Below are 111,496 nucleotides of genomic sequence, written 5' to 3' on the forward strand. Positions count from 1 at the left end.
GGTACATCTGGTTTTGGTGACACTGCATCTTAAAGTAGGTCACACATATTCACCATTAACTAGTTGCTCATTAGCAGCATATTGGCTCTTTATTAGTCCCTGATAAAGCACTTATTAATGCCTTATTGTGAAGGAATAAGGACATATTGATACTTATACTTATTTATTTATTTGAATTTATTTTGTTTTTATCATAGCCCTATATTCTTTTTACTATATTTCATATAGATTTGTAATTACATTTGACTGTTGTTCTCATTATTCTAATGTCATTTTATATTTTATAAACTTTGCAATATTTCATTTTATTTCTATCGTTATTTTTATTGCTTTTTAAAAAATGTTTTATTATTGTAACTATTCATTGTATTGCAAGTGGTGAGCATTAGTCTCTAAACCTGTTTTTATACCATGTTTTTTTTTTTCAATTACTTGTAGAGCACTTAGAATTGCATTTTGATTAGTTTGAAAGGTGATATATAAATAAAGTTTGATTGATTGATTGATTATTTTTAACTACCAGGTCATTAACAAAGACTTTTTCCTAAATAACCATTCAAACATGCAGAAATGTTCACATTTCAGACATAGGATATGGACTTTGGACCCAAACAGTGGAGGATCTTAAAGACTTTTTTCAGGGTGGCTAAGCTGTTTGTAGGTGTCTGTATACATCTGTAAGTATGACGAGATTTAAGTCTGGGCATATATGAATTTATCTTTTGTGAATGTGTCATATTATTGTTGCACTTTCCTGACCAACCTTTAAAAATATAATGTTTTGTTTTATTTGATTCATTGGTATTGATGACTGTAAGTCTACATACATATACGCACACAGAAAATATATCAGACCATAAATAAAGGCACAGAAACAGTTACATAAAACACATGTGATGTCATTCTGACCAACATATCTAACCATTCTTTTCTGTTTCTGCAAACTGAAGCAGTAAAGTACGAACACAATATGTAACTTTACACAACTCAGTTGGTAACATTTCCCATCAGCGGTTTGGATTTGTCCAAAATAAACCACAATCATGTAGTCTAATCACAGATCTTATTATCTCGCTATGCAGGAAATAACACGTCAGACAAATTCCACCCTGGCTAAAACATACAGAGACACTCATGCGCACGTGCACACACACACACACACGCTCACAGTCTTTTTGCCCTACTTGGCTGCATGCTGAGTAGATTTCTATTCAAATCAATCTGGCCAGCCAGCGCAAGAGAGAGGAAGCAGTAGAAAAGGGCCTGTAACCTTGGAAAGGAGACAGACTTTTCCTGTCTTTGTTCCAAATTGTCTATCATCAGCCTTCTGTTTGCATCACGTGAATTCACAATCAGAGTTTCAGACAGTGTGAAAAAAACTAGAGAGTATCAAGCTGCATGCAGGGAGGAAAAAGAAGCGTTTTGTTACATCCTGTGTCAAAAAACATTGCGGGTTGAGTTTTTTTCAGAAACCACTGGTGTATTTGTGAAACATGTCCCTGGTGTTTATCCAGTTTCCAAGCTACTGAAGTCTAGAATAAACTGTAAACAAAAAAAAATGGCACTGAAACAAAAATCAAACCAATTTTAGTCAAGAGTGTTCCCTCTAGACTACAACAACTCACTCTGCCAGAGAGTGAGAGACAGTCAGTCAGTCAGTCAGTCATAAAGGGGAACAAACCCTCCTCTGTTGACCGAGACAGAAAGGCCATCCAACATCATACCCCCAGCCTGGTGTTGCCCAGATATTCTGTGTGAGGGCGGCTGTCCGAGACTCAGCTCTTGGCTGTGCGGAGATGATGATGACAGAGATGGCCGAGGGGCTCTGGTCACTGATCACAGAACAGTGGTTCCTTCTATGTGGCTTCTTCAATCAGCGCTGCTACAAAGATCATGCAGAGCTGCGCTGTTCGCTGTGTCAGCACACACAAAAAATCATCTTTGTAATGTAGAATAGAATAAAATAGAACACAGTGGGGGAATAATCTCCATCAGCTGTGAGATCAGTGTCTGAAATGTTTCTGTTATGGTCGCCTACAAACTGAAAAGGATGGTGGCTGATACATGAGGTAAAAACAGTGCTGCCACAGGAGCTGTTTATCAAATTAGCAACCTCATCCAAACTGTTGTTCCACATGCAACTCTCTTTTCAAAATTGTTGTCATTGTCATATAATTTCTGCCACTAGGGGTCTCTCAATCAAAAGAGTAGTGTGGGATCAGTGGCAGACGTCTAAGGGCATTTTGTCATGTTTATTCTACCATAGGGGCATCCAGGAGGGCACTTCTGCAGCCTTTTGTCGAACATGGGGGCACCAGGGGTGTCCACAAGTGCTTAGGATTATGGGAGATGTTGTCTAAACTGTCAAACAACCACCAGTGCAGATGAAAATCTATCTAAATGACTCAAACTGAATGTAGTAATGTTTTATTCAGGTTACGTTTAGTCACGACTTCCTGGTTTCTCTGGGTTTTAACATTGTTGGAAAACCTCCTTTTTACATTTTTATGCAGAAATGTTACTTTCTTTTTATGTGTCGCTAAGAAGTTTTAGATATTATTGTGTAAATAATTCACAATTCAATCTTCAACAAGACGGGCTAAGGATCTTCATCTTCCATCTTCATCACCGCCTTCTTGTATAAAATATCCCATGTTCAGTTTTCTATCAAATTTTGTGGACTCACCTTGCATCATGAAAATGTGCATTTAATGGATTCTTCTGTGTCGTTGTCCAGGTACTAAAAGATACTTAGAAATGCCCTGCTGTCAAAGTAAAAAAGAAGAAAAGACCACTCAGCTGTTCATACTGTAAATACTATACCTGCTTCTCTGAATTTATTTGTAGTTCTACACTTATGTTATATGTAAAACATTTTAAAACTAATATCCAAAATGAATTGGGTATCTTGTATCTGCCATTACAGGTTTCTACAACATCCTGACACATACTTTTTATAATTTCCTCATGTGTTATGTATCTGTGTGTGTGAAACAAACAAACTGATAGGTAGAGTGATACATAGACTCACAGTTTTCATTCGATATGTAGGAATTCAGGACTGTACACCACAATTACTAGCTTTGAAATAGCTAGAAAAACTCCTCACACAATTATTTCCCAGTGTATGCAATGCAATGTTCACCAAATGTTTTTGGCTATCATCATCATCATCATGGTTATTGAGGTTAACGTCTGAGAAAATCAAACTTAAGGCATTCACACGCCTACATTCACTTTAACAGTGTGAAGATTTTATTGATAGTCTCCTGGAAGGTTTATATCTCGGCCAGAATCTTTTTTAAATGTAAAAAGTCTGTTTTTAGCAGCTCACTTCTGCACTGACTGATATTGATGTTCCATCTTACTTGCATTTATTTGACACACACAGATTTGTGATGTCGTTTCGTGTCTTCTTTGTTCTCTTTTGTATGCATTTATATGTTGTTTTTACTCTGTGCTGTTAATCGCTGTGCTGTTTCGCTGCTCTGGCCTGCCAAGGAACTACAGATGCAAATAAGCTTGAAGCTGAGCTGAAATAATTTATCACGGTGACAAAAGGATCGGCCATGTCTGTCGAATCCATATAATAATTGGTGTCAATAAAAAACAGTGAATCACTAAGCTAGATGCTTTAGTCCAACGTATTTTTGCATACCCTGTCTTATAGTACACAGGCCTATTTCCATAAATTATCCTCTGCCGTACAGACCTATATTGACTTGAGTTTTCTTGGCGTGAGTTCCCTTGTGTGTTGAGTCATCCTGATTACAAATCTGCTTACCCTTGGAGATTTTAATCTGTGTAGGTTTCAGGTTGCAGTTTAAGTGTTTAAGTGTTGCGTGCTGTTTTTCGGTCTTATGAGAAGACAGTTAAAGTAGAAACACTGACGCTTTAAACATTAAAACAGGGAAAATAAAAGCACATTACAGACATTGCCGGTTGTATTCAAAGCATTTTGTGTTGTCGAGGGCCACAGTGCAGCTTTTATCAGTAGTTTGTGACCAACAGCTACACCTCTCTCAAGACTGGCTAATTAATAACTCGGGTGTAAATCACCCTCTGTAATCCTGTGTAATACAGCTGTCACCAGCTATACGTCATTACTGTTGTATCCCACCAGGTGGCACTCAACACCACAGCTTCCAGGTGGAGGTGAGCAAAAACTGAAAGTCACACCTTTATGAGTCAACCTGCCATTTATGCTAATAGACAAAAGGACTGTATGAAAAAAGGAGGGGGGACTGGGGCCTTATTAAAATTAGCAGCCAACACACGTGTGTGTGTCAGTTTATTTTTAGGGATGAAAAACTGTTTTCACACAGTTCCCACAGCTGAGTCGATACAACTCATATTTTCCGAAACAGAGCTCCTTTAAAGGAGAAACCACAGAATTCATTCCTCCTTTGTTTATTCATCTAATTTCATGGCAGCTGCGCCTTGCTTTAAAGCCAGGTCAGAAACAACACAAGTGCATTGTTTCATAATTACAAACTTTCTTTAAACAGGACAGGTCATGGGTGAAGCAGGTGGCTAAATGGTCACACAGCCCTGGCCTTGATTCTCTCTCTGCTCGTTTCAAAAATACCACTTCGACTCAGGGCCCTGCAGAGTCACACATGTCAGGCATTTGCATGGGAGAAATTGGACTTAAATGGGTAACACATGACTCATTCTGTCTCAGCCCCGACAGCTGCAACAGGCCAAGCTGTTATTGGACAAATATGATTCGCCTCAGAACAGAGTAAGTCTTCAAAGCTTTTCCAATGTGGAATCTTTGACGTAAGCCGAAAAATAAAGAGATATTGAAGGGGATTTAGTGTGAAACCTATTGAGTTACATTCAAACCATATCATGAGTATTCATTTTCCCTTCACTCGCTGGATTTCTTCTGACCCTAACCTGACAACTGTTATGAATTCTGCATTAGTAATCAAAACAAAAGACTATTATGCAGTGCAGTGTTGGCCCAGGGTTGCTACTTGGCTCATATTCCCTGTACAGTAAACAGCCCACAGATGTTTTACATTGATATTAAGAACCTTAATTTGTCCTGTGCAGAAAAAGGCCACGCATAGCGTGGGGATTAAGTTCTCAGCCATGTATCACACACAGCACAGACAGCAATCTCATTTAGCTTGAGTGAAGTTTACAGTGAGTGGGTTTTGCATAGGTCATTAGTTGTCTCAAAATACCCCCCTGTCACCATAGCAACTTCAAGTGACTGCTAAATTGCCTTATAAAATGTGATAAATTATTAATGTGGAGAGGGTTTTTTTCTTTTAATATGTGTGCTCAGGCTCTGAGCTCTGAACAAAACACTGTATTTCCTTCCCTTGCTCTCCTGCAGTTGTCAGTCATATTTCAAAACTAACCCATTGTCTCGTTCTTGAATGGGTCCTGATTTGCAGATATATCACAGGGATTACACAGATTAGAGCAGTATTACCCACATGACAAATGAAGCCGTGATACAAATGGAATACCTTGTGACAAATCTTGAAAACTGCCAGTATAAAATAGCTGCATTGTAATTGCCAATACACATGGTTATTTGACATATACATAATGCAGTACTCTCAGCCCAGACGGGAGGGTGACACGCACCAGTGAATAATCTGATCATAGATGTCTGCTGACATTTATGCCTATTTCTAACAATTCAGTGTTTGACAGAAAAGGCAGATGCATTACACAGATGGTAAACGCTGAGGTCAATGTCCTCAGCGACTTCATAGTCAATGATGGTTTGACCACTGGGTGTAATAACCTGACTGATGTTTAAAAGGAGGCCGAGCAAATCATAAAATGCTGAGATCGAGTTCAGTATTAATGTATTCCTCAGATGTGGAGGTGACACTGTGACCTCTTTGCTTCGAAAATACATTTTTTTTTTAGGGATTCAGCGGTGTTCGCCTCTCTCCCCGCTGCTCTGAAAACATCCATAACTCACAGGCAGCTGTAACTCAATCTAACAAAATGCCTTTTCAATCACTCTCATCTTTTATAGTTATACCCATCAGACATTTACATAAATACATTATTCATGGTTCTAATCCCGGTTTCAGATGGGGAGATATAAAATGCGACTGTGTGTGTGTGTGTGCGTGCGTGTGTGTGCGCTCTGTGTGGGAGTGTGTGTCCTGATGTGTATGCAGATGGCAGGGGAATGAAGCAGCCTATTTTGTTTGTGGTTTGCACATTTCTGATTCAGCTCAGCACTCTCCATCAATGAGGCAAATTTACATTTGCTGCGGCAGTAATAACCTAAAACCCATAGTGATGTTAACACTTGTATACACTCGAATTCACGTTGCCCTGCCGCATGATTACATTTGTGTGGCGCTTAATAAAATGACTCACTTGACATTATCAAACAATTCAGCTGTAATAGTCGCCCATGAATGTGAAATTGTGTTTTGCAGGCAATTAGTTCATTGTCATGGCACTCATTCACACTGGGCCGACCAATGTTTGCCTTCTGAATTACTATTCCTACCACACATAAATAAATGGTATTAGGTATGATCAATGGCCGCAGCCTTGAATGGATTCAATAATTGGTTTTGTGGGGAAATGAGGGACCTCAATGTCGAATATTGTAATTGAAAAGATGGATTGCAGAAAATCATAAATTATGCATAAAACATGATGTGGTGTGGTAGCTCAGATAAATAAGTGTGATATTAGATAAGAACAAAAACAGAGAAAAAAAGAGGCTGTGAACACTAATAATCCACACAGTTCACTGCATGCGGTAACTCCTTTGATGTTCTGAAGATATCACTGCATCACAGATATTTATGAGCTAAGTCAGTTAATATTCTGCCTACAATACACCAGCTAACACCTGCTAATATACACAGAAATCATCTCAAATAGCCTCCAGATGAGCATATCCATCTGATTAAAAGTGATCCTTCTCAATAAACTAATTGGATTTCTCGTGCATGTGCTTGTCCAACGTAGGTGGACTCGCATGTGATCGAACGGAGAGAAATGTAACACCCCCTTATAATGAGTCTAAGAGGCTAAAATTAGCCCAGCAACATCACTAAGATCTCCTGTTACCTTTCCTAAAGTCATGCTGCAGACGGGAGCCATTGTCGTGTGATTACAGCAGCACAAAGACGCAGGTGTAAAGTTACTATTGAAACGTGTTCCTGTGGACAAATTTACTTGATGGATTTTTAATGTCCCAGGGCTTTCCATTGATGATAGATGGATATCCACTGGGTAATGCAATTGTGCATGCGGAATGAGTAGGAGATAGACTGCGCTGGCCTAATTTCTCAGAAGCCTTCTTGCTTTAGTTATCTGAAGATTCTCATAATGCCTGGCAGTGCGATTAGAAATGTGGATCCAGATATCACATAGAGAGCTTTTACTGTAAGTGAAAGTGGTGCTTGATCGTATATCCTGTTATTGCCCAATGCTGATGAATAAGAGTATTTTCCCTTTAAGGCTACTTCCTGCACCTTAGAAGATGACTAATTTAGTAAAAGAGACAGCCTCAGGTGTTTTTTTTTTATCCTCTAGTGATCTTCTCCTCTTTGGTTGGGCATCTTTTGAGCTGTGATCTTGTTGAAAGACAGTGGTGGAAAGTAGCTAAGTCAATTTACTCAAGTACTATACTTAAGTACAACTTTAAGGTACTAGTATGTTATTTGAGTATTCCCATTTTCTGCTACTTCAATACTTCCTCTCCACACTGCATTTTGGAGGAAATATTGTACTTACTCCACTACATTTATTTGATAACTTTAGTTACTAGTTACTTTGCAGACTGCATGCTGCATCAGAGCCAAAGCAACGCATTTTTAAACAAATTCATTTTATCAGTAATCAGATGATAACACTGATAACAATAATCATAAAAATGCTGAATATTGGATCCAATAATCAGCCTGGAAGATAATCAGTCTTGCTATAGTACACAGTATACATATATACATACATACACACATGTAAATTTACTTTTAACAGCACTAATTCTTAGATACTTGTACTTGAGCATTTCCTTTTTCTTCTGCCTCTACTCCACTGCATTTACAAGTCAAATGTTGACTCATTTGCTTTGTAAATTTTTGTACATACAAAAAAAGATCATGTTTACAGTATTGATATTGAAAACATCTGAGTAGTTCTCACAACAGTGTAGAAACATTTGTTTTCCTTAAGTCAGCTTGATTGAGACATCTTGCCACTTGGTTGAAGTATGTGACACACACATATTCCCAGACTGAATGAACAACAGGATGTGGGCTAAATGAATAACCCACAAACAGTGAAATGCTTTGTAATCTTTTAAAAAAACCAATAAGTAGCCTACAAATGTCCACTAATGGGACAAATCTGTTACCACAGCAAAGTTTTGCTGATGCTAAACATATAAAAACTTGATTAATCCTACATTATTTCGTTGCATTTTTAAGATGTATTGAATGGAGTAATAATTGGATAATCAGAGTCTGGTGATAACTATTAAACCTACAATAACTGATTCTTTGAGGTCTTAAATCAACTGAGAAGTAGGGTAATTTTTGTATAGACTTCTATACAATCTGGAACACAGCCTCCAAGACCGACGGAGGTCAGTTTGACAACAATTTATTTTAAGGCTGTTGGTGAGTTTTATGTAGTTTATGTAGAGTTTAAATGAAGTGTGTTTTATTATGATTGAAGGAGGCAATAAAGCTAGTCTTAGTTCACTAGGCTAAAAGACAGAAACTTGAATTTGGAGGGTATATTATTCTGTTTAGTAAGGAATTTCTTTATATTTTCTGAGTCTATTTTATGGATTATGCTAGCTGAAACTGCAGGGGCTATCAGACTGTTGCCTCTTGCCGATACAAGGCAGGACAGGATGGGCTGAGGCTAGCTGGTTAGCATGCTAACTTCAGTAGATATCTCCCCAACGCAGTACATAGCTTCTTTGAAATTACCTCAAAAACTGCTGCTTCAACACACTCTGATAATGTTAGTTAATTTTTTTAAATTCTGGCCACATCTTACAAAACGCTCCTTTTAACAATAAAATAATAATAGATAATGTCCCCAATAATGTGGTTGGTAGGTAACTGTGAAATTGTTAATATTATTTTTAAGCCATTCAAACAAAAATTCATATTCATCATTAACACATGTCAACGTACGCTTAGAGTTATGTAGGAATATGCTATTTTAATGAGTGCTGTATTTGCTGTGGTTGTAACTGTAACTCCAGCTCTCCATGTTGAGGTGACTTTCCAAACACATCTGTGGCTCCCTGCTGCGGCTGCCTCATTATGTGGAATGTGGAACACCTGTGCTGAGAAAAAAGAAAGCTTTTCTACCGCTTTATCCACCGCTTTGTACGTTTCCGCTATTGGCAACAAATAAGCACTACCTGAAACTAGACAACCCTGCCTTTTTAGTGCCTTCGGAGTATATTTACCAAACTTCTTTGCTCACTAACGCAGTACACATTAGTGGAACAGTTTTGTGTCGGTGTTTTGAAAATGAAACAAAAGATGTTTGTATAGTGAGTGATCTTATTTCACTCAGCAAAATGTCTCAGTACGTTGGCAGTGATTGCGAAAGCGGAAAAAAAAACTGCTTGAGAATGTAAACTAAGTCTAAAATGAAAGCAAGAATCACAACCCACATGTGAGGCTGGACTTAAAGGGGGTTACTTTTAGATTTACCAAAGGGGATTTTAGCTCAGCTTGGATACTGTGTAATACATGTAATGCTCAACAGTGTGCCTGAAGTCATTGTTCTACTGTGTTGAACAATATAGCTTCAGTATAGGGTGAGGTGATATGGCCTTAAGGAAAGAACATTGGGATACTTTTTGGATATATCAGGACACACGATACATATGTTTATATTATTGAAAATATTAAAACAATAAGATATTTGATAAATAATCAGCAGTGATGATATAATGAATAAGTGGATAAAGGCAAGTAAAGTAAAGCTGCATGATAAGTTCAGAAAGTTACGTCATCTTTTTGAAGTGCAGCCCTTTAAGGGGAATTCCAGTATTTTCAAACCTGGGCCCTATGTTTACCTGCGTCTTGCTTTTTGTGTCAATGATTCATACTCACTCAACATTTTGAAATCGGTCCAGTAGATATAACAGAATATAAGCCATTGAGGACCCTTTTTTGTTAATAATAAGACCCTTAGATGTGTATCTGAGTTTTGTGTTTGTTTGTTTTTTTGGGGGATAGGTTGTGCTGTTCATGTTTAATTGAAAACTTAAAAATAAATAAATATTTTAAAAGAAAATAATGATAAGACCCTTTTTGTAAGTCTTGTTCAAGGAGAGGTCTCATTATTTACAAAAAGGTCTCGCTCTGTAGGAACTGTTTCTGTAATGTTGTCAGACACTTAACAACAAGAATAACAAGCTTTATTTAAGTCAATGTGACTTTGACGGCCTAAGTTGCCCCAAAGGATCCATCGCGGCTGCCAGCTGAGTTGATCTTACCAACTGTTTCCTAAACTTTTGGTGAGTATGAATCGTTTACATGCCAAAAAATGTTCACAGGGCCCAGGTTTAAAAATACTGGAGTTCCCTACTAGGAAAAGACACCACTTATACCAGATAACAACATCGTAAAACACAATAAATAGGCCTAGTATTTATAGATATCTCCAGCCCAACTCCAGTATATTTCTCAAGCTACTTATTTTTGCCATTAGACTAATGTAGGAGATGTTTGCTTCCCTAATTCTTTTCATTCGTTCATTCTTGTCATGTGCCAAGTTCACTCAGGAGGTTAAACCATGTAAATATATCTAATTGATTTCCTTTACTGAATCTTATCTGCTCACAAAGGCGTATTGAGAAAAAGAGAAGCAGATGAGATTGTAAATTCAGACTTTTATACTCAACATGTGTATTCTGCAGCGTTTGCACAATACCTCCCTCTGTCTTCCAACACATACTTCTAATTTATTTTTCAATAAACATTTCTCAACATGAGGCTCCGTTCACACCAATTCACATCAATATCTGCACCACAATGTTGCAGTCGCTGCTGGGCTCTGTGGCTGTTGACAAGCAAACACTTGCAATTGCCAGATAAGAGCTCGAGTGGTGCCATTGATTAACCAGGGACTTCATTATAGTGGCTGCCATTAACAATGCAACCCCATTGATTCAGCCCACTGAAATGACTGGGAGAGAAATCAGGGAAAGATAACACTAAGAGCCGTGGTTTATATTAGATTCACTGCAGGATCCCAACTGCTGCAGCCGCATGTAAGACAATGAGCCTTTGTGTAATCCACCTTTCTTACTCCGAACCGATGCACTAAACTGGTACTTAAAACATCTGAGTGTCAGGGAACATTGCCTCAGCTATTTTAGTATTAATACATGATGTTCTGCAGCAGTGGAGGGAAGGCACCATTCAGAGGACTGATATTATGATCTTGTTCCCAGATGTTCTCAATGATATCACATTATATAGGTCTGTTGAAGCCCATTGATGTAATAGGTGGAAGTAATTATCTATGAGCCTTCATGCTACTGATTCTTGTGCCAGACAGCCATTCATAACAGCAGCAGAACCCAAATAAGAAAACATGTCCGCTTGGTGGACAGCAAAACACTTTACTAGATGTGAATCAATGCGCCTGTATGCCCTGTCAGGGAGGAAAAAAAGCGCATTGCGTAATACTGTACTTGAAATAGCTGGTGTCAGAAGTAGGCCCATGTCGCTGTTGCATGCTCTGTGATCTGAGTGGTGGATAAATGCAGGGCAAAGGGTGGATGGCAGTGGAGAAACAGCACAGCCCTGTGGACAGAGCGGGTACCTCCCAGTGCATGAATAAATCCAGACAGCCGATAAAATACAGCTGACACATTCAGCAGCGGAGACTGAAAGGACAATGAGTCCACAGATGTAAATAGAAAGCGCCAAGTTTGTTTAACTTCGCATAAATATCATGGCTGGGATTAATAATTCACATTTTAATATTGGATTCATAATGCCGTTGTAATTCCTCGGTGTTTATGGTGATAAATATTCATTAAAATAATTATATAAGAGGCTTTGATCGTGCAAATGTGTTAACCCGTGTCAAATACATCCCGCTGTCTTCACAAGGTCAGCGCCGCGTTTTAACATGATTTATGTCCGGATAATGGACCGCCTCGTGAATTCTGTCTCGTGACGCCCCGCTTTTTTTTTCTAACTCGGCCAATTTTTTTTTTTTTTTTTGTCTTTTCATCGCTCGCCTCAAAATATATAAAGGCCATTATTTTCGGCATAAAAGCCGAGCCGCGCGCCTGAGCCATGACGCGGAGCAAGTTCCGCTCAAAGCGCAACCGGCACCTCACGGGTCCCACATTGCCTTTTGAGGAATCATTTGATAGCCCTATTAACTTTCATGTAACATTGTTTCTTGAAGGCATCCACAGCAAGCGCCTCAGTGTCATTACTGTGAGAAATGTGCTTTCATACTGAACGTCTTTTGCAGAAGTCCTGGAAGAAACACAGCCTCGGAAAAACACACAATCGCAGCATATTCGCATTAATTACGCTTTTAGGCGCTGGGAATTTTGCGTAAACCTCATTTTCTGTTTCACACACAACAAAAACTCACCGATGGTTAAAAAATGTTGATGTTTTTATAGTTATGTGTTAATATTGTGTCTAAACACGTGGTTACGCCCAATACGAACCCGGCAAAAAATCACAAACGCAGAAATAATCCACTAAATACACACGCAGACTTGCACGACATTTCTCGCTGTGTATTCACGACAAAACATATTTTTCCCACGCTCCTGTGTAGACGAATACACGATGTTTTAAACTCCACGGAGATATGTCCCTTGCAGGACCTTCGGCAATCCATTCAAGCCAGCAAGTTTGGAGAGCGTGTTGAGTTTAATCAATTCATAACGTCGAGATGGAGCCGAACTCACTGAAGGTAACGTTTGTTATCAACCGTCGATTTATTTTATTTTCGCATTGCGCTAATCGCCACCTGCTGTAAACTGTACTCACGTGCCTCGTCCACCAAACTTTGTCACATTGCATTTAGTGTGACCACATCTGTGTCATATGTTGAACATCTAAAAATAGTTACATGATACTAATTGTGTGGAGAAAAACTGAGAGATCCGAATGTGATGGCTGCCAACCGTGCGTAATTACGCATGGATGTTTGAAATGTTTGTGTCCACTTAGCGACGATTTGTTTACCAAAATGACTTGATGTAAAGCCATTCATTAATTTCCCCATTTGTGTTTTTCCTCTACAGTGGGTGGGCTCGTCTTGCGGCTTACATGGACCATATATATTCTATAAAGCCTTTAAATTTCACCGGGACGGCAAACCGAGGATTCTGTCTCTCGGAGACTTTTTCTTCGTCAGATGTAAACCGGAGGATCCTATTTGCATAGCGGAGCTTCAGCTGCTCTGGGAAGAAAGAACAAGCAAGCAACTTTTATCAAGCTCCAAACTTTATTTTCTACCCGAGGATACTCCCCAGGGACGGACAGTCACCCACGGAGAGGTAGGAATATTAATCGCCTGGTGAATGAGCACAAATGACTGTGTGTTTCTTCCTGTTTTGTTGGCGAGCATTTTTTTTTTCTATTAAACAGCATCTTTTACTGCGTAAAGAGTTGGCAGTGGATGTGTTTTCTCCGCTGGGAGGCATTCATAAACGCATGTATTGATGCTGACATTGATGTATCCGAGCGGTAAAAAAGGGATTGACCTACAGCTGTATTTGTTCTCTAGTTTTACTTGAGCCTATTTGCCTATTGTGGTTGTCAACTGCTGAATGTGCACTTGTCCAGCTGCGCTTAATAAGGCTGCCGCTGCGCTCTATGGGGTTAATTGTCTTATAAAGGGGAAAATCCGCAAGAATCCTGCGCCGAGGCTCTGTCATTTCATTTCTCGGTAAAGCGTGTCAAATACTGACATACGGGCGGAAATTGCGAAACGGTAATGAATGCATGGGGTCAACTGGCTCAGATCAGTCGCTACGATAGTTATTAGATATTTTGTAACGCCGCCTGATGTTGAAAGAGGCAGAGCGAGTCATAAAGCGTGGCAGAGCAGAGCCAGCGCCGACACGTTTTAACTACTCTCCAAGCTTTGCATAATTTTTCCATGTGGACATTTCCATCCTCAACAGTGTGATGTTGTCAGCTCACATTTGAGGCAGCGCTTAAAAAAAAAAAACACACGCCTCTGTGCTACATTACGCCGTTGTTGGCACAGAAAAAGCAATAGTTATGATTGACTGTGGCCATATGTGGCGCTTGTGATCCGGTTACATCGCTTGCACTGAATGGCATTACTCAGATATTGAGTTTTTTTTTGTTGTTGCTGTAAAACAAATGATGTGTTGTTTGCTCTCTCATCTGCCTCATCCAGCGACAGCAGCACTTTAATTACTACTCTGTGCTTTTGATCACTTGCGGCTGGATGGAAATGATTCTCTGCTGCTGCTGTTATATTGTTTATAAGGAAGGACAAAGCCGTGTTTGTACTCGACTCTTCCGCTGATGGTTTACTTACATTCTTTCCTCTTGAGTAATAGAGTGGCTATCACATTTCCCTTTCATGAGAAAGGTGGCTATTTATGGGCCGCCGCTTAGACAAGCTATCATCTTTGTGGCAGAATTCTTGTGTGAACGGGTATCATCTCCTGAAGCCCTCTCGCTTTAGCCTTTAACACGCTGCAATTATTTAGTAATTACTTTGAGTGCATGCATCGTCGATTCTGAGGCCACACTTGCGCAACAACACACCAGCTCCGCCCCTTTCCCAAAGACTTATTTGCATTGCAAAGTGCTTACATTCCAGTCCTCTGGGTATATCTGGAAAACATTACATTAAATAACAGAAGGCCTGCACTAACAAAGCAAATTTGAGACATAAAGTGAAGCGCAGAAGGGTTTGTGTTGTGTGTCTGTTAAGTGAATTCTTTAAAGCGTCTCCTGCATGAATTATGCAGCAGGTTGCATCATAGCAGGAGAGACAGATTGCTTTGAAGTTACAGTCTGATTACAGAATAAACCAGACTAAGAAATAATGTAATTTGAGGATGATTCTGTGTGTCTAAGTGCAACGTAGGTGCCTGCAGGCTGACCTCAATTAAAGGGCTTGTCAAAGCTCCCGCTCTCAGCAAATCGGACTACTTACTGTATATTACACAGTGGGAATTGCCCTGACAACTTCAAGTCAGTTTATGACCTTCACTGAGCCCATTCAGATTCTCGCTGACTTTGCCCCATAACACTAATCTGCGCTGCATGAGTCAGCTAGGAGCGCTTACAGATGCAGCGCATAATCCAAAAAACAAACAGGAAGGGTAAACCAGCCTCGCAAAAAAAAAAAAAAATAAACAAATTTAAAAAAGCTGCGATATTAAAAGTATTTAAAGTCACTGGCTGTTAACTTCTGCTTCTGAGTGATGCATGTGTGAAAAGATAATTTGTTTCTGAAATGTAAACATTAGCAAAGAGTTCATTTTTAGCTGCGTGGGGAAGTGGAGTTTATAAACTTCACATTAGTCATTTCTTTTCAGGACTCTGGTCGCATATAAACACAGATTAATGGCTGTGGAGTTCCACTGAAGTACAGATCTGTAATAGACTGGCTGAAAATCTGGAGTTCAAATAAGCCCAGTGACTCATGCAGATATGAAGCTGATAACATACAGCTCTCAGGAAGTGTGCTGTTTTCACAGGGTTTTAGTGCCAAATGAGCAGAGGCACCAATCGAGAGGTAAAGCCACAACGCTGACATTGAGGCTTGTGACATTTATTCTTAGATCATGTTAGATCTCCTCCTTGAATATTTTCACACAACACAAACCAGACACAGTGTTTGACACTTGACATGTAAACATTCAGAGCCGCGTCGCTCCCATTCCCTCTGACATCACACCTCATATCTTTGCAGATAGCTATTATCTTAAGCCTGAAGCCAATATCCTCCAAATACCAAAAGGCAAGACATCAGAACAGCTGTATATTGAACTCACTCACTGGAATTGGATTACTGATTCACTCGTGTTCTCAGCTATGATGTAATTTCCTGGTTATTTCTCAGGTATTTGTTTGTTCTCAGCCTCTCCCGCGCTGTGTTTCGCTGTGTTTTGCTGTGCTGTGCAGTGACAAGAGGAACCAACCCATGACCTACTGTGCTTGTTTTTCTTCTGTCACAGGGTTGGAGGTCAATTCCTTTTAAACGCAGCCAGCTTTAAATCCAGTCAGCTTTGGCTGGAAATAGAGAGAATGATTCACTGGAGGAAGCCTACCTCTCGGCGCCCCGTGTTTGCTTAATAGTTGATGAACAGGTCCAGAGAAAATTTATTAATCTATTTATACTGGGTTAATTATTAAGTCCATATGTGGAGGAAGCTCTGTTTTTCATTGTATCTCCGCCTGACAAGCAGTGTTTACCCCCACCAGTTGAGCTCTGCTTGCTCTTTAAACAGGCTTTGTGTCGAGTTGCTCACCCATTATGACAAACCCTCTATTGGGGCCTCTGCTCTATTTGTCTGCCTGCAAACTGCCACCGACTAAACAGTCACATGTGTTTTTTAAAACTCATTGAGTGACACATTATTTCTTCTCACTCCAAAATGGCCAGGCTCGCCGGCTGTAATACTTTCTGTGTTTTTGGACTCTCCTCCCTTCAGGAGAGAGCGAGAGCTATTGGACAGCGTGTGTAGATAACAGCTCACCCCACACACAACAGCCACTTATTGTATACTCCGCTTCAGGCGCTTAATTGCTTACGCTTATCTTATACTATATATCCCACTTTAGTGCGAATACAGCAAAGCGTTCTTAATGGGAATTCACGACCGCGGAGAATATTTCTGGATCATGTTATATTAATGTGCTATTATCATCACCTCTGATTTCATCTGACCTCTCTTCTCCTCTATTCTGTCCCTCTAGCTGACAAGGCTTTGGCACACACATACACACACACACACACACACACACTGACAAGCTGGGGACTGCAGCAGTAGGCCAGTATTGATTGCTGTGGAAAACACTTTGGCATGCATCCAGAGCCATTTCTTCAGTACATGGCAGTAGTCCATGCATGTGTTTCAGTGCTTGGAAAGCCAGCTTGTAGGGAAATTAGATTGTATTCATTTGCTGCTTCTTTGATTTTTCCTAAGGGAAAAACCCTGAATGGGTAATTCAGGCATCTGGGATGCTAGTTGAATTAAGTGTAAGTGGCTTAGATATGCGACCAGCATTTTGATGGATAAGGTCGTTCTGCTGAATGACTCCAGTGTAAATGTGATATGGCAGATTTTTACAGTGATCTTTTTAAAGCGTCCATACGGCAGCCTTGTCTTGGCCAGTCTGTGCATTATACCAAATCTCCCCATTCACACAACAATGGCAGGAATTTAGAGGTGGAGGGGAGGAGTGTGGAGAGGGGGGGGGGCTTTTAGTGTGCGTGTGAGGCGTGCGCGCATGTGTGCCTCCTCCTGCCGCAGAACAAGTCATTAACTCTGAACACTGCCCTCCAGTGAATTCCTCACCATTGCTGAAATAGCATGTAAATTATTACCAGCTTTTTAGGATAGTGTAATTTAAAACCTTTAAAATGGAATACCCTGGACTTCAAAGGCTATAAAAACAAACCCCGCTAACATTTCCCATTGGTTTTAGCTGTTGTCATTCTGGCGCTTCACAATCTTCTGATTCTTCTCATCAAACCGTTCTGAGTCTAAGTAATGATATGTTGCAGCAGCGAGCCGGTTTGTCAACACACAAGAGCCTGTTTGGTGCTCTTTAGCTCAGTTTTTTCCACTTTGTCATTGACTAACCACTTGAACAGGCAAACATTTGCCTTGATGCATGACTCCAGTGCCCCCAGCTACAGTGGATCGTTATTATAACCTTTGAGGAGAATGCAGCCACAGATGAGAAGCTCTTGCTTAATACTCCAGCCAATATTTTTCATTCTTAACTGCGGTTTCTTAGATGGAGCATGTGGAGTCATCACGCATTTAGTCTTTCTTTTTTCTTTTTTTGTCTCTGTGTGCATTTGCCAAAATACAAGAGTACAAAGATTCAGTGATCCGAGGGAGCTGACGCAGCTTTTTTGTGGTGTCACCTTACATGATGGATGCCTCACCCACTTTCAGAGGAGCTTTGAAATCTCCTGTTATCTCCCTATTTTTCTCTGTCATCATAACAGCGAAAGAATGCAAAGTTCATATATCACGGCGGCTCATGTTAGAGCAATCTCTTAATGGAATCAGTGAATAAAAGATGAGTTCAGCGCCCCACGGATATTACAGCAACTTTTATGCATATGAATAAACTGCATGCATTAAGTGGCAGAACATTATGTACAATAACTCTCACCTTTGAATGTTGTACCTTGAACTCTTTCTAGTCTTGAGGCACTCTCAAAAAACATACTCTAATTCAATTGTCCCTGGCTTACTCCCCAGAGCTCCTTTTTAATTCCCAGATAAGTTTGTTTTGGGACACTGAAGCCAAGGTCAGTCATGGGGAGGGGAGACAGATAATGAACTCATATTGTGTTTCATTCCCCTCGTTCTCTCTCTCTCCGTCTTCCTCTCTTCCTTCTCCTGCTCTCTCTGCCTCTCTGTCTCCTCATTGTCCATGTCACCATGTCCATTACTCAATTACTAATCTCCTTTGGCCTCAGGAATTCCAGTGCTGACCTCTCTGAGGCAGCAGGCTGAAACCTTCCCAGCATGACAGGAGCACTGTGTGTGTGTGTGTGTGTGAGTGTGTGTCTACCCACAGTATAGAAAGACACCCACCCACTGGGAGAGAGCACCCCTTGACTCCAAAGCTGAAAGTCCTGTCCGAGCGATGAGACGCTCCGCCGCAGAACGCTGACAGTCAGGAATGTCTCCCTCACTGTTTGCGCACAGTGGCGTGGATTTTCTCGCAGGGAATTGTTCACAGCGATATGGAATATTTCAGGGTGCATTGTTTCTAATTGGATCACCGAATATAGAATTGGGAATGTCCCTTATGTGCTGTTTTGCCACCAGTACACCGCCGCATCCATATAAATTGAATGATATGGATTTTAGCGAGTTTAATTTCAATGAGATTGCCGGAGTCATGGGTTGCTGGAAGAGAGTTATCTACAGTTTCACAGCAGAAGTCTGCTTTTTTTCCACTGTCAGTCCATTATGTGCAGTCATAGCAATAAATTCACTCAGTTAATGTTTTTGGAGATATTGTGCTGCTGCAGTAATAACATGAATTATTGATAGAAGAGCGAAGACAGAATGTAACATTCAGCTGTTAATGTGTTACCTTGCATTTTAACTCAATCATAAAACGAGCTGTTAGAAAGTGTGTGCGTTTGTTGACGTGCATGAGGCACAATTATAGTAGCACATTAAGACATTTAGTGCAGGACTCGCAGTGTATAAACGCTCTTAATGCATCTGTGTAGGAAGTGTCAGTGAAATGACACCCGGCTGTTTGGTATGTTGCTGATGTGGAGTGTCACCTCTTGGCTGTGGGCTCACAGTCTTCTGACCTATATTATCAAGTGGCCTGCTGGCTGTGTCTGCCGCTTTGCTGAACTATCAGCTGCCTAACTCGAAATGACAGGACAGTGTGGACGGGCGGCATTTACAGAAGAGCAACTTTCTAAAGCTCATCTTTTGACACGAAAAAATCAAAGTAGTGAGTAGAAGGACCCCTGCGATGCCGATGAATGCCGCTGCAATGATTCATCTTGGCGGAGGGCTGAAAGAATTAGTCGATTAATTGATGTGATGGATAACGAAACGGTAACGATTTTAGCCATAGATGAATAGTTTAGAGCTGCTGGTTGTTGATTAATTTGTGGATTGATCCATTAGTTTGTTGGTCAACAAAATGCCAGAAAATGGCAAAAAAATCAATCAATGTTTCCAAAGCCAAAGATGATGTCCTCAGATGTCTTGTTTTGTCCACAACCTGAAGATATTCAGGCTCATAGAGGAGTAAAGAAACGAGGAAACATTCATAAGAACTTAAAACCAGAGAATTTGGACTTTTCATCCTCAAATATTTCTCAAATCGATTATCAAAATAATTGGTGATTAATGTATTTAGAACTAATCGATTAGTCGATAAATTGTTGCAGCTCTAGAATAGTTTGATCGTTAGACTCGATCTCTTTGGGTTCATTTTTCACGATTTCCTGACAGATCAACAGATTATACGATAATGAAAACAATCCTTAGTTACAGCCTTGTTTTTTTCTTTATCTCATTAAATTCCTCTGGTTTTTTTTCCATAGTGACCAGACTCATGCAAGGCTGTTGTTGTGATCATTTCTCAATAACGGTCTGGGTTGACTGATTCTCAGAAACACTGTCATAGAAACGCACATTTCCTAATTCTACAGTATTTAAAATTTCTCAATCTAATATCACATCTTACGCAAAACCACAGGCCTGTATTCAGCTTCCTGACTGTACGAGCTGTCTCACACAGCAGCCCACAGACTTCAGCTGGTTTACCGTTGGCTTGTAAAGTAAAAAAGAAAAGAAGAACGAGTGGATGTAGCCTGCTTTGGCTCCGTTCATAGACTGATTATATTCTGGACTGTGCTGACAGCTGCTGAATTGCTCTCACCTGTTGTGTTTTGCTCTCAGGCCGAACAAGTCCCCAAACAGGATCTGTTGACACTCACACAAGGCACCATGTCATTCAGCTGATTGATATAGAGGGGAACGGCTGTGTGTTTTTAAGGTTTGCTGTTGCTGTGCGTATGCTCTGGTGTGCTATTGGATTACTTGAAGTATTGCTGTTTGACTCACACATCAGCGGCAGAGCATTCAGAGCATTATTTCTGTTTCGAATGGACTCAAACTGAAATGTTTCATGGTTTTTGTTTCTCTATGTGCTGTCAGTAGATCGCATCAAAGTACAGTAGCTAATTCTGTAGAGATACACTACAATGTGGTTTTTGGCTGCAGGCTTAATGCTATTTTCTGTTGCTCTATATTATTCAAATGGCCTGCTTTTCTGAAGGCAGAAACAGCAGTCAGTTTTTCATTGCATGGAAAGCCGGTTACAACCACCCGCCACCACTTGACAGCTGAAGACAGCTCATTATAAGAAGACCGAAAACCCATGTTTGATGTTTCTACTTAGTGAGGGAGGCACAGCTATATCAAGCTATCCCTCGCAGGCTTTTCCTTTATAAGGAAATACTGTCTCCAACTGGTTGGGATTTGATATGCCTGTAGTTGCAGATGATGTGAGAACTGAATATGGGTAATTGTATAGACAGAGCACTCAGAGAGAATCTGAAACGCTGAAAAAGTCCTCTGTTCATGTGTTTGTTTTTAGAATAAGAGGAACACTAATGAAATAATGCATTAAAACACGGGAAATGCATCTTGCAAAACTTGACATCGTAAGCTTCACAAAGGAAGGATTTACTGGGTCCGGATTTTATTAGATCGTATAGGTGTAGATTTTATTGCGTCCACCCTCTCCACATTCATACATGCAGCGCATAAACATGTCAACGTAGAGTAAATAAATGTGATTTTAATGCTAGTGCTATGCAGGCTCTTTGAGGACAAATACAGTCAGAAAGATGCCGGGCAAATAGGAGATTTAATAGAGATAACCAAGGTAAACATCAACATCTGAGACCTGCTCGGAGTGTCTGCGTTTCTGCCTGTGCACATCTGTCCTCCAGATTTCTCCCGTTTCTATAATAGCCATCTTACAGCACTCCACTCCACTCGGTAACAAACACTTCAGCCATTAGCCCTTCAAATGGAAACACATTTAAGCATCTCTGCTTCCTTCCCTCTCCGCCAGACTTGTAGTTCTTCAAGTATGAGAGTTATTAAAAGGGCTTGAATCAACCTCAGGATTTTTTTTTATGAAAAGGAAGCACATACCAGAGAGAGAGCAAATCTTATTAAGTAAGCCAATAGTATGTAGACAAAACCAGTGTGCCTCAACGTCAGTCATACACATTGCTGCTATAGATTTACATTCATGGTTTCCTGACAGCGTCACATTAGTGTTATTGTGTGTCATGTAGCTCGCCGCTTTCTCCTACTATTCATTACACCCTCACTGTAACAAATTTCTAAAACTCCTCTGTACTTTGAAGGTGTAATAATCATGTCCACCGAGTGTGACTAGTGATTTAAAAGCATAAAATCTCGACATTCATGGTGGATATCAGGAAGCAGACTTCCTAAGCGCTAATCAAAAAAAGTCCCAAACATCCACGTCCTCTTTGACATTGATTTAACTGCTGGCATAAATTCAATTCAGCAATCATCCGCATCATCCATATTCATGCTGCTGTAATTTACTTACATTAATGTGCATCCACAGCCGTAATGCTACTTGACACACATACCAATTTAGTTGATAAACAAGGACGTTCTGTTGTTTGTCCTGTTTCCTCTTCCAGCTCTGATTCTGATCTTTGTCCTTTTTACGTAACCTTTGACCTTTGAGTTATGATCGCCTTTTACTGCCATACATAAGTTACCAGTGGTGGAATGTGAAGTGAATTTTCTTTAAAGTAATATAGTCAGGTGCAAATTTTAAGTACTTGAACTCTGCTTGAGTATTTCCATTTAAAGCAAGTTTATGCTTTTAATCGGCTGCATTTCAGAGCAAAATAATGTACTTTTGACTCCATTTAGGTCTATTTGGCAGTTATATTTACTGGTTACTTTGCTTATCAAGGTTCAGCATAAAAAAACATAATACACATGCATTTTGCGAATGATACTTCATTACTCTTACTCTAGTGACATTTTGAATTCAGGACTTTAAAGGTCATATTGGTAATTTTTATGTAGACAAATAAGAATAAAAGAGAATAAAATCTCTTCCTTAAAACATTGTTATGATTGAGAATTCATCATTTTACAGTGTTTTTTGGGTCCAAAATTATTGTTTTTGTTTATTCCTGTGTAAGAATTCTGAGTTCTACAGAAAGCGCCCGGCATAATGTACTGCCACAATGTTAGCTAGCTAGTTAGTGACATTATCGTTAGAAACGTTAGGTAGTGTAAGAAACGGGCAACAGCTTGAGGTGGTAGATGATTCGAACGACAGCTGTGTTTGTTATGACTGCAATGGAAGGGGGAGATTGAGTGTGATATTTAGACTATAGTATTTGTACTTTAGGAAGCACATAAATATAAAATGTTTTTTTAAAGTTTGAGACTTTAAAAGAGAACTATATTTGTAAAGAAAATAACTTATGGACACCCAAGCAAAGGGATGATTAATGGAACAGTTGTGAAGAGGAACTTAAAATGCATTGCACACTTTGTAAATGTAAAAGATGAATGAAAGAACAAATATGAAAATGTATGCTCAGCATGAGTTGGCATAAGTATATTTGTTTGTTTGTTGTGCAATTTCTTAACAGAGCAAAACAGTTTTAAAATGTCACTTTCAATCATGCGCGTCTGCACACGTGCTGTTTTAAAGATGTTTGTCTGCTCAACAGAATTGTTTCAAACAGAGCCATGAAACTGTGGCACAAGTAAACTATCCATGACCTCAGCTCAGCTGCATTTATATAACTCATGTGCTTCTGATTGTAATTGCGATTTTGCCCTGCTTCCCTTCCAGCATGAGGTAATTGCAGTGTCTGAGAAGGTGATTGTGCGACTAGACGACCTGGTGAAGTGGACTGTACCAGACTTCTCAGGATGGGCCCACTGTCTGAAGGCCGAGCCTCTCAAGCAGTCCGTGCTCCGGGAGCTGGGGACCAACGGGAGGCGGGAGGCCCTCCACCGCTATCGAGAGAGCACCCTGACCAGCGGACTCAACTTCAAGGATGTCCAGAGGGAGAGAGCGCAGCTAGGTGAGCGCCCCATAGAAACCTCAATTTCTTTTAGTCTTTTTTTTAGGCTGCTTTCAAAGTGTTTCTTCATCTCAAAAGGTTACTGCTGTGTTTCCAATTTCTATGCGGCTGCTGAGTTGAATGTTTATGTATTTGTGTCCTGTCTCAGCCATAAATCAGCTTATGTTTATTGTCCTTTGGTTGGTTTAACAAGTGTTGTCTTGACTGGAGTAATTCATCAGTACGTAGTTGGAATTCCTCCCGATATAATGAGCTGAGAATCACACTAATAGAGGCAGGCTAGAGGTAATGGCAGAGTGTTTGCCAACGCATTATGATCCCACAGCAGAACAGCTCTGTTTTCCGAGTGTGACAACAACAACAAAGGCAGCACCGCAAAAAATATCACATAATTCAGCTGGTAACGTCTTTAAATAATTGAGTCACATCAAACTGCAGTCCACAGCACCTCTGACACCGTCTTATCCCTCAGTTCAGATCATAATTGCCGCCGTGTCTCAGGAGCTTTAAGGATCATTGCTGCGTGAGTCTGAATGGCTGTCGGGCGTATTCATCATGTACATGGTGCCATTAAGTGTCAGTGATTGTTTGATTCTTGCACCGGGCTCACTACAGCATTACCCATGAATCAGAACCAACATAAAGCTGCATGTCTCCACGGATGACTCATCTGATGCAAATAGGAAACTGGCATTTGAGCCTAATAATCAGCAAGAACATAATGTTCCCTTTGAAGCCGTTTCCCACTTATTTGCCTCTCGCTCACATGGCTGTGATGTAATGCCTAATGCTGATTGTAATGGTATAATGTAGCTTAGCAAACTAAAAATACCAACACAATTACAGTACGTCTTCTCGGTTTATAAGTATGTATCCTGGTGATTTAAGCCAGAATTTATTATCCTTCATTAATTCCTTTTTAATAATCATTTCATGCCTTAAGCCTATGTGGAAGTGAAACTGCTACCGGCTTAAAAACATGAGCCATTTTTCTGTAGAAAATAGTGGTTTATTGATGACTGTTGTGCTCGAGATCTTCCAGGAATGCTGTAATGCCCTTGATTACTCGACTTTGCTTGAATCTTATACAGAGAAAGGACAAGAGGATCAATAATGGATGCTTTGTTGTTATTCCAGTAATCAATATAGTTTGATCACGCCTGTGGGTGTGTGTGCGTGTATGTGTGATTGCCTGCTCTCATAATCAGATGTGTCAGCCCGCTTCTTGAATGATATTATGCACCATATCATGGCTTTGTGTAAATGTGCTGTATCGTCCAGATTTTATAGATTGAACCAGTGTAATAACCTGACGATGACGCTATTGTTACTGAGGGGTTGTGTGTGTGTGTATGTGTGTGTGTGAGTGTGTGTGTGTGAGTGTGTGTGTGTGTGTGTTGCTAATGAGCAGCGCTGCCGTTAATGACTCCATCAGGCTGTTTCTAAATGCACTTGTCACTCCGATGGGACACTCCGCCAGAGAATCTGCCCACTCAGCAGAACGGGCTCAGACTCTGGCAGGGCACCAGAGACGCACACACACACACTTTGACACACGCACACACATACTGTAGAAGAACACATGCACACATGCTACACGCCGACAATCAGTGGTGTGCACTCACTTATCCATTTGTTTGTTTGTTCACTGCGTCTTTGGCGTGTGTCAGTTGTTGACAGTCTTAACAATATGAGAGGGGCAGAGAGTTTTGGAGAGAGCGAGAGAGAGAGAGTGAGAGATCACTTATTCATCAAGGCAAATGCATGTTACTCTGAGCAAGGGTTTGCATAGAAATATGAAATATGCCACTGCAATGCTGCTCACTACCGGAATGAAATATTCATGCCACAGCAGCAGCAGATCAGATATAAAAGTATCCTTAAAGCTCCTGCAGCTGAATGTCTGTAATTCTGTGTAATATGTTGGCTCATTGACTAAACTGACTTTTATGATATAGCTACACTTTTTTTCCTTTTTTCTTTTTGATTGTATTTATAAACAGCCTGAGGTGGCTGCTCGCTGTATTACTTGAATGATGCATTTGCTGATTGTTATTCTCAGGCTGATCTGTAACTATGTCAGAGGAATTGGATTGTTCCCCCATAACAGGATACTGCAGCAATACCACAAGCTGCACAGAAAACCATTGTGAGCTAAAGAGCAATAAAGTGTGCCATTGTTATCGAGGGAAACTGTTCTTTTTTTTTTTTTCCTTTTTTTTTTTCCAAGTGCGTATCCTAACTTTTCCTGGCACGCTGCCACAGTGAATTAAGTACACTGTTATGGATTTGTGTCTCACAGGCAGCATACGAAAAATACTACAAAGAGAAATGTGTCTCAAATAGCAGAATGCAGCAATTGTTTTGTTCTTGATCTAGATTACATGGAACGTCATGGCTCTGTTCTGTCCTCAGAAATGCATAAAGAGTGAAACCAAAGATGCCCGCGCAAAGTAATTAATTAGCGAAACAAGTGACCTTTGCCGCTGTCCTGCAGCATCGACAGCTGTGACTCTCTAAAACCTGTGAGGCAGAGAGATGATTGGTATCATAATTCAAACTCTGGCTTTAGCCAGGCTTTGAAACAGTGCAATGCTTTTACAGGGCAGCTGACCTGGCAGTAGAGGAGCCTCGAGAATGATGCAACTTTCTGAGCTATCAAACTACAAGGACAGATGATTTAATTTGTATGGCTGTGGAAACAAGTAGGATCAGTCTGTTCTTGCCCTGAGTCAGACGCAAAGATTGTTACCAGTCTCACCACGTCTGTAAAGTAAATATGATGCTGCTGCAAAAATAGCAAAGTACAATGCACCCTCTTGTAGAAATATGTTATTACTGTCCTCTTGGATTGAAATATTACATTTTGGAAAATGTAGTTCAATTAAATTATTTTTTATGATAGGTTTTATGTCATCAAATGTTCTTTCTGTAAATTGCGCCACAATAAGACTCATTCTTGGGAAAAGAAATAAACAGGAAAGGAAAGAAAAACTAGTTTTTGATATTTTGTCAAGAGCTGAATGAGGATGGATGATGGACAAGCTTAGCTTAGCATGAAGACTGGAAACAGGAAAACAGCTACCTTTGTCCAACCATAACAAAATCTGACTCCCACGAAATCAGAGAATCACTAATTACCATGTGACAATCCTGTTTTTTGTGAAGTCCACAGTGCCCAGCTAGCTGTTTCCCCCTGTTTCCAGTCTTTGTACTAACTGACAGCTGACGGTACAAACATGATAGATGACCCGTTCATTTCTTTTCCAAGGATCAGTCTTTTTGTAGCCCACATAGCACTCAGAACATTTAATTGATAGAAGAAATACCAAATAAAAATAATCACATTTAATGGTAGTCAGATTTTATTACTATTGGACAAACCGTTGGTCTTCATGCTCAGCTAAGCTAACCGGTGGCTAGGGTACAAACATGATGCTATCATGCTTGACAAAATGGCAAAATTGTGAGATTTTCCCTTTCCTGTTTATTCCTTTTTCCAAAAAAAAGTCTTTTTGTGGCCCACATAACCCAAAAAACGTTTGATTATATAAAACATACCGTTTAAGTAATAATTTAGTGGAATTACAGCTTCACAATAGCCAAGATGACAGTAATAACATTTCTAGGAGTGCACACACTGTTCTTTTCAGTCCTTACGTAATCTGTAATGTAATTCACTTAATCAGGTAACGCAAACTGTCCACTCAGTTTATCTGTTATCTTCGTATTGAAGGGAGCATTAGAGCTTCTTTTTACAGTTCAATCCACGAGGGATAGCTTGCCAGGGAAGTTTACATTCTGCCCCTCTATCTGTCCCCAGAGGACTGGCCTGATTCCTTTTTTTTTTTTCTCATTGCTGCCTGCCGAAATTGGTTTCTGGTTGTATACTAGGAGGCTGAGCGTTGTCGAGCTGTATCTGCTGATACAGTTTGTTGGCTGGTGCCGGGTGAAACAGAGCTGTAGACGGAAAATAATAAAAAATGTTTAAAAAAGAAACAAGAAGAAAAACACAAGGATAGCTCTTGCTAACAAAATAGCTCACTAGGTTTACTCTCGTGTCTTTCTTTAGTTTGAGCCTCCAGTGTGGAAGCCAGTGAGCAGATTCTCAGTTGAGATGTTGTGGAGGATTATACAAGGTCATAGCCTGCGACTCCTGCAATTCAGAGAACAAAGAATATACAGTAGATAGTGTTCCTGACTCCCAGGGGAGGAAGTATTCAGATCCTTTACTTCAGGAAAAGTGCTAATACCACTGTAAAACTACTCTGCTACAAGTAAAAGTCCTGCATTGAAAAGGCATGTCAGTATAAGAAGGGAAACATGCTTAAGTATGACAATTTAAAGTTTTCAGTGCAGGAAAATGTATCCTATTTCGTCAGACTATTATATTCTATATCATTAGATTAACAGTCATACATTAAAGTAAAAGTATCATTTTACTGTTATAGCTGGTTGCCCTTAGCTGTAGTATCATCTGTAGCTCTGGTTCATCCTCCGCGGGTCAGGGCTCTCGGAAAATATGAAATGAAACCATAAAACTACAAAAATAATATTGACGGGTTTATTGTTATCTCTAGCGAATATTTATGTGAGATATGAGATGCTTCCTGTAGTGGTGCATATTGAATTCTTTGACCCAACACATTTCTGTCTGGAGTGTATAATGCATTAAAGCATTTTCGTGGAATATTCAGTTAGGTATGTTAATGATATTCAGTTATTATTATTCAAGGAGAGACATGCTCGTCATGCGTCCCTTCGCTGTATGAAAAGCTGCAGATGGTTCGCTGTGATTGATGTTTTTCATCCAATATCTCCATCAACGTCCAGAGTTAAAATTGCCTTGATAGATTTGAATCAAAATGCACTTTGTTGTGAGTTGTACTGTTTGTATAAAAAGAATGACATCATTGATTTTCCAATAACTCATAATAGCTGACCTTCATTACTGTGCATGCTGTAGATTTTAAATTAAGTACATTACATTCATTTGGCAGGCGCTTTCGTCCGGAGCAGCTTAGCTTTATTTCCATAAACATGCATTAGGAGCAGTTTGGAGTGCAGCGTCTTACTCAAGGACGCTTGAATGTGTGGACAGGTGGAGCCACAGATCAGACCCCCAACTCCACAATAAATGGTTGACCTTCTCTACCAACTGAGCTGTAAAATTGATTTAAAATGTTTTTATTTGAGCAACTTAAAACTGACCTTGGTAACTCTTTATATTAAGGTCTTATAAAAATTGTTTGTAAAAAAAGGCTGTTGGAAGTCCTAAGAAGATGCTTAATGATATAAATAAGACTGTTAGTGGTAATAATAACATATCAGACATATTTATTGTTAAATTATAAGCAATCATAAGCAGTAATAAGAAACTTAACAGTTATACACAGTATATAGGCACAATATGTAAGGATTCATCCTCAAAACAAATAGGCGGGAGCATATCTCCAGAGTAACCGCTAACTGCTGCTAACTGTAGCTGCCGTTAGCTGGTTAGCACGCTAGTTTAAGAAGATATCTGCAATAAAAAACATAAACATCATAATGTCAAAACTGTTATTTCTTCACATTCTGTTGATAATTTTAGTATTTTTTTTATTGTTTTCAACTAAAAATCTTACATAATGCACCTTTACAACGTGAATAAAAGCCCTATGAACATGAGTTTAACTAACCAACCTTAAAATGAATACATACTTCACTATGCATTTTTTATCAGTTGACTATGCACTTATTAAAAGTTAATAATGCTTTTTGCAGCTCCTGGAGCTAAAGCAAGAACAATGCCTTGTTAGTTTGACTATAAAGCGTTACCGTGACCTTTTTTTCTTAACTATATTTAATTAAAAATTAATGGGTCATCTGGATTAGGGACACACTAATACATCACTCTCTGTGATCAGAGCTCAAGCCGACATTGATTGAGCTGAAGGTACAATAGGACGGCGAGGCACAGAGCAATATCGCAGGCATTTCAGGATTCTTTGCAGCCTCGCCCGCTCGGAGCTAGAACCACTGTATTTCCCTCTGATGCAACATCTGATCTGTATGCCAAGCTTGGCACATATACCCGAGTTGATATCCCGACAATATTTCAGTCGGAACATTTCAATTTGATGTAGAGGGTAGATTCTGTCCCCTCTCAGAGACTGTTCATAGCGTCTGTGAATGTTTATGCGGGTAGGAACCGGTGATAAGGAAACAGACAGATGCTGTCTTCTCATGGTTGATTTGTCTTGGTGACAATACAGAACAATATTTGGGACTTTGACTCACTATCACACATGAAAATGTTTTATGTTTCGACTGCGACGTGGGAAGGAGTGAGCGGTTTCCTGGAAAAGATAAAGAGAGCGTGTCGCGGTGTTACAAGAGTAATGGCATGTTGTGACTCTGACAGAGAAAGAATGCCTCTGTAAGGCACACCACACTGTACTCCTCCATTCAGAATATGTGGCAGATTGTACCGTTTGCACTTGTTTGCTTTCCGCCCCCAAACATATTTGCTTCCCCTTCTGCTTTTTTCCGCAGAACTAATTCTACAAACTGTCCAAAATCCCTTTTGAAGTAATTTAATGGAGTGTTTGTATTGATTATGTGCCTCTCTCCCCCCCCCCACCCTCCCTTCTTTCTCCCCTTCTCTAGTATGTTTCTCTTTTTTTTCCTGTTTGGTGGTGTTGTGCAGGGGGGGGGGGGTGGCTGGGTTTATGGCAGTATCTTCTTCATTATGCTCAGACCTGTAGGAGAGAGAATCACAAGCTGTTTTTCCTCACTGATGTGCTCATATCATTAATTCACTTCTGACTGGCCGGAAGCCAAAGAATTCTAAATCTGTAAGCAGTAAATTGTGTGCCGGGGTGGAAAAATCTATTAGATGTTTGAGCATGCCTCGAATTTGAATGGGGGAGAGAGAGAGAAAGACACACTGTGAGAGAAAGAAGAGGGAGAGAGAGAGAGAGAGAGAGAGAGAGAGAGACCACCCAACACCCGAGCCATATCCTGTTATGACTCGCACCGTAATCAAATTCAGCTTCTTTGGATAGCTATATTCATTAATAATTTGTGTTATTTTATTTCTGGAATGTCACATAATGTGTTTTCCGACTCGAGCGAGGGAGGGGGCTGAAGGCTGGTGGATGGTTAAACAATGAGAATGGCCTCAGAGGAAATGAAGTGCTTGAACAGTTGTGTCTCTCTTCTCTCCATTAGTCAGGTCTGGAACAACAGAGATGCCTATTGATGTGACCTCTGCCAGACATCTCGAATACTCAGAAAGAGAGTGAGGTTCTCTCTGAGGCAAATTTCCTGAAAGATTATTAAGTGATTATTATTTCATGATTTTGTTATGAAACGGTTTAAAATAACATGGATCAGGAGGTTTTTGTCTGAGATTGTGTGTCGATTGAGGAACATTTGCTTTCCTTTCTTAAACAAATTGCCTGCCAGTTCCAGTTACACTCTGACTCATGCTTAAGTGTTACCCAACCAGCAGCCTTTATGGAGAGATTTCTATATCCGTCTTTGTCAAAACGATGCTCATTTCAAGCATTACAGCAGCATTAATATTTCAGCGCAGAACTGCCTTTTGTACAAGTCTCTCTGATATGCTTATTTCTCCCTGACAGATTCACATTCTGCCTTCAGACAGATAGATATGGATGATTGTGTGCTGCTCAGTAGGCATTCAAGACATCACAGATTGTACAATTAATAACTCTGCATATTTTATGAGCATGACAGTCCATCTGTTTTATGAATGCATGTAAAACTGTCCTCTTCTGGAAGCCCTGTTGTTCCTATCAAAAGGAGCTTAAAGTTCAAATCAACGTTAAAGGTTAGCTCCACCAATTTTACACATCAGAGTATGTTTACAGGTCTTTGGGGAGTACTACAACTCATGTGAAAAACTGAGTATAAATCCTTTTTAAATTGCATTGTGAGTGATGTAGGCACCAGGTTTTGAAAAGCAGTCCAACTGGTCTAGCATTGCACTCCTATAGGGCTTTTCCATACATATGTGCAGGCTCGGCTCGGCTCGGAAATGAAAGCTTTTTATTATGAATCGGCAAAATCAGCAAATATTAGGTTTTCACAGGTAGTATCTTAACACGACTTCTGAAACGGTTAAATACGGCAGATATCTGACAGTACGAACAGGGAAACGGCAGAGAAACTGCAACGCTTTGGCCCCACTCCGAAGACGATCCATCCCTGGCGTGGTTCAGTTTAACTCTGCGCTGCAAATGTGGTAATAGAAATGCAAAGTGGTGTAGCTCAGTTTGACACATCGCAGCCAAACTGCGAGTGTAAAAGGGGCACTTTAATGGATGGACAATTTAAAAACAAATTATTAATTCTTTTGCCTTTTCAAAACATGGTGCCTACATTACCCACAATGCAACTTATCTACTGAGTGACACCACTGGTGTTAAATTTTCAGATTAAATGCAGCTTCCTGTGTGAACTTTTTTACATCGACTTTATCTATTTAGTTTTAGAGTTACTGAAAACAAAAAACAAACAATGTGAAAGGAATGTGGTGGAATGTGCAGATTTGGGGTACATGCAAAACACGAGTTTGCCAATTATGATGCATTTTATATATATTTATTATATTAAAATTATAATAATAATGAGTGAATTAGTCAACATTAGCTCCACTTCAACCATCTAAACGGTAAAAAGCCACTTATGCTTTAGTGATAATAATCTCATAATATTAGAGTGTACTCATAGGAACAATTTTAATGCATTATGAGTACTGAGGAGGCCACTAAGTACTTATAATTGTGATACATCAACACTTAATGCACACTTTTACTTAAGTGACACTTTGAAGATCCAGTTCCGTCTGTAAGAACTTGAATCATGGCTCACTTTTTTCACGCTCTGTGGTTACACGTTTTAACAAGACTGAACTGTGCACGTTGATGATAATAACTTGAAACCTGCAGCTTGTGATCGTGAGTGAACAAATGATCCCCCACATTAAATACCCATTTAATTCTACCTTAGCATTACAGTGTTGGAAAAACACTTTGAGTCAGACCTGCGCCAAGGTAAAAATAGATCTCGCCGCTGATTGCAGATCAACATTCTCAACATCCACTTAATATCTGTCATAATCTGTAAGGCAGAACTGATGCAAGAGGGTCACACAGTCAGGCTTCAGGCTATATATATATATATATATATATATATATATGTGAGTACTGCAGTGCACGGTGTGGAAGATAGACTCAGCCTTGAAGGAATAACATAGTGTTCATTTTGCAGCACAGAGGTAATGCATTTCACCAGCATTGAAAGGTAATTGCAATGAGGGATTTGATAGATTCCAGACCTTTGGTGTGTGTGTGTGTGTGTGTGTGTGTGTGTGTGTGTGTGTGTGTGTGTGTGTGTGTGTGTGTGTGTGTGTGTGTGTGTGTGCACGCATGCAACATGCTCGCACATACTTGCTTGGATACATAACTGTTCTTAATGCTTTTATTAAGCCAAAGAAACACAAATGACGTAATTTGTATTTGTAAAACATGTCGGTGCAGATGGTGTAATATATTTTGGTTTCTTTGATATATTGACTGCCAGAGGAGTTGGAAGGAGCGCCTTGGCTGCAAACAATAGATCATTGATGCCTCTCTGTCCTCTTTCTCAACCTGTCAGTCCATTTCCTTGTTATGTACTGGCCTGAGGAGCACTTGGCAAAATGAGAGGCATTCAGCCAGTCTTGTTTTTTTCCCCCTGATTTTCCCCTCAGCCATAATTCAAGGAAAAGCTGTTGTTTCATCCGACGTGTCAGAGGATAATATCTAAAGTTAACACTAGCCGAGTCACAGAATGAATATGTGCCAGTGTAGTAAGTGCAACTTAAATTTATTGAATGTGAGAACAGCTGAGCAGATGGAGGACTCCACAGATAAAGATAGATATGTAGTAAAACAACCTAATGTTTTTATTTTGACCATATCGCCCAGCCCTGGTTGCCTGTCATTACTGTGACTTCTTAGACGCAACAGAAGCCAAATAATTTCTACAACCCTCGTTCCAAAGAGTACTTTTACACAATATGAACTGATTTTTGATTAATAATATATCAGTAATGTGGATATAATGACTAATAAGTGGGTAACTCAAGTATTGGAACAAGTAGAACAGTCTGGTAAGTTCAGAAAATAACATCTTTTTACAGTAATGCAGCCTTTAAAACCAGGAAAAGACAACACTTAGTTTATATCATGATATACCCATATCCAAAATCTAAGACTATATACGTATAGTCTCATGTCATGATAATGAGATATATCATATATATTGCCCAGCCCTATGAAAGGGTCATTCTCGAAAGGCTCAGTTGTTCACAAGCAAAGCTGGTAATAAAACTGTTTTCTGTTTGTTCAGTGCATTTGCAAATGAATGCATTCTGTTTTTATTTATTTTAAACGGCGTCCCAACATTTTTGGAATCAGGGTCACAGGATTCGTGTCTCTTCTCACTGTGTCATTAAAATACATAACAGTCTGTGGATCGGTTTAACATAATAAACAAAAATATGTCCCTCTGTCATTTTCAAATCATATTGGATTAGTTTCATTGTGAGTGGTGGTAATAAAAAAAAAAACGACCAGAGAGAAATGAAAAGCATTTTTTGGCATGAGCGACCGGCCGCCATAAACTTGTTATCGGAGCAAGTAGATATTCTCTCCATTGAAGTTCTTATCTTTCCCGTGCAATGTGAGACAAGCAGCTACAGACACTGTATGTGCTGCATTACACTGATTACAGCTCTGTTGGTGAAGCGGAGGTTTGCCACATCACAGGCTGTGTTTTAATCTGGAATGAATGAGTTTGAAGCCGAATTTGTAGCAGTAGTTTTATCAGAAATTACCTGCTTGTTTAGCCAAGATTCTGTGTGTGTCGCATGAATAACACAACAGGGAAAACAGGACCGAGCTGGGGGAACTTCAAACGGAGATCATTAGAGCTTGTGGAGAGAAAACAATTGTTAGTGGTTGTTGTTGTCTTTTTTTGTGGCGCTTTTAGAATGTGTAATCACAGCTAATTGCACAACAAAATATGCAAGAGAAAATCCTACAGTTTGCATTTTCCGGGATTTGCTTTTGTGTCTTCAATACGCTTGATACCAGTGACGGCACATAAACAAGAAATCTGAACAGATGGCACTGGTTTTTAATGACATATTGCTATCTGTAAAGTCTCCCTCTAAGCCACGGACTAAAACGTCTCCCCTCGGGTAGCGCACCGCTCTAGTTGTTATCATCCGCCGCTAATGTCACTCTTTTCTTTGCCACATTGTCAAGTCCTCCAGCTAAATAAATGCAATGTAAATTGAGTATTGTGCTGGATGTAATTATTGAAAAGGGTTCCAGTTGGCTTAACTCAACGGGCTGTTTATTTAAAGCCTTCCTCCTCCGTGCAGATCTGATGATAGAGAGAGAGAGAGGTACAGGGAGAAAGAGAGGTTCTTATATAATGACAGGAATTCACAATAGAGCCATGTTGAATGACAACAACCCCCCCCCAACATCTCCAACAAATACCCCCCCCCCCCCCTTTTCTTTTCTCCTTCTCATTACACTTTTACCATTGGGAAACATGCCTGTCCCAAATAGCCTCTAGTATTATTCTTTTCCCCCTCCTGCTCTTTTTTTTTTTTTTGCTTCATTCTTGTACTGAAAACATATTAAATCATGTTTCCTTTTACACAGTATATACGCCCAGAGAAATAAGTCTGAGTTGATAATGAGGGCCCTTCTTTGAGGAAATACACACGGCAACTTTGATCTAGAATGGCATGTAATTCCTTGCCTGACCCAATTCCCAATCTCCTGATAAGATGTTTTTTTCCCCTCTCCCTCCTTTGCTCTAACCTTCCCGCAGAACTCACTCAAACGGGAACTTGCTGTCCCATTAAAGATACATTTAAATCCAAACATGTCATCCATTTCATCCTGCAAGAGGAGGATATGTGAAGTTAGAAATGCTGAAGCTCTCTATGTATCCCTGTCGCTCTCCGCCGGTGACAACCTCTGAGATCTCTGATCACAGCTGCTCAATTGAGTTTGTGTCGGACAGAGCGGCGTGACAAATGAGAGTGGCCGTCATAGCAGATAGAGTATCATCACCTGGGTGTAAAAGCTTTTAGGCTCGTATGAGGAGAGGCAAAGAGACATGGAGAGGGGTTTCACTTGTTTGTGTAGTCAAAAGGCAGCTGTATTTCTGCAACCGAAGATAGTTGATTAAATTTTCTCCCTGTGGTATTTGCACATTTCGGGTTCTCGCCGAGCAGCTTGTTTTTTACTCTAAGAATTGACTGCGCCATAAGTGGATTGACCCCCAAAACCCAGCAGTAGTCTTTCATTAGTCAGGATGCAGCCGGGGACCAGACTGAGAACAGTGTTTAGGGCCAATCCATCATGACACAAAAGGGGATCAACATGGCACAAACTTGTCTTCCCCGTCTTAAGCGACAACGCGGCCTCTGACCTCGTTGTAATCACACTTTCAGTGTTCCTTCCTCGGGACTCTGATCATTCTGAGGGGCCACAAAGCGACGTATGATTTCAAAAAGGGGGCCCTTTGGAGCTGTCTGATAGCTCATTTGTTATGAGGCCCCCGTTGTTTTTTGATAGTCAAAAGAACCAATTTGGGTTTTTGACGAGGAGCCCCTCTGAATAATTCCTTCATGTATTACAGGACCTATTAAATGCAAACTTTTCAATCTGGCAATCAATAAGGCAGGCAGCTTTCCCTGGCCCCGTGCCAGACACATTAGGGCTGCGAGCGATGGTTGCTAGGGAGCTGAGCCTGCTCAGGGGAAAGAATGTTTAATGTAATAGAATCACATAAATCAACTGGAGGAAAGTGCTTGTGTTGTTTCTTCTCTTCTTTTCTCTTCTCCTCTCGCTCTCTGTTTAACTGAAAACATTTAATATGGGTGTGTGTTTTTGAAAATGTGGTGCAGCCATTTCTGTCAACCGCAAGAACATCTGGGATGGAATTAAGTCGAGGGAAGTTGAATTTTCTCTGTGTTTATGCGCCCGTGTGTACACTTCTTATGAGTGTTACGACCTGTGTGCGTGTGTGTTTTTGTATGCGTAGCTGAGTGTCCTCAATCCTTGCGCACTCTTGAATAAATTGAGGTGAAAATTATATAAATGTTTCTTCTTTTTTCCCCCCCTCTTTGTCACAGGCCACTGCCCCACCCTGCTGAAATGAATGAGGCACTTTAGTGCTTTACTATAATTAAGAACAGGAGCCAGCATGCATGGCGGGATCTCTTTCTCTCTGTTTCTATGTATTACTCTCTCGGTGTGTTACTCGCCCTCTGTACAGTTTCAATAGAACATTTCCTCTGGGTGTTAGTGGCCTTTTGTGGGAATATGATTATCTTAGAAGAATTAGCGCACAGACATGGCCTGCGAGTGTGAAAGCAGAAATCTCTTAAAGTCACACTCCGCCTATTGTATCTGATCTCAGAATATATTTTTGATATCAGATACGGCAGATGTGATCAGATGGAATTCACGATGGCTACAATTGATTTACCTCCATAGAAACCTGGCAGAGCTTAAACCATTTCTCCACTTTCCATTTTTACACACAGTGGTGCTTCAAATAGTCACATTTCTTTTACCAAAATACAGATGGATATACTGCTGCTGCCCCGTTCTTTGGGCACACCTGCCTCCGGCTTGTTTGTCGGTCAGAAATTCTGCTGTAGTTGACCCGCTCCTGGGCTTGTCACTTACTTCCTGAATAAACAGAACACCAGATTCAAGGCAGCCGTGCTTAACAGTGTGTTAAAATGTAAATTTGTTATCACAAGTGTAAGTGTTTGACACTGAGTTTAAAACAGGACAGCAAGGAAGCAGATTATGCTGCTGATACATTTCTACAGACACTTGATACCACCCTGAGAACAACTGGTGGTTGATTTGCAATCCGAAGATATGTGAAATAGGCAAACTTGTTTATTTTTCTGTATTGTTAAACATGGCGGTCTGACCTATTTGACGTTTCTGCTGCACTTATTTTATGTGCTGTGTTGCTCTGCTTATGATAAACAACGTCTCACTGCCGGTCTGACTAACTACTAGATTTGGGTAAACTCAAGCTGTCATTTTTTTTCTTTCTGTGGCCCCAACAGGACAATAAGGTCTCCAAAATAACATTAGTGACAGTGTCGGTGTTGGATGAATTCAATTGTATGTAAGCTACAGTACGTGACGCAGGTGTTTTCTAACTGGGAGTTATTATAAATGAGCTCCGTGGTTGGTTTTATTGTAACAATCCTGAGTTCTTATTGCTACAAACTAATGTCCTTTTAAATTATTGATTCAAGCTAATTGAAATGTGAAGGTTTTAAACTGTTTGGCTCTATTTATTGATCTTTTTGGCAGCCTAGTTGCAGCTGCACAATCTATAAACACAACTCTTACGTATTAACACTTTATGAAGTAATGCATTCCTTCCTTTGGATTCACAATTGTAATACGCACTCCTCTTCCAGCTCTGTTTTGGTTCTCCACCAAATTCAGAGAGAAGATATCTGTCATTTAGCTGCTAAAAGCCCCACTGTGTTCACCAGCTTTTTTGCTAACTGTGTCCGTCTGCTGTCTGGTGCTGAGCAAATAGTGTATGGTGAGTTTCTTAGAGCTTTCTTTGTTGAAAACAACTTATTGCTCTTGGTTAAAAAGACGCCAGTGACAGCCCTGGAAGTGAAACAAAACAGTGAAATGAAAACAATAAGCTGAAAGATACTGAAACCTTCCACAGAGCCGATGGGAATTTGAACATTTATAATAACTAACAAGTAAAGACCAGTAAAGGGGGAAAACGCCTCTTAATTAGATAGCACTTTATTGATAATATCATTTTATTTATGTGTGTATATATATATATATATATATATATATATATATATATATATATATATATATATAATTAGGTAAAGTATCTCTTTTAAAGGACTGAACATGTGTTGTGTACATCTTGTGTCTGTTTGTGTGTGAGAGCACAGATTGCAACTGATATGATGAGCAGGGGAAAGGCGAGTCAGTGTCTGTGACTGATGTTATGTTGATGACGGACGGCCACTGAGTCATTTGCAAACACAGTATGTTATTCAACGACGATCCATTAAATAAAAGAGAAATATTATTCCAATTCTGTTCCCTTTGAACAAAATAATCTGAGTGTTAGTGACACACTGGGCGATTGCTTTGCTTTGTTTTACTCCAGCACAGTGATTTATTGATGCTGCATCCCCCTGAGTAATTAATGTGATATTGTTTACAGTACTGACTAGCTTGTAATTAGCAAAATGTTCTAGCACATTTTGTTTTATCCACGGTAGTGTAGTCATTCACAGATTGGACAAGCGATGAGTCATGCAAGTGAATTTATTCCATCTATTCCATTGTTTTATGTAATTCTCTCTTCGTGGCAAACGCAAGGTTGTTGCAAGTGAAAATGTGACGCCTTCGTCTCCCCCCCAACCGCATCATTTCCATTTGGTGTCATTGACAGATGCTGTTCCCTCTTTATTTGGTCAGGTTTCAATAACATGAAACCAATAGCCAGATCGGGCGCCTGCTGCTGCTTATATGGCCCCCTCTCAGTGTCATGTCCCCTCATTGAGAAGTGAGAGAGAGAAGGCGGATGAATCAGAGATGTGTTATATATTATGAGAAGAGGCTAAATGGAAACAGGGCAACCTCAAAGATCAATACCGAGCAGAGAGTAGAGAGCCTGCAGGATGGAGTGAGAATACCAAGCTTCTCCTCTCTCCTTGTCTCTCTCTTCTCCCAGTATTACTTCCTGCTCATTTTTTTTAAAGCTTTTAGACATATTATGGTGTTAAAAAGCAAAGGAATACATCAAATATGAAAGTGACATTATTGGCCCTGGGTTACACGCCTAACCGTTTCTCGCCAAGCCCACAAAAGCAGCAGGGGGATCCAGTAAATTCCTTGGCCGAGCAGATAATGTGGAAATGTTGACAACAGCAAATTTGAGCCGAGTGAGTGATTTAAGGACTACAGCGGGTGACAGAGAGCATGAGAGTAATGGTTTTCAGCTTTTTCCTGCTCGCACTGTGACAAGAGAAATGAGCGCACTTGCCTGAGAGATCTTGTCAGAGCCTGTGGGCAGTTGTTGAATATTTTTAAGCTTGGTTGAATGTAAATGACACAGTTTACATGAGTCACATTTGGGTTTTAATTAACCGCCGCAGATCTGCTTTTAACTGTCAGCAACCCTCATATTACGACTAGTTTTATCCCCAACTTCCAAAGCAGCTACAGAAATTCTCCCAATAAAAAGCAGATCTCAGAGATGCAGCAGTAGATCACCCTTTTTTTATTTTTTCTGGTTTGAAAATTCAATGATATCAGCGATGTTTCATCTAACATCGCAATAGCTATTCATCCAGCGGAGCAGCTGCTTCAACCACAGCTAATGAGTTTCATGTTGTATGCGGCATTCTGAGAGTTTGATTAAGACGAGTAATTTATTGGGCTTGTTGTGGGAGAGAAGCAGAAATTTTTCCTTTTAATGTAATTATACAAAATATTCTTTAATTCTTTCTGGTATAATGCGATGTCAGAGCTTGTTCCCATCATATTTATTTCTCTCATATACAGTCTGGATGCATTACACCACATTTTCTCTTCGCTTGTGAAGAGAGGAAAGCGTTTTTCCTCAAAGGAGGAGCTGGCTCACTGAAATATTTCCCACACAAATATCAAAACCATCCTGTGTCGTTAAATATGATTTATTCATATTTACTGAACAAAATATTGTGCACATATTACAGCATGTTGCTTTTACTGTGCTGGAGCAGAGTGAGATCTGTATTTTAATGTGCAGTGTCTCATGACAGCTAATGTAGCTAATGACTTTACCAGTCCGCTGTGGGCTGCAGTCGTGTCGCTTACATGTAGTGTGATACATCGGTGCAATATTTGGACCACATAATTACTGTTACATATTTTAGCACATTAGATATGAATCCCATGTATGCAACACCACAGATATTTTGGTAAAGCTCCTTCTCCAACATGTTTATCTTCTCAGGTGGTTTCATTCAGGACTGTGACTGAACGATCATTTTTCTTGTCCTGAATTGTTCTGACTGATTTATCTGATTTGAAATACGATGATGTGTTCAAGGGGAAACACAGAGGGTCCAAGATGTCCAAGAAAGAATGATCAGCTGTTAAAAGCATCACACTCAGGAGTAATTTTGAGAGGGAGACGGACAGGAAGCAGACCCAGATGTTGCAAAACAGATGATATAAATTTCATCATGTTTTGCATTAAAAAATTGCTGTTTGGCAGGCGATTCACAAATTTCCTTGTTTCCTTCAACATCAAAGAAGGAATTTCACTCATTCCCTGTGATGGATTAGCGAATGTATTATTAGAAACTTTTAAGTCTCTCAAGTTGATTTTTTTTGTACTCTTGTGAATGGAGAACAATGGCTGTCTGGAGGCCAGGAAATCAGTACAATCAAATCTAGCGGTAACAAGGAAATACTGCAGCTCAGAACAAGAAGCCATTGACATTTTTTATTTCAACATCTTCAAGTCAATAAGTATAAAAACACAAGCTCTGCACTCCTTTTGTTCACTGTTAGCGCTTTGCTCCCGGTCTCTGCTTGTACAGTTTTTGATTAGAAGAGGTGCTGGAAGAATAGTGTCGCTGAGTGACACATGTTTGCAAGCTTTTGTCTTCAGAAAATCAACAGATATAGCTTTCTTTGAGTCCCTTTCATATGTTTGGCATCTGTGTCATCCCTTGGGTCATGATTCATAACAAAGCACGATCCTACAAAGCCACACCGCTAACATACTGTATTGATTTACCGTGTTTCTCTAATGCCACCTTCAGTCAAAACAATATCTGAAATACTGTTGTGTGTCTGTGAGTAAAGAAAGAAAGAGTTCCTGTACAAAGCTTCTTTGAAACTGATGCAATTTATAAGGTTTTCCAGGCCACAGATGAGTTTAGCAGATTGTCCATTTTATATAATTGTCTTCCTGACATCAGGGGGTGGATGACTCAAAACTTAGTAGAAAGTTGAAACATTTTAATCATTGGTCCCTACCTCAGTGCACAAGCAGTTCAATAGTTTCGAGACTCTCGCTGTACTCGTGTGTGTGAAAATGTAAAAATTTGATTCCTGTTTGCATTTCACTTTGCATATTACAAAACTGGCTCAGTCGCGCTTCTTGAATCTTGGGGATGTTAGTAAGATCAACTCAATCCCGTCATCTCAAGACAGTGAAACTCATCCATGCCTTTGTCACATCCTGGTTACATTATTGTAATGTACTTTTTACTTGAGTAAATCAGTCATCCTTCAAGTGTCTGCAGTTTGTACAATCTTCTGCCGCCAGACGATGTACAGCATGCTAATATCACTCCTTCTTTTGCTCCTTTCAACTTTCCACCAGGACTTTTTAGAATTGCTTTCAAAATGTCTTTACGTGGCAGGGCTCCAGTCTACAGTGTTTTTTAGTAGGCGTCCTCAACCGCTTTGTTGTACTACTTTTTCCTGCTCGTGCTACTGCTGACAACAACACCAACACCAATAAAAGTTACAAGTTGAAGCAGTAAAAACAAGCCATAATAAACATGATGAAGGTCTTTTAGTTGTCTGTCAGACTGAGCGCAATCAAAAAGAGAACAAGCTCTTCTATTTATGGTTCCCAAGTACCAGTTTACGATACAGTAAAATGACAGAGACCTGTCAGTGCTTTTAAGTCACATTTGAAAACTCACCTGTGTGGAGTACATTCTGTACATTCTCTCTCTCTCTCTCTCTCTCTCTCTCTCTCTCTCTCTCTCTCTCTCTCTCTCTCTCTACATACACATATATACATACAGTGTGTGTATATATATATATATATATATATATATATATATACAGTATATGTATATATGTGTATGTATATATATATGTATATACATATATATGTATGTATACACTGTGTGTATATAGTGTGTGTGTGTGTGTGTGTGTGTGTGTGTTTTGTCATTTCTTTGTATTGGACCTTTTAAGAAATTGAAAACCACTAATCTCCAAATTCTGTTTTTGAAATTTTCAATAAAACTGAAGGAGGTTGAAATTTGCAATTCTCCAATTTCTTAAGCCAAACAAACCATTTAAAAAGCCACCGAATCACCTGAGAAATGCATTGCCAAGTAGCTGGGAACATGTTTGTTTTTCTTAACTCACAAAAAACTGACATTTTGAAGATAAGTGGTTTTTGTTGGAAAGTGGCGAAGTGCAACAATAACTGAGTGGGTGCTCCAGCATTTTAGCCATGACTTATACAAAGTTGGGAGACAGATTTACTTTATTTTCAAAATTGAAGCAGCAGAGGCTGAAAAATTCTCCTTTTTAATCGCTCATATGAGGCCTAGTCCACATGTGCATGGGTATTTTTGTAAACATCGCTTTAAAACTATCTCTATCCAGGCAGATTCAGAAATATCTGTCGATACTTACGTACCTGAAAACACATATCACATGGAAACGTGCTGGTGTAGACAGGAAGCAGATTGCATACTCTGTGGTTGGTTGCTTAGTTGCAGAAAATACTACGAACAAGGCAAGGAAACATGACTGCTCTTTGGTTTTTGTCTTTCTTTTTTGATCATTCTAATTTTTGACCTAATAAGGAATTAGTAAGCGAATGTGGGTGTACACTTTAACCTTCCTCAGTTTTCAGTGACCTAAAATGCTGTATACATGTGTACGAAAGGCCAAAATACATAGAAAAAGCTTTCTTTTCAGAAATACCCGTGTACATGTGGACAGGGCCTGAGTCGAGCTCCAAAAACACCAGATCCTACAATTCCCACAATGCAACTCGATAGTGTCTTTCATTAGGGCTCTCTTGGCTCATAAACCCTCATGTTTTTTTATACTCCACGCCTCCCAGTTTGTAACACATGTTTTCAGTTATAACTTTATGGTGTGCAAGCCCAAGTTGAGATAACCCTGATGATGTCATAGTGATGTCATCAGGATTATTTTTGTCAGACTTTGGAAAGCGCCTCAAGAAGATATTACACAACTGTTTTCATAGGCTCAGTATTAGCTCCTTTGAGTGTGATGCATTTGTACAGAACATATTGTACTAAACGTTGCACTTAACTGTTAAGTCTACTTTATCAGTTTACTGTATGTTGTATTGGAGTTTATTGAGTGCTGCACTGACTGAGTGGTTATAACATCAGCTGTCCTGTGGAGCAGTTATGACCCTGACACTATTGTAGTTTATGAGGTCAGGAGCTTTACAGCGTGTTCTGAAAATAATCTCCCACACCGCAGCTGTTTGATCAACACTCTATACTACCAGCACCGGGAGAGGTCTGACAGACAGAAAGAGAAAATAGAAAAGAGATCCAGAGAGGGAGAAACAAATTGCATAATGTTCTCACATAATGTCTTCCAGCTCTCCAGTGAAGCAGCCGCAGCCAATTAGAAAGCTTACACTAAGATAAGGACGTCCTTTATTTTGAAAGGTCGGGCTGTAAGAACAAAAGGAATTTTTAAAAGTGTACGTACACTCGATGCGCATTACACGCACCGACACACACACACACCGACATGCATACTTTACGACGCCTTTGTACAGTTATTAATGCCCTGCGGCTCTCTCTCCAAATTGAATCTAATCAAGTGAAATGCTGTGAGGGTCCTCGGGAGAAAGAGCAGGTCTGACGGTGACCGCTTACAATAAAATCCCTGACATTTGGAAACAAAGCCTGCTCTACCTCTGAGCTGTAATTGCACACGACAACTGCTGCAATCTTTGATGAATGTATGTGTGTGTGTGATATGTTTGCAGGAATAGGTGTGTTTATACATCCATGGGCTTTGTGGCGACTTTCTCTGCATATAGACGGTCTGTGTGTGCCTATGTGTGGTTGTGTTTGTGTGTGTATGTGCACTGGTTGAATGGTTTTTATAATTTCTTTTGAAGTGGTTGTCATACTGGAGTACAGTGGAACTAATTACGCTGATTGTCGGGAATGCAGCTGCTGTAAATATGCCATGAATGGTGTCCTTCCTGCCCTGTTTCTGCTGCACAAGTCAGTGATGCTATCAGCCTCTTGCTCGATAAAATAACACCAAAAAGGGGGAAAATGCATTTTTAAATAGCTCCATTCAAACTGCCTGTTTTGTCTTTAGGAAGGTGAACAGCTCGCTAGTTAGCCACCTCTAAAATATTAACTTTGCAGCAGAAATTCCCCATGAATGTCATGTCCAAGGGCTTTGTAGAAGCAGACAGGACAGTGAATAATTCATGTTCAAAATGTGTTTCAAACTGCCTGACTCTGCTTCATCAACTGTTGAACCGTGTAGTCGGCTTTGTTAGCGGGAAAAATATTAGCTCTCTACTCTCAAACAACACTCTCTAACAACGAGCGGGTCTGCAAAATGTGACAGTGACGGAAGCTGAAATGAACACTGCATATTTATAATTTGTGTCATTGTGCAGTCCTGGGCTGTGTTGTATTACCTCTGCTGAGGTCATTTTATCATCATGTTATCACCATAGTAGTCAAGTCAGGTCAATTTTAGTTATATAGCCCAAAATCACAAATCACTTGGCCTCAGTGGGCTTTACAATCTGCACAGTGTACAACACACTCTGTCCTTAGACCCTCAATTTCAGTAAGGAACAACTCTCCCCCAAAAAACCCCTGTAGCAGTGAAAAAAAGAGTCACAGAGGAGGGATACAGATTACAATGACAAGTTGTAGTAGTAGTAGTAGTAGTAGTAGTAGTAGTCGATCGGGGCTGTAGAACAAAGACACCAGTTTATCATATTATATTTTCCATTTAAGTCACCTCTTATTCGTTTATCATTTAAATTAGTGCTGAAACAATTAGTCAACCAAAACAAATCCATTGATCAACAGAGCATGAATCAGCAACAGTTTTTTTTTTTAACATAAATGGCAAGAACAATTCACTGATTCAGTGTCTCAAATGTGAATATTTGCAGGTTTTTTCAGTCTTCGATGATGTTAAAATGATTTCTTTTGGGTTTGGACTAAAGGTGTTACGATGTAATGATATCGACGATAATACACATATGATAATGTTGTTTTAAGTAATCCAGCAACTCCTAAATCCTTTCCATTTGTCTTCGTTCTCGCACCTTAACACTCTTTGCCACTCGCCAAAAACATACAGTAACTGTCAGCTAGCTATATACTACCATAGTTTGTGGCTACAAATGTAGCACAAAGTCATTTTTGAAGGAGATGACAGATGAGAGTGAGACACTTTACCCGCAGACATCACGATAACATCGTTATATGAAAATAATTGACAGACTTATTCATAACTAGCTCACTGCTAGATACCAGCTGCCTACATACACCTGATTTCTATCATCAAGATTCACTTCTGATAATTTCTTCTCAGTGTGTTTCTGGCTGGCAGGATTTTAGGCTTGTTTTATGTCAGGAGCATTAAACGTTATAGGCGGACAAAACTAATCCGCTGAACACATATTTTCTGCCAAGTAATCTAGTGCAAAGTAATCCAGTAGAAACACTGGATCCAAAATCCTCTTTAACAATCAGGAAATGTCTCTTCTACGCCTTCAAATACCTATTTCTTTCTCAAAGTGCCTTGTTTAACTAATTCCATCCCCTGCTGCATGAAAAATATAACTGAGCATGTAATTAGTTGCAGATTATGTTTCTATTTGTGTGTGGCAGGAGATTCTGTTATAATTAAGCAGGACTGCATAAAAGTACAGTTTTAATCAGCCTCTGTAACCTGTAGTCTTGACACTTAATGCTCTGTTATTTGCATAACATCCACATATAGAGGATAATTTACTGTGAGAAGAGGTTTTTATACAAGTTAAATAAAGAGGCTACACTTAATTAAATATACTGTATAGTCTGCCTGTGTGCTATGATTATGCAGGCGAAATGTCAAGAATGCTTATTGTTAATAAATACCAAAACAATCCAGAGCGCTTATTTTATCCCTGTATGACTTTATCTTAGTTTTCTTTATTAACCATAACCGAGATACTTTCTTTTTTTAACCATTCAACTGTGACTTTAAGGTGTTTTTACCAGCTGGAGATGGAAGTCTTGGACCACTACTTTGGACCAGACTGAAGCTATCGGTGCTAATTAGCAAACGTCAGTGTGATAATATGTTAAATTAAGAGCTGGTGAGCGTGTTAGCACGCTAGAGCAGCTGTACCTAAGTAGAGTCAGCCTTGTTCTCAGGTGGTATAATATTAACCGTTTGATTCGTCTATCAGCAGATCCTCCTGGCTTTTATGACAGTTTATTGTCTCACTTCAGGCTTTACTTCCTGTCTAGAAGTTTCTAAATAACTGAAGAGAATTCTTTGTCAGTTAGTTGTCACAGGTGATGATGTATTAGTCAGACTTTGACTTAAAAGTTGTACGTGGGATATTGATTGCAAGCCCACGTTGTAAATAACACACCCAGTGTGGTGGAAAAGTCTGTCTGGAATGAGAGGTTTAAATGCTCCCTGAAAAAAACGGTGAGCTTTGTTTTGAAGAGGCGGTGCCAGATACAGTCAAATTATAGGCCATAGATGTTAAAGCATGATGGGAAACTGTGAAACAGTTTGCATTTAAGTGTTACTTTTTCTCATGAATTATTAGATATTGAATTTTTCCAGCATGTGTACATAGATGTATACATTTAGATAGTTGTGATATGCATGATAAACTGCTCCACCTCGTATCTGCTTTTCAATCAAAGTTGCATGTACCTGCGACTTGACATCCCTCTCTTCACACCGGCAGCGATTTTAAACATGCAGTCCAGCAACATTGCACGTTTACAGTGCAGCGCACATGAAAGGGTGTTGTGTCAGCTTGGTGAAATGTATAATGACAACGAGGAAAAGGGTTTCAACTTTCACAAGGACAATTTAAAAGTCACAGTGATACATTCGAGCATGTTGCTTCCTTAATGTGATGCATTTCCTGAAACGCACAGATCTCAGTCAGAAATATTTTATTGATCCACAAGGAGGAAATCCCATTACTCTAAAGTTGCTCCTTCGAGAATATAAATGTCACAGCACAGAGAAATTAGAAGAAAAATATAAAATAGAGAATCAATTATAGGAAATAAAAATATATACAGATAAAAGTGTAAAATAAAATTCTTATGCTTTTATGCTTTTCCATTTTTTTACCTTTCCTTCAGTGAAGTCTGCACCACACTGCTCCTTAAACGCCTCGTCAGTAGTCTCACCTTTAATTCTGTGACTTCATGACATCACACTACATCAACATGTCACGCATTTGCATAATTTATGCCTAGTGGCTAGTTTGGCACATCAGAATTGTTTTAGCACAGCTGCTCTGTTGTTGTTGTCAGTGCTGGGTCAGGCGTGTGTGAGCTGACCAATCAGGGCAGACCAGGTATTCAGGAGGGGGGTGCTTAAAGAGACAGGAGCTAGAATGGAGCGTCTCAGTCAGAGGGGGAATACAGTGCTGCAGCACTGGACAGTTTGAGAAAACTGTTGCGTGTTTTGACCATTAAAACATTTAAACCTTTTCTAGTGGTAACCCAAAATAAAATTATGAAGCTGAAAATGAGCATAATATGTCTCCTTTAAACTATGAACTATATAAAGAGAGAAATATGTAAAGATATTAGCCTAATACTACATTATATTAGCAGGGTGTTTCTCGGCACTTGACAAATATAGCACACATGTATTGCTCTCCAGAAAAATTCATGAAAATTAAAGAATGTTTTGGCATGATTTCTCATTGAAAGGTTTTGTGGTGTTTGGAGTATTTACTTCCATGTTTACCTTGTTGAGATTTATCCGGCACTCACAGAAAGTCATAGGACAAACCTGAAGTCTATCATCTCGAACATTACAGGCGCTCTTGCCAGAAGTAAAGAGCAAAAGGATCATATTCAGAGCACACTGGCAGTAGATGTGTCAGAATATAATAGTAGCCAAAGAATGATGTATGAGAGAGAATATGGTAGTAAAACCTGCAGAGAAATGGAAGAGTGAATGTGTCGTGTAAAATTAAGTGCTGCCATTCTCTGCAAATCTTACAGGGGCACTTGAAAAACAAAACGTTCTCTATTTCCCTACAAAACTTTCCCTACTGAATGTCAAATTTAACTATATGATATAACCTCTGTGGACCTTTTTAACTGTGTGTCTGTATTTTGTGTGTTTTCAGGCCAGGAAGAAGACGGACGGAAGGTTCTGGTCCTCAGTTACCCCCAGTATTGCCGCTACCGCTCAGTGTTGGCGCGGCTCAGAGAGCAGCCGTCCTCTTTGCTCATAGACCACACAGTGCTGGCGCTGGGCGGCATCGCTGCGTTGGGCGGGAGCACGAGGATCCTGTACTGCCGCGACACCTTCGAACACCCCACCCTCCTGCAGAACGAGAGTATCTGCGACGAGTTTGGTGAGTGTGGCAGCTGGAGATTTGATTGTAGCCTTTAGATAAGTTATCATATTAGCTCATCTGAAATGCCAGCAGCCATTACCCTGGCAGTTTATGGCATTTGGAGTGTTACACATGGCCCCGTGAAACATCAAACTCCTCATGTCCTGAGCTCTGAATGTAATCGCGCACTTAAAGCTACTTCTCACAGCACGGTTCATCTCAAACTTTCAATTATGTCATTTTGGTTACCCTAACCATTTGTTCAAGTCTGCTTTTAGTGGAAAATGGACAGTGTTTGCACTTTTTGGGCCAAGCAATTTAGCTCCATTGTGCTCCATTGAGTAAATGTGCTTGAGTCCATTTAAAATTTTAATTTCTGAAAGGGCTGCTTATCAAAATGAAGACCACCAAAGGGCAACGAAAGGTTAGTAACTGTATTATTTGGGTTGCAAAGCCAAATGCAGTTGCTATCCTGTGAAAACACATTTATCTTAAAAACAGCTACATTTTAATAAGCTGAGAAAACAGCCCTGTTTACACCTTCCTGGAAAAGCATTTTCCTGAATAATCCTATTAGTTTTTAAAGTGCACCTATTTTGCTCGTCAAAATCTCTTCATGGTCGTCGGGGAGTGCTACCACATGTGTGAAAAAAGTTGTATAGAGTCTATTGTGGCTCGAGAGTAGCGCTGGGCAATATATCGATATTATATTATCATTATCATGGACTTAGATTTTGGATATAATCATATGGCATATGTGCCATTTTTTCCTGTTTTAAAAGGCTTCATTACAGTAAGGTTAGGTAATTTCTGAACTTACCAGACTGTTTTACTTCTGATACTTGCCTTTACTCACATAGTCATTATATCCACATTACTGATGATTTAATTATTTATCAAAAATCTCATTGTGATTTGTGAAAGTACCAATAATCATAGTGACAGTCTTTTCAAAATATCGATATTAGGGTATTGAAAATATTTTGATATTTGATTAAGTTGTCCACTCCTAGCATTTATGAGCAAGGAGTGCTTGGTTTGTCCATTCTGGGCTACTGTAGAAACAACATGGTGGGCTCATTCTAAGGTAACGACAACACAACAATTAATCGTTTCAGGTGATTATACACTAACGAAATAGTCATTATATTATATTTCATTTTTGCCAATAGATCCTCCTTAATGCCCCTAAATCTTACACGCTGGATGTTTAATCCTTCAGCATTATTTAAACATTCAAAATCACCAAATTTGGAGAAACATGGTTTTCACTTGACTAAGCTAAGAAAGGCTTTTAGTATAACGGTCATTAGGCTTGGTTTTGAATATAATAAATGTAAGAAAAAAGAGTAAAACAGAAACTGGATTTCATATATTTGTTGTTTATGAGTCATTATGAGGAAGTCAGTGCTTCATTTTCCATATTTTTAATTAAGTTTAGTGTGGAGATCATTAGTTTGTGTGCTGTGGTCTCCTCTTGTTTCTCTTATAACTCTTCTATTTGTCCTTTTTGACCTTTTATTGCTCATCTAAACTGAACATACTTCGAATCAATTGTCTTCTAGTTTAGTTAATGAAGGCTAAAAGACTAAGAAAACAAAAATTCAATACAATACAAATGACCATCGTTCACTTTTAATACGCTTTTTATTTAGTCTCAGTTCATGTGTCCCCAGGCGGGTCTCTCTGTTGACGCACACAAGTGACCGCCATTCAAACACCCTCACCAGTCACACCTATGAAAAGCATTCTGTGGTTCCAGTGAGGAATTTTGAAGTGCTGGAACATGTCTATTTGCCATTCACGGTGCTCACCCGGCCGCTCATGAATCCACACATTTTATTAACCCCGAGCTGGGCTAAAACAAAGGAATAATGTGATTCATCTCTCTTTATATTTCCTCTGCTCGGTAGCACTGTGGTGCTCAGCGGGCTCTTGTGCAGCATCAATTTGACATTCACAGTAACAGCTCCTCTGGTCAAAAGTCATTGTTTTTCTTTTCCTGTAAATTTGCCAGTAGGTAATTGCATTTTAAGAGAGCGTCAGAGGTGAGACCAGAAGGGAAAACGGTTTTAGGCATAGGAAAATAAGTTATGAATAGTAACGCTAACATCCTGTGGCTGCTGTTGCTCATTCAGTTGGCTCAATAATGCCATTCCTCTGTGAGCCACATTTAAGCTAAAGGTTTATTTTCAGAGCCTAAGGGAGTTCTACTTTTTTTTGACTAAGGATTTCTAATGTTATTCACATGAAGGTTTACTAGGTTTGAAGCAAGCTTTTATTTCTGTTTGAATTGCTGCTGGGAGACTTGTTTGTGATTTGTTTCAAAACAGCAGAGCCAAGTAATTTCCATTACTCTGCCAAGTGAACTAAAGCCTCAAGGGCGTCTTACTTATAGGCAGCACAAACACACACATGCTATGTTTGCACATATGCACACAGAAACATACACAACTGCTGAGTGAAGTTCTCCTGCTATTTACGGGCTCCGTATCAAAAAGCAGCCATAAACGCCATATTAAATCCACCTTTATTAGACTAAATACCAGCACTGTGGACACGTTAGAAGTAATACTGTGCAGCTGTGAAATATTAAAAAGTTAAAATTTGATCTGGGGGAACAATTTCTTCTGTGCTTCTCTCAATGCTAATTCTGACCTTTTGGATTCAGCCAAATCTGCTGTGGCAGCTCTAATAGCCGTCCGTCTTGTCTAGGCTAATTCATGAAAGTGTGTCAGGCTACCTCAGGGGGTAGAGAAGACGAGAGGCCTCAGGAAAAAAAAAAAAAAAAAAAAAAGTGTCATAGCAGATTTTTCAGCGAGCCTGTTGGTACAGTATTGTGTGAAATGTAGCCATCAGAATCAGATGAAAGCTTAGTGGTGAAATCCAGTCTATTCTTGGTAGCTCCGGTTATGTATTCAACGCAGCACTACAGTAGAGAGGCAGCGATTAACTGATTTCACTCTTAACTGTCAAGGTTTTGTCACTGTAAAGGCTCAGCCACAATGACTGTTTTTCTGTTATCGCTCTCACAAAAAGGACATTATGGTACATTATTTTTCTGCCTACAATGTTTGTACAGGGGGGAAAATTAAATAAACATAGAACACCTTGACTTTACTGCAACATCCTCAAGATCCCCGTCCAGATACCCATGCGAAGGTGAAGTACAAGTGGTATTACTCAGTGAGCACCATTCGCGATTTAAATGTTGATTTCAGCTTGAAAACTGGTTGATATTCAGTCCGAACATCCAAGATGTCTTTTTGCCCTCTTGTCAGCCAGCTTAGATTATATATAATTTACCTCCAAGTGTCACAAAACACAGAAAGGTGTGTAATCATCTTAATAATTTGGTTATTTGTAGGTTGAAAAGAGACAATATCGATTTAGTGTGAATGTCATATTGCACAGATAGGCAAAATGTGGTGTACGTAGTTGAAGTGTCATATAAAATGTCATAGATATGAAATGATATAGGCTGGAGCAGAGCAGGTAGAGTGGCCGTCCATCGGTCGGGAGGTTGAAGGTTTGATTCCTGACCCCCCGCCCCCCCCCCACCGGTAATATTAGTATACATAAATTTGCCTGTCTGCATTTTGCAAATTTTGCAGATGAATACTCAATGTTCAAATGTCTTTTTATTGGGGACCACAGACCTTTTTTAAAACATCTTTTCAACAGCAAAAGGCTCACTGGGTACTTTAGTGGCAAGTTACTTAATGAAACACTGAGTTGGAAGGGAATTAAATCTAAACGTGTCACCCACAATCAACAGAGTAGCAGTGAGTTTAGAGTCGGGCTTTCAGTGTGATGTGCGGTAAACCAACGGCAACAAATCGGGGAAAGGAGCTTTGCACATAAACACTCACCAAAACAGCATGTAATCCCCTGAAGGACATAATACCTACATAAGAGATGCTCTCAGTTTCTTTATTTCCATTTGGCTAAAACTGGACTTGTATTATCATTATTTTATGCTGTAATATTACCTCCACGGAGGAGATTATGTTTTCACCCATTTCCGTTTGGTTGTTTAGCTTTTGGTGCAGATCCAGATAAAGGGATGGATCCAGGAATCTTTTATCACGTTCTTTAACATTCGGGATAGGATGTTTCTCTGCATTTTGTAAATTTCTCTGGTAAATCATGGATCTTAATGAAAAAAATTGGGCATATTTAGGCGGCTGGTATCTGCATGTATTAGTGAGTATAAAGGGGGACTGTTGTTTTATTTCTGTTATTTTTAGTTTGGAAAGACAGTGACTGTTAAAGACGAAAGCCAACAAAGAAATGTAGGGACCAAAAACAATAAAACCTGCCATATAATCCTGATTTATCTTATCTTATCAAAACATATAATAGTTGCGTCCCTACACTACAATCTGGACAGCACAATCATGTACAGATTTATTATAAAATCAGCAGTATATGTTTTTTCTTATTTAAGCATGTCTAGTTTACTTTCATTCTGTGTTTTTGTATCTGTATTTTTTGGAGGTGAGGTATGAAAAATCAGCACGCTCCGGCTGCTCCTGTGTACATAATGACTCTGATATCTTCAATATTTGCTCTGACTTTACTCTGATGATGTAAGGTCGTCCCTGATATGACAATGACGTTTGTCGGAGACTGCGCTTTTTCCGGCCCCATCTATATTCATGTTTTCTCGTCCACGTCAGCGGCGTGCTTTTGAACCAGCTTGAGTGAAAACTGCAGTTGCGTCAGTTACCAGGTCTTTAGTCCTGTGATCCATATTTATGTTGAGCATCGCCTGTCACCCCTGCAGCTGCTTTCCTCACGGGGAATGACACAGTTTTTGTTTATAATTATCATGCATTCTCTCTGCCAGCGTGGATTGATTATACCCGGGCTACTTTGTGTCCCCAATTTAATTTCTTGCCAGGAGGAGTGTAACATCACCGCTGCACAATCACAGAAAAGGAAGACACATATTCTTTTACAGTTCTGATTGTGTGAACATACCGAAAGGAAGCTCTTATATAAACTTTAAGACAAAGAAGGTCTTACTAACTCTACTGTGCTATAATAATATTGGCATTACTGGGGCTCCTCTGCTGTGAGAAAAAGCCAGAAATAGTTCCGAGTGGGCCAGGCCTTTGCAGCGCTGAATGACAAATGACAAGGTTCAAGGTTTTGTTATTATTAGTTGTCATGGTTCTCTCGAGTATTACTCACATTCACTTGGCATGGATACTGTATGTGCGACAAAGCAATAACATAAACATTTGTAAGCTCGACCTAGAGGCGCTGTTTATGATATATTTAAACTGAGCGTATGTCAGGGAAAATATTATCAGGAAACATTCCTCCCATTTTCTCTCATTCTGAAGTTCTGACCTTCCTCTCCACCCCGTCAGAAACCTAACACCGCATGTGTGCATGTCACTTAAATCAACAGCATTTTTGAAAGTTAGTGAGGTAATCACGTTTGAAGCAGAGCAGTTGAAAGAAGTAGCCCCCCCTCCATCCTCCTCCTCCTCCTCTTCTTGCTCTTTCTCATTTGTCCTATATTCCCCAGGTCTCTTTCCTTGGCACTGAAACTATATTTTTCATGCTCAGCTCAGTTTGTTTTGTTTGAAATCTCTCTCACTCAGTGCTGGTTTGATTTTTATTAAAAAGAAACATTTTCAGTGCAATCCTTTGGAATCCTTTTTCGTAATCCTCCGGGGTGGGAGGAGTATAAAAAAAACTATTTATTGCTTCAGTATATTAACATTGTCCAGATGCACCGATCGAGCACAGAATTTTACAGTCTATTTTTGTAATGCGGTGCGTGCGTGCTAGTTTTGTACATCTGTGGCTGTATTTGGTCGTGCTTTGTGTTTATTTATGAGGATGTTTCTGCATGTCTGTGTTTGACAGGGAAAAAAAAGATTTCCTTTCTTCTCACTGAAACTGGTTATAGAGAAGGAGAGAAATCTGTAAAGCAGTAAACATGCTTTAACTTGTAGATAATATCTTTAAAAACATTCAGTCCCGCTAGCTTGATTGGGTTGGGTCACCAGATGAACATACAGCATGATGTCATTGTTTCCACAACTTGAACCACTTTCTCGCTCGCTCTTTAAACATGAAATCAGATTAGATGAAATATGCATACGCCAATATCGTCCCATGACAGCCCCGTCTGTTAATGTAATAGGCAAACTGCTTGCTAAGCTCGTGTTTTCCCATCTCCTCTGCAGATTTGTGTTAACCACCAGCCCATGAATTTTTCATCGTCCATATGTCATGGTATACAGAGGCCATGGAGGAGAAATTTTGAGGAGAAAGAAAGAGTACATAATGTAGCTGTATAGTCAGATTTCATTATCAAGACACAGAGAGTGTATAACAATGAAATGAACATCTGGTGAAAGGCCACTTATATAGTACAACGCTGTGTCTTAGCATATCTGTAAAATAACATTTTTACAAGAAATGAAAGACACATATTTTCACCGTATAGTCTCTTTTACACAGCGTATAACTTGACATGCCATGCTGAACACACTGAGCAGGATATTCTTATTTATTGCTCTGATATACCGGGTATACACATACAGAATCAATCCCGCAGTGCCACTTTAACTAAAGCACTTTCTTTGACTGGCGTCAGCAGCATTAGCATGACTTTTTGGCTGAATACTGCACAATCTTCCTGATTATCCCTATTATGTCATCAGCAGCACACCAGCTCTACACGTATTGCTGCTGCTTATCTATTTTTAGCAAACAGCACAGATGAGATAAACAAGCATCTGGCTATAGGCGAGAGGCGTATCAAAGGTCTGGACCTGTTATTTACAGTGCAAAGGTTGAGGATAATTGATGAGTAGACCAAGAAAAAGCCCGCAGGTAGATTCTTACTTCAGTTGAAGGGTCATAACATGACATGATCTCCTTACTTTTTTAAATCCACATTTTATTCTCCCCATTTTTACAGTTTCAGTTTGATTTTCTCACTTAAAATTTCTCTAAACAGTGTCCTCTGCCTGTCAGCTGTCAAAATCCAGACGAGAGAAGAGACGAGTTATTAGCCACAAGCTTAAGAGCAGCAGTGAGTAATTTATAGACTTTACATGCCCTGGTTTTTGCCTCTCATGCTGCATATGCTCAACGCCCTGAAAAAACATTGCAACCTCCTCAATGAAACTGTTAAACCTGTGAAAAAATAGTGTCAAAAATAATATTACAGATCCCCTCCAAGTGTATATTAGGCATAAATGTAAACGTGTCTGACATACACACAAAAACAGTATAATTGCAGGATTAAAAACCTTAAAATGGCAACAGACCATATTCACATGACTCTGGCGTCACTGCTTCCTGATTGATCAGCAACATTTCAAGGTATAACAAAATTTTTTTAAAAACCATTAGCCAGCGTTAGCATTTGACCACTTCCAAGCTAACGTTACTGTTTGATTACATTTACTTCCAGGCATCAATAAATGTGTCCAAGATGTGCGTTGATATTCAGTTGGTGATCAAGCAGTTCAATGATGAAGATTTGTAGGATTAACTATATCTATAGCAGTAGCAGGACAACATTTGAGTTTCCCATGCTCGCCATGAGAATATGGTCTATTCCTTTCCCCTCGTTAAAAATTTCAGAATATATGAATATACAAATATTTGGCAAGCTTGCTGGATACAAGATGTCTCCTCTCCTCTTCACTGCAAAGTCCATTCTCAGTGTATGTGTATGCGCGATGTCACAAATCAAGCCCAGTGAAAGTCAGCCGTACACAGTGAAGCTCAAACGTTCAGCTGTAGGAACAAGAAGAAAACATATTTTTGGCTGGAGGGGGCTTTAAATATTAGATAAGGCAGTAAAGGACAGTTGTCTTTTTAGTAAAGATCCCCCTGGAGAATAAAGCGTTTCCAATCATTTACACAGCATTTCTATTTCTTCTTTTATTAGACTACTATTAATATGGAATGCAGGATATTACTGATGTCATTGAAGTATTTTAATATCTAGATTTATATATTCATGTAAAGTGCAGGATAAAGCATCCACATATTTTAGTTTGTTCTCAAAACCCTTGCATATTTTACTTATTTATATTACTTTCTGGCAGCCATTTATTTTCCTTTACTACAGTGTGAAAATCTGTGTGCAGACATAAAATGTACTTTATATAGTTTATAAAGTTTAGTCACCTTTTTATAGTCAGACTATCATCACGTTATTGCAGCTGTGACTGTTATGAAATCTCTCCTGTTGCTGCATTTACGGATCCTTCGACATCCAAGATTTATCTCTATCTACCTAACAGGAGCCATTTGACATAAAAGTAAAGACCAAATTCACATTATCATATTGGATGTGTGGTGCAATTTCCTGTCAACACCTTGTAGATTATGAATCAAGTGGCTGACTGTCAAACACTGGATGTCGGAGCGTCCTGGAACGCACCACTGAAGAGTTTTCAGACTGGCTCCTGCTTGCAACTGCAATACCAAAACATGTCAGCAATGACAAAAAGTAATAAACGTGTTAAAGTGTTGACTGTGAAGGATCACTCAACAACATTTCATGTCCCTGCACGTTGATCTTCATAGCAAGCTGAATGCCTCAGCTTCAGGAAGTTAATCTATTATCTATCTTTAAATGTTGGGTGTGAAAAGGCACAAACTTGTCCTCCTGCGGAAGGTGATTATCCACTTTGTTATGATGGTAACAAATAATCTGACAGGTCATTATCAGGCTAGGAGATAAAAATAAAAAAAAAAGTCAAGTTTTTTTTTCTTTCAAAGCAGTGTTGTAATTTAAACCTCTGATGAATTGCAGAGCGTGTTATTAATTACTTTACACTTCAGCTGACCGGTCCAGCTTGACCTCATTCATAATGGCTAAGATGATTATTCCATTAATACACTTGTCAAATGGGGAAGAAGTACTGCTGGCAAGCGTGATTTAAATCGAGCACGATTATATTTACATGCTGAAAAGATGTTGTAAAGGACGTCACATTGAGTCATGTTATCACAAAACATCAGATGTGAGTTCCCTTGAATGTGCCTAATAAAAAATTACAGAACAGCATGTTGCAACCTGGAGTGAGCACGTCTGACTCATCATCAGTGTAACTGTAGATGCTGTTTACAAAGTCTGTCTCTGCCAGTGAGGCTGCTGTAGAAACAGCCCTCTTAAGCCTCTGGGTTAAAGTGTCGTGGATCTTTCACACGTCTGCAGGTAGAGGCTTGTTGACGGTTGTTGTCTCTGAAAAGATCTTGTGTAACTCAAGTGACGTCAAAAAACATTGTTACACTGCTGAAATATGACAGTAGCAGAGGATTACACTGTAAGCGATGACTGTGATTGATGTTTCCAGTTTTTTTTAACAAAATGATGCAGAGATTCCTTGGAAAAGACAACGCCTACTTTAACGATGTCACTACTGGCAGCTGCTTTGGACGTTTGTTTAGAAAAGTGCTGTGGTAGCGGGAGTTTTAAGATCAGCAATTGAATCTAACTAAGTACAATTTTTCAAGTACTGGACTTAAGTACAATTTTGAGGTAGTACTTCCATTTTATGCCTTCCATTATATTTTAGAAGAAAATGTTGTCCTTTTTACTCCACTACATTATTATAATAATATGATAACTTTAGTAGAGCCTGTCCGATATATTGGTTGGCCGATATTATTGGCTGATCATAGATATATCAGTAATATATACTGATATATTATCCCGCTGTATATGTTGTCCTGTATTGGCTGATATGAAAACGTTTTGTTTCTATAGAACATAATGCAGATAAACATGCTCAGGTTGATTTAAAGTTGTTAAATTTCCAGTGAAGTTTACTGTTTCCAGGCACTGATGTTATTACACACAATAAAAGTTTATTGTTAAACTGTAAATACCCTGCCCTCCCATCTTTAGTGAATGGTAACCACAATAGAGGGATCACGGCATAATGTGTGTGTATATCAGCCGATATATTGATGTTGGAATTACTCCCACATACTGGTATCGGCATCAGCCCCTAAAATTGTGTATCGATCAAGCTCTAAACTTTAGTTATTAGTCACTTAGCAGATTGCACGCTGCATCAGATCCAAGGAGCACACTTAGAAATTAATTAATCTTACCTGGAATTGGATTAAAAAAGAGCCCATAATCCTAAAAGTGCTAAATACAATAAGCGGCCAGGCTGATAATCAGTCGACCCATGAAATGCAACAATACAGATTACTTTTTTAACATAAAGAACATTTAATATCAGACACTTTACTCAAGTACTATTTGTATGAGTGATGAGTGACTATTTGTAAGTTTATAAATATTGTGATATTTAAGGCCATGTCACCCAGCTCTGTTTTCTACAAATTCTGAAATTAGCAAGAATTGTTGTCACAATTAAGCAAAGCTCAATGTGACACCTTCACGCTGCTTGTACAAACCTCATGAAATTCAAAAAGTACAGTACTTGAGTTAATAGACTTTTTGAATTTGAAGCTACTTTCAGGTCAGTGCCTGTTTTTTAAGTTGTTTGTAGACGATTTGAATAAACTCCTTATATCCCTAAAACACAGTACATTAGCATATAAACAAGGAAAAATGAGACGATAAATAAAAGTATCCATTGGCCCATTTTGTTAAGGGAATGATGATTATTTGTAATCACCCTGGCTTAATGCTGTGTAGCTTTTCAAGATGATAAAGTCCCTGTGATTGGGCTCATTGGCCGACTCTATCCCATCAAGTGTAACTAGAGCGTGATCTATTAGAATACATATGTTTTATTGATGTATGGGCTTCGTGTTTATCCTGGCATTCATTTATTTATAGGTCGATGCTGTGATTTTTTTTTTTCCTCCAGTAATGAATAGGATAAGCCTTGAAGCTTATCCACTGCTCCCTTTCATCTCTCCCTCCCTCCCTCTGTCTCCCCCCACTCCCTCCCTCCCTCTCTCTCTCCCTCTCCCTCTCCCTCTCCCTCTCCCTCTCCAAAAGCCAAATTGAAATACTGTATTTTTAAAGCCCCGGTCCTACTGAGTTGTTGCTGCAGTCTGTCAGTATCAATGATGTGGAAGCGTTTGAAGGTTATCCCGTTTTTAGCAAATCCTCCACATTATGTAACTTTGACTCTGTTTTACATTTGGCACTGTCGGAACAACAGGGCGTGTATTTGGGACAGTCCCTTTGTGCACTCTTAACATTTCTTTTGCAGAATGGGATTTATTTTTCAATTTCCTCTCCTGGAACAATAGCTGTTAAGAGCCACTTGCTTAAAGTGAAAGCGACATGTTCACTTGTCGGTTATTCACATCCTGTATTGTGTTGCAGTTTGTTTGTTGTTGTCCTGACAGCAAAGCAGAGGCGTTAGTTATTACAGATTAAGCACACACAGAAATATGTGCGACTTCAGCCAATACCAATGAGATTCTTCTTGTGTGATTCACCGAGCATGTGTGTGTGCGTTGAGCTAAATACTTGGTGATATTATTAAGTTCTCAAGGGTCAGAGGTCACTGCATTCCTTAGTGTGTGTGTCAGTCAGTGGATCTGGGTTAAGATTAAACCGCGCCATGTCTCGAATGTGATGTGTGTTAATAAGTGCTTAACAGGCGACGCTACCATCATGAGGCGATCACATGAGGTGGACAGAGCAAAAGAAAGAAAGAAGGAAGGAAGGAAGACATGAGAGAAGAAGGAAGCTTATTTTTTACTGCAAATTAAGTTTGTGAGATTTCCCTTGTAAAACATGCAGCTCTGTGACTGCGTGCCATAATTTCCTATTTACTTTGCAAATGGAAAGCTTGAGCTGACAGCCTTTATGAGTTTGCGCTGTGGCAAAGTACACACATTCACACCCCTGTCGAAACACACACCCGAATGAATCCGATGAGAATGATTTCATAATCCGTCGCAATAATAAACTTCTTTGAACAGTTTAATTGGCTCTTCCTGGAACGGCACGGCTCTGCTTCATTTGATCTGATGAAAGAGTAATGTTGCTTCTCCCCAGGGGGAGCATGCACAACAGCGCACAAATAATGAATTAAGAGCACTACCCTTCTTTTTTTTTTTTTTTTCCAAATGACTGCAATAATAAAGCAAGAAAAAATCGTACTGCACTCACACCCCTTTCCCCCAAAATTGCTTTCATGTTTACTTGCTTATGTATTTAATTTCCCGAGCTTGTTTTAAGTGAAAATAATCCTGATTTCCTGGAAGGGTAATGGATTGAGGTCACTTGGAAAATTGATTGTCATTGAAAGCGCCATTGTCGTTAGAAACATTTGGAAAGGATCCAGAAACATTCCTCATGTGTGACGCCGTGAAAAGTCACACTTACTCTACACTGTTCAGAAAATGCTAGTACATTGAAAAGCCTGCATGGCAAGGAGTGAAATTTGATTTGAAGGCATGCGGTGTATGTAAAATGGAAACTGAAGTAGGCTATGCAAAAACAGAAAAAGGAATATGTAAAATTGAAACTGACAAAGTCATGATGGTTTGGGGAGAATGTCCTCGTCTGGCGGCTGAGGAATATTAACAATGACAGTCTGAATGGAGAGTCTGTGTACAGCAACAGTGTGGTCACAGGAATGAGCTCATTACTGGCATGTGCACATACACTCTCACATTTATCCTAATATTACAATGGTGGGAATATTCCATTTACGTCTGCTAATTGTAACCCCTAACATGCCTGATCCTGAGGGCAGGGAAATCAGTGTAAAACCAAAACCATAACCTCAACCCAAATTATCCTCAATTCTGTCCCTGAAAAATCTCTCTCTCCCTCGTCTGGCTTGGCAGGAAATCCTCAGATACACACACACTTCAGCAAGAAACTCAAAGAACGATTGACACGATATTATAAGTGTGAGATAAAAATATGGGAGTGTATTTTTAATGTCCTGGTAAACACACACTTGCCGGGATGTGGGCTTGTCTCCATGGCAACGCCAGTCAGAGCGTGCCCGGCGTAGCGTTTTGACAGGTCTCTCCTGATGATGATTGATAATTACTACCTGACTTGTTGTCTCCGTCTCCACAAACATATGGCGGGAGCTGCCCTCCGCCGTATATCTGCCAAAATGTTCCCTTTTCTGATAATAGCTTTTTAATGTTGCATTTTGTTGTGCATGCAAAGCAATCACACACCACCACCACCACCACCACCACCGCCACCCTACACTCCCCACCAACCCCACCCCTTTGTAATTACATTTGCTGCCGCTCACATAATTATTACAGAAAGGAAAGAGAAATAGATAGGAGAAGCAGGAGAGCGGGAGAAAGTCAAAAAGAGGTGGCGGAGGGAGGGGGGAGTAGAATTGATTTCACTTTGAATTGATGTGTTCCTCCCAGTGCTGCTGAATTTAAATTTGACAAATTGTCAGGATCAACACAAAGAAGCAGCGTATTTTTTATTTATTTATTTATTTATTTTACAGTATAGTCACATATTAGAATATAAACACCAGATAATAGCCGGAGTGGTGGGCTGGGTAGTTTAAAATGGCAAGCGAGACTCTTTATTCCATATCCGTGTGCGCAGTATTTTATTATGCGGTGTGTTTGCATGCATAAAGCTCATATTTAGATGCAATTGGAAGCAATCTTGTTATATTCACAGAGGCCATAGACGAGGACATCAGTCTATAAACATGATTTATTTACTGCACACTATCTGCCGAGGCATTAGCATAGACCCTCCATTGTGGATCTTATTACCTGACTGTATGCAGAAACCTCAGACTAAGACTTCAGACCTGACCAGCATTTTAAACCTCAGACAAACTTGAATTAATCATGAAACTGGCTTCAATTAGTATTCTTCTTAAGATTTTACCTAATTGGACCTGAAAAACAACAAAATGGGACAGTTTAGATGAGTTTATATGACAAAAAGGAGTTAATGACTCAATTTGTTCTTCATTTTGAGCTTAAGTTCGCCTTGTGTCTCAGATTGAGTACAATAACAGTCATTCTCCTTGGTTTTCATTGTATATATCTGCCAAGGAGGTTACGTCTTTGCTTGTGTCCTTCTGTTTGTTGGTTTGTTTATCAGCAGGATTTCACCAAAACTACTGAACAGATTTCAACAAAACTTGGATGGAGGATGGGTCTGAGCCCAGAATAGACCCCATTAACTTTTGGTGGGGCTCCAGGAACTTTCTCTCTCTGTCTCTAACATTACAAGATAGGGCGTTTTTTTTAAACATTTTTGTTAATTTCTCAGGGAATAACGCATGGATCTTTATAAAAACAGAAAAAAATCTAAATCTGGATCTAGCAATTTAAAGCAACACTATGTAACTTTCTCAATCAATCAATCAATCAATCAATCAATCAATCAATCAGTCGTTACTTATACAGCATCTTTCAAACAAATCAAAATGCAATTCAAAGTGCTCTCCAAGTGATAAAAAAACATGGTATATAGATAGAGACTAATGTGCAATAAAATAAGTAGTTAAAATAATAAAAGATAAAAATAACCAATAAAATAACGATAAAGACTAAATATTGTGCGTAAAAGTTGATTTAAAAAATGTTAATAGAATAATAATAACAACAGTACAATACATACATATATGTATATGAGATATAGATAAAGAAAGAATAAAGGGTTGTGATAAAAACCAATAAATTAAAAAAAAGAAACTCACTTCCTGGAGAAAGATGATTGAATGTTGTGTCTCATGCCTTCATCCATCCATCCATCCATCCATCCCACCTAACATTAGGAAAGTGGTGGTTTACAGCCTGAACTGGTCGCCAGTTCATCACAGGGCTGAGTCAACAATCATCTTTCTCCAGATTCACTTTAAAGTTACATAGTATTGCTTTGAATATGTTTTTTCTTGATATCGGCTCAGGCGTGATTGAATTAAAGGGGACTGTTTGGCCTTGGCAGAGGTTTTCGTTCTACTGAGTGCCAATCCAGTTTATTATTATTTTTCTCTCCTCTCTATCTAAACAGTTTATTGGCCTCAATGACCTCATCTTCCAGGAACAGGAACATTATCAGTAACACTCTCACTCATTATGTCTTCTCTTCCGCAAGCTAAATCAGATGAGCTTATTAGGCCCATGGTGCCTGATTTAACATGCCTATAGCTCCATATGGGCAGGACAGCTCGTCCACCTATATCCCATTGGTTCGTATAAGTGCCGCACCTGCAGTGGAAATGCGAGTCATTTCTAATAGTGTGTGATTGAGGTCTGCCATGGGCTACGGCAACAGACAGGCACTGTGAAGGAGATAATGATGCATGCACACACAGCTGTCAGTCAGCCAGCTAAGGGGAATCGTCTTTGAGGGAAATAAAAACAGACTGTAGCCGATATAATGCAGTATTTGTATAGGAAATGATGGGTTTGGGAAATAGAGTGGAACAGGGATGTCAGAGCTGTTGCAACAAGGAGAATCGATCTAGAGAGACTATCCCCCAGACCAGAAAATCTCACATGGATTCCTGTCTTTGCAGTGTCACTATATTTATATGTTCATATACTGAACACGTGCACAGATGTCCATTAGAGTTACTTTTATGAACAGATACAACCAAAAATTGCTTTTTTTACACCACAAGTATTAACCACATAGATATTTGGTTTAATTTGTTGAAGGGGTTCTGTCTTCACCTCTTAATAATGGAGGTCAATTTAATTTAGTTTGTGGTGCTCACGGCGCTGAAAATGACATTGAAATAATCATCACCATCTCTTTCCAGTAACAGTGTTGTTTTTGTTGAACTCTGGTTAATCCACAGATATTTGAGGATTTAATTCATTTGGTAGAAAGTAGTCGGACACATGTTTGTTTATTTAAAGCTACATGCAAACAGATATTGTCGTATTAACAATGGATCAAATGACATGAAAGGGCTCACTCTGCTCTTTATCACTTCACTCTTTTGCCACATTGTTTTGGTTTGACTACCCACAATGTTTCTTTTCACTCAAACCGCTCTCATCGACCTTGTTTCCAGCCGCAACAGGCAGCTGTTTTCTGCCAAAAACCTGTTCACTACCAAACATCAGACTGACAAAGTTGGCAGCTAACGAAAAACCCACTGGGTGAGGGTTACAAAAAGTGTCCCAACCTCCCGTCACAAAGATCCCCTTTTTTTCCGCCCCAAACACGATGTCATGTTTACGAATGTTGAAACCCTGTGATCCCTCATCAAAAATACCTAGTTTTGTCGACACAAACAGGGCTGAAAAATGCCCCAAGATCTCCTTAAAATACATCCAGCGGCTTCACACAAATGATGAAAAGCAGTCTCCAACTGTGGTCATTGGCTTGCCAGCCTTCTCGCCTCCACGTACATTCATGACAGTTAGGTCATAAGTGCGTAATGTGAACGTGATATGACGCGTCTTGTTGAAATGTCAATATGTTACATAGCCTCTGATATGTGCAAATGTGAACATGTGTGTGGTTTGCAGATATGGTTGCCAACATTTCAACCTTGTGACTGGGCTGATATTTCCCTCGGGGGCTGGTTGAGACCAAAAGAGAGCTAAAAGAAGACCTGACTTAGACATCACTGTATGTGGAAATAGGACACTGTTGTTTAACAGCTTCCATGAACTATTCTGGAGAGCAATAGTTTGTCAGTGTTGTGTTTTCAGCTTGTTCTGCTGCCTCTGAAAAAATCAATTACTGCGTTTTTTAAATGAAATTTTCAGAGATACTGTATAAAGATATAAAAACAAACGATACATGCCCATATGGAAGGATGGATAAGTGATACAATGCTTTTCGAAAGAGAGACTGGAGTAAATCAAAGTGATGAGTGTTTTGAAAAACAGACCTGTCTACAAGAAGCTGTTGGGGACCTGAGGATGTGTCTGCTGCACCTCGGGGGACTGTTGTTAGAGCTCTTTTAGTAACAAGCTGGACTAATCCCTGCCTTTTACTCAGATGCATGCTCTAATAGCCTTGTATTACAGTGATTTTCTGTGTGTCAGTAGTCAGGACAAGAGTTCCTGATACAGGTGCTCTCGCCGAGCACACCACTGTTCATTGACTCTGAACGCAGGTGAAAAATATAAATTGTCACTGTAGCTGCTCGGCGGTGTTTATTCCTTTTCCTCTCCATCTGTCTCTTTATCTCTGTCTATCCTCTTCCCTCCCTCTTTCTCTCCCTCTGTTACATCGGAAGGTGAGGTTGTTGTTGCTGAAGGCCGGGCAAAACTTGGATGTGTTTGTGTAATAACAGTAACTAGTATCCATTGTCACGCCTAAGAAGGAGCCAAATGCATTCCTCATTAAATCCAGAATAGCTCTCAGCCACAGGAGTGTAAAAATATCTTCTTATGTTGCAGTTGCGGGTGAAAACAGGCAGGAAAATAACACCACTGATGAAAATATTTCAGTATTATTGATGTGAAATCCGCCTGAGGTTGACCTAATATAAAACACTGTACTTTTAAATTCAGCTGTGAAATGTTTTGCACTTTATCAATGATGATCTCCCTCTGTATAATTATGAGAAATTAATTAACACTTGTATCATCTATCAACCTACGGAGGTTTTGATGATTAATAAAAACAGTGTACTCTGTCCACCCACACACTCTGTCTCACTCTGTGGGCGCATTGTGTAATTTCTGGTGATTGCAGTGATAGAGATGCTTGAAGTATTACTGTTCATTAAAAAAATGTTGTGCTGTCAACGTGTCTCAAACGGCTCTGTGCAGGAACGTGCCTCGTTCGCAGGAACAGAGGGATAACTGCTGTCAGATGTGACAAAGTGAGAATTATGAGCGCCTCAGATGTGCCTGATTTTAGTACGTGAAATGCAACGGTGGACACAGTCAGCAACAAAAATGATAAAGGGGAGTTGGTGCATAAAACTCACTACTTTAAATATATGGAAAGAAAGCTTTTGATTTGCATACATTTTTATTAAAGGTGCCCTGTGGAGTTTTCTCGTAAAAATCCCAACCCAATCGCTAGCATAAATGTTGGCAGTGTATGTTCGCTGCGTCCCGTGCAAATCATGGATACTATATGTTGCAACTTTACGTTCCTTCAGGTTCAATTTTCAATTTTATGTTCAGGAAAAAGATCATGTTTTGGCTTATAATACTGACCTTGGTTGCCACAAACATGACTGGAAGTGTCCAGAGTTCCTTTCATAAATATCTAGCATTTGTTTCCAGAAATGCAGCTCAAAATTGTCCTGAGGTCTCCTTAAAAATATCCAGTGGTGTCACGCTTATAAATGGTCAAACCCCATGTTTTCTCATCAAAAATATATCCAGTTTTGTCACCACAAACACAGCTGGAAATTTTCCCGAGGTGTCATTAAAAATATCCAGTGATTTCACTCAACTGCAGTTGCTTAACTCCACCACCGTCCCCTCCAACTCCAGATGTGAAAGTCATTAAACCTTTAATGTAACCTTCAGTAAATACTGTAACAACAGTGTCATAAGGTTATTTGAAAACCTTGACCAGTACATGTTGTTTTGCTGTTGCTGCGTTTCCCAAATCTCTGCAACGAAGGAAGTGAGTGACACTTTATCATGAGCTTTTATCAGAACAGTCGTGTGAACACTATGTGAAGAATACTGGAGTTCCCCTTTCATTTTTCTTGAACTGTGTGGCAATAACTAAAGCTAACACAGATGAATGTTGTCAACGAACTCCTTGCTCCTCTCATCTGGATTTTTTGAGTCAAACTGAAACTGTAAAAGTTGAGGAGAAAAAATATCAAATTACTTCCTGATGTTACTAAATATATGGTTATGGTTTTTTAATATTTTGAAAGGCAAATCTCCATAATTCAAAATTCCAGTAAATGTAAAATGATACAGTATGTTGTACTGTACAGAATGTGCTCAGGTTTTTAATACTCCATTCTGCATCTTGTTTTCTTAGGTTGGTTTCATTCATTCATTCATTGTTTTTTAAACAGGGACAATAAATGTATTGCACCAGATATAGCACAATGCTAATCATCATCCGTTGTCCTTGGCCGTGCACATATAACAACATGAAAATGCTTAATAAATACACCTGTAAGACAGAGCAGTGTGTATTCATTAAAGAAAGGCATTAACAGACCTCAATGACAACGTGATTGTCCTTTAACTGACTAAAATCAACACGCTCTAATATTTGCAGGGATTTTTTTCTGAATTTTTGCAGTCATCAAAGAAAGCAGTTTGAGCACGATGTGACCTGATATTCTGTGCAAGAACCCCTATTGTTTTAATGTGTTTCATAAACGAGGACTACAAAGAAAACTTTGACGAGTTATTTACTTAGGAATGAGCTTGAGATGGAAACATGAGCACAAAAACACCTCCTAAAACTCTGGTCAGAAAACATGCAGTCCTTGAGCAGAAATACTTGAAATTTCTCCAACATCGGAGGTCTTTGATGTATAGTGAAGACGCGCCGTCGCCTGTCACTACTAGCTGAGGAATCAGTCATCACTGCCTTTTTTATATTCTCTCTGGTACTGTTGCCTTGCTGCTTTAGAGCCTCCCTTGTCACATCACCGTGCCTCCAGTGGAGTTAAAATGTTCCACCAAAGTGTAATATCACTTCACTGATCACACATTTAATGCTCTGCTGCTCTACAGATTAAAGTCTGAGTCTCAGGAGTTGCATCAGAGACTGTTTTGTATCGTGATTTGTCAGGTTTTATTCACTATTTGTGAGGTTGTATTTACTTTGGTTTTCATCCTGACAGGTACTATTATTGTTCCTCATTATTCCACATGATCATCTCATGAATCATATTCTCTGTAATCCTATTTAATTCCATTTAATTCTCTTTTGAGTTACAAAACTCTGCTTCTGTTTTCCATCAAAGAAGTTCCCTTTTTCAGGAGTATTATTGCTTCATTTTTACATACATGAAAATGCATCTGCTCCGTGCTTACACAGTTTAAACACTGTCTGTCATGGTTCCTTATGTTTTATGGCTGGCTGTAAATTTCCAACGCACCGATTGTAACCCTGTATGCCAGCCCTGAGTGACCTTCTTTGTCTGTGCGTGGGCGTATTCATAGGTAAAGTTTCATTTGCAAATCCATCCCAGGGGAGGGTTCCTGCTCACCTGTGCGGATACATATCTGTCCTGAAGCTGCGGTCATTGTGGTCTGCACTCATAGGATGTTTTACATATGACTCTACACTGCGTTGGATTAAAAAATCCTTTAACTCATCTGCTCCTTTTCCATGTAACTCATTAAGGAGTGACTCAGTGGAGCTCTCTCAGAAAATTCCCATTCATTGTGCAACTGAACTAACTCAAATAGTTACCAAACGCTTGCTCTAAAGATCTGGTTCAACATTAATTTGCTCCCTTTTGGCCATTTCATCTCAGTGAGACATTACTTGTTTATATAAAAGATGAATTAGAGCTACAAAATTGCACTGTAATGTTTTGTATTGTGTTCTTTCCTAGGGACATAATGTACTGTACAGACACAGCCCTGTATTTCAACATGAATGTTACCTTTGGCTGCGAGCTATGCTGATAATTGTTGAGTGGGTGTCAGGCCTTTAGTGAATTTGCAACCAAGTGAGATGACAAAATATGTCAAAACATGTTTTTCACCTACCAGCGCTTGTTTTAGTCATGCCTCACTCATCCTCCTCCTTCTCCTTCTCCTTCCTCCTCCTCTTTGTTTGACCTTGGCCCTCATTACGCTGAGAGGAAGTTGAAGTTAAACTGTCGAATTAAGAGTGTGATTGAAGACATCAGTGGGTATTTTGTTCAATGAAAGTGCAGATTCTTCCTCACAGTTTGTCTGCATGAGGGATAGAAACTCTTAGATGTTGCTACTTCACATCTGAAAAGTCAGAACAGTCGCTGCATCCGTAAAGAGGTCCGCGTTTATTCTGCGCACAATTTACTGAATGTTAATGATTGAGCTCAGATGGGTTTTGTAACCCTCATGTTGGACCAGGGGTTGTTTTGTCTGGCATTAGTAACTTTCACACTTTAGTATTCCTCAACAACTTTCATAAGTGATTTATTTCAGCTTGACCTTTATCAAAGCCCATAAAATGAATGATCAACATTCATAACAGCCTCGTTGCTCATTTCCATAATATGATTACTAAGGAGATTGCAAAGAAGATTGCAAAAAAACAGTCCCTGTACTCCTCATTTCTACTGTTTAACAAGACTAAAAGTCTGCTTGCTTTCAGCTCTGTGATTCTGCATTAGGCACAACGGCGCTTTGAGCTAAATGCTAAAAACCTCAAAATCACAGTGAATTTAAAATAAAATTAAATCATAATATCGCATAAAATTCAGTCCAACATTTTCTTCTTGCTTATTAAACTGGTAAGTAACGACTGTAGAGCCCGGGTCGCCAGCTGAGTCGGACTGATTGAAGGTAGATATTAATGAGCACTAAACACACAGGCCTCATTCCTAAAAGCATCAAATACAGCAGCCTGGTCAGTGGCTCAAAGCTTCTAAGTCTGACACTGTAGTTACCCCTCTAGGGTCTCTTTATAAAGTGCTGTAGTGCAAGAAAAGTCAGGTCGGGTGGTGGTCAGGGTGGTTGGATGGGTCATACACTAAATTTTGCCCCCAGAGACCAGGATTCACTTCTCGAGTATGACAGTTTGATTCGTCAAGTTTGATTTGTTTTGATTTGGCGATCCAATATTGTTCTGCCCAAGTATCTTGATGCCAGTATACAACAAAAAAAAAAACGAAATCGTGAACATAGTTATTTTAACCCAGAAGTATGATCTCTTCCTCAACCTAACCAAATACCTTTTGTACCTGAACCTAACCAAACTGCAACACTTATTATGCAATTTATTTTGACTTGATAATGGCACTAGATGAAAAGGGGATCACCAAATAGCAATAAATCCTGAGAGAAACGTTAACCTCATGGTGGCGCTAGAGGAAAAAATCAGGGAATCACGACAATTGTTAGGAAACATCATCTGAGGACCATGACTGTCTTGTGGTGTACTGATATCCCTTGAAATCTCTGTTCTGGCTCAATATAATTAACCACTGAAGACATCTGCAGTTGTGAGAGATTATTTCAGTCAGTAAGTTTTATTCCAAACTGCTAAAATACATAAAAGTATTTCTTTCTTTTCCTGAGCTTTTTTAATTTCAGTTTGCCAATCAAGTACAAGAAAATGTGCACCATCGGAGCGATTATTTGTCCATCTTCTTTAATGAGGTTTTTTGAAATCACCGTCCTTTAAAGAGGCAGTCATTAAGTGAACACATGTAGATATTGAGCTTTTTTCCTTCACTCGATTTAGTGAGCATTATCAGCGGAGGCATCCATCAGTCGAATTCTCCAGTCGGCTTGATATGTCTCTCTGTTCCCAGCAGCCTCTCAATCAATCAGTCCATTTTGTTGGGGTTCCCTGTGGCTCTACTGTGTTGATGCATAGAACCGTCAGAACCCTTCCTGAGCTGTCTCTAATGAGTTTTTCATTATCTTTGACATCAACTGAATGGCAATGAAACAGAGGTTTTAGGGCTGTATTTAATTGAATCTGAGCGGTGAGAAATTATTAGACAAAGCCGTGTTGTAAACGCCGTTAAGAGCTGAGAGCGTTCGGTTGCAACCGGGGATCAAGTTGTCAGGCTGTGCATCTCGCTGCTGACTTCCATGACTCGGGGGTTGTGCTATGTGACAAGACATGATGGATTCACACCCCTGGGAATACCTGTATTTATATACTGTGTGTGTGTGTGTGTGTGTGTGTGTGGCCTCACCTCCCTCTGACAAGCCCTGATCCAGAATGCTGTTCACTGCTGTTCAACTTCATGTGTGTGTGTGTGTCTGTGACTCACTTGTTGTCTATGTGTGTTTGCGTGTTTGGTATGCCTTCTGGGGTTTGTGAAGGACCAGGCAAGAGTCCACTGGTCACTTCAAGGCACGTCTCCAAGTCATGTTGACGACCCAGATGAGCAGAAAAGCCACAGACTCAGAAATAAGTAACTCGATGGGAAGTAAAAAAAGGGACTTAGCTTCGTCAGCAGCCGTTTTTTTTTTATGTCAGTCTGTAGTGCCCATTTTTGGCTTGTTCAGAGAAGTATACTTAAATGATCCCTTTCTTTTCTGGTACATTGACAAAAACACTTATTGCCCACATAAAGGTAAAAATATCACATCTCCCAGGGTGCTGCAAAATCATTATCTTGTGATGTTGGCTTTGTTTTTCTTTACAGACTATAAATGTCTATGTTTCCATTCCAGAAAATCAATCTGCACAGAGTCAGATTTTCTTTGTGTTATTCTAAAGCTGATGACTCCTCCCTTATGCAACTCTGCCACGAGGAGAGAGCAGATCAGCAGTTCTGTACAACTTCTGCAGCAGAGAAAGATTGACCTTGTGTGCCTGTTTGTGTGTGTTTACAAAAACACATGAATGCACCATTTGACCTCCAGTTTACAGTAATATCCGCTCGGGTTGTTTCCCCGTGCACAGATTGCGCTCTATCAATAAGTCAATGAATTTAAACTCGCTCGCTGCCGTGTCGCTGTGTGTTATGCAGCAGTGTTTTGCTGTAATTGCAGCTTTTTCTTACGCAGCAGCCTTTGACCTGATGAAAAATGTAAACAGACAGGCAGGTTATGTAACTCAGTGTAGGGTGTCAGGGGGGTCAGTGATTGGACTAAAAACAGAAACGCAGTGGGAGCGCGACCTGTGCGACGTTCGCTTTAACTGGTGTCACATGTTAAATAGAAATCTCCTGCAAGTCAAAACCTGTCTGTCACAATGTTTGTGTTTTACAATGCACTGACATGTATTCATCGGTTGCTTTTCTTCAGATTGTATCAACAAAAGCAGAGTTTATGATGTGTTGTTCTTTAATGTATTCCTCTAGCTGCTGCTGTAAATGCTACGATATGTTGCAGCAGAGTGTTCAGGCAATAAATTCAGCTTATGCTCAAAAATAACCATAAGTAAATAAATAAATAATAAGGGTTTATGTAATTTTTCAGCATTAATGAGTAATTGGCAGAGTAAAAGAGGCAGAGTGAGCAGCAGAATGAGAAAAAAAACTGAAGGAAGAAACACACCCAGTGCTTTCTAAGTAAAGATTACAGTGTTGAGAACTTGTTTTTTTTTAGTGCCAAAGGGATGACAAATGCACAACAAATGCCCTTGGAATTTTCCCTGCACTGTTTCTCCACAGCGTAGCGGTTGTGAAAATAACAACATGAAGTGATAGGTTGCTGAGTCGTGATCATTTTACCCTATTTAATGACTGCCTCTTTGTTTTATGCAGCTCCGGTGTTATTGTAGCATTTTCTTGATGGGAATTTGAGCCGACAAAAATAATCACAGAGTCTTTTTGGCAGAGAACAACCTTGGATGTGATTTAATTGTCATTGCAGATGGAGAGAAAGAATGTTGACGCTGTGAAATACGTGACTGAACTTGGATTATTTGAAGTTTCTCTCTTTTTCTCTCCCTTTCTCTCCCTCCTTTGAGCTTATCTCTGTTTGTGTTGCTGCGTGGAGGCAAGGCTCTCTGCCAAGAAGTTACATTACAGTCGCGGGTTGACATAAACGTGGGTGTACAAAGGACTTGGAGGGCTTAAATACTTTATTGTGTGTGTAATGTGAACTGAGCAATTATATCTGCCAGCCTTTCAAACAAAGAGCTCCTATCAGGCAGGTTCATGTGTTTTTAATTAACGGCGTTCAGCTTTAAGACATGAGCAGGCCAAACAGGGAAATAGAGCCATGATGATCAGCACATGTGACGTGCTTTAGTATGGTGCAATTCTTTATGATGTCGCTGCTGATGACGAGGTAATAACTGTGAAATCCTGCCGGTAAAAACAAGACAAAATAGAGCCACATTATATATGCTGTTGTGGTGAGAAACACATGCAAGCTCTGAGTTTTTTGTAGTGTCTGTAATAAATATTTCTCTTAGCAGGAACAGTTTGTCTAAAATGTCTTCCTTTTTGTGGGTTTGTGGGTTAACCAGCATCTGTCATTGACAGTAATAAACTAATTGCTTTGACTGTTACAACGCCCTCATCTGAAATCTTAAAAATACATCTGTCTGAATTTAAATGTAGTTTCTCTTTTGCGCTGAGAGGGAACTTGAGGACCGTGTTTACTAGCACATTGGAGCAATTTGGCAGCCTGCTGCCCCCGTTCAGCACAATGTTGCACTAATCCAGTTTAAAAATAATTAGCTACAGGCTAGCAGGCCTGTGAAATTCCTTTCCCTGTAAATGTTCCCGTCATAGACTCCATCCTCTTAAAAGTCAATGTTCCCAAAGAGGAAATGCAAAAGTTATGTCTTTTATTCTTCCTCTCAAATGCATTATATTAAAATAAGAGCATGAGACTTATGTTGGCAACAAAGAGGTGAAAATACAGTGTGATTAAATCAAACAGTGCTGCATCAGCGCACATGTTTCCACCTAAATGGATGTTCTCATTGTCACTGTTTCCTCTCCCTCAGCTCCCAACCTGAAGGGGCGACCTCGGAAAAAGAAGCTATCCATCTCTCAGAGGAGGGACTGCCAGGGTCACACTCAGGGTCAAGGGTCATCGGGGTTAACCCAGGGGTCAACAGCAGTGGCAGCACAGGACCCCTGCAGCCCAGAGAGCAAAACTACAAGCAAGGTAATATGTGATAAAATAAATAGTCAGATAAGACAAAAACAAAGAAATACAGTAAATTATGCGAAGAGTATTGCACAATCACTTCAAGTCCCCTCTCAAGCAGCAGCTCTGCAGTAATGACATGCGACACCTAAACATGTGTTGTCAACCAACTGCTTTCCAGGTCCTCCTTGTATCTTCAGCTACAGATCAAGGCTACAGAATTTTATTTATTTATTTTCCCAAACAATTCACTGTGAGAGACACAGTAGCAGCACAGTGCAGTGTTACATTCTGTACAGCACATGTTGTAAAATGTACAACTGCGAAGGCCACATGTTAAAGAAAGGTTGACTGAGTATAACAAAGACGTAGTAGATATGTACAGGAGAGGGGCTGGTTGAGGAAGATACATTTTTAATAAAAGATATCACATCTTTTACGGTATTATTGTATGAAATCACTTAGAGGTTTTTATGTTTTAGATCATAATTGTTTTTCTAATAAATGTAATATGTGTTAAGGTTTTTGCGGGTCTTGGGGAGTTCTACTGCAAAGTAGCATAAAGCCAGAGGAAGCTGCATGTAATTTGATAAATTGCCTCCAGTAATGTCACTCAGTGGTTAAATTGCATTGTGGGTAATGTAGGCACCAGATTTTGAAGCGTTGCACCCCTCTAACATTGTTGGACTACATTTTTCTTTCTTTTCAAATCTCGGTGCCTACATTACCCACAATGCAATTTTACCTGACTAATTTATTAGGTGAGAGATCCGTCATCACAGAGTAGTTACTGAGTAGCGGCACTCTCTTTGTCTGTGCGGTTTTTCTCTTCCTCCGACCACATAAAAGTCGTTTAAACAAGTACACCATGAACCCACAGTGGAACAAGATGTTTTCACTTTGTTTCCACTGCATTTCCCCAAAACCTCAGGCAGTATTGTGAAAATAGAAGATTCACTTAACTACCACCAAAATCATGCTACTTGAGGTAGAACATTTAAAAGCTAATTTGCATTAGAAACAAGTAAAATCCTCACATTCTGTTGTCTGAAACTCGATTCTGAGTTTCTGTATTTTGCAGTGCTTCTTTGTTGTTTTTCAAGCCCTTATCTGACATTGGCTTTATTATTGAAAGCGAAGGAAATATCTACTCTAAAAGCCTTTCCACAGCTGTTATTCCTATGACCTTGGACAGTTGAATCAATATTAGCAATTCTCTCTTGAAGAGTCAAACTAATATGCGCCTAATCTGTGATGACAAGAAGAGCTGCTCCATTGATAATCAATGAGAGGCTGCGTCTGTGGCCTGCAAGGATATTTGTTTGTGCTTGAACCCAGACACATTTCATCCAAACTCTCTGACATCATTTGAATAATGCTCCGTTAAGGGTTCAATTTTCATCGGCCGACTCTCTATGCTCTCTCCTTGCAGGTCAAACCCAGCTGTAAAACGGTACCCAACGGAAAAATAAGCCCGGCAGCCAAACACAAGGCCAACGGCCTCAATAAGAAATCGTCAGCTGAGGAGAAGGAGCGAGGGAAGGAAAAGGAAAAGGAGGAGAGGAACGAGAAGGAGAAGAAAGAGGAGGAAACATCAGAAGAGAGTCGAGCAGAGGAGCAGGCTTTCTTAGTAGAGCTCTACAAGTACATGAAAGACAGAGACACGCCCATAGAGAGGATCCCCTTCCTCGGCTTCAAACAGAGTGAGTAGGACAACTTATTCTCTTATTCCCTCACCGGCACAAAAAATGGAGTAGACTAGTTCAAACTCAATAGTCTAATAGTAAAGTTTATGTGGATGCATTCATATCTGGGTTATTTTAGAGATTTAGGTCATAACATTACCAGCGGGGTATCAGAGGAAAAAACACATTTAGGAACCAGAAGTACAAATATTTCATTACTGTACTTAAGTAGATTTTTCAGGTATCTGTACTTTTTTGACAACTTTTTACTTTTATTCCCTACATTTTGACACCAATATCATTACTTCTTTACGCCTTACATTTTCAAACAAGCTTGTTTTGCACACCACCTTCCCAACATTATAAGGCTGATTTCAATCAATCAGTGCATATCACAGATGGCAGATATAACAAGACGGAAACACAAATGAGGAGAAAAGACGTGTTATTGTCTCGTGTCTGCAGAGCCCTCTGCCTGTATTTTCTGATTTTCAATTTTTGTTTTTGCTGCTCTTTTACCCGCTTCAAAATATTGGTGTTTGAATAAAAAATGTGTGTACTTTTGCCACCTCTTGTAGGAACAGGCGTAAAAGTACCAAAAACTGTTCAAAATGTCCATACAAAGAGCGAAAGAAACACATCATTTAAACCCTCTTGTGCTTGGAGAGAACAAACACAAGTTTCAAATTACAGTTCAGATATCAGAGTGAAGCAACACTCTGTAGGTCATTAAAATCCACACAGGGAAAAACCCAGCGTGGATTTTAATCAGCATCTCTAACCACATGTTATCTATAGTGCCCCCCTGTTGTGATCAGACGAGGAGGCAGTAGCTGCTTTACAGTCAAGTCAAGGGCAGACTTTGTCCTAACTATCCAGAATAAGAGAGCTTTAGGAGACGAAGTGGAGACGGCTGCCAACTCCTGCAGGCATTACGCCCAAAATCTCTAAATGACACCGCTGTTAAACAGTAAAAAAACACATTCAATCTGCGGTAATAATAAACTAGAGGAATAATTGTCTGTTGAGAAAAATCCCATCCAGCGGTTAGTGAAAGACTCCGGAGGCTCCCTGTCAGAGCACATTTTGGCTGCCTTTTATATAAGGAGAGAATATCTACTCACACTTGTCAAAGGGGTTTCCTGTGAAGGCCAAGAACGTCCTCTAACAGTGTTAGAGGAACATCACATGTATGGGAAACACGTCTGCCCGAGATGAAAGATTTCTGATTTAGGTCGGATGCTTAGCTTGCACTCGGTGTGCATCGGTACAGAGAGGAGAAACATGTACGTAAACATCATAAAGGGCGCGCTCAGGTCTCTTGAAACTGCAAGAGGTGCGTTTGTTTTATGTGTTTGATCTCGAGGCAGAGACACATGAGAACGTGGACTCTCATCTCAAACCTGTGGTTTTTCAATTGTACCTCTTTCTCAGTCTTTACTCGAGGAGGGAAATTTGCATTCATGTCAAACGAGCCAGGAAGGATTTAGCCGTTCACATCAGAACGTAGCAGGACAACATCTGCAAATTAACGAGAGGCAGGAGACGGAGAGAGACGTCTATTGAATTTAGCAGTGACAGTTTATAGCACAGTAAAACTCATTACTCTAAACCATTACATGAAGGTAAAGCTGTGGTCGCCTCGACTCTGCTAACCTCACCACGGTATTTTGACAATCCTGTCATCTTGACTGCCGACATGTTGTTGCTTAAATAGGTCATTGTGGTTGAGGGAGATAGAGCGAGGGAGTGCAGAGATAGAGAGAGTAAGACGGAGGGAGAATTACATACCCGACATGCTTTACTTTTAGTTGGCATTTCTCGGTTTGAGCTGAGAATAAAGTCGAGGTCCACGCGCCAACTGTTTTACATACAGTACATGCTTTGAATCTCAAAACCAGACACATCATAAGCAAGGCCCTCATTAAATGGTGAAATCATGCTGTTTAAACTTCGTCCTTGGCAGCGAGCACGCATCAGCACATGTAAAGAGGAGGGAAAAAAAGGAAAACACATCATAATTAATACAACAAACCCTCAGATGTAATCAGGCGCCGTTTTCATATTCTTCCCTTTAAACTCGCTACAAATGCATTAAAAGATCAAAGAGCCCGCTTTCCTGTAATGGAAATTGAAATTATGTTATTTTAGTTGCGTTTGAGTAATAATCTTTTTATGAAGTTCTCTGGAGTTTAACAAAGCAACAGATGGTTGAATGATTTACCAGACTTACCAATGCGTTGTTGGCTGGGCTACTAAAATATCCATTTGATTTATCCCCCAAAGTAACTACATCTGATATATCGAAAACTGCACCTCATCTACGAGCTGTGGAGTCGACTTGATTTTGATTCAGCCCAGCAGAGAGATATGAACCTCAAATGGCTCATAACGTATTTCAGACTGAGTTTATTCATTTTGTTGGTTTGTTTTCCTGCCTCGCTCTCATGGTGAATTTATATTTCACTCCAGGGTTTGTATGCATGAAACATCCTTGAGCAAAGGTGCTGATCTGAGACCAGTCGACCTCTTAACTCCACGTCTGTAATAATCACAAGATATTCAATTTACAAGAAGCTGGATGCTGGAACCAGAGATTTTTTAATGACATTTTTGTTTAAAAACAGGCCTAAATATTAGTCTATTGTGAAAGGAGACATACCATAATAGGTCTCCTTTAACATTTAGCACTGCTGCTAGCGATAATTGTCTAATTGCGATTGATTTGCCAAAATGCACAGCATGTAATTTCTGCCACTAGGTGTCTCTTAATTGAAACTGAACAAAAGACATGGGTTGCGTGTGTTCATGGGAGTTGTTGTCTTCAAGTTAAACAACTACAGTTGTCGATGAGTATCTATCCAGTTGGCTTCGGCAGAAATGTTCAGGGAAGAGGTTACGTCTCATCACGTTCGCTGACCTCCTCCCTCACTCTCTTACTCTCTCCCCTGGAAGTTATAACGACAGGCAACTCAATGAAACACACCGTTAATTTGAACAAAATTGCAGATTTCTCAGGATTTGAACATTGTTGGAAACATTTAGGATAATGTAAGTACACAACTCAACAAAGTAGATAACAAAGGCTTCGTCGTTTATAGACATTTTAATGCAAAAATGTTTCATTATATCTTTGAACAGTGGGAATGCTTTTCACAGCTTCCAATGTAATGTCTTCAAATGTCTTGCTTTGTGCGGCCAAAAGTTAAAAACACAATTATTCAATAAAATGCTTTAAAAAAGCCACATTTTCACATTTCAGGAGCTTGTTCCAGAGAATGTGTTCAACATTGTTCACTATTTCTGCCTTCAACAAATTACTGAAATGATTATAAAAATAGTTGCGGATTATTTTTCATTCGATCGACTAATCTCTTAAGCTGTACCACATTTTTCTTTATTTCCTACACCTCTTGGGAGAGTTTCCTCAAGATGGCTCCATTCAACAATCCTTGATTGACTGTTTTTAAAAGGAAAATGTGGCTGTAAATTACTTCAGTAAACCCATTCATACAGGCTGAATGCACGGTAGCACCTGAATGACAGGAAATGACAGAAAATAGTCGGCTGGTGCATTTGAGGAGCACGAGAGAAAAAAACAGTTTTGTGCTGCAGTTTATTCACGCGAGCTGCTGTCCTTCTATTTTTTATCACTTGGTTAATATTGACTTTGCTGTACAGCTGCTGCCATTGAAGTTGTATGGGTGCAGTAGAGGTGGTGAAAGAAATGAGAGAAAGAGTGGTCTGAGGATGAATAAAACAGGACTAGTTGTGGTTACAGTCTGAATGCCCTTGATCTGCAAGATCAACTGCTAACTCTCTCTTTCTGTGTGTGTGTGTGTGTGTGTGTGTGTGTGGTGTGTGTTGTGTGTGACTATTCCAGACTCATGTGTGCTTCACTGCTTGGGCATCAGCATGTGATTGTGAACATCAGTTCCAATTTGTCTCCCTCTTTCAGCCTTGTTGTCTAATTGCCATGCCATCGGTGTGTCATTGAGGCTGCATTGTGTTCCTGTTTTGTCATCCTTATCTCAGTGATAATTGCCCCTGCCAAATAGAGGGGAATTAAGAAAAGAAATTGCTAATGACAAGACATCTAAGAAAAGGCATGTTCGCTCATTTCCTTTATCTGTTCTGTTCCCTCCCTGTCCCGTGTGCTATTGTGGTAATTACAGTCGATGCATAACAAGCTAGTTAAATAGACCATCTTTCTGTTTCTACAGTCAGAAAGCACAATACGCCGGAGTGCTCAGTTCAAACAGAAAAAACCTACCCAGCTCCCTTTGTTATTCCACCCGTGCATTGACAACGGTCGCAGAGAGGAGGGAAGGAAAAAATCAATGCTGTCAAATGCGGAGATAGGAAAATGTCATTTTGACAAATGCAAGGCTTTGTGTACGCACAGATTGAATTTTGATGGATTTCTCCCCAGGCGAGGCCTCCTTTTCTTATTTATAGGCCTTCATATAAAAATGTTAAACAATGATGTTACAGAAAGCAAATACAAATGTCATTGGCACAAAAAGTCCTCCAATGAACCTGTAGTTCTTTGTTTGTGCAAAATATTTTCTTTCAAAGACAGACAGGCATTTGAAGCCTTTCTGAAAGCATAGAAGGCTATTTTTAGGAAAATGTTACACAAGACTCGTATTTTGATACGGCCTGTCATGGGGTATTTGCATGGGGAAATCAATGCAAATGAATTTGCATTAGTTCAAACAGAAGTTTGAACATATTGCCAAGCGTTTGATGCTTGTAATGGTTTTCATTCATACCTGCAGGCTGCAACTGAGGGTTAACAAATGTCTTTGTCAGGATGAAGCATATGCTGTATTTTATCACATTGTGGTGACTGTACAAGTACTCAATATTCATTTGCATCCTTTCAGTTGAAGTGCAGTGTTGCTTTGTGTGAAAATGATGAAAAGCTGTTTTCATTTTGCAGATCCAGGAATTTGTAATTACTATAGTTGCTTGAGATGTTCCCATAAAAATTACTACATCTATCTGTGTGCCTGTCTGCCCGCCTGTCTAGCTAACTACATACCCACAGTACCTTACTTAAGTACCGCACTCAAGGTTTTCAGTAGGGACAGATGTATTATGGGTGCCTATATTCCTCATTTTTCCGATTGCAGATAAATAAAGTTAAAAATACAACACAATAATACATGCTCTGTCTGTCTGCAGTCACCACTCTGTGGTCTCACTCAACGCCCCGCCCGCATCACTATCTGATTGGTAACAGCCTATTGACACTGAATTATCTGGATATAAGTAACTAAAATAACTAAAGTTGTCAAATAAATGCAGTGGAGTGGAAATATAAAGAAGCAGGAAATGAAAATATTCAAGTAAAGTAACTTAAAATTGCACTCAAGGAAAGTACTTGTACTGAGAGTACTACTACTAGTATTGTAGTTAGTTACATTCCATCACTGGTTACTGTAAATGTTGACACTGAGATTTTTGTTTTTACTGCTAATGTATATCAGCTCCAAATATCGGTTATTAGTCTCCTTGATTACTAATAATCAGTATCATGTTGGCCCTGAACAAACCATATCAGTCGATCCCTATACTTGAGTGTGATATAAAGTATTGTGTACGTATGATATTTATACATTTCAAAAGGAAATATTCTACATATTACTCAAGTACATGTACTTCCATACTATAGTTATCATAGGTGCATTACTTTTGCCACTTTTACTTTACATTTTGCGTATTATTTTTTGTTTATTTTGTATATTTTACAGTCACTACAGCATTGGTTTATTGTTCATTCTGTACATTCATTCATCTTTGTGTATATCTGTATGCACTTCACTACTGTTTGCACTATTTAGTTGAAGGTTAATTTGCATTTTGTTGCACTAATGCGTAACATGTGCAATGGTAATAAAGATTCATCTTTTTTAGAAAATGTAGTTCATTTGATTTAATTTATTTTCCATTTTCACTGTATAACAGAGCAGAACTCAACATATCATGATATGACATAACATGACGTAACAAAACATGACACAACATGGTGTGACATAACATAATACAACACAACGCATGACATGACATAAGCTTGATGGTTGATGTGTTGATGCATCAATACTAATAATCCCTATAATGTCCTTTACAATAATATACATTTCTAAAAGGGACCATTCTGCATAACCAGTACTTTTACTTTTGATATTTAAGAACATTTTGCTGGTAATAGGCGAGGAGAGACAATTTTATAAATATACCACCATTTAGACACAAGGCAATTCAAAGTGGGTATAAAAATAATATATTAAAAAAGAGGCATTTAGACATTTTTAAAGTATTTTTTAGAAGACATTAAAATCAAAAGCGAGCAAATAAATAGTTAGAAATTACAAAGAAGTTACGTATTTAATTAATTAGTAAGCCACAGTAAACAGTAATGTTGTAAGGCCTGATTTAAATGAACTGACAGTTTTAACAGACCTCAGGTAATCAAGAATCCACAGGTGGGGGAGCATAGAAACTAAAGGCTGCTTCACCCTCCTTGGTATAATTCAATGAAGGACTTTAACTCGTAATGACGTATTTTTATTTTTCTGTTATTGCTTCTTTTTCTTCACTACAGGATCTAAATACTTCCTCCAGCTGTGTATTTATTCCCCCCTCTCTGGTGTAATGACTGTATATGACGTTATGTGTTTCAGCTCAGGTTCTTTCCCAGCATTCCTGACAGTCTTGTTTGTCTTCTGTCTCCCACAGTCAACCTTTGGACCATGTTTCAAGCTGCTCAGAAACTCGGAGGATATGAGTTGGTAAGTATTCACATGTGTGGCAGTATATTGCTCTCTTTCGTCAAGGTCCCTCCCATCTTTTCTTCTATTTCCCCCTCTTTATGCTTCCCTCCCCTTCTGCTCTCTTTTTCTCTATTATCTCGTCCTTTCCTCCCCGTCTTTTTCTTTTACTGCCCTCCTTTTGCCCCCTGAGGTCAGTCACTGTTTTCCCAAGAAGAAAGTCTTGCTCAGAGCCACATTTAGCAAAAATGATGCCGTTGTTTCAAAACCCCCTCGGAGTGGAAAACACATGTTCCTCCTACACTGGTCAGAAGGAAATTGGTCAAATCGCTCATTTTTTCCCATGTTGGAGATGAAATGCACATATGTACCCACATATGCGCACATTGAGCGTATGCACGCACACACACACAACTGTAGTGAGTCAGGAATAAGCGTGTATGAGCCATTTCACTTGGCAGCTTCACCTGCCGTTTGTTCATTCACTATTCATGTGCGACGTGTTTCCAAAGTGAAGTCAATGTTTGATGTTAAGTCGTCAAGTGTGTTGCTCATGCCTGTTTCTTCATTAGCTCGCTGGTATAATGTCATTCAAACAGACAGCCAGACCAGACCCTAAACAGGATACAGCTCATATAATGGGGGCTCATATCCTTTTAAAACCTCTCATATCTGCTGTTGATTATCTCACGTTTCATGTCAAGGCTTTGTTAGCTCTGTGGCAGCCCGGAGTTTTGTGTTTTTGTGTTGTAGCCTGTCATCTGTTATGGGATACGGGGTTATAGCAGGAACAACTGGCTGCATGATGTTAACAGAGCTTATTATGTTAGAGAATTGAGTGTTGAGGATTCAATAACTGGAACATCATGACTCAGTAACTCCCCAAGACCTCAAAATGATGTCAACCACTTATGTTTTTCTCTTTGTTTCTTTTCTATTCTTTCTTCCGCTCATATTTTTCCAATTTCCCTCACTCTGCCTCCATCTCTTTGTCTCTCTGTCCGTTTTCACTGCTTCTTATCGCTCTTTGTCTTCTCATCCGTCCCTTACAGATCACAGTCCGCAGACAGTGGAAGCACGTATATGATGAATTGGGCGGGAACCCCAGCAGCACAAGTGCCGCCACGTGTACGCGGAGACACTACGAGAGGTGAGTTATGGTGTTCGGTGGTTACATGTGACACATTATTGCTATGCGTGCACACATGGAACAGTTTGCACTGCCTGAAGTGAGTACACTCCCCCACAGCTGCATCAAATGTGATTTCACAATGCTTTATTCATAACATAAGGACACGACAAGACAAATATTGATCTTATTCAGGGGGAAGTCGATGCACTAGTTTGCAAATCACTCCTCGCAGTCTCTCACTGTTATGGCATGCAGTTTTAATAGCATTAAGAAATATCCCTCATGGAGTTGAATGAATTCATGATGAGATGAGATTCAGTTATTTTCTTAAGATTAATTGATTAGTTGTGTGGCACTATGGAACCAATTATGCAGCAGACCCCACCCATGCTGCTCTACAAGCAGACTAAAGAGGATTTAAAAGCTCAAAACGGCAGTAAAGTTTTGAATTATTAACTGACCTACATGGATACACATATATACAGTATACAGTAACCGCCCGCTCCTCCGAATATGCGTTTAGAGCTGCATGCAAGATAAAATGAAAACAGCAGTTTAATGTATTCATCTAATCATTCAGTCAGATACTGCAGCAGTTTGAACCTCCACATTATAATCACTCAGATGGAATTACCAAACCAAAGCAAACATATGGATATGATCCTCAGGGAGCTGTGAGGGTATTATGCAGGGGCGCTTGCACACTCGCACACACAAACACTCACACACACACATGCCCACTTTCCCAAGGTTAAACAAATGCCAAGTACGATATTCCCAACAAGAGATAACCAGTCGCTCATGAGGCAGGTCATTCCTCCAGGCCGGCGACCCCTCTCCACATCCCTCCGGCTGCTGCTGGTTCATGCATCAGCACAGCTCAGGCACACACACACACACACACACAATCACACCTGTCAGTAATACAGAAATATGCCAGCAGTACCATATGAGGGAGCCGGGCAGCTTCATATTGTGTCAAGATTGCATGCTGTAAGCGAATTTGCGAGCGCAGGCAGTGGCGGCAGAGGAGGCTTTTCCAGGAAATTTGTGAAACCATAGGTGTGAGGAGTTTATTGTTCAGTGTGTAGTATTTGTACACAAGTTGATAATGTGCCTCTAAATGTTCTGCTGAGGGTGCTTTCAGTGTTTACACTATGTTCCTCAGGCAGGGATGTGTTTTAAAGGAGGAGCTGCTGCCCAGTGGAGGTCCTTATTTATACTAATAATAGATGATGTTGGCCAAATATCATTTTATTGCAAAAGACAGAATACGTCTTTGATCCTTGCCTTGTGACTGTTTATCTAGCTTTGAAATCAGTATGCTATCTGTGCCAAGAAATGACTTTGAAGCCAGATGAGAAAAGCTGTATTGTTCATCAGTTTATAAGGTGTAAACAGGGTCACAGGACGAATCCGTGTGGGGCGCGCTGAGGTGTGACTGCTGCTGCGCTGGCCTTTCCCTCTCCAGCCACCGAGAAGCAGCTGAGAGAAAATAATGCTGAATCAATACAAAGCAATAATATCCACACACTGCAGTGGATATCAGGCTGACGGAGAGGGAAGGTGTAAGAGGGAGGGGTGGGGGGTGATGGGGCATGTGTGTGTGTGAGAGGGAGAGATCAGCTGAAGCTGAGCAAGTTTCCATTCAGGGGAATAATTTTAGCTGAGCCTTGGTGTTTGGGCTGCTTGGAGGGCAATTAGCTTCATTGTATTAACTCAGCAAACACGGCCATTCTCTCCGCATGATGAATGAGGCTGTTTGTGGGCTCGCTGAAGTGTGTGTTTGTTCCCCAGAGGCGTCTTTGTTTCCACCTTTAATCATTAGTCAATGTGCTACAGAAATATAATTCACAGGAAAGAATGTACAGTGTACAAACTGGAACAACACTTATGTTTTCCTCTTCTCTCAGAAGGATCACTTCTGATTTGTCTCAGTGGGCCGAAGAAAGGTAGAGCAGGAAATAAAGAGTCTGAGGCTGGCAGGAAGAGAGGAAACAATATCACAGGGCATAATGGTTTTAAATTAAATGGATATTCTTGGCTGTCTTGGTGTTCTTCGGGTTAAAGATTGAGAATATACACAAGCATTCAGCTCGCATTTTAAATTATACACATTATCCCTTTACAGCCCTAATGGTAAAATCATATGAAATGGTTTCCTAGGAGATGTTATTGTGAAAGATGGAGCCAGAGGCATAATCACTGTATTTATGCTGTCCAGGAGCAGGTGGTAATCACTGGTAGTAATGGAGTTGCATAGCTGGAATTGAACAGGAGATAACCTCAGCTAATTGTCATTTTCAAAAGTTACAGTTTTTTAGTCGCGTAGCGGCGTTCATTAGCGCGCAGGGGAAAAATCAATGCAGAAACGTCCAAGCCAAGGTCTGCCGCTGCAGCTACGGGGAAGCTTTAATGATATTTATTTAAACCGTTTCCCGAGATTAGCTGTCAGGGCCCAGCGCTCTGAATTAAAAATGAGGTCATGAAAAAGATGGCATCAATAACCTTGAAATAGACTGCCTTTTGCTTCTGTGCTGTGCCATTTTCTCTGTGCTAACCCCCCCTCCCTCCCTCTCTCCCACTCCCTGCCTTGCACTTCATGCTGTTTCTTTCATTATACAGGTCAGCGCCTTTTAACAGCTCCTACATATTTAATCTTCCTGGTTTCCTACATGATCTCTTGTTACAGAAACATCACATTTCACTATCTCTGTTCATTTCTGCCTGTTACAGATTTTTAATACCTCACCATGCTTTGGCACTCTAATGTAATTGCACAACGGGGTTGGTATTGGGGCGGGAGGGGGGGGGTTTGAGGGGGGGGGTATCCATGGCAACAGAGAAGCTATTTAGAATAATTTGCTATTTAAAAACTCTGAGGTTTTGGGCAATAGCGGAGAGCGCGCGATGAGGGCTTTTTGGATTAGATCATTTCATCTTTAAAAGTATTAGATGTTTGCCAGATGTACTGTACGTTGAGTCTGAGGCCTGTGAAATATTCTCCGGCTCACATCATGCAGATGTGTGTTTCTTTTAAGACAGATGCACGCCTGTTCCAATTTTAGACGACTAGATGTTTTATTGATTCAGCCTTTATTCATTCCTCCTGGTATCGATGTTCCTCTACATTCACTAAAGCTGCTCCCCCAGATATAAAAATACATTTGTTATACTCATAATTATGAGGAAACCTTGAAGCAGTCCTCACACTGAGAATTGTAATGGTAGAGATAGGCGAGAGGATTGTGTTTTTTATTTTATTTCGCTAGATGCTCAGTATCTTGCGCTCGTCAGCATCTCTCTGCATTGTCCTTGATGTATTGCAGATACATCAAATGTAGCGCATTACACTTCAGCTTGCCTCGTCTAATACTGGAGCTCAAACACAGATTTCAATTACTGCAGTCTCTTGTTCTAAAGCAGAGGGTATCATTGGATTACAATAAGAAGCGTGAGGGAGGGAGTATCACCTACATGTCCTCCTTGCTTTTTATTTCCTGACCTGAGAGAAGCAGGAAGGGAGAGAGACGAAAACAACTCACTCAATATTAAAGAAATAAAGTTTGCGAGAAAAAGTTTGACGATAAGAGCATGGTGGCATTTTGTCTGTCAGCATTCCTTAACACACTATAAACAATATCTCAACATGTTGTCTGCATCAAAAGCTTGGCCAAATTCTTTGTATAGCCATGACTCTCTTCAGCTTCAGTGGGAATGCAGCCAAAGAGCTGCATGTTCTTTACACTAAAATAGCAGGCAGCTATTTTAACCTCTGAGAGCTGGATGGTCTCCCCAAGACAAAATGCTTCATTGATTATTCAGGGATAAAACCTCCTTTTCTTTTTTTTCTGCAGCCATCTAACAAATCACAATATTGGGTAATTTCTTTATGCGTGGAATTTAATCAAAAGGTCCGAGGTTTCTTTCCCCAGTGGCAGTGAGAAATCACAAATTACCGCAGTGACGTGTGACAGGCAATTGGCTGTATGAGAATCTATTCAAGTCTACTGAGATTAATAACTAGTTCAGTGTAGCAAATTAAATTAATGGCATTCTTTCAGAGATTTCAGTCCACTGTAGGGCAGCGAGAGGGAACATATGCTGTATATTTGTGGGTGTTAATACTTAAGTGTGTCTTTATGCAGAAGAGTACTCATTTGTTTTAAACAGTTAGCACTCTTGGCTCACACCTGCTATAGCGAACATTTACTGCGAGCTGCAGCAGCAGCTAATGAGAGCAAACCCTGGGGGAACAGTAGAGGTCATTTTAAATCTGGTATTTTCAGACTTGACAAAGGACTTAAGTTTTTCATACATTCCTGTGCTGCCCTCCTGTTTTAACTGCATGAATGAGGGTCACCTCAAGTGGTTTGGCTTCGAGACAAAAGAGGGGCTTTGAGGCATGAATCCAAAGCAGAGGGACCGGCTACAATGTCTGTTTATCCCTCTGCTTCTTGGCATCTTGTCTCCCTGTTTCTCCTCAGCAGTAATTGTTTTCCCATTGCTGTGATGAAGCTTAATCAGTGCATTTAGATTTGATAAAGATTTGATTTTTATCTTTTTTTATTGTATTCTCTTTTCCTCACAGGCTTGTAAAAGTAAGCCATTTTCTTTTGAACAAATCTTTCTACAGCCCCTGGGGCTTGTCCACCAGCTCTTTAAATAGTTTCTTTTCCTTTTTTTTTTTTTTTTTTGACGCGTGAAGCAGCTCTTGTGATCTTAACACAACACCAGTTAAAATTAATTTCAGCACGGATGGGAGGGGAAATTGTTGAAATGGAACAGCCTGCAGGCTTTTTCCACTTATTTGGTGACTTAGGCATTTCTTGGATTCTCGCTCACTGCTTGTTCCTGTAACACAAAACTCAGATGAGAGCAGCACATTGCTGGTAAAGTCACCTTGTTTTTGCCAAGTTGTGTTTTTCGGGGGGGAGGTGCTTTGTGTGCAATCCATTATTTCAAAGGCACAGCCATGCTTAGTTGACAGTTGTGGTTTGATGTTGAGGTTCCCACTGTTATTGATTCTCAACATCAGTCAGATAAAATGCATTATATGTATATAGATAAATGAACCTCAGCCTTATTACATGAGATATCTTCTATCTCTGCTTATTCACCGTTTAATCTCCTCACTGCATATTTTTAGTTGCTTGTTATCAACGTGGAAAACGGCTGCTTAAACAAAAGCCGAGTGATAAATTGGCATGAGAGGAAGTTAAGTATTTATTGACCTCATAAAAATGTTGCCTCTCCTGCCTTAATGAAATTCTTTCCTGGAATCTCTCAGTGCAGCACACGCCCCCCAGTGGCTTGAATTATTAACTACACCTGGCTCCCTCTCAACTAATGCAGCGGCTGCCAAGCTCAACCCTTCCCCTTCCTTGGAGGAAATTGCTACTTATATAAGTGGTATTGTATTATGAGTGCTATATTACATGATCATGACTAAGTTATATATACACTGCTTGAAATTACTCATTCACACTAAAGGGCTCTATGATGATTTTATTTGAAACGTGGAGTTAAGAATGGAAAATGGAGTGAGTGCCCTGTAGCTTGAACCTTCTTTGCTTATTCAGCCTGTGTTGTAAATTTACATAAAACCTAAAAAGGTGTATATTTTGGAATTGAAAGCCCTGCTTTTCCTTTAACAAGCTACACTTTTAATCTTATGTTTTTCAAGCATAATTAAGCAAATAATTCTGACAATGTAATGGAGCTTCCTGAGGCTGATTTTTGGCGTCCTAGTCTTTCCATTTGGAACTATTTAAGGCTCCAGTAATTTCCCGGGCTCAGCTCTTACATTATCCGGGCCTGCGACACCCCAACCCCCACCCCATATTGACATTCCATAAAGTTGACCCGGGCCAAGCAGTCGTCTCTTTCCCACAGATCATCGTGATAGTCAACAGTGCACCCTGGTATAATGTTTATATATGCCACTTTTGCAGCCCTTTGATCACTAATAAGAAAGCTCATGTTTACTATGCCTTTACCAGCCTAAAGAACTCCAGTCCACTGTTGTATAATGGTAAATCTATCTGCCCTAAAGCCTGAGAACCACTTCCCTGTTTGTAATAAATACCACTGCTGCTATTTTAAAGCTTAAAGGGCTGCGCGATTTTATCTCCTGTTTTCAAGGATTCTTCATTCCTTCATTCACAGTCATTTTTACTCTTCATTAACATGTCATTATCCCCTCTTTCACTCTCTCTTTCCCTCTTTTTGTTTTTTTCCTTTTGCTCTCTTTTCTTCTCTTTCACAACCCCTTTGCTCTCCGTCTTTCCAATAAGTCACATTTAATAGTACATTTCCTTTCTTGGCCTGGGGCCTGGTGCCAGACCAGCTGTATGAAATGTAGTTTCACCGCTTTCCCTGCCAGCACTTTTGTTCAGAGGAAAAATAACAAAAAATCCCACAGAGCCTCTTGAACTCTCTGAGGCTTTTTTTCTTCCTTTTGAAGAGGAGGCGAAACAGCTCTTGATTCATTGTTTGTTTTACCGCCATGTCCCTTAAAAGGAATACTGCAACCGTCTCTTGTCGTTACACGAGAAGACCTTATTTTTTCTCATGACTGAGAAAGTCATGTTTCTGTCTGGCTTTTATGGATTGTTATTGTGAAAAAACAAAACCTGACAGAGGAGCTGGAGAGATTTTCAGAGGAGCTTATTGAAGTTTGGAGCGTTGTAGTTTTTCAGTTGTCTTGGTTTCCTCTTCCACACTGTTTCTTATTTCTGGTCTAGTGCCAATTTCCATTTTCTTTACAGAGCAATAAAAGTCTAAAAGTTTCCCTCGCTGGTTTCTTCATGTCATTATTTTACACATGGGTATTGTTATGTTATCCAGATCTTAATGTTCCCATTAGTTATGACATCAGATACGGAAAATTGACTTGGGAAGTAGTCAGAAGAGAAATAACAGAAGTCGAAAATAGCTGAATGTTCCTTGTCACTTCGTGTGGACTTAATTAAGTTGGAGAACACGCAGCTCTCCTGCATTTAATCACGTCAGAAACGGACAGTGTGTTTAAAACTCGAGACTACTGTTACCAGCTGAAATCTTTTATTACTGTAACCACTTCAAGGGCTTCTGCAATTAATGATATTATTGAATGATAGACGCCCTGAGGTTCCTTTTAAACAATTTGACTTCAGACATTTTCCTCCATTGTGTTACCAACCACATTAGCTTTACACACCCACAAACACACACATTCTTCTCTCTTGGTTAAACTAATACCAAATGTGATCCGTCTCAGCGGGAGGTAACTGGTTACTCACATTCTCACACTCACTCTGGCACCAGTCTGAACCTGGATTTCCCCTAAACTAGATTAATTACAATAGGATTGTTAATGGTTGCCAGGTATTAAAACAAGGAGCTTTTAAAGGGAGGTATTTGATACTCTGCATGCCTGTGGCAAAGCTGCAGCTCAGTCTGTTTTGGGTATTATCAAACAAAACACTCTACTTTCTACTCTTTTGGTAGTTCATGAGGTTGTATTTATTTATTTTTCAATCTGAAATTGTTGTTTGACTAAAAATGTTTGTTTGTGTGCGATGAACCAAAACATAGATTGGTAACTGTTCCTCGCAAGCATGGCGTGACATAACATGATCACACCACAAACTCATCTGTCTCCCTCTGCCTGCATTCTTCCTCAGGCTCCTCCTCCCCTACGAGAGGCACATTAAAGGCGAGACGGACAAACCCCTCCCCTTGGCCAAACCCAGGAAGCAGGAGGTGGGCCAAGAGAAGCCTTTAGGAGTCGGAGCCAAAGCCAAAGGAGTGGGGGCCAAGAAATTGAAAGGCCCCAACCCTCCCAAGCCGGAGTGCAAAAAGGACAGAGGGGACACGGTGAAAGGCCAAGAACAATCACAGGTCAGTCACAGACCTCTCCCGGCTGCTGCCTCATCAGGATTGCCTCTCGCTCTAAATTCAATTTAATTTTAATCTCCTTGTGCTTCACCTGCTGTCGAGAATTCCTGTTGTCTTTGAAACTGCCGACTAATAAGAAAGTATAGGAGTTAGGGGAGGGCAGTCTATCAACACTGTATCAGTATCATGATATGAGACTATATATTGTCTTATTTTATAATATCCATCATTAACAAATGATAAATGTATAGTTAATTAAACTTGAGGTAATAGTAATTTCACGGTTGAAAAACAATAACCTGCTTTTATAACCATTTATTAGTAATTGTAAAGTGATAACATCAATTGCAACTTCACAATAAACAATTGCTCAATAAATGGTTTATAAGAAATTTGATTGTTTGTTAACAGTGAAATAACTATGAACTAAAGTCTAATTAGCTAAAAATTTGCGATTTATTAAAGGGTAACTGTGTTTACACACTTAGGGAGTACAACTGTATATTTGAACAAAGTGTTACATGGCTGCCTGGTTTTAAAGGCTGCAAAGCAGTAAAGTGATATAATCTTCTGAATTTACCAGACAGCTCAGCTTGTTCCTATGTTTGTCTTTACCCACTAAGTCATTATGTCCACAGTTACTAATGATTATTTACCAAAAATATCATTGTGTTGATATATTGTACCAGTAGTCATCTCTACAATATTGTCACAATATTAATATCGAGGTATTTGGTCAAAAATATTGTTTTATTTATTTTTTGTCTCCTAGTCCTAGTGAGGTGCTCAGGTGATTTCACAATATCGAGATATTACCATCTACTGGAATATAGTTTAAAATAGTGCTATCATGACATCAGATTTTCACTATACAATAGTAACCACACACTATGGTAGCAGCTAGCTAGCTAGTTACTGCATCTTCTTTTTTCCTATTTTATGATGGTTGGCAACCAGCATTAAGGTGCATTACCGTGTATTACTAACATGATGCCCTGATAGACGTGTCCTATTTCTTTTACTTTGAGAGCTAACTGTAGCAACTGTCGTGTTTCTAAATGCAGGACTCCATGGAGCAAGAGGAGAAGCTGTCTGAAGTCATCAAACAGGAGATATCTCTGTCAGATGAGCCAATTGTAATCGAGGAGGAAGAGCTACATGTTACCCTGAAAAAAGAGGAGTCTTTGGCGGAGGAGCGGCCATCGTCACTCCTCCCCAAAGAGCCAGACTGCAGAGCCCCACATGTCGGCCTTCCCCTGCATGCGGGGCCCGGTCCCCAGCCTGAATGGAGGCAAATCAGAGAGGCCCTCCAAGCAAAAGTCTCCTGTGAACAGCAAACTGAAGCGCATTTCATTCCTAAAAGCCCCTACCTGCCTCACCGCTGGGATCAGAACAAACCTCCTGGACTCATTGCTCTGCCTGAGCCCTCCTCCAGGGTCAAAGACTCCATAGAAAGCCACGGTGGGAGAGTGGGGAAGGTGCTACCAATGTGTAAGCAGGAAGACAGGGAGTGTATAGACTTGAGCACAGATTCCTACCCAGAGAAAGAAGACTATGGGGTCATTAAGAAGGAGTTGACCCAGGGCGCTGCACAGACGGCTGCCTACTGCAAAGCCAGCCAGGGGGTCATGTCTCCGTTAGCCAAAAAGAAGCTCCTCTCGCAGGTGTGCGAGTCCAACCCTTACTCCTTCACTTCTTCACTTCAGCCTCCACCTCCCACAGCTGTATCTTCTCATCCTGTCATATCAGTGGCTGAAAGGGAGAAGGAGAAGAGGAAGGGTGAGGAGGAGGTGGTAGGACAGAGGCACGGGTCAGACATCCAGGAGGTAGCGCCCATATTCAGGCCATCAGTCATCCAGCACGCCCAGAGCAGCAAGCCTCACCAACAAGCCACGAGGGGCCCATCAGAGAGGAGCGCTGCGGGAGAGCTTTCAGAGACGTACAGGACGAGCCATCACCTTCAGCCTCAAGTCAATGCGCCGTGGCAGCCCTATCTTCCCCGAAGTCATGCCCAGGAAGGTGTGGAGAACGCCGGGGATTCGCTACTCCACGGCCCGGTTGCTCAGTCCCGGAGCTACGCAGGCGACTGCTACTCCTCCCCCCATCTCCACAGTCTGTACAGGCAAACTGAGAGCTGCCTGAGCCAGGAGAGGATGGCTGGCTTCCCCAATGGAGAGCGGAGAGAGCACTACAGCAGGGAGCGTGAAAGCAGCCAGGGCTTTGTCTGTGGCGGCCTGGAGCAAGAGGGCTTGGCCTACAGATACAGTGACAGGACTCAAACACACGCAGAGAGGAGGGAGGCTGAAGATGAGCCCAGAGACTTTACAATCTCTAAACCCCTCTCTCAGAGGGTGTCCTCCTTCTCCAAGCCCTCCTTCTGCAATCTCCCATATCCCATCTTGCACCAGGGATTGGATTCCCACCCCAAGTCATGCCGAGTTCCTCCTATGACCGTCTCTCCCCCCAAACAGAGCCCAGCAGAGTCATCGCAGCCATTTCCCAGCCCGAAAGCTTCAACTGATTCATCCCTCACCAGCCCAATTCGAGCCAGTAAGCGGAGCCTAGCAGAACCAGAGGGTGACGAGGTCCCAGAGAGGAAAGTCCGTGTAGTGACGCCCATCCACCCTGCTGGCGCAATCCGACGCAGCGACCCAGAAGAGCTAAAACCAGCTGAGCCGGCTCACGCAGTTCACCTCAACAACCATCTGCCCGAGGGCCACCCAACAACTACCTACCACGCAGCACCCTTCTACCCTGGCATGTACCCTGGCACCCTGGTCTCACCAGGAGCCCAGGATGGTCTACAGCAGCACCCGGGCCTACAGTACCTGAAGAGCCAGTCAGCAGTGTCTCCGCTCGTGCCCCCGTTAGCCTTCCACTCCATGATGCTCCACAGGCAGCTGCTGGCCTCCAGCCCCAGCCCGCACCACTTCTACAGGCATCCAGGTGGGGCAGCACTGTACGGGGACCTGCTACACCACCTGTACCCTCTCTCTACCCTCCCACCACCTCAGCTGTCCTCGGTACACCCCAGCACCAGACTGTGACTATAACTTCTTCATCCTCAGAAACTTTTCTCAGCTTCTCTTTCGATCTCTCTTGCTCGGGGATTGTGGCTCAGTCGAAAGAAAACACTGATTATGAACTTTGACTGATTACAGACTGGTAAACTCGTCAGTCAGGCAGAGTGAAAAAAATTCCATTCTCTTTTTTTTATCTGTGTATGCATTTGTTTATATACTTTGCACTGTTGTTTATTTTTATCACCACTTACTGTATCTTTTTTGTTGTTGTCGTATCCTTATTTGCACAATGCTCGTGTGTATGTGCTCACAAATCAGTTTGCCGCTCTCAGTCACCATGCGTCAGGTTGTTGCTCTGGATGTGTGAAAAGTGGAGGGCAACAGAGAAAAGCCATTTGTTTACTGCGTCTGAGGGCTAAACTTTTTTGCTTGAAAACACTAAAAGTAACATGACAACGTAAATGAAATCCTTTATATAACCAGGAGTGCGTTCATCATCGCAAACAGCTGTTTAGCACATTATTACAGTTTAGGCAGCCAGTTGCGTGTTGCATCTGTTTACATGTCTCCACGCTGAAAGCTGCTGCCTGTTTGTGCCACAGTAAATCCACCTGGACGTTTTCACTCACCGCGGTGCTGCATAACATGAATTAGTTTCATCGTAACATTCAGAGGTGCTGTGTATAACAGATGTACTGTAGACTCACGTTTCACTCACTTCAGGTTTTATAGTATTTCAGTTGAGATCATACAACACAAGCAGTTGTCGTGTTCAATCTGTTGACAAATCATGAATGTTTTTTTTAGTTAGCCGTTTAAATTTTTTACTTTCTGAACTGAAAGTAAATTTAACCCCCAAAAACCCTTTGTGATGAGTAGACTGTAGCAGCTTGTTTTTGTCTGCAGGACCAGCATAATGAAGCAGCCGTCTGCTGTGGAATGCTCACCACAAGAAATCAGCATTTCATCTGTTTTGTTCTTGACTTGAAAAGCTCTTTTTTTATGTTGATGAACAGACTCTTTTATTCAACACGCTGAAAAGACTCACTGTATGATTTGATAGGAATGTCGTCACTTAGGATATTATTGCTTTGCAAATATCTGTGCCTTTCGCAGTCTTGGATTTAGAGTTAGCACTACAGTTGTTAAGGTTTATCTTCTGTAGCAGGGTAGGAATATCAATATTTACTGTCACTCTTGTCTGACATGCAGCACACACTCATACAAACTTGGCACACTTGGCTATCAGACACCAGACTTGATAGATAAGAAAAATTTAAATTTAAACATTTATGCTTCAACCTGTTGGTTAGTATTTGTGCTTAAATAAATCTATTTACTTAGCCTTACTGTGTCAGGCAGTCGATTATAGAAGAAAAGATTTACTGATAGTAGATATTGACACAGGTCTGGTGTCTGTCATCCGCAGGGCGTGTGTGCTCTGTGTTTTCTAACAGTGATGAAAAGGTACCAGACTCCATAAAGTATGCCTACCGTGCTCCGTAGCCTGAGGTGTAAAGACAACACCTGCTCTGGCTTTCACAACCACTATAATTGCAATCCAGGATAGTCGAAATACACAGTCAACACGTCTGGTGTTTCAAAAGAAGAGAAAAAGCTGTAAACTTTTATGTGTAGTTTTACTGAATACTTAGATTAAAAAAAACCCTTCATTTCTGATTAAGTACTGTACATTGCTGTGTGTAGGTAAAACTGGCATTAGTGCTGGCTCCTGTACAGAACATTCATACGGGATCAATTCATGACAACCCCTCTCTCTTGTCTTATTTTCTGTAAATAGCACTGTAGATAGTACCGCGTGGTTGTTATCATATAAACTGTTATAATCTGTAAATAGTATAAAAAACAGTATAAAAGTCGGTTACACAATCGAGGCGTGTCCTTGCTTGCTCTGGTCAAGGTCACCGTGATCATGTTAGATTTAAACAAACACTACGATTTAAGAATTAGGATACTCTTTTTATTTGTTGTCCTTTCACTTTCTTTTTCCACGTTGTTTCCATTAATGTGCATCCTGAAAGTGTTTTTGATACAGTAGCCATCTGTTTACCAATCACCCAGCTGGCAAGCAAGACAAAAAATAAAGACATTTTGTATGATATGACCTCCTGTATATTTAATTAAAATATTTTACTATCTATACACGCTTCCTCAGTTGTGTTATTTAACTTAACTGCAGATAAACGGTCCGGGCTGAATAAACTGATATTTAACACCAGCACTCTAACATCAATGTAATGTTTTTTTTTCCCTGAGTAAATGCAGTGTGAATGGGGTTTTATTATTGTAATACCATTATCTGGCTATGAGATTCCATCCGCCTTAATCTTCACAACAGGCTACGTCTGGGCTCAAAGCCAGAGGAGCCTCTCCAGTATTTGCTGCAGTAGAGAAAATGTGCCCGTGCATGTATCTCTACGGGATGTGTGTTGGACTGCAATAAAAGCTATGCTTTGACTTTTATTGCCACCCCCTGGTAAACCTTTACCATGAAAAATATTCAGTAATACTTCCAAGCTCAGCAAAAAATAAAGCAGCCACACCAGGGTAGAATGTAGGCCGTTTTATTGCAGATCAGCAATAATAAAAAAATACACTTAGCTTCCAAGACAACAGAGAACAGAGTGAGGAGAAAATTGCACTTTTTGAGAGAATAACTACATTATTTTTTTTTTACATTGCACTATATAAAAATTACTCTGTACTAGAAGATTAATGTATTTCTACCAACTAGGACATGAACACAATGCCTCTTAAAGTCTAAATAATTAATGTGCTAAAAAGGAACATTGATGACATAACAGTTTTATACTATATAAAGGAGTTACAGTACATTTTAATCAGATATTTACAAATTATTGCTGTTGTGTAGCTAACATACGAAAAGACATTATTGTAAAATTGTCCCATTAGTCTCATTGGATCAAAGTAAAAATGTTCTGTCCTTATTTAGTCATAAAGCAGTTAGTTACATTCAGATCATATGCTCTCCCTCAGGGGAAACATTTAACTCTACTGGTTGCAGCCTTCAGGAGTGCTACACAGTTAATCCGTCATACTATGCAGAAATGTCAGCATTCACTTGAAATGTCAGTCATTTTGATATGTAATTTAATGTTTTTTCTCTCTAGTCTGACTGAAAATGGTCTGGCGATACAGGAAGTGCAATATAATCATTGTGTGATCACACAGTTCAAGGTGTAACCACATCATCTATGAGGTTTGACCCTGGAACCTTCCCTTGTTTTTCCAGGCATATACAGTACATCAAAGTGATTAATACACACCGCGCATAGAAAACATTTTGAGCATACTGCTAATATTGAGCAGCATCCCCTTTTGTACAAACCATTCTCTGCTCTTTCAAGGCTTAAACTAAATCCTCCTGTAATCCGCCTCCCCCCAAATCTACATCTCCCCCTCTTGATTAAACAGAATTTAGAGGGTGAGATAAAAAAAAATAAAAAATGGGATTGTAGCTTTCACCATACGGCTTTATCTGGCCAGGATATTTCAGAAGAAGCCAAACCTAATGTTTTGTACACTCTGTCTAATTATGAAGAACATCCTTCAACATGTGATTCCTAAGTGGTTGAAATATTTAGTGGCTGGCACGATCCAATATGTTCAAAACACAAACACGAGGACATTTATCATTTTAGCTACTCAAAAGACTCACTCATTCAATTATGTTCACAGCATTTATGGGCTGCACTGTTAAATTATGTTGGACATACTGTGTAGCCACTGAAAACCAAGGTCACTCCATTATTAAGACCTCTGGGAAATGGAGAAGTCACATTAGTGCTCGCAATTGCTCCTAAAATCCTGCTCCTTTAAAATCTGCTATAGTGGTCATAAAATTGTCACAGTAAGTGGAATAAGTCAATAGTTCCAAAAGGAATGACTCGTCCGCTGTCGGCCAATGGATCAATTCCAATTTGAGTGCTTTTGCAAAAGGCTTTCTTCAGTCCATGTACCAGTGGCACAACTGCGAAATAAGCCCTTTCCATTTTAGTGGGATTGATGATGGCGGTGCTAAAGCCAACATACAGCTTTCAATTTCATCTATGGGTTAGCTGCACATGAAGAAGTTTATAATGAGGAGTGGAGCAGGAGATGCATCAATACAATATTGATATAGTGATGCAAGGTGTCAACTGGGATTTGGGTCGTCATGATGGGATTTTATGAAGATCTTTTTAAAGAGACCACATCACCCACCCATCCTGTAGGTCAGGTTCAACATTTGAGGTAAATATGATAAGATGATTGATACCAATCTCACGCTATTGGAGATGTTTGGCTTAGCTTAGCACAAAGACTGAAAGCAGGATGAAACAGCGAGCCTGGCTCAAGGAATCTTAAAAAAAGAAGGAAGGGTCAGTGGTTAACCTACTCTCCTGAAGTGTGTTCCTTAATTTACTGGAGGCATTTCTTCATCAGAAGTCGTACAATGTAGATATGTTGGGTTCTAGTGTGTTTCTCCATGCATCGCCCATAGACTTCAATACACCTGGCACCATAGCCTAGAGCCAAAGCAAGACTCTGCCACATAAGAACCCTTCATTCTTTTTTTTAATGTTTTTTGGCCAGGCTCTGTCTAAAGGTAACAAAAACTGCATACCAGCACCTCTCAAGCTCACTACTTAACACGTTATATCTTGTTTATTTAATCTGTACAAAAACTGAAGTAATTAGAACTAATTGCAGTTTACAGGGAGGTGTGCAGGAGTGTTATCTTGGCTGGGAGCACTGACTTCCTGGAAACTTACTGTGAGATGTAATGTAATTACCTTAATTAGTGAGCTTTAGTGGTGCTGATAGGTGGATTATATCACCTTTGGACAGCTTCATATCTAGCACACAGGTATGATAGTATTAGTGATAGTTTCCTTTTATTATCTAAATGAGGACCAACAGTAATGCTTTAAATACCATCACATTCTTAGGTTCAGTCAAATATGTTGTATATTATTCATATTAGTGGTACGGTAGGGTTAGTTGGTTAAATCTTTGATAGAGCTCACAAGGCTTTCAGGTTCATCCTCTCTCTGAAAGACTTCCTCAGTTTGCTCCTCGGTGCAGGAGCAGGAACAGGCCCAGGACCGTAGCTCGGTCTGAGGAAGCCATGTTCACCTGTGGCTTCACTGTTGTGGTCGTTGTGGTTCTGGCACTCTGGCTGCTGCTGACTTTGTGGTTGTACATCGAGAACACCCAGCGGGGCATTTTTACGGCTGAGGGCTCCGGCTCCTCCAGTGTTGTTCCACTGGAGCTGCTGTATGATGGCAGAGAATTTAGCATCCAGAGAGGGTCTGCCAGTTTTGGACTTTGTGGCCGGACGTGAAGTGCAAGTGCTGGAGTTCTCCTTCTCCTGGTATGGGGGAGGAGGAGGAGGATGAAGAGAAGGCGGGAGGGGAGGTCTGGCAGGACGGGTGGGAGGAGCATGAGGCTCTCTGTCGGAGGGAGGTGGTGGGGCACGGCGCTTCTTGTGGCTGAGAGGTGTAGAGTTGGTGTTGGGCTTGGGGCTTGAACACGGGGTGGAGGTTTTGCTCTGGGACAGAATGCTCTTCTGCACCAAAAGTGAGTTGGACCCGTCAAACAAAGCGGACCAGTTAGCCGCTTCCTTCTCCTCGTCAGGACCAATGAGGAAGCGCCCATCTGTCTCCTCTATCTTGTTGTGGATCATGTCTGTGATGCTCTCAAACTTGCCAGGTGAATTTATACCTGCAAGTCGAACAAAATGATAAAAAAGTCAAATAGATTAGACAAATGTTGCTAGGTGAGCTAGATGTCACAGATTGATGATTTTATGAAGCAGCATGGGATCATGGGAGTTGTTGTCTTGATTGTGAAACAACAGCCATTGCCGACAAGCATCTATCTGACGTGACTAAGGCAGAAATGTTCACAGAGGAGGTAATGTATTAAAGTTTTATTCAAATTACATTTAGTCATGGTTGCCATCTTCCTTCCCCTCTCTCTAACATGTCATCTGGTGTTTTCCCAGAAGTTAAAGCAACAAGCGAGTAAAAATCACAGATTTCTCTGGGTTCTCTGGCTTGATCATTATCTGAAGTACACAACTCAACAAAATGAGAAAACCAAAGGTCTCATCATTTTTAGACATTTTACAGATTCAGATTGTAAGAATTGGCCACCTCTTGAATTCATACTACAAACAAATAAAGTGACCACTAAATGCTGCTAACTATAGTTGCTGTTAACAAGTTAGCATGTGTTATTAGAGCTAGCTGGTTAGCATGCTAAATTCAGTAGATATCTCTGCAAGACATTACATAGACATCTTTGATTTAATATCAAAGCTCTTATGTTTTTTCACATTCTGTTGATAATTTTAGTTTTGAACGTTTTAAACTTAAGTTTTTACATATTGCACCTTTATTGTAGAATTGTTTCACATTGTATCTTTATATTTGTGTTTTTCTCCTCATGTTTGGTTTATTTTTGAAATGCAGAGAAAACATAATAACATTTCATCAAGAACACATAAGCACACATTTCAATATTCTAATTTGATTTGATTTAATTTATATGCGTCACAACTGAAATTAAAACTATTAAGCGTGGTTAATAGAATATATTATTTCATTGAGGTGTTGTTTTAAGCTCTTGAATCATATCTTCTATAAATAGATATCCTCTACAAATCCAAATCCTTTAATACAGACAGCAAATTATCACTCTCCGTCTAACTCACTTCAGCCACTCATTCCAATTACTCTACTCACTGAGGTCATTGTAAACAGAATCAGCCTGCTTGGTGAGGAAGAGTGATGGTTTCCGTGGTGACGCGACCTCGATCTTCATTAGCTGGTTGCAGCAGTGCAGCCACTGGCCTGGTTGTAAACAAGGAGAGGCATGAGAGACACAGATAAAAGGTTATACTATCTGTTCTTCGCAAGAAGAGTTTAGCTAAACAAATGCACAGCAGCTTTTCTTTCCCAAACACACAGATGCACACATGCTACACCCTCTCTTTATATATTCTTAAACAAGCATACGCCCTTAAGCGCAACAGATAGTTTTTATATACATATACACACCATTATGCTGTCTGTTTGCACAGAAACACACTCACTTTGATCATACAGGTGCTGGTAGAGGGCATCCAGCCAGTCCTCCAGCTCGTCCCTGGTTTCTGTGGTGAAGACGACGGTCTCAGATCCCTCTGGTGATGGGTTGATGATGGACAGACTCCTGGATTTCAGTCCTGCTGACTCCTTCTCCATCACACGGATCCGGGTGTCCTACAAAAAAAACCCATAAATAAATGATCACAAGCTGAAAATGAGTTTTGCCGTAAACAAATGAGAGCTCTGAGTTAGATATTGCACTAAAAAGCACTAAATTGCTGATATTGCAGAAAGAAAATAAATTCAGCAGCAAAATGTCAAAGATGCAAGCAGGATCTCAGTGACTAATTTTGTATTTTGGTTATTCTGCAAATGTTTGGGAAAACTGAACTGAGATTTCAATTAACAAGAATAATAAATGTGATATTCATATTTAATTCATGATTCCACTAAAAGAGCAATTAAAACAGATAATGATGTACTGACAGAGGTAATAACAATAGCTATTTCTGGTGTCATTCACATTTTTACTTTTCCGCCTTTACATTTATTTATCAAATAAATAATTTCTAATTTCTTCCAGTACTGTGTGTTTCATTATGTTGCCCCTGAAGAAAATTGCCAGTAATTTGTCATTTACATGATCAACAGAAGAATTGAGCAAGGAATGCAAATGAAAGTGTGGAACATAGGGCTGCAACTAATTAGAATTTTCATTGTTGATTATTCTATTGATTATCTTCTTGATTAATTGATTAGTTATTTGGTTTATTATATTTCAGTGTCTAAGTAGTTAAAAAGGTAAATCAGTGTTTTATGAAGCCCAAAATGGCATCCTCAAATGTCTTGTTTTGTCCACAACTCAAACATATTTAGTTTACTGTAATAGAGGAGTAAAGAAACCAGAACATATCCACATTTAAGAAGATGCGGAAAGAGCTGGAATCAGAGAATTGGGACTTTTTCTTCTTACAAAAGTACTTAAACATATTTATAGATTATAATAGTTGGAATATAATTTAAACGTTGACAACTAATCAATTAATTATTGCAGCGCTAATGGAATGTGAAGGTTTGACTTCTGTCTTACCTTGTTGATGGGTACCTTGAGAGTGGGCTGCACTTTAGCATCAATTTCTTCTGGAGTGAAGTAACAGGAGAGAAAGCCAGCACTCAGCACGCAGTACAGACTGCAGCAGCGGTACATCCCCTCCGCATTTTGCTGATTGACAAAAAATAAAAGAAACGTAAGTGTTTAACCCAGAAAACAGCCATGGGGCGAATGCAAATGATAACATAAATCAGCGCACCTTTTGGCTCAGGTAGCCAGTCATCATAGTCTGTGTCATGCATGCAGGCTGGGCAACCAACCGGCAGCAGAGGTTGCCATAAAGTGGAAGCCAAGATGACCACTCAGCTGTGGGGATGAAGAGTGGCAGTGGTAATGAATCCCCAAAAACGGAGAGCAACATACATTAATCTTAATAACTACCACATGATTTATGTAAAACTAAAAGGTACTCATCAAGAGTGTTTAGTGTATATTGTTGTACATCAAACACACATGAGAAAGCTTCCTGTTGTATAAGCAATTAACAATAACAGTAATTTAAAAACTAATGTACCCTGGTACCAACTCATACCAAACATTTACTCCTGATATTAGAGCAGAATAACAAACATCCACCTGAGCACCCACTCTCTTATCCATTTAATCACTCACGCAGAGGAAGAAAAGTAATCCAAGCTAAACTTCAATGATAGGTTATTTTGTTTAATTTTAGCTTTCTTTTTTTGTCAAAATATTGTATCATTACCACAGCTCTGAATCAAATGAGGAGATAAAAAGCATAATCCCTTTATATCCCCTGATATTACATTTCTGTGCCTTTTCTTCTTACCGTTTTGAAGAACAATGAGGGAGTGAGACTGGAAGCTGCCTTCAGCCTCGGGCAGACACAGTGTAGTGTAGGCCAGCAGGCTGTACTTGGCTCCACTGGTACAGGTAGAAACACACACAAACAGAGTTTAGCTGTCTTTGAAGTATACTGCACTGAATTATTTTTATTCCTTGGCTTCCCAGGCTCAACCATAAGAGATCCATGCTCAACTGTAACCCTAACAATAAATAATAATAAAAACATCAATATACAAAGACTCTAACCCTTTAACTCCAACATGTGCACAGTATTTTGCTTTTTGTAAATTATAGTCTTTGTTCAAATGCCTAATGATCTCAACATTCTCCTCCTACTGAACAGGTGGTATGTATCACTTACAGATGTTCGGTTGAGAGTTTCATTAGATGCTTTAAATGATGTTGAGTGTGCTTTTCTTCTCAGGCAAATAAAATACAGGCAGGAACATTACAAGGTTGACTTTTTCAATAAAATGGCTCAATTTCTTGGCACAAAAAAAAAAATCTATGAATGTCTGATGGCTGAACATATCACTAATCATAACCTCCAATATTGGTTTAACCCTTACTCCAATGTTCTCAGTAAGATTTGTTGTGTGAGCCTGCAGCTACATCCTTTGTCCCAGTAATGAGCCATAATCGAGTTAGTTCCCAACTGCAAAAACCTTAAATAGAGAGCCAAGAGTCTGTAAATGGTTTTATGGCATAACACAATACATACACGGGTATGGGGTTGTGCTGCAGGAAGGTGTCAGGGTCTGGAGAGTCCAGCAGAGGGCAGAGCTTCTTCCCAGCACTCTTTCCAAAGGAGTTGCGGAACTTCTTGGCCAGTTTCTTTGGCGTGTTCACCAACGTGAGCTCTTCCTCCAGGGCACAGCTCCACAGCTCCACCTTCAGCTCAAACTGAGGAACTGCTTCTTTACTACGTGAGGACAGCCACATTTCAATTAGAGCATAAACATTAAATCTGTATAAAACATGTAAGATCAATATTTAAAAACAACAAAAAACCAACAACTAAAGATTAATAAATTATGTATATTGTTGCGCAGATATTGTGACCAGCACAATTCCTGAGAATAAATGTGTCTTGAAAATCAAATACATATTCTGATTTTCATATTATTAACTTAAGAACATATTTCAAGCAAAAATGTTCTTAATACAACTCCACAATATTTTCCACCCCTCCACAGCACACTGCATACTGGGCATGTACAATAAATACTTACAAGATGGTGACTCCCTCAAAGCAAATGTCAGTGACTGATCTGTCCACCACCACCATCTGTGTGTCAAACACCTCTGAGCCCATCATCATCAGACAGAAGACCGCCACGCGACGAGAGCCTAATAAACACAAGGAATGTATTTTTACAGAAAATATCCATGATACAACATGAGGCAAAGATAAACGGAAGACATGAATGAGTGAAACAAAGGACAAACTTACTCCCTCTGTTGTTAAAGTGGTCTGAATCTCTCCACATCAAAGGGAAGCGCAGCCCTACAACAGCAGAGGAGAAAAGATCATTAACAAAGCAACGCTCTGAAGAGTTCACTTCTAAAAGACTTGATATCCATTTGTGAATATAAATATATAGTCAATCAAATTTGACTTATTTGAAAAAAATCTTACCAGATATTGCAATTGTCGCATAACAGGGCACACGGTCATCTGAAAGACTGAAATCAAATTTCTAATTAAAAAATACAGTTGATCACAATCTGTACATCAACACATCAGCTTCACTGCAACAAAACAGCGCTTGAGATTTAAAATCCTCTTTCCAAAATCTTATGTCATTATGGTATTTCTTCACTTTTTTTCCCCCAGGCTTAATTTCTTCCCTGAAGTCAAGATTTATAATATATTACAATCTGATCTACAACTATATATTAGTTAATATTTACTAGATATAAAATAATTATGAATGATTAATAAATAATGTGTGCAGAAGATAAATGCCAGGGATTGCAACTGTGCAACTTTAAAACTTTTAAAAAATGTTCTGCACCTGAGCACACAACTCCTTCCCCTCTTCTCATTTCTCAGTTTGCACAACCTAAAATACTTCCCTCACTACCTCTCCTAGAAGAGTAGAAGCAAAAGGCATTTAGCACAATGAGACATCTGTGCTTCGGAGCATATATCAAAGCTTCCGCAAAGGATACTCCTGTGTATCCTCACTCATAGCTCCTCTGCGCAGCCTCCTCTCTCCTCCAGATGCATTTAAGGAACTGAGACATCCTTCAATATGGCACACTAAGATCAATTTCTGGGTCACAAGCAGGAGGAGGGAGGGGAGGCACAAAATAGAAAACTGAGAAGAGCCTCCTACCTCCTGAATTCTCCCATCACATCCTGCTCCTCTTTCTTCTTCTGCAGCTGTGTGAGATAGGCCTTGATCCTGGCGTTGCAGGTCAGCAGGTTTTTGGAGGCATTGAGAACCTGTTCTCTCTTACTGCAGGCAAGGAGCAGCTTGTAGGCACCATCCCGCATTCGCATTTCAAAGTCAAGCTTTTCTTGTATGTTGGTGTTCTTTTTGGACAGAACAAACAAGAGAGAAAGTTGAAAATTACCAATTCAATCCATGTCAACACACATACCGGCAGCTTGCATTGATGTTTTGAATGATGTTAGTCGGTCAAACAAAATGCTACAATGAGACAAAAGACACGATGAGTACAAACATGTTAATTTCGCTAAAGTCGAGTTGGGATTTAAGTTGCCCTTGAATGTTGTTTCTGGCAAGAAAATAATGCCCTTCTGGTGTTAAAAGTGATGTCGACAAGTATTGCACATAAATTTAATATCCATAAACAAGAACACTTTCAAAATGACTTGCAACCTCTTCTTGTCTCTGGGGTGCCTCCAAATCTGAGTTGTTTTTTGGCAAGATGGGTGATTTATTTGCTGTAAAAAGTAAAAATACTTAATCTTTCTGGCACAAACAGAGGTGACACTTTAAGAGTAACCTGAGAACGACAGACGTTGGGCAACAAAATATTACAAGGCCCTCAGGAAATATGACCTTCGAGTGATACCACCAAAATTAATCTGAAAATACACTCCTAATAAAAAATGCCAGACTTGTTTAGGCAGTGAATCCAACTTCTTTTGACTCAAGAGCAACTTTATGTGCATGTGTGGGAGGTGGAATTATGCTAAATAATAACTATCATGCTGCGTATTCTAGATGGGATGAAAATAACAGTTAGTGTATGACTTTATGTAGATTATATACAATTTAAATGGTGAGGAGACAGTATGAAAATTAATGGATCGCATATTGCAAAGAAGTGGCAGAAAAAAATGGATTAGGGAAGTTCTAGCTAGCATATCTGTGGCTTGAATGGAGTATGATGATGTCTGATATAATATGGCCTTAAAAGATACTAAAATCAAAATACAAATTTTTCAATTTTGGTATGGAAATTTGGTCTTGCTGGGTTAGAAAGAATTCACTATTGCTTTAGGTATACCAACACCATCATCCTCCATATTACACACTACAATTATGCACCTGTAGCTTCTTAGAAATCTGTCGTATGTACAACAAATTCATATCCTCTACTATCTGCAGAGTGTCATTCAGAAGACTTGGGCATCGTTTCATGCTTTTCCTCTGAAATGACAGTAGTTTGTGCGGTGTTAGAGCAAAGAGAAGCACATTTTTATTGCAGCGCATGCTTAGCAACATCCAACAATGCAACGGCTCTGGTTTCAGGGAACTGAATGACATAAAAAAAAAAGGGGGCGAGTCTCGTATTGCAACTGGCCCAGCTAGCTTTTCTCCAGGGAAGTGAAACTCGACATGTGTACGAATGTTTGAGAGAGACACAGAAAATGCAAATAAATCAAGTCATTGGAGCAAAACATAGCGAATAATCATATTACTAAAGCCGTTTGTACTAAAATGAGCCGTATATTAGCTTGTGGATGTCGTTGCACTTTGGACCCCCTCTAGCGTCAACCGACCTGTCATTATAAATCAGTGTTAACGAAAAACCACGGAAAAAAACACTCTGTATATCTTTAGCCATACCTCTGTTTGCAGAAATAAGGTACTCTGTCGTATTTTCTTCCGTTTAATCTCCATTGCCACCGCGGAACCGGCCGATAATAACGACCTGGAGCTCCCGTTTCGCTTGGAAGTTTGAACGTCCCGCTGGTCGTCCATGTTGTTTGTCCATTCGCCAGGAACAGCACAGGCTGCACGTTCCTGCTCCAACTTCCAACGGTCAGGACGGTTTGATTTGTGTCACGTCGTCCGCCGCAATGACGATTTCGGTGAGTAAATCCAAAAGTAATTCCATTAAAACAAACAATACATCTTGTATACAAACTCTAAGCCATGTAATATAAATGGAGAATCAGTTTGCGCAGTACCAATCATGTTTAAGATACTGAATCTTCAATGATTCATGATTCTCCAACAAGTACACAACTGAAATTAAAACTGTCTTTAAAAAGGAGAATGCCGAACTAAAAGCCAGTCATGTTGAAGTAGCCTATAATAACAAAAAAGGAAGACAATGTTGTAAAACCGCACTGCATGTGTACACTTCGAAAATAAATATCAAACAAACGCCCCGCCTTCCCAGTCGGTATCTCCGAAGATCTAAATCGAGTGCTTCACGTCGACTGAGAGGGAGCGTCATTGCGTAGCTGTGCCAGACAATTTACGTGAGTGCACAGTTTTCGATTTGAATTTTTTTGGGATAATAAAAACAAATTATAATATTATATTGCCAGTGTTTTCGGCTTTTATTTTTCCTACATATGTAAAAACAAAAAACAAAAAAAAACCTAGTTATTGTTGGCAACATTTAACACGTTTATTTCTCGTTTTTGTCAAGAGGTTGCATTTTATGCAACATATGTAAATGCAAAAAAGGGACTTTCATTTATGAAGATAGTATTGTCATTAAGTTGTTAAAAATCATTACAATGGATTATCTTTTTAAAAGTGATGCACGTTTAAGCCTTGTAATGGTGTTGCTGATGTGTTCTTTTATTATTGTAACATCCTCATTTAATGTGATCCTTAGTTGTTTGGTTCCTGGGAATCCTCGTTCATTAGAAGCTGCGCATCATGCAGCAGGCACTGGCCTCATTTTCTGCATCAAACATAGTACTGCCAGCTGCGCAGCCCAGCTGATGGTACAGGAACAAAAGACCCTGAAACGTAACCAGTGAGTCCAGGAAACCCGCCCACCCGGTTCTGGTGACATGGGCTTCTGGTCGAGTTGGAAGCATCCATGACTGGAAATGTAGACGCAGGCGCTGCTGAGGATGAACTCAACTGTGTCAAGCTAGCCACAGACAAACACTGAAAACTCCGGAAATTACGATATTTGCTTTCAAAAGTAAAAGGTAATATTTTGAAAATTAAAACGAGATGCATGCATGTGTAATCCTCTGATCCGGTCTGTACACAATGATGTCACCTACTTTGCCATCTGTAGGGCGTTTTGTTTGCACCTCCCCTGCCATAAGCTGTATATATATGTAGGTTGCATTTCACCCTGTGCTATATACCAGTCAACATTATTAAGTACCACTGAGGCTGCAGCTGATTTATTATAGTCTATTATGCATGCTAATATTGTTTGAATACCCTATGAATACATGTGTTTAGCCTCGTTTTTTGCAGCGTACTTCTGTTAAACTATACTTCACCTTCCTGTTTTCATGATACACACTTCATCCAGATTTACCTACTAAGAAGTCAAACATGACAAGCAAGTTATTAAAACAATTCTGAATTTATTGTCGAAAATAAAAATATTCATTCTTTGACAGTAAAGAGTAAAGTACAGGTAAAGGTAAAGGTTTTGCATTTTGTATTTTTATGGCATGGAAAAAAAAACTCACTTTTCACTCACAGTTCACCCCACTTACAATGAATTTTTGGTACTCATACAGACCTTCATCAGGTTATCTTTTAGGACAATGGGGGTGACCGTCTTAAATAGGTTGGTAGACCCATGTGGACCAATTAGGTCACATTGCAGACAGACATCACTGATAATACACCAACAAAGTCACATTACTGAATGAACACTCAGAATCAGAAAGTAGAAATATGTAAGCTGACTACATTATCAAAAAATCATTAAACCATTGTGTATAAACATCATAAAAGGGGAAAAAATCATACATCAATCAAAATGTGCATGTTCACTATAGAAATTGTATAATGATATTAATACAATACAAATGTTGGTTTGAGCTTAATGTGTCTTCTAGAGCCTGTCCTTGAACAACAAAAAGGGACATAGAATTAGGCACAAAGAATAAAATGGAAGAAATACACTATAGAAGGTGGCTACGTATTGAAAAAACCATCACTAAGAGAGTAAAATCTCATCAAAAAGTTACAGCCCAGCTCAAATGGCAAATGACCAGTATTGATTTCAAATCAAAGCTTATGCCTTAGTATGAGAATTTCATAGAAATATAAACATTTTTACTATAAAAGCATGGCTGTTTATATGTTTATCCCCTAGCAAAGCCTAAAATTGATCTATTTCTATTTAGGATTAAGTAGGATTAACTGATTTATTATTTTATTCTTCTAATAACATCATTGCAAAGTTTGTAAGTATTTAAAATTGAATTGTCTCATGAAAATGTTACATTGTGATTTATATTTTATTTATGTATTTTTCTTTCAAGATATCTTTATTATGATTCTCTACATTTACACAAGCAACAACAACACAACGAATAACAACAATGGCAACATTATCACAGTCTCCATGTACATACATACATTCACGTGCAGATAAGGAAAAGTTCAGTCTCATTGCAGTTGACAGTGATGCAACAAATTAACATCTGAAGAGAAAGAAGACAAAATTAAAAAATTACAAAATGAAATAAAAATACAATTCCAATCACAACCCAAAAATATTAGTTAACCACTTTCTTTGTTGCCATCCATCATGCCTTTCAACATCATATTTTAATATTTTATTCTAAATTTGTTGGGACTAGGGGCGCTAAATCCAGTACCTTTACATATATTTGTTTTTTTA

The 111,496-nt window shown here is 39.8% G+C and overlaps 2 protein-coding genes across 3 annotated transcripts; one reads left to right on the forward strand and one right to left on the reverse strand.

Moving 5' to 3' along the window:
• The first annotated feature begins 12,874 nt into the window (after positions 1-12,874).
• On the forward strand, positions 12,875-97,574 carry arid5b (AT-rich interaction domain 5B). Its single transcript, XM_084376435.1, has 10 exons — positions 12,875-12,933; positions 13,268-13,522; positions 23,616-23,850; positions 49,123-49,353; positions 74,771-74,934; positions 76,349-76,619; positions 83,346-83,398; positions 84,430-84,527; positions 92,177-92,393; positions 93,455-97,574. Exons 1-10 carry the CDS (start codon positions 12,913-12,915, stop codon positions 95,435-95,437), a joined length of 3,528 nt encoding a protein of 1,175 aa, XP_084232561.1. The 5' UTR covers positions 12,875-12,912; the 3' UTR covers positions 95,438-97,574.
• Positions 97,575-97,982: 408 nt separating this feature from the next.
• On the reverse strand, positions 97,983-108,663 carry rtkn2 (rhotekin 2). Of its 2 annotated transcripts, XM_084376102.1 has the most exons (13): positions 108,499-108,663; positions 107,977-108,078; positions 106,792-106,991; positions 106,089-106,135; positions 105,903-105,956; positions 105,682-105,799; positions 105,171-105,371; positions 104,433-104,527; positions 103,842-103,948; positions 103,622-103,753; positions 102,537-102,705; positions 102,187-102,294; positions 97,983-101,161 (listed from the first exon to the last, which is right to left on the reverse strand). In XM_084376102.1, exons 1-13 carry the CDS (start codon positions 108,631-108,633, stop codon positions 100,461-100,463), a joined length of 2,169 nt encoding a protein of 722 aa, XP_084232228.1. In that variant the 5' UTR covers positions 108,634-108,663; the 3' UTR covers positions 97,983-100,460. The 2 variants fall into 2 exon arrangements, with proteins under 2 accessions (XP_084232228.1, XP_084232229.1); XM_084376103.1 differs by lacking the exon at positions 107,977-108,078.
• Between the last annotated feature and the right edge of the window lie 2,833 nt (positions 108,664-111,496).

The sequence above is a fragment of the Pagrus pagrus genome, assembly GCF_965226575.1.
Source record: "Pagrus pagrus genome assembly, chromosome: 15".
NCBI lineage: Eukaryota > Metazoa > Chordata > Actinopteri > Spariformes > Sparidae > Pagrus > Pagrus pagrus.

Coding starts and splice junctions, on each gene's coding strand:
- arid5b (XM_084376435.1), top strand. CDS start 12,913: ATGGAGCCGAACTCACTGAAG. Junction 12,934..13,267: donor TGGAGCCGAACTCACTGAAG/GTAACGTTTGTT, acceptor TTTCCTCTACAG/TGGGTGGGCTCGTCTTGCGG. Junction 74,935..76,348: donor AGAGCAAAACTACAAGCAAG/GTAATATGTGAT, acceptor CTCTCCTTGCAG/GTCAAACCCAGCTGTAAAAC.
- rtkn2 (XM_084376102.1), bottom strand. CDS start 108,633: ATGGACGACCAGCGGGACGTTCAAACTTCCAAGCGAAACGGGAGCTCC. Junction 108,079..108,498: donor CCTTATTTCTGCAAACAGAG/GTATGGCTAAAG, acceptor CTGTCATTTCAG/AGGAAAAGCATGAAACGATG. Junction 102,706..103,621: donor TCAAGGTACCCATCAACAAG/GTAAGACAGAAG, acceptor TTTTTTTTGTAG/GACACCCGGATCCGTGTGAT.